At 42.0% G+C, this 144,179-nt stretch overlaps 1 long non-coding RNA gene across 1 annotated transcript; it reads right to left on the reverse strand.

Annotated features, from left to right (window-relative positions):
- Positions 1-10,098: 10,098 nt before the first annotated feature.
- Positions 10,099-65,609, reverse strand: LOC140688674 (uncharacterized). Its single transcript, XR_012063376.1, has 5 exons — positions 65,343-65,609; positions 43,310-43,499; positions 42,665-42,755; positions 40,624-40,847; positions 10,099-10,354 (listed from the first exon to the last, which is right to left on the reverse strand). It is a non-coding gene; the product is annotated as an uncharacterized lncRNA (long non-coding RNA).
- Between the last annotated feature and the right edge of the window lie 78,570 nt (positions 65,610-144,179).

Genomic DNA, 144,179 nt, shown 5'->3' on the forward strand with positions numbered 1-144,179 from the left:
CATGTGTTCTAACAGGACTCCCACTAAAAGAATGCATGGAGATTTGGGGAGGCCTTACCCTTTTCCCTCTTGTCAAACATCTTTAATGCTGACTGTATTTATTCAAAATGACACAGAGATCACCTGCAGAGCTTGAGGGAGCGGTGCTTGCTTCCTGTCTTGCCTGCCCCAGGCTCACTCATCAGACACCTGATTCTTGCAGGCACTGCAGTGCCCGTGGGGGGAGTTCTGCTCCTGGGGGTCTCTGCTCCTGTGGTGGGAGCTCTGCTCCTCGGGGAGCTGGGCACGGGAGTGCTCACATTGGTGCTGGTCACACCAGCGCTGATCCCTCTCCACGTGATGAGCCCTTTGTGTAAGTAGTAGAGGTGGGATCCAGAGTCTTCCTGTGTCTACAGAGTTCTCCAGTAAAGCCAACTTGGAGGAAAGAAAGAAAATGCCTACTGTTTCAAGACTGTGTCCTAAGGGTTTAAAGCTCACTGTGGAGCACACGTAAGATCTCATCCAGTAAGTACTCTGGGGTCTTGACTCAGACTTGTCATGAATTTGGCATTCTCATAATGTTATTTCTCTTATAATATGTCTAAGCAATCATTTTTGTGTGATGGTTATATGTGCATAAATGTCCTGAAGAAACTGTTGTTGATGGAAATGTGGGCATCAGTGATACCACAAGGGCTGGTGGCCCTGGGGGCTGCCCGAGCTCCACACCGTTTGTTACCAGCAGTCTTTCAGATTGCATCTTATTCCAGAGCTCACCGGGGCTCCCATCTCTCACTACGTGTCTTGAGAGAATATTTGTTCAGAGGGGAGGGGACGGGGTGCTTCCAAGTATGGGTTCTGGGGTTCCCTGTCTAAAGGTGGCACTGGCACAAATCCTTTATTCATGGAGTAATGAAGCCCCACAATCTCGTGGCTAATTGGGCCTCCCTGTCCTTCTTCATGTGAGGAGCCGGAGGGCTTGGTTTAGGCCCCCAAACCTGTTTTTGGTGAGCTTTCAGCCCTATCACACAACCTGGGTTGTCCCGTTTCAGTCACATGACTTTGATTTTTGCAGGTAGGTGTGACTCCTGGACAGTGCCTGGGACTTCAAGGTTTCCCCTACAGTAGGGACACTGAAGAAATTTCAACCCGTAAGGTGTGTTTGGGGGCCTCGAGGACAAGTAGGGACCCACAGACAGATATCTGGGTGGGTGGCGATCAGGCCCGAGTCTTGGAAGGACTGAGATTCCATTACTGTTGTAACAGTGAACTTAAGGGAGGAATTCGGAAAGGTCAGATGCATTTGAGATTAAAAGTATTATCTGGCTTTTATTGTTAGCAGTAGTGGTTTTTAACCCTTAGACCCATTCCCGCTTTTTATAAGAAATATTTGTAGCCTTTCATTTTTGGTGCCCGGAATTGAACATCATAGAAAGTGTAACCTAAGTATAAATATGATAAACAAATAGACAGGTAGATGGAAAGATGCGGTACCTCAATTCTTATATTATGGGGTATTTTATATTTATGCTAATTTGTGACCACTCAGGACAAAAGGCACATACAAAGGAAGTCACTTCTAATAAACTATTTTTCCAAGCCTTACCTAACTGGGAAACAAGTGTCTTCACAATGTTAGAGCACCTCCCGGGCCCCGGGGAAATCTCCTTGTCAGAGTTACACTTGCTGATGTTGTCCTGTGCCAAGTGCAAGCACATGCGGTTCGGAAGCTGCCCAGAGGCGGACTCCGAGGATTCCTTCTCCGTCGCAGCTGTGAGGGAGCCTTGCCTTTCCTGACCACAACCACAGAGGCGATTTTAAGTCTCTGAAAACTGCCATACCAGTGTATATCACAACCCCCACAAGATATGTTGAATAAAGTAGAAAACTTTAAGTGCCTCCTTTAAAATAGAAATAAGATATAAAATAAATCATGATTTAAAAAATTTTAGTGCCCGAATAAGTGCTACATTACACTGGATGCATTATTAGGCTAGACAACTTCATTAGTGCTTTCCATACCACATCTTCTAGTTAGATTTTATTTATGTTTTTTCCCTAAAGAAAAAAATCATATGATGCATTCTTGTGTCAGAGGTGACGACCAGAGAGCAAGTGCAAAACCAGAAATCGTGATGCTGGTTAGTCTAATATCAGCTCCGTCACTGCACAGATCATCTTAACTCATTTTACTGCACTTTTTGGAATTACCTTCTCACTTGGAAAAACCCCTGTGTCAGTTAGATTTGTTAGTGAAACAATTCTTTTTCTTACTTAGTGCATCAGTGATGTTTTCAAGATGATAAAAAATTTGCCCATGGCATTTAAACAGTTGCGTGTTCTAGTAATTCATGGCGCACGGTCTCGTACTTGTCACAACTGGAGAACTGTGCTTTCTGTGTGCAAATTCTCATTGCTTTGGTGACGCAGGGACACGTGTCCTTACTGGATGGAGTATGATAGTAGTTGTTTGCATTCTCTCCCTAAATCTGTAGTCCTGTGTTATGATTCCTGTTAACTTACAAAATATGAATATTCTTATTTACCTAAATAGCTAACATTGCACCAGTGATGCATATCAAATTGGTCCAACTAGGAATTCCAATATTAAGTGAGATAGTAATTTCACAACCCACTATTCCAAAAATTTGGATTGATGGTTTAATTATACCAGGGACATTACCTGTTTTAATTGAATCAATCATTGCTTTCTTCAATAAAAGTTTCCTTTCCATCTGCTCTTTTGGTTTATTGTTCTTCAGTGTTTTGTTTGCTTTCTTCCCCAAATATATGTGATTTTGTCTTTTGTCATTGAAAATCCTTGCTGGTTTTGCTACCTCATGCTGGAGAGGAAGCCTTGTGACTGTTTTATAGTCACTGGTTTCATGGTTGTATGAGTGCTTAATGTCACCTTGCAGGGGTGTACAGACCTAATGAAGTGTGTACATAAAAGGCTTAGTCTACACTGAGTGCAGGGTTAGTGTGAGCAGCTCATGTCATCAGTAACATAGTTAATCCATTACAATCATCCTCTGTTAATCAGTGTTATCCTTCTAACGTCTCCAGGAGAGGAAATGTAGTAGTATAAATGCAAATCTTTGCCACTCTTTTAGTCAATTCAACACCTTTAAAGCTTTGCTATAATAGGACTGTGTGCCTGCTATCCCTACTTCTGCTCCTCCTGACCCAGGACGTGGTCTCCACGGCTGATGATCCACGAGACACTGGATTCTTTGTCCCATGGCTCTGTGTGTTCTGAGACATCTGGAGACTTCAGCACTGTTTTAGGGTCTTTGGGTCCCACCTCTTCATAGCATTGCTGAGATGAGATCTGTGGTTTCACCCTCATTCTTGAGTGTATGGTGCATTTTTTCTAGAACCAACACACGCCACCGTGGCAACACTGCTTTGACCATGTGCTGGGACAGCGAATGCTTGTCAGTTCTCGGGTTTAAATTTTCTGTTCTAATTTCTAAAATGGGGTATATTGACAGACACTGTCCATGTAAACAGAAGCTCTGTGGGGTTTTCAGCAACTTCTAAGAGCATAAACATTCCTGAAGCAGCTAAACTTCTTCCCAACAAGTGAGGAGCAAGCCGGCAAGTCCTGGGTGACTGTGGCAGCCAAGCTGTGCAGCCCAGGCTGCTCACTGAGGAGCAAGGAGAAAATGTTACAAACCTACTTCCATGCTGTCTTTCACATAATCTCAGAAATGAAAGGTTTAATATCTAAAGAGGGGTGATTTTTTTAAATAAATTTTTTATTTTTTTCCTTTTTCAGTTTTATTAGGTAGAATTATTACAGTTCAACTTAACATACACATATTACATATAAATACATGTATAGAATGTACTGCATTTTTTAGTTTACATATATGTACTAATTACTCTTTCTAAAACAGATTAGAAATTTAGATTTTTAAAATTACAGTTACCAGGAATAAGGACATTTACAAAAGAATAATAAACAGAATATTGTAATCCAATCACAAAGGACAGTCAGATGTGCTTACATATATTCAAGAAATCAAAATATTTAGTTCATTTTTGGTCTTGTTATTGTTGCTATTAATTGTAGATTCCCCATAAATGAACTCATGTGGCATTTTTCTTTCTCTTTCCACCCCAGTTCACTTAGAATGACGGTCTTCAGGACCATCCATGTTGCTGCAAATGGAATTTTTTATGGCTGAATAGTATTCCATTGTATATTTGTATCAGCTCCTCTTTATCCAGTCATATGCTGATGGACATTTGTGTTGTTTACATGTTCCTTGTTCTATGTCCCTTCTGACAACAATTACGGATTTTAAATATTTTCCACCTTAAAATCCTTTCTGAAGGAGATGTGGTAACTGGAATCAAAAACAGTTACAGCACAGGGTTGTGTGTGATGGGCCCTGGGGGCTTGGTAGAAAGATTGGCAGTAAGGATTTCAGATTCTTATCAAATGATTCCACCTCTTATAGCCCTGCTGACCGCCTCTCTCACGGCCTGCCCTACAAGTCTGACCAGTCCCTTCTATGAATCCTACTGTATTGTGCAAAATTTTGTCCAAATGGTGTCATCCAGCAGGGACCTTAAGTGAGGCACCCAAGCTCCTGTGTTGGTTTCTTCCATCAGCCCTTAACTTCCTTGGGAGCCAGGACTGTCTCATTGCCCCAAGGATCCCTAATGCCTAGTGAGATGCCTGATACAGCTGGTATATAACGAGCATATGGGTCAAATGGAAAAACCTGATCAAAGAAAAGGCCCTCATTTTTCAGACATGCCTACTTGAGTACATAGGGTAAAATGACATGTCTTCTTGAATTTGCTGTCAAATAGCTCAACAAAGGACAAATAAAAGAACAAAGGTCTGAATAAAGGAAATATGGAAAAGTTTGTGTATTCCTTAACCTGGGTGATGGGCTTATTGTACTATACTTACTGGTGTATACTTAAGTTAGTTTATAATTTTACTGTCATTAGCAGAATATTGATACGTATTAATTGAAATCCTTAGAACTGATCAAACTTACCCCACACAAAATCCTTAATATCCTAGTAGTCCGTCTTACAGAAATCTTTTCCCACAAAGACAGGAAAAAAGGGAAAGGCAGATCCGTGCAGTATATCCACGTTGTCAAAAGACCAAAGGCCGACACAAAAGAAGAGATTGTAGAAAAGATAAAGGGGCTGAAATCAATGTCCGGAAAACCTAGTTAAGAATCCTAAATGGCAAAATTTAACTAATCACAGCACTGCTGCATCAAGAATGGGGCAAATAGCACCTAGTGGATTTTTTTCTCATTTTATTTTATTTATTTTTTTTAATATTTTTTATTGATTTATAATCATTTTACAGTGTTGTGTCAAATTCCAGTGTTCAGCACAATTTTTCAGTCATTCATGGACATATACACACTCATTGTCACATTTTTTTCTCTGTGATTTATCATAACATTTTGTGTATATTTCCCTCTGCTATACAGTGTAATCTTGTTTATCTATTCTACAAATTTGAAATCCCAGTCTATCCCTTCCCACCCTCTACCCCCCCCCCGGTAACCACAAGTCTGTATTCTCTGTCCATGAGTCTATTTCTGTCCTGTATTTGTCCTTTGTTTTGTTTGTTTGCTTTTGTTTTTTAGATTCCACATATGAGTGATCTCATATGGTATTTTTCTTTCTCTTTCTGGCTTACTTCACTTAGAATGACATTCTCCGGGAGCATCCATGTTGCTGCAAATGGCATTATGTTGTCGGTTTTTATGGCTGAGTAGTATTCCACTGTATAAATATACCACATCTTCTTTATCCAGTCACCTGTTGATGGACATTTAGGCTGTTTCCATGTTTTGGCTATTGTAAATAGTGCTGCTATGAACATTGGAGTGCAGGTGTCATCCTGAAGTAGATTTCCTTCTGGATACAAGCCCAGGAGTGGGATTCCTGGGTCATATGGTAAGTCTATTCCTAGTCTTTTGAGGAATCTCCACACTGTTTTCCATAGTGGCTGCACCAAACTGCATTCCCACCAGCAGTGTAGGAGGGTTCCCCTTTCTCCACAGCCTCTCCAGCATTTGTCATTTTTGGATTTTTGAATGACGGCCATTCTGACTGGTGTGAGGTGATACCTCATTGTACTTTTGATTTGCCTTTCTCTGATAATTAGTGATATTGAACATTTTTTCATGTGCTTTTGGATCATTTGTATGTCTTCCTTGGAGAATTGCTTGTTTAGGTCTTCTGCCCATTTTTGGATTGGGTTGTTTATTTTTTTCTTATTGAGTCGTATGAGCTGCTTATATATTCTGGAGATCAAGCCTTTGTCGGTTTCACTTGCAAAAATTTTCTCCCATTTCGTAGGTTTTCTTCTTGTTTTATTTCTGGTTTCCTTTGCTCTGCAGAAGCTTGTAAGTTTCATTAGGTCCCATTTGTTTATTCTTGCTTTTATTTCTTCTAGGAGAAAATTTTTGATATATATGTCAGATAATGTTTTGCCTATGTTTTCCTCTAGGAGGTTTATTGTATCTTGCCTTATGTTTAAGTCTTTAATCCATTTTGAGTTGATTTTTGTATATGGTGTAAGGGTGTGTTCTAGCTTCATTGTTTTACATGCTGCTGTCCAGTTTTCCCAACACCATTTGCTGAAGAGACTGTCTTTATTCCATTGTATATTCTTGCCTCCTTTGTCGAAGATGAGTTGACCAAAAGTTTGTGGGTTCATTTCTGGGCTCTCTATTCTGTTCCATTGGTCTATATGTCTGTTTTGGTACCAATACCATGCTGTCTTGATGACTGTAGATCTATAGTATTGTCTGAAGTCTGGGAGAGTTATTCCTCCAGCCTCTTTTTTCTCTTCAGTAATGCTTTAGTAATTCTAGGTCTTTGATGGTTCCATATAAATTTTATTATGATATGTTCTAGTTCTGTGAAATATGTCCTTGGTAGTTGGATAGGGATTGCATTAAATCTGTAGATTGCCTTGGGCAGTGTGACCATTTTAACAATATTGATTCTTCCAATCCAAGAGCATGGAATATCTTTCCATTTTTTAAAGTCTTCTTTAATTTCTTTCATGAATGGTTTATAGTTTTCTGTGTATAATTCTTTCACCTCCTTGGTTAGATTTATTCCCAGATTTTTTATTACTTTGGGTGCTATTTTAAAGGGGATTGTTCCTTTACTTTCTTTTTCTGTTGATTTATCGTTAGTGTAAAGAAATGCAACTGATTTTTGAACATTAATTTTGTAACCTGCTACCTTGCTGAATACTTCAATCAGCTCTAGTAGCTTTTTTGTGGACCTTTTAGGGTTTTCTATATATAGTAACATGTCAGCAGCATATAATGACACTTTTACCTCTTCTTTTCCAATTTGGTTCCCTTTTATTTCTTTCTCTTGCCTGATTGCTGTGGCTAGGACTTCCAGGACTATGTTGAATAGGAGTGGTGTTAGTGGGCATTCTTGTCTTGTCCCAGATTTTAGTGGGAAGCTTTTCAGTTTTTCACCATTGAGAACTATGCTGGCTGTAGGTTTGTCATATATGGCTTTTATTAATTTGAGATATGTTCCCTCTATACCCACTTTGGTGAGAGTTTTTATCATAAATGGGTGTTGAATATTATCAAATGCTTTTTCTGCATTGATTGAGATGATCATGTGGTTTTTGTCCTTTCTCTAGTTGATGTGATGGATTTTTATTTTAATAAACAAATAATGATCCAGTTCCTACCACATGCGATTATGATAAGACTGAGTATAAGTTCTAACAAGACATAGTGTACAAATCATAATTTCTACTTGATTCAAACTGCTTCTTCTATAAAATTTGAATCTTTTTATTCTTAACAGATTTGTGGCATATGACCTAGTGATAAAATTTTCAACTGGCTTGTATTAAAATAGTTCACCATTGTGAGAGTTTATTACATCAACTATTCCTTTTTGGGAAACCCATGTGCCTTGTCACTCTCTTTCATAAGATTTCCTGTGGAAAATTCAATCCTTTCTTCAGGAAAAGGCTGAGCAATATATCTCATGGAAAACCGTCATAAACTGCAACACAAGAAAATGAAAATGACAGCGAGCAGCCCGAGAAGCTGGCAGACACACACAGTGCACTGCTGTGTTCCTGCCTCGACTTTCTGTAACCAGCAGGGAAAATTTGCATTTCAAGAAATAGACATAAACAATTTTCAGGACATGAGCACACAATTTCCCTTTCAGGGTTTAGTGAGCTTCCATTTAATTCTATGAGAAATGTTTAAAACAACAGAACAACAGCTGAGATTGGGTTTAAAGTAACTTTTATGTTAGTGAAAATAAAGCCAACTGATAGTTATCATTTTTGCTTTATTTGATTTAACTCTCTTACTTTACCTCCCCAACCTCCTCCAAAAAATGATGGTGAACATCACCTCCTGGGTCAGAAGGCTAAGTACAAAGTACCAATCACATTGAGGTGTGCTTTGTTGTTTTATTTTTCAAAACAAACAAGTTTCATTCATGTGATTTAATAATTAAGGTCAGAAACAAAGTCTACTCAATAAATGGTAGACAACACATGTCGTCATAGCTGCTCATCAGGTTTGGCCCCATGTTACACACTTTTACACGGACATGTGCCATGTGCTGTCATGGGAAACGGTGAGTGGGGACAGGGCCTCTGCTCTCACAGGGCACACAGCCTGGTGGGGGAGGTGGTGTTCAATCATTGCCCTTTTTTTAATGTACTTACAAATAATGGGAAATGCTATTTAAAAAGAACAAAATCAGTCAATGAAAGTGAAAAATACAGGACAGTATTTAGGCTGAGGGAAGACAGGGAACCTCTTTTAAGAGCTGACACTCCACTGAGACCCAAATGACAACTCCGGTGCTGCAGGTGAAGGGCGGGGACACACTGATAAAGGGCTGATAACCACAATATACCAAAACTTCTTTAAACTCATCAAGAAAGATGAATAATCTGTTTAAAAAATGAGCAAAATACCTGAACACACACCTCATCAAAGAAGAAATCTAGATGTCAAAGAAGCCTATGGAAAGGTGCTCCATAGCATCTGTCATCAAGGGGAAGCAGAGTGAAACAGAGAGATGCCACTGCATACCTGTCAGAACTGCCAAAATGCAGAACATTGACAGCTCCGAATGCTGGTGAGGATTTGGAGCGTCAGGAATTCTAATGCATTGTTGGTGGCAATGTAAAATGGCCCACATACTTTGGAAGACGGTCTGGCAATTTTTTACAAAACTAAACGTACTTCTATCATATGATCCAGCAACTGTGCTCCTTGGTGTTTACTCGATGAAATGGAAACTTATGTCCACACACAAATCTGCATACAGATGTTAATAGCAGATTTATTCATAATCACCAGAACTCAGAAGCAACTAAGCTCTTCTTCAGTATGTGAATGGATAAACTGTGGTCCAGCCAGAAAATGGACTATTATTTGGTGCTTAAATGAAATGAGTTATCAAGGCATGGAAAGACATGGAGGAACCTTAAATGCATATTACTAAGTGAAAGAAGCCAATCTGGGAAGGTTCTGCAACTGTCTGATTCCACCTGTATGGTGTTCTGGGAAAGGGAAAACCACAGAGACTAAAAGATCAGTGGCAGTCGGAGGCTAGGGGGAAGGAGCAATGAATGAGGTGCAGCACGGAGCATTTTAAGGTCACTAAGACAGACGACTCTGTATGATGCTGTGATGGTGGATACATGTCATTGCACATCTGTCCAAACCCACAGAGTGCACACCACCAAGCGTAAATCCTAGTGTCAAGTATGGGCTCTGGGTGATGATGACGTGTCAGTGTAAGTTCAACCATTGTCACAAATGCACGCTCTACTGCAGGTGTCAACAGTGAGGAGGCTGTGGGGACAAACTGCAGTTCATACACCCAATCCAGCCCGAGCCACCGCTGTGAGTAAAGCTCTGTGGGTGTGTGGACTGTCCGGCTGCTCTGGCGTCTGAACAGCAGGGCTGAGCAGCTGCACCAGAGATCAGGAGGTTTGCAGACCCTGAAATATTTACCCCCAAGCCCTTGACAGAAAAAGTCTGCTGAGCCCTGTTCTACACGAATCAAAATTCACCCTGATGAGACAGGACAGCAGGGCCCAATCCAGGCATGGTTAATGGGACTGAAGCAATGTTTTAATTCAAACACCTTTGCTGAAGTCCTGCAGATCCAGCGACAGACTGTAGCCAGGAAGCGTCTGAAGAATGAGTTGGTAGCAGGCCTTCCCGCCAGGCTCCGGGATGCCGGGCGCCGCGCGCCGCACGGGGGCCTCCCGCTTGAAGGAGGCGGACTTGCAGTGGAAGCCGATCAACTCGTAGAGCTCGGAGAGGAGGCTGCATTGCTGAATTCTCTCCTCGGAACTCTGAAGCACAGGGAGAAAAGCAACAAGCATCTGAACGAAACACGTAAGTGAAAAAACACGCGTAAAAATGTTTTCCCTTAAAACAGAGACCCGATGACACAGGAAGGAAGAGGAAGGCTGACTTCGTGCACTGACGGGACCGGATGCAGAAACGCAGGGAAGCAGCACTGTGCAGACGCCCCAGACCCCCTCCGGGCCCCACCTCTCCGCGTTCCGCCTGTCCTTTTACTAGAAAGGCCCGTATTCCCTGAAATAGAGGAATCTGCTACCTAAACATGGGACACCGAGAAGGGGAAGAGGAAAAGGAAGGGAAAGAAAAGGAACAACAGTTCATCTAGACCCTAGGGTTTGGGCGGGACTTTCACCAAACACACAACCTCTCAAAGCACAGAGCGCACAGTGAGAGGCTGACAGAGTGACTGCGACTTCTTCTCCTTAAGCACCAGCTACCTACCAGCACACGCTGCGCCCGTTACTGAATCACTACAATCATCTCAGAAACTATTACTACCCCAGCTCACAGGCAAGGAAATCTGAAACTCAGGGAGGAATTATCATCTTGGACAAAGTCCCACAGTCCAGAAGTGTCAGAGCCTCCTGCAGACCCTGGAATAAAATGCTCCTCATCACCACAGGCCCTGAGCCTCAGGCTGAGGCCACGTCAGGTCTGCACGGGCCCAGAGCACAGTCTGTGGGACAGGGAATGCTCCCACTCGAAGTGCCAGGCCAAGACCCTCAGGAAGCTATGTAATGAAACCAAATCCCCAAACTCATTTCCAACCCACTGCTCTGTCCGGGAGGACTGCTCGGCACATCTGCACTGTCACCTGTGCACAGGCTGTGCAAGGGGCCCAGACAGTGAAGTGACATCCCAGTGGAAGTGGCTGGGAGACCACTTCATCACAGGACAGACTCTCCCTGCTTTCAATGCTAACTCTCCATTCCATTTCCAACTGGAAAGTAAGTTTAGACTTGTTTTCCTCTCCAGAAACAAAGAGAGTGGTATCATCAGCGGGAAACTCAAGACTGAGGAAGAGTCTCCTGGCCATTTGGAAGGATAGGCCGGGGACGGAACAGAGACAGGGATCAGAAAGACCCATGTTCCAGTCCAAAGTCTGCACGTCACTCGCTTTGACAGTTTCCTTTTTAATACAGGTGATAAAATCTAATTATGATTGTTGGGAAAACTAAATGAAATAATGTATTCCACTAGCACAGGTGTAAAATCCTCCATGAGTGTTCCAGTAATGTACGTGATCGTGGTTAGTTACTGTCTGCCAATTCTTGGGTGCTACGCTCACATCACCCAACCAGAGATGTGCCAGAGAATGCCTCACCAGCCAGCAGCCTTCTCCAAGTTGGAAACTCACAGTGTCCGAAGAGCAGGCCTGTGGTGGATGCTTTGGGGCACTCTGGAGGTAGCACTCCAGTGATGACTTTAAAAAGCTGGGGAGAATTTAGGGGACCATATAGTTCAAATACAGAAAACTCATTCCATGTCTACATATATTCATCTCTAGCCATGATGATTCAGAGAGGAATTACATATTCAAACGTACATCATTTTCCCACATAAGTGCATCAAAACAATTTGGAAAGAATGTAACTTTCTTCTCTAGATCACACAGCGGGGATTACAAGGTTTGTACTGACAGCCCTACATGTAAATCATCTGCAAACGTAACTGGGTCCACTATCAGTCATTCATCATTCGAAGAGAAGAATGGAAAAGAACAAAGCCAAGCTAATACACTCCAGTCTTTGGTTACGATGTCACAGAGGACAGCTCAATAAGGAACCACTCTGCCGTGATCACGGAGCTGGGGAGCGGGATGGGCGGCAAGATGTATGACGCAGCAGTAGCTGTGCCCGCCCTTCTAGGCAGGTACCAAGAGTCACCTCGACAAGGTATCAAACGTTTATGCCCACGTCCTCATCACCTGACATGTATTAAAGAGAAATGAAAATATATAAAAGGCCAATACCCTTGGTGGGTACACCGTCCAAAGAGCAAAGTCACAGTTTGACAACTGACCATCCTGGTTCCCTGGGATTCATTCTTGGAGAACCTTAAAAGCCACTCCTCTGTCCTCAAGAAGTGCTGAATATTTCTCCTATCTTTGGCTCAGGGATACAGCATGTTCACGTGGACTTTAATGTCTGCACAGATTTGACTGTCTTTCTCCCGGTTCACTTGTCCATTCTGAAGAGGCCTGAGTTAAGTCCATCTTCCATAAGATCAATTCCCTCCAGTGACAACTTAACGAGCCTGCAATTACAAGCCAACTGAACAGCACTGTCCTCAGATAAAAATGTCACCCACCCTTCACTGCTTTCTTAATCTCCTCTCCTGGCTAATTGCAACAGAACAACACCACCCTCCACCAAGTTCCCCAACTATGTCAAATAGAAAGTAAGGTCCATAAAATAGGAGACAACTTCATAGTCATTTCTGAATTCCTAGCATATAGTAATGTCAATAAATAGAACTATGATTATGGCTTCTTTCCTTAAAAACCTTTCTGATTATTTAAATGAGACCATGGAAGGGAGGTGTTAGGGTCCAGTATCTTGATCCAGAAGACTGAGGAGGCCTTTTTCAGAATGGCTGTCCACTGATTCATTCAAAACACAACTTCTCTTTCCGGGAGGAGCTGTGATTTTCTGCCAGGAGTTTGTGGTCACTCTCATGCCATAACAGCTTTAAAGTAAATCCTTACTTTGGATATGATATTCCCCCCCCCCGCTTCCAAATAAATTGACTTTCCTTATTTCCTTGCACTGAGGAATGCTTTTTTTCTTTTCTTTCTAATTCACCCTTTTGTAAAGCAGGATTCTCAGGATGTTCTTGGCCTTACATAAGAACAGCCATTGAACTCCCAGTGTGAGAGACCTCGGGCTCACCTCCTGCCCTCCTGCCAGGGCAACTGAAACTCAGTTCAGGAGCCAACAAGCACCCCAGGGCTTCTAAGCCTCACATATCTCCCAGAATCCCTGCTTTCTGGTTTGTTTTGGCTTCTGAGGATTTCCCATCACTTTCTTGACAATTAGCCTTGCAGCTTGAAAGATGAGGAAGGAAGGTTTTATTTCTTAATCTGCATCTTAAGGAACTTATGTAATGAAGGTTTTCATGAGTTTCTAGAACCCTCCATTGCCGAGACAGAAAACATACTAGATATTTTCTAAATTTAGCTATCATGTGCATCTTTTCTTTGCTTTTGTTTTGTTAACTGCTAACAGACACTTTTTAATTAAAAAATAAAATAAGGCCAAAAATAGGATAGAAAATTGAAGGGGCAAACAAAATTTAAGGCCAAAGATAGAAAAATGATAAGTACCCTACAAAGTTAATAGAATACATACACTATGGATCAGATCAGCAATTCTCAGTAACAGCTAATTGAAACCTGACCATGAGGTAAAACGTCTCTCCTGTCAGGAGATGGCCAACAGAAAATAGAATTAAACCAACAAACTAAAATTCTAAGACTGACAAGGTGGAGAAATCTACTAGCTAAATGTATCTTCTTCTGGAAAAGAGGGAGACTCACCAGCTCTTTTCTGTGGAGCCTGAGCCCAGGGAATGGCAGTGAAGTGAGCTCTGTAAGTATCCAATTAGCAAAGTGAGTGATGAATAAAGAGACGTGAGCTTTGATGACAGAGATGATACTACTATTCATTTGTCCTGTAAAGTATGTCTTCACGTCCAGTGATCAATACTTCGGCGTCCTCAGGGGTTGAGATTATAGGGAAATGCACAGCCCGGGCCCAGACCACATCTTTGAGCTCGTGACACTGCAATTAGATATCTCAAGAGCACCTCCAACTCCACGTGCAAAGAGCTGACTTCACGGTTCTCCTCCCATAGCCGTCCTGCCCAGGGCACCTGGTTGGAGGGTAAGGTCTCCCTGCCTCTCCCAACTCAGGCCCATCACTCACAGATGTGAATGGACCCTTCCTTCAGGGCCCAGATATCCTCAGTCACCGAGTCCCACCACCCTCACCTGACCAACCAGGTACACTGGCACTCACTCAGCACTGACCCTGTGCTGGAGACCACGCTGCACACTGTGCACACATTATCTCACTGGATCTCCACAGCAGTCCTGGGAGGTCGGTACATCAATGCTTCAATTGATTAGATAAATTGTTTCACTTCCTTGAGTGCGTGATCCAAAGTGACACGGCTAATGGGCCACAAACCTGGACTGAAAACCACTTGAAAATTGAACACTGCTACACCTTGCAGCCACCCTACTCTGACTCATCACATCACCTCCTGCTGAGCCTTCTAAATGTTTCTAAGCATTCTACAAGACAAAAGTGAACTACCAGAGCACCCCACTCCCCTAGTTAAAATCTGTCAATGACGGTCCACTGTCCTTAGGAGAAAGCTCCACCGGGCCTGAGCACAGCCCAATGACCCGGCATCCGCGTTCCCTGTGCAGCTGCACCGCCTCACCCACCACTCAGCCCTACACGTGCCGTGTCCAGGACAGGGATGCTGACTCTGTACAACCCGGGGCTCGTCTCACTCAAACAATGATCACCCTCTTCAGTGGTCACCCTCTTCAATGCTGACTCTCAGAAAAATGTTTTCTCAAGATGAATCAACATCTTTTTCCTTACAACTTCAAGTCATTGATAATGAGCTCCCCCCAAAAGAGAGAAGACTTAATCCTAAGTCTCCTTATCTGTAATGTGAGAATAACAAGGAAATATGAGAGGTTTTAAGAGAAATAATTTTCATGTGAGGCTGAGGGACAATTCCCAACATACAGTAAGCCCTCAATATGTGCTTACTTAATATTAATAAGAATAGATTCCATTCCAGCAACCTTAAATCAATGTTTTATGGCTTTGTCCAAAAGACCACCGACAATCTGTTGGGTGAACCGCTTTGAGCAGATCAGCACAGGCGTACTGGGAGAGGTAAGCGCTGACTCCAGTTACAGCTGCTGACACCCAGCACTACGGGGTGGGGGCAGTTTGCTCAAACTCTTACATGTTGCTTGGGCATTTAGTTGTAGTTATTGAATAAAGAAAGGTATTATTTATTCAAAGCTCCTGAAACATAAATCTTCAAAGATTGATGCAAATTAGGTTTCAAGTACAACACACACACTAGAAATTATTTGAAAATTTTACTCTTAGCTCCATTGCACATCAAAAGGGCATGTTCTTAATGTATCTGACTAAATACACTGAAAGGATTGTTTAAAAGTAATTAAGATGAACCATCCTGAATAAGCTCTCAGTACCATCTGCACAAAGCCCCACCCAAGGGTCTCATTTCTCACGTCCACATAGGTGTTCAGGCAGCTTAACCTAGATCTTGGTTTCTTATAACACAGGGATGGGAAGAATTGTGGATAGATTTATGTAGCAAATATAAACCTAGGGTATTTTCTGTGTAGGAATCCTGGAAATAAATTGATATATAGTCCCACCCTTAGGAAGACCAGCCTTTACATTTACAACAGCATTAAAAATAAAATGAGAGATACATTTAACAAAATTTTACAAGATTTGTACATTGAAAATTTTGAAATATTACCAAAAAATATTTAAAAGATCTACATATATGGAAGGCATCCCATGTTCATGGAATGGTAGACAATAGTGTTAAAAATGTTAAGACTCCCCAAAGTGATCTACAAATTTAATGGAATCTCTATCAAAATTCCAGCTGACTTCTTTCCAAAAACTGAAGAACTGATTCCAAAATTCATATGGAAGCACATGGGGCCCAGGTCAGCCAAAACAATCGTGAAAAAGAAGAGCAAAGTTGGAGGACTCACTCAAAGTTTAATACAAATCTATAGTACTCAAGTCATTATGATACTGGCATAAGTTTGGATGCATAAATCTATGAGACACAATAAAAAATCCAGGGGGAAATCTTACCTTTACAGTCAGTTTTCCACAAATGTGCCAACAACAAACCACTGAAAGAATAGTCTATTCAAAAAATGGTTCAGACACCTGGGTATCTGCAGGCAAAAGAATGAATCTGGAAACTGGACCCCTGTACTTTATATAACAAATAAATATTAATTCAAAATGGATCACAGACAGAAACGTAAAAACTAAATGTATAAATTTTCTAAAAGAAGACATAGTATAAATCTTTGTGGTCCTAGGATAGGCTATGGCTTCCTAGATACAATACCAAGAGCACAAGTGATTAAAAAAAAAAGCAGATAAAATTGACTTCATCAAAATTAAAACCATTTGTTACAAAGGACATCATCAAGAAAGTGAAATGAAAGGGGAATGGGGTAGGTCAAATGATAGAGTGCGTGCTTGGCAAAAATTAAAAAAAAGAATAAATCTAATTACCTCCCCTATAAATAAATTGTTTTAATGTTTAAAAAAATTAAAGTGAAACGACAATCTGCAGAATAGGAGAAAAATTTTGCAAAGCATATATCTAATAAGAGTCTAGTATCCAGGATATAAAACAAATGCTTACAACTGACCAATACAAAGAAAATCAAACCAATTTTTAAATTTGCCAAGGATTTAAATAGATACACAATTGGCCAATAAGCATATGAAAAGATGCTTAGCATCACTAGCCAAATCAAAATCAAATGAGATCTCATTTTACACTCACCAGGATGGTTATAATCAAAACATGGATAATAACAAGTGTTGGTCAGGAGGCAGAGAAATGGGAACACTCAATACGCAGCCATTGGAAAGCGGCAATGGTGCAGCTCTTTGGAAAAGCCCAGTGTTTCCTCAAAAGGTTAGAGTTATATGGCTCAGTAATTCCACTTCTACATATAGAGACATCCCTCAGTATCCTCGGGGTGTTGGTTTCAGGAACACCCCACCCTGGATACCATAATCCAAGGATGTTCGAGTCACTTTACAATCAGCCATCAGGATCCATGTAGTGGAAACTACAGATATGGAGGGCCAACTGTACAGCCAACAGAATGAAAAAATATTCTCACAAAATCTTTCACATCAATCTTCATAGCAGTGTCATTCTGAGTAGCCAAAGGTTACAAAGAATATCCATCCATCAATGAATGGATAAAATTACCAAGAATATGCCCACAAACTTTTGGTCATTGAATGTTTGACAAATGAGGTGAGAATATACAATTGAGTAAAGACAGCCTCTTCAGCAAATGGTGTAGGGAAAACCAGACAGCTGCATGTAAATCAATGAAATTAGACTACTCCCTCACAGCATACAAAAATATGAATTCAAAATGGCTTAAAGACTCAAACATGTAGACAAGACACTATAAACCTCTTAGAAGAAAACTTAGGCAAAACATCTGACATATATCTCAGCAATGTTTTCCTAGAGACGTCTACTCAAATAATAGAAATACAAGAAAAAATATACAACTGAGATCTAATTAAACTTACAAGCTTTTGCACAGCTAAGGAAACACTAAGCAAAACTAAAAGACAACTTATGGAGTGGGAGAAAATATTTGAAATAAATGAAACTGACAAGGGCTTAATTCCCAGAATATGTAAACAGCATTTATACTTAATAAGAAAGTAAAACAAACATTTCAATTCAAAAATGGGCAGAAGTCCTAAAGAAACATTTCTCCAATGAGACATACAAATGGCCAATAGGCACATGAAAAAATGTTCAATATCATTATCAGAGAAATGCAAATCAAAACTGCAATCAAGTATCAACTCTCACCAGTCAGAATAGCCATCATTCAGAAGTTCACAGACAATAAATAATGGAGAGGCTGCGGAGAATTGGGAACCCTCCTACTCTGTGGTGGGAATGCAGTGTGGTGGAGCCATTGTGGAAAACTGTATAGAGGCTCCTCAAAAGACAAAACATTGACCTCCCATATGACCCAGGAATCCCACTCCTGGGCATATATCCAAAAGGATCTGTAATTCAAAAAGACACTTTCACCCCAATGTTCACAGCAGCACTATTTACAATAGCAAGACATGGAAACCACCTAAATGTCCACTGACAGATGACTGGATAAAGAGGTTGTAGCATATTTGTCCAATAGACTACTATTCAGCCATAAAATAATAATAAAATAATGCCATTTGCAGCAACATCAATGGACCTGGAGACTGTCATTCTAAGTGAAGTATGCCAGAAAGAGAAAGAAAATTATCATATGAGATCGCTCACATGTGGAATCTAAAAAGAAAAGCAAAAACAAAAAACAAAGAAACAAAAAGATAAACTTATCTACAGAACAGAAGCCGACACAGAGACATAGAAATCAAACTATTGTTACCAGAGGGGAGAGGGTGTGGGAAGGAAAAAATTGGGAGTTCAAGATTTGCAGATACTGAGTATGTATAGAATAAACAGCAAGATTACACTGTATAGCACAGGAGAATATATTTAATATCTTATAGTAACTTATGTTCAAAAAGAATATGAAAATGAATACAGGAATTTTCCTATTTAACTGAAGTGTTTTGCTGTACACAAGAAACTAACACAAAATTATAAACTGACTAGACTTCAATGAAAATATTTTTAAATAGACCAAAAAAAAAAAAAAAGAAAAAGTATATTATCAAACAAAAAGAATATAGTACTGATTCAGGCTACAATATGGATAAAACTTGAAAATTTATTGTAAAATAAGCCAGACACAAAAGGCCAAATAGTGCCCTTTAAGGTGAACTGTATCTAAGCGTTTATTGTACTACTCCTGTAAATTTTCCGGAGGTTTGAAGTCTATCAATATCAAAACAAAATGTATTATTCATTAAAAACATAAAACACTTCCTCACAGGAGGGCTTTAATTATTAAAAGCAGAAATGCATGTAAAGCTTTGGAACAACACTTTGCACGTCCACAGACAGTCACTGCTGTCACTGCCACTCAGAGGGCGGTGCCAGCGCTGATGAGAGCTGCCTCCACTCACTCCCCTGCAGACAGTAGTGAGGGCCTGAGCTCTGACATGCAGGGTTTGCGTGAACCTGGGTCAGACACAGCCACGTCCCAGACTCTGCGTTACCCAAATTTCTTATACAAACTGCAACATGTAATGTAAACACGCTAGAGGGATGTAACTTACAACACAGGGAATACAGCCAATGTTTTACAGTAACTATAAATGGAGCATCTATTGTACACCTGAAACATATCATTTTAAATCAGCTGTATCTTTATAAAAAATTAAATAATTTTAAAATGTTATCACTTTAATATTCAATTCGGCTTTTAAGTAACTACTAAACAGCTTAGAATGTATAAAACCATTTATGTGTGCTGTTTGTTTACATATTCACTTTGAGCCTCCTGCTAAAAGAGAAATTAAACAATTTTTTTCAACACAGCTTAACAACCATAACAACAAAAAGGCAAAATTGAGAGTGAAGAGAAAATGGAGATTCAATACTTAAATGAAACCACGGGGAGATAAACTCATAAAAAAAAATGGATTCCATGAAGTCACGGCAAGTGTTAAAGGCCGACTAGAAATTCAGCTGTAAGATTCTTGGCAGCTAAAGCAAAAAGAAAAAGATGATGGGTCACCGTGGTAGAGCGTGTGCTTAGCATGCACGGGGTCCTGGGATTAAGCCCCAGGGCCTCCACTAACAGATAAATACACCTAATTACCTACACCCCCAAAAGAGCCCCAAAGAAAAGAATAAGAGAAATTCTTTTCCAAAAAACCTTGATATTAAATTTGGATTAAATACTTACCAAAAAAAAAAAAAAAAGAAAAATAGAAAAGATAAGTGACACTGCGAAGGAAAAGCCCAGCTGTGCTAACAATCTAAGTCACAAATCTAAGTGTGATAAGTGTCAGTTTACTGATCTAAGTTTTTCTGGGCTAACTCGTAAATCTGAAGTTTATTGTCAGTTTACTGGGCTAACAAGCTAACTCGTAAATCCAAGGTCAACAATTGTCAGTATCGTAATCTGTTCCAAATTGATAAGCTTCAGTGTACTAATTCCTTGCTTTTTGTTGTTTGAGCCTTATTAGAGAATAGCCAAATACTTTTAATTACCCCTATAAAACCTCATGTGCAGGTCGTGGAGGTGCTCAGAGCTTCAGAACAGAAGCCCCTCTGAGCCCGCCGGCGTAATAAATCTCAGTACTCCTACCCTCCGAGTGGTGCTTTTTTCTTGGCTGACCTGTTGTTTCCGTAACAACACAAGCGATAATGCCCGTGAGATAAGTCTGCGGTGGCTGCTGGCAGGTCCCCATGTCTCTCGTGGGAAAATCTGAAACATCCTTCTCACCACTCAGAGTCATCATAAGCCCACCCCACCCCTCCCGCTGTTAAATGCAGGAGCACAGGCCGGGCTGGCCTTTGCTCTCTGTGTCAACACAGTGAGACAGGATGGAAAGGGGCAAAGCACAGCCATTCAAGTAAGGCCACAGCAATTAACATCAAAATGGAGAAGGATTCAACCCCCAATAGGCCTTGAGGCTCAGGATGAATAGATTTAACTTCTAGCAGAGCTTGAGCTTCAGTAAACACCCATTGTAATAGTAACATGGTGAATAACATGCCCCAGGCAACAAGGCAATCCCAATGCTAGCCGCAAAAGGTCACAGGGTGGGAAATGGCCAACTCCCTGAGAATCCCAGCCCCTTGCCCTAAGGCTGGTCCTTCTACTTATTAGCATATGAAACCACCAAGCCCAAGAAAACGATCAACACAGCGCCACCTCGCGGGCACCCGTCTCTCTCCCTCTTTGGAGAAGGCCCACACTCTGTCTGTGGAGTGTGTACCTGCTTTTAATCTGAGCATCAAACCCCCACACCTAGTGACGTTTCTCTTGCCTGTCAATGTATCTCTCTGAATAAAATCTACCTTTACTCAACACTGGCTTACTCTTCAATTCTTTACTGCATGAAGCCAAGGAACAAAATCTGGTGGGGCACACCCCAGGGGCTCAACCAAAGCCTGGGATACAGCCCTTCTAATGCCCCACGTTTTTTTCTTGTATGAACAGGACTGGGTTGTGAAGGGAGCTCTGAGGCCCGAGCTAAGGGACAGAAGCAGCCTCCTGGGCTCCAATTGGAGGGCAGCTTCTCCCCCAGCAGGGGTCTTGGGGTCAGCCCTGTTTTCTGTGTTTCTCTGTTGTGCTGACTCCCCAACCAGAGAGCGTTCTCCTAGGCCTGTCCCCACAAAATTCTTCTCTCCAAAATAAAAGCACATCATGTCACAATCCTTTTGTTCAACCAGGAAATATTCAACCCATTTTTTCCCTACCCAGTAAAGTACCCAACTGTCCTCCCTCCCATTCCACCACTTCTTTCTATGTGAGAACTTTGCACTCTCCACAAACCATACTGAACGCAGGTGCCTTGCTGGCTTGGACTGAGACGTTTCTTTCTCACACAGCCTGTGTCCTTTCACTTTCCCCTTGTTACCTTAAAAAAGCTTTCCTGAGTCACCCACCCCCCTGATTCTGAACTTCACAAAATGCTGAGGTTGCAGTCACTGTGTGCATACCTCCCAGGTGTTGGCTGGGATTCCTTCCCACGATCTTCATTAAGGAGCTGCATCAAGAAGTTTAAAGAGGCTAGTCTTACATCTGAGCAGAGTCTGCATAAAATTAAAATGGCTTTGAAGAGAGAGTTAACCAGGGACAGAGAGGTCGCAGGTCATAATCAACACTGTCATGAGGCAAAATGTTCCTCAAAGGCTCAGAATGGCTTTTGAACACAGAGTCAGTAGCGAGGAGGTGACAGGAAGTGAGTGGGGTGAGTGACACAGGGTACGCTCTCCCAGCTGGGGAAGAATTGGAATTTTTTCTAGTTTTCCAAACAATTTCTTACTACCTTTTTCTCTTATTGTCACATACCATTTCCTACAAATTAAACATATCAATGTCAGTCATTTGGGCCACTTGGGAGAAGCTATACGATGCCATTCACAGGGCTGGGACATGACAGCCACACCAGTCTAGGTGGAAAGACCAGTGGGGTTTTTCCAAGGTAATCACGGGCATGCAGCAAACTCCCCAGCTTCAATGACCTCATCTCAAAGGTGGGGCCAATACAAATACCAAGCAAAGTGCGTGATAATTATGACCGACATCTGTTTACTAGGTAAGTGCCCGTGACAGCTGCTGCTGAATGGGGAGTGAGTATGATTAACAAGGTCCTGTCTACCTGGCCACACGTGCCTTGCCTTCCTGCATTGGTGCAGCAGCAGAGTTTGTTTAGCTGAGATGAACGCCCCCAGAGCAGCCCCGAAGGGAAAGCTCCCAGCTCTGCACGGTGAGACGTGTTCCTTTCCTTTTCAGAGCTGATCACAGTTTGCAGTCGTCTGTTTTTATGTTTATCACTTTTCTAACTGCCTCTCCTCCGGAGTTTTTGCTCAAGCAACGCAGGGCCAGGTGTGTCTTGCCGCCTGCTGGATATACGGGGCTGAGAAACAGCCGAACCCACATCTAGCTCTGGTGCTGAACGGAGAGGGCAGAAGGCCCAGGGGCCCATGCAGAACAGAGGACCCTGCACCCAAAATTATGGTCTGACTTTCGGCAAATTTCACAGTGTTTTTTACCCTGAGATTCCTCATCTGTCCATGAAAATAACTGCCCATTGCACACAGAGTTACAAGCATTAAAGTAAATCACCCAATTCACAACCTAGCCAAGGGGCTACTAGTGCATCCTCAATAGACCAATGTTTCCTTTATGACTCTGACACACACCAAGCGTGGTGGCCGCACAAAGTGAACACTGCTAAGTGCCAGTGTGTTAAATGCTTCATGTGTGCTATAATACTCTTTAGAATTTACAACAATCCCAGGAAGAAACGAATATTATCGTGCCTACTTCACATATTCACCAACAGGTTAAGAGAGGTTACATTCTAGTCTAAGGCCCTATGGTGATGAGATGGTGATTTAAACCGGAATCTGGGCCCAGGCCTTGGCTCCTTCTCTCTCCCACCACCTGACCACTTGCCTATGAAATCCACCTGTCCAATACACAAGTTTGCAGCTGGCCAGCTCTTAAATGCAATGTGTGCCACCGTTTGTCAATGTTGGTTAATTAGCATAAACTGTTCTCAGAAACCACTACAGTAAACAAAGGTGGACTTAAGGAATTCTGCATTGTGTTCTCCTGTAATGTGCAGAAACCCTTCCCTACACCACCAAATCCAAGTGTATGCTTCTTCCATGTTTATGTTTGCACACGGCTTACTGAAGTAGAAGGTACCTGCAGTAATTCCATCTCGGTTGCTTTCCAAGGTTGCAGATTATCCATAATCAGCCCGTGAACGAAAATACCACAATGTGAATGAAAATACTGCAACCACGTCAGTAAACAAAAATACTGAAACCAAGTCTTTAGTGGCTGCCTTCACCCCCCAGCGAGGACAGGCCTGCAGCCCAGCCGCTGCAGCAACTCACAATGGTGCCCTCTGAGCAGACTCAGAATAAGAAAGGACAGGATACTTGCCCTAGATAGCTAGGTGTTTGTCTAAAAAATGAATTCAGTGAGTCCAAATTATATGCTTCCTCCCATACATAGAAAAGCACTAAAGTCCTGAACTTGAGATACCTGGATTTCTTTAGATAACAAGCAATCTTTTATTGTTCCAACAACCTGGTCTTTGTTGTAAAGCTCCTATATATCCTAGCTCCTCTGCAACCTCTTTGGAGTAGTCCCTCAGAGAGATCTGACAGGCTGTCATCCCGGCTCGAGCCCTCCCGCCAAATAAAACATAACTCTTAACTTTTAGGCTGCACATGTATTTCAGTCAACAATTTTGGACACCATGCAGGGACCCAGAGCAGACTTCTCTCCACCTGGACTCTCCGAGTAACCAGAGCCTTCATACCAGCAGTGGCCCTTTGTGCCCATCCGCCTCCTCGGGGAGTCCAGATGAATTTGGGTGAGTCTGTCCTGGTTCTCGGATCTAACATATTGGTTGATGATCCTGATTTTTATCTGGCGGTGTATCCAGGTACGTGGCCCTCCAGTTGAAAGTAACTGGGGTGAATTACCCACCCAGTGGAGACATACTGGGTGGGGCCTGGTTGAATGATAACGGGAAATACCCACCTTGAGGAGACGTTCGAAGTGGGGCTGGTGGAAACATATGAGGAAAATACTCACCCAGTGGAGACGTCCCGAGTGGATCCAAGTTGGAAGACACTGGGGACAGGACTGAGTGGTTAGGTAAGAGGCTGGTCTAATGCTTTCCTCAATTTAATTACCTCCATTGAATTTCTCAGGATGAAAGTAAAACTCTTATGAGGAATATTTCAACTCCAAAAATGAGACCCTCCTCCTGGCTGGTAACAGCTTTCTCGGGTGACAGAGAATCTTCCAGGAGTGGTAGAGGCAAAGACTTCATGCCATAGAGTTGTCTCAGTGGGAAATCTTACTAGCAAATTTATTCTGAGAACCCGACCTTACAATGGGGAATAGAAATTTCCAAAAATTAAAAAACAGAAAAGAAAAGAAAAAGAAATGACAGATTGCCAGCCTCCAGCTCTTACCCCAGCCAGGTTTATATACGTACAAAACTTACAACATTAATTGGGTATTAGAAAAAAAAAAACTCACTCTGAAATTAACTAACCAGGCCTGATAAAAACATTTTTTGGAATTCTGAACTTATAAAAACAAATTCCACTTTAGGGGTAACTTGGATTTCTCTTCCTGTGTCCTTGAAATGTAAATGTTTTATCTTTCTCTGGGTGTTTTAAGTCTGTGTATGTATGTGTAAATATGTGTACTTTTTTTTTAAAGGAAACCTTGGACTATGCCATACAAAAGGTACAAGTATTTTGTACATATGGTTGCCACGCAAATAAATTGAATTCTAAGCAATTCCTTGATTGTACCAATATTCAGATATTTTACCATCTTTAAATTGTTGCATCAGCCTGGACCACAAAGGCCTTTAGCTTTTGGAGAGTAAACCTTTGAATTTTATTTAGGCAACACGCCCACTCTCATGTGGAATAGCCTCTTCATCTTATTGTTTTAAAATCACTATATATATATTATATATATATATATATACATATATATATATATATAAAAATTGATGGTCATATGATGGACCCTTTAATTTGGAAAAACTTTTAAATTTGTGACAGTTGAAAGAGATCTCATTATAAACAGCTGTTTTATTGGTACCTATTAAAATCAAGTTTAAAGGTAGAAAAATACATCTAATGTTTAACCTAAGAACTTAGTTAAAAAAAAAAAACTGGTTTGAAAAGCTACATTTGTGATTTTCCTTTCCACTAAATGGTTCTAGAGATGCTAATAAAAACTTAGAATAATTAATGTTAATTAAATTGAATAACTGGGAAAAGGGTTGTAAAAATGTCGAAAAAAAAAAGATAAGTAGCTTATCCCAAATGGATAAATATTTTTATACAGTTATTTTGAATGAGGTAAATAAAATGGACATTTTTGGATTTAGATACAAGGTTTTGATACTAAACTACGTAAAATTAAATAAAAGGGCCAAAGAGATCACCTAGTGCCCCCCAACATTAAAGTTCAAACAAGTCCATTTTATTTACCACAGTTTAAAATATATGTATATATAGACTGAAATACTTGATCAATGATTGGGACAACAGACCAATTAATCAAGTTAAAAACTAAGAAGGGCCTAAGCTCTTTGGCTGAAACTTGGGCATCCTAGAGACGTCTATAAAATTATATACAATGCACAAAAAAAAAAAAAAGGCTTCTGGCACTCCTTCTAGAAATAAGAATTATTGATTAAACCTAATAAATATAAAAATTAAAGGTATAAGATTTTAAAAAATTGAAATAAAAGTTTGTAAAATTGGTATATTTAAATGGTCTTTATATAAAACTTTTGCTTAATTATGTTGTGGGATAGATATGTTTCAATGGAAAAATGCTTCCCCTTCTTGGTATTATAAGGCTGGGCACATATCTGTCCCTCAAAAAATATTAATTGAACAAAGTAAAGGAAACCAGTAGAGTTACATGAGCCGTCCAATATAATGTAAAACTAAAAACAAATATTTAGTGGCTAATAAAAAAATAATAAAAGATTTACCCTGGGTTTAACTTATAACTCAAGGAAAAGAGACTTTACTAAATGCCTTATGCAAGCTTTGGAAGACATGATACAGTAAACCTTAAAGTTTTAAAACATGGAATTCTTCGTTTACAGCTCTTCTCACTGACACAAAAATGCCAATTAAGGACATAAAATTGGGTCTGGATGACAGAGCAGTTTTCTGGGGAACTGGAAGACTCTGTTTTGTCTTGCAGATCAGAAAGGTAAATACAGCAAACAGTGACCTAGGACTGAGCCTAATTAATTCGCTCAATGAAATAGAACTTATAGCTAAGAAATTTTTGGCATTTATGAACTCAGAACTCTAACGGGTCCTTCAGACTTTGTCAAGCAATCTTAACTGTCTGTTTCATAAATACTAAGCCTTAGTGATTTGAGCAAGAAATTCAGCTTACTGCAACTATTATTATACCTATCTTACAAGTAAGTTTTAAAGTGAAGCTATGAGATCTTTAGCTTTTGTCTGTTTATAAGCCTGCATACACATTATAGATGTGAGATATTTCTACTGCTAAAAAAAAAAATCAAAGTCAAAGAGCTCTGCTTAACTGACGTAAAAAACAAGAGCTTAAAAATTAAGTATTTTTAAGATAAAAACTGAACAAATTGACTTTCAGCGTCACGTGAACTGGAAAATATTCAATACTAATTTAATATTTGATATTGTTTAGTTTAAGTATGTTCTAATTAATATAGACATCTTTAAAGTCATCAATATTAACTATAATACCTTTACTGTACCCAGGTTTAATGAAAGTCAAATAAGATCCTGTTATATCTGTTGCAGATTTGTCAAAAAAAAAAATACCGTAATGTGGTATGGTACAATTTTAAGTAAATTAAACTCAAATGAGATGAGAGTTTTGGGTAAATTTTTAAAACATGTTTTTAAAATGTATGCTTAAGATAATCTGTAAATGTTTGGTATCTTTAAATTCTAGAGTTGTGCTAAATTAAGTTAAATGATAGGATTTTATTTAATAGCTATGCCATTTTCAGATAAAATAAGATTGAAATATGAATTACTTAACATTTAACTTCCTCTTATAGTGAAACTAAAGGTGTTTAGAAATATTAATAAATGGTTGGTGCCACCCTGAAATAGTCTCTATTAGTAAGGGAATGATCTCAGTATCCTACGAAAGTAATATAAATGTGTAAAGGAAGATATAAGAATGGAATTATATTTTGTTAATGAAACATAGTGAATTTCTCCTGAATCTGGTTACTTCTGAATGGGAGAGAAAATAAGGGACACACTAATATGAGTATAGAAAGCTGTGGAAGGCTTGTGGAAGAGGAAACCTGAGGAAAGAGTTTTGTACGTGGTCAGAATTGGCTAAGTTTAGAATCAAATTGGGCAAAGTAAATGAATCTTAGAAGTAAGCTGGTACAAGGCTAGATTTGGTTTTCTCTCTGTTAAGAGGAAAAATTTTTCTTAAAATGTTAATCCACTTTCAGTAACAGATTGTAAAACTTCTTATATCACTTAGTTGATCTGTTCTGCCTTTACCTTTGATGTATTTTCTTGTTAATGAATTAGTACTACTTTACAGTGATCTATATGTTTATCTGACCAAGTGTTCTGAAATCTTTTAACAAGCTCCCCAGGTATCAATTTCTAATTAAAGTTCTTTTAATCTCCAGTTAAGTTTGGGATGCTACAGAGGGCCCCTGAAACATCCCAGGGAGTGATTTTGAACTAGTAAGTTTCATTTGCCATGTTAAATAACATGGTATTATCAAATGAATCATAAATCTTCTAAGGTTATATTGAATGAGAAAATATTATTAATATAGAAATTGTAGAAATTATATGGACTCCCTAAAATTCTGGTATATCTGAAATGTTACTAGTGATAATTCTGGATATAGTGACCAGGTTTCTTTATAGATTATAGTGTAACGGTGTTTAACCATGCTTTTAAATCTTTTGCCATATATAGACAGTTAATTGTTTTCTTCTGATGATTTTGAAATTGCTTGCTCTTCAAGGAGATTTATTGATTTCTAATAAATTCCAAACTATAGCACTGAACTAAACAGGGTAAGGAATTTTTAATGTGTAATGAAAACTCTGATTAAAAGAATTTGTTATGAGGCAGTGAGTAAACTGATGAATATGGTTATCATTTTTGATTTTGTTTGAAATACTACTGGCTTTTAACCTGTTTCCCAGACATAAAGAAACTCTTCCTCTTAAGCTAGTTATGAATCACAGAAGTTTGATAAATTATACCTATGTAAGCAGACTTGAAACAGTTAACTTTTCTCTCTATATGATCGCTCAAGAGACTAAAATCTCTTAGGTCCCCAGTGGCTCTATCAGACAAATGAGGAAGATCATCTCCTAACAGATATAGGATTCTCAAGGAATTTTAAGCATTTTAAAGAGAAAAGAATTTACCTAAATCTGTGAGGCAGAAATACATGACAAGCCCTTGACGTGGCTTTCCTGGCCTTGGCAAATCTTATTAACATTCTACCCTGAGACACCGTATTAAAACTTCCAACACAGCCAATTTAAAAAAGCCTATATGATCAAATAATCAGACTTAACTTGTAAAGAATTTAGTCTTGATTTGGCTATATTTGAGAAAAATGAGTGTAACTTTAGAGAGAAAAAAGATTATATTTTAGTGGATATTAAATTCTAGTTTTGTTAATTGAAGTCCATATTTACTAAGACACTTCCCAGATCATTCGTTGCTGTTATGTCACATTTCTCTACAGTTTAACTGGATTATGAAAAGGATACACTAGTTTTGTTTCTGAAGCTCAGTAATCTATCCTTAGGTAAAGTTCCAATGCCCCATGACCTGCAGCCACATGATTATACATACTGGAACAGGCATGACTTAAAGAACTGTCTCCAACCTGAATGGAAGGAACTTTTATCAAGTATTCTTAACTAGACCATACACAAAAAAGCTGAAGGAAACGTAGTTTCGGATTCATTTCCTATCAGAAACAGCCCCTGCAGTGCACTGGCCTATAGAGCACTGCTCACCTTAAAACAATGCCCAAATGGAGAAAAAGCTACCAGGCCAGGATGAGAAGGAGACAAGATATGAAGTAGACAGCTGACCCAAGACACCAGACCAAGCTTGTATAACAATTACTTTGACAATTTCTCCTACCTTTGAATATGAACTACTCCAATTGTTAAGTTTATGGTAAATTACCTATGTCTAGTACTTCTGTGTTACCTTGGTGGGTTACCTTACTCCAACCCTCAAACTAGATAGCCCTCAGAAACATTATTTAAAAAGAAATTATACTTCTGTTTAGGCAACTGTTGATCTTACAAGGTGAGAGACCTCACCTGGCCAATTAATACCTGTTCTGACCCTGACCATAAATATGATATTTCTCATAAGATCACTCAAACTCAATCAGAAATACAAGCAAAATTTTAACCCAAAATTATAGCTTCTTGACTATTAAATTCTTACTCGTGACTTCATTAACGTTACTAGCTATATTACTTATATCCTGTCTATTTTATAAAATTGTTGTCTGTTATATTTCCCAATGTGTAACTAGGCCTACAAGATTGATGATGGCTAAACATCTTGAAGAAATAGATAAAATTTATAACCCTGCATAAAATAAGTATAATAGTGTGATTCTAGGTATGGGAATTAGTAATGAAGGGTAAACATTTCCTGTATCATAATAGACTAGTAAGACAGGCGATCCAGAAAAATTTTAGTACCATCCGGGCCTGAGACAAAACCTAACACCATGAATGGCAGCTCCAAAGATTGTTCACCTGAACTAGGAATGACCCATCCTAGCACCGTGGGACAAAATTGGTCATGAAATGTCTCTCAAGATATTGGTCGAATTTAGGAAAAAGGGGGGAGAACTGTGAATGAAAATACTGCAACCATGTCAGTAAACAAAGAATGCTGAAACCAAGCCATCAGCAGCTGCTGTCAAACACCAGTGAGGACATGCCTGCAGCCCAGCCTCTCAGTCACTCACAGTGGTGCCCTCTGAGCCAACTCAGAATAAGGAAGGAGAGGATACTGTCCCTACATAGCTAGGTGCTTACCAAAGAAATGAATTCAATGACCCATATGTTTACTTCATCCCATACATAGAAAAGCACTAAATACTTGAACTTTAGATATCTGGCTTTCTTTAGATAACAAGCAATCTTTTATTGTTCTAAGTACCTGGTCTTTGTTGTAAAACTACTATTTATCCTAGCTCCTTCCATACCTCTTGGGAGCAGTCCCTGAGAGTGATCTGAGGGTCTGTCATCCAGGCTCGAGCCCTCCCGCCAAATAAAACATAACTATTAAATTTTAGGCTGAAAGATTATTTCAATGAAGTCCCAGAATAGACACAACTCATCAATTCTGTAATGGAATACACTGAATCAAGAACCAAATGCGTGTTCTAGTCCAGAAAAACTACGGGTCCCTCTTTCTTCCTGTCATTATACAACCCCTCCAGAACTCATTACTTTGCTGTCTGCTCACTTGGCAACCAAACTCAGAGAAGAGTCAACTCAGCAGAGCGCCATGTTCGGGAGAACCCCCGTCGAAACACTGCGGGCTGCCTGCCCTCCCTCACTCTCTGCCGACCCCTAGTGTCCTCTGTGGAGGCCAGGCCAACAGAACTGCTCCAACAGCTGCAAAGTCCCACACATTAAATAAAAACATTTTATTTTGTACTATATGTTACGTATATACCCATCTCTGAAAACAGCTTTGCAAGAAGCCCAAATCTTCAACATTAATCTGCAAAGTCAGATCCGGTCCCCAAGGGAAAACAAGTCTTAAGACGATGCTAAGGCCATCAAAGTCCTCTCCAGGACCATCAACCAAACTTCTGTAGGTCTGCAGCTGCAGGAGGCTACATGTCTGCTTTTAAAGCAACCCCTTCCTGCCCTCGGGTGCTACAATGTCCTTCCACGCCCTCCCATCTCAGGGTAAGAGCAGCCGCTGCAGAACCTTGCAGGGCAGCACTGACAGGACTGGACAAAGAGGATCAGAGCTTAACTAAGCCTTCTGATGACACGACCTTGTCACTGTGTCCCTTTACAGATGAAGATATATATAGAGAGAGGTGGGGTGATATTGCTCAATGTCACACAGCTAATAAGTGGCAAAGTCTATAACTCTGCTCTTCCCTCCTGCTTGACGCCCCAGCTGGGACGCCCACAGGGTTCTCTCGTGCCTGCCTGAGCAGTCCTTTCCTGTCACTCATAACCCACCACAGGGTCTGTCCCTAGCCTGCCTTTTCGGCATCTTTTCCCTCCAGTTTTGCAGGAACAAGGCTGCTCGGGCCACTATATGAATTCCGGGTCCCCAAAACCTCCGTGCTCAGGCTGGTCTTGCCTGTGCATCCGGCCCCCTGCTCAGAGGCTCTTCCTCCCCTGCAGGAGGACGTTCCCACTCTCCGCAGGGACACCCCCTCAGGGGAGCCCTCTTCTCACCCTCAGCACGGCAGGTGTCCCAGGCCACATCCCGAGCTGCCCCATTAGGACTGGAGGTGCCCAGGTCTGCTAATCAGATCAGCAGCCTCAGACCCAGAGATTATGCCCGGGCCACCCTGCAAACCTACTGCCCGCCTCACAGCCCCCAGCCAGCAGCTCATCTGGAAGTCACAGCAAGTGCCCCACCCCATTCAGAAGCCTCTTCATTTGCCAGCACCGCTAATGACTGGTCTCCAACCTTTGGTCAGTTTTGCAAAAAAGAGCATCTTCTTCTGTGAACCGGGGGTTTTCGCTTCTGCTCCCCATCCTTACTGGAAACGTCAAGGGAAACCAAAAGTCCTTTTCTCAACCCTTTTCTTATGACACCCTCCCACCCACAATATTCACATGCTCAAGAGCTTTGCGTCCACGTGATTTTGTTTCCCTTACGGTAACTGGCTCAAAACACTGCTTGATTTTTTCTTCTTTGATAGTATTTGTACACAGTTTATAGGCTTTAATCTGTTTTTGTCTCTCTCTTCAGTATCCCTAGCAGTTACCTATTCTTACTCCCTTCAGCAGACTCCCAACAACATCTAGTCTAGGAAATCAGCTTTGATGAGGGGGCCGGGGGCAGTCACAGAAGATGCAACTAAGGCACAGAGAGGCTGCATAATTTGCCCAAGAAGATCAGCTTCAACCCCCAACAGTGTGTGTCACTTCCCTCTGTTTAACTCTTATGCTAAGCAAGATAACTTTTTGTAGATTATGGTTATAAACAGATAAGGTATCAAAATAAATTCAAGGACACACATCAACTCTAAGATGTTCATTAACTCAAATATTTTGTTTCTATTTATTTTATTTCTATTAAAAATAATTAACAACCTCTGCAGTCAATACAGCAAAATATTTCTGGGATATAATCTAAAATATAGAGGTGTTAAGTGTGTCATAACTCATACTTATTTGTATGTTGACAAGACAAAATGATTTGAAAGTCCCTCTCCCCTCCCCCTACTCACTACGGGCTCTCACCTGAGCTCCCAGACCACACATCTAACAGCCTTTCACTTTACCCACATATGAACTCATCAGTTTTCCCCCAGAACTCCCTATGCAGCTCTCCCTCCTCAGAGCACAGCAGGACCATAATTTACCACATTAATCCACACAGAAACCTGGGTCTTAATCCATCCTACCTTCACAGAAAACATTCATCCTTTCCTTTTTACCATCTAAACATGCCTTCAATCTGTTTGCTTTTACCCACTGACCGTCCCACCGCTCAAGAGGAAGCCACCAACACTGCCCACCTGGACCCACAAATCTCCCAAGTGGCCGCAGAGCCGCTATCCCCTACTTGAGACAAATGGGATTGTGTCACTCCCGCGCTTTTTGGACTCTTTTCAAACTCACGGTTCTTAGAAGAAACTCCAAGTTCTTCACCTGCTGAAGGTCTTTGCTATGAAACTGTCAGCTCAGGGAGGGCAGGACATGCCCTCTTCCCTCGGACCCACCCACTGGGAGAGCAACAGGTTGGGAGGACCTGCTGAGCTACACCTGCCTGTATTCTAAACCTGGTCTTGAGTTCTTAGCAAACTGCTTCACTTATCCATACAAATCCAAGGTAGATTAGAAAGATTTTAGATGTTGAGCTTGACTATTGATTTGGGGATTTTGCACTTGCAACCTGCAAGGACATGTTCTAATGATTCTGTCTTCTTAAAACCACACCCAGATTCAGGTAATATTTGTGGAATGTCTTCCGAGAAAAAGGGATTGTACTTATACAGACTTTATATTGTATAACATGAACAACCTGGACAGGGTCACAAATGGAACAGCATCACAAGTGACAGAAGACAAGTTAGAGGCATATAGCAACAGGTCACAAAATGGTAAGAGCAAGGTTGTTTCTCCAAACCCCGAAAAAATTCCTTGAAGAACAGAAATCTCTGAATTTTGAAAGTAAAATACTATCATATAAAGAAATGAAATAAATAATCCTCTTCGTCAGGGTTTCAAGATCTGACTGAAGAATTTTTAGCATGCCATACTGAATCCTAGCACAGAAAAATCAGATGGACTAGTGGTGAGTATGTTCCAGGGAAACGGCAGTAATTCCTCCACTTGTAAGAGGACACACACTCAGATGACGAAGGTGATTGTAAACCACATTCTGGAGAATTTCAGAAGATTCAGTCACCGCTTCAAGATGGTGATAACAGGGTAGGACAGCTTGGAAGCATGCTTCTAACTGAGTCACTGGCATTCTTTCACTGCAGGGGGAAAAGGAGGCCCCCATTCAAGAGTAGAGATGTTCCTGTCATGTATCACAGGCCGTGCCTCGGGGACTCAGTGCCCTGCAGCAGCCCTGCCCGAGGCCAGGACAAGCAAGGTGGCCCACGCAAGCAGGAGGGGCACTTTGCTTGAGAAATCCCATCTCCGATGGGAGCAAGAGGGGCTGGTGGGGTTGTGTGAACCTGTAAATTCTCACTGAAACACTCCTGCATACATTCAAGTGATACAATTAACAGTAGCAGGCTATTTAACAAAATTTCAATTGTCAGTGTTAATAATACAATTTCTTTCCTCTTGTCCCCTGCACTCTGACATGGGCTTAGGATCTCTCACACCTGCAGCTCTGATGCAATAGTTGTGAAGTTATTTTACTTTGCTGCAAGTGTTTCCACTCCCCGTGTCGCTGTGACTGTCGTGTCTTAACACAGTCAGATGTCTTCCTGGATCTCTCCCTGAGTTCCTTGCTCCTGCTTCTCAGATCCTGAGATAAAGAACAGGTGAAGGCACATGACTAGAAAAGGCACTGTGGACTTGACCAAAGTCCTCAGTGACCCCCTAGGTGATTGCTGCCCACTCCTTACCTTTGATTCTCAAGGTTCTGCCCAGGGTGACACCCAGACAGGAGAGAGTCTTGGGCCCAATTAAAAGCTGTGTGGTTTGGTTGCGGGGACAGGTGCAGGAGCTGGTTCCGGAGCCGGGCCCCTCACCACCTCTGCTCCTCTGTCTACCGAGGCCCCACTGCCAGGCCCCCAGTCTCCCTGATTTTCTGTCCTTCTCATCTACTCTACTCCAAGCGCTTTTCCTCTTCCTTTTTTCCCTGATTATCCCCAGCTGGGGTGATTTTTCCATCACAGTATCTGAAAAAATTTCCTGCAGCTGAAAAAGAGGTCTCCAGATGTCAATGCCAATATGCTGGTTCTTGAAGAGAGCCCCTGGTTAGGGGGACTCTCACCAACAGTCACCAGGATTCAGACATGTTGCAGGTCGACCACCCCCAATAAGAGTTTGCTGTGACCCCAAGGCACGCACAGCATCCCTGCTCACAAAACTGTAGTTGGCCCACTCATCCATTATTAAGAAGCAAAAAGAAAAAAATTACTCATGTTTCTTACTGAAATTATTTATGAGGTGGAAAAAGAAATTGTAATACAAAAGAACAAATTTGACTCCATGTTAGATGCGTTCATTTCGCTTTAAACCTGTACCATGTTTTCTGGGCTGAGACTTGCTATCTCTGCACCTTTTTTGAAAGGAAGTTGCCTTTAGCCTGAAATATACAGGAGAGCCTATTCTCTGGGCTCTGATCTTTAAGGATGTTAGCTCTTCTACACTTACGTAGAGATGGCAAGTTGCAAAATAGAGAATAACTTTTGTTTTTTTTTTTTGGAGGTTTTACGGGGACACTATGATTTGACCCACATGGACAGCTGCAAGAACAAAGGATTTCAAGGAGAAACAATTCGTACAGGAAGAAGTTTGCAACAACCAACCACACCCCCGCCGCTTTTTACTGTAAAAGGAGACTGAATTCTGACTTGGGGAAGAGAGATCTCCTGGATAACAGTATGCCATCTTCTGGGTCTGCCAGCTTTTCAAATAAACTCACTATTCCTTACTCCAAAATCTCATCTCCCATTTTTTGGCCTGTCATGCTGCAAGCAGAACGAGTTTGGACTTGGTAAAAAAATGACTGCATTGGAGGTAGTATGTCTCCACAGTTTCCTCATTTCCAGTATGTCATAACCTATCAATTTTATATGCTGTTTAACAACATGATCAAAAAACCTATTATACAGAATTGATTCCACGGAAATAAAATTATTTCTACTCCTTCAAACCTTATTTTCTTCTATTTTATTTTGTTGCTTATTGAAAAGAAAATAAAAGTAAAATCATTTTATTTCACGTATTTTTTATAGCTACATATTGTAAATACTAATAAGACTTAAGTTGCAATAAAAATTGTTCATATATTAGTATAAAGATATATACACAATTAATGCAGATTAGGAAAGGAGTTGATATTTACTAAAAATCCACTGCACATCCATTCTTTTACAAGCATATCCTGGAATATAAGCTCTGTTATCCAGGGGTCCCCCACCCCCATTCTCACTGCCGAGTCCCTAAGTAATCAACTACCAAAGCACCAGCATAGAACCACGTGATCACTATTTTAGGTATAAATGAGAGAATTAGCTCATTCAATTCTAAATCAGAAATCTTTAAATACATACTGAACTTATTTACAGATAAAGAAAATTGGACACAAAAAAGAACAGTTTCTCCCCCACGTCACAAAGATAACAACTGGTAAAGGCAAGATTTGAACTCATCTGCCTGATTTCAAAAACAAAGGTGGAAAACCCTTCAACTGTGGAGGGTCCAGCAGCACAGTGTATCACCCTATCTTTGTTCAGATCTAGCTTTAGACAGCCTGAGACAGCACCCCATTCCTATGGAGCTCGAGGGCAAATGATAATAATAAGGATTTTATATTAAGTAGTTTCTTAGTTCTCATTTATATAAAGTGTCAGCAGGTCAACAGAAAACTCTGGGAAATATGAGTGGGTCCATAGCTTTTTGCTGTCAGGACAGAGTGACCTTCCCATGAGAGGCCTCATGGACATAAACTAAAGGCAGCTGAGCAATGAAAAGTAGCAAGACCCTGGAACTCAAGCAAGAAGGATCCCTGCCATCCCCTGCCCAGTTGCCTCTTCACCCGCGTGGACACGATGGCAGAAGACCCAGGTTCTTGTCCAAGTTACACCATCATGGATTCTCACCCATAAATAGTTATGACTCCATGCTCTCTTAAGTAATTTCCAACTCAAATATGATGACACCAATATCTCACCAGAATCTCTATGTCTCCACTTTCTCTCTTCTATTAGGAGACTATATCTATGGCCACAAAACAGAAATCCAATTAAAACACCATGCACGAAGCCTGGTGAAAGTCTGCATAAAGAGACATTGTCCTCACGCTCAGTGAATGAAAACTCAGAAAAAGTAGTCCTTTTCCCTCTGCAAGTGGGAGGTAGGCTGATTATGTGTGTGTGTGTGTGTGTGTAAATCAAATATAATCAAGTCTGGGATGTGTACAGATTTTTTTTAATGTCACTGTCATTTCATGGGGATGAGCCAACATTTAAAGTAATTTGAGTCTAGTGTTCTGAGAGTCTCAGTCTCTTTTGGTGGAGGAGGGGAAAGGGAAAAGGAAAGAAGGAAAGAGTTAAATGAAGCAAAGGAGAAAGAATACTGCTAGGGAAAGGCAAGACATTAATTTTGCTCCTACTTGCATCACACACAAATTAGGGACTGGCTTTCCCCAAGTTTTGTCTAGCACTGAGTTGCAGAAGAAGAGGCGACAGCCCATTTCTCACTGAGATTGTGACTATACGTGGGATCTTATAGACACAAATTATTTACCCTGATCAAACACTCTAGCAGCAGGCCGTAATTCTCCTATTTTGAGAGACAAGAAAACAGGAATTGAAAGAGGGTATATAACTTGACAAAAGTCAGAGGACCAATAAACTAAAGAGGATGAATTCATACTCAGATCTGAATGCAGAGTCTGATCTTCCCACTCCCAGGGCTCGAGAATCCTTAACATACAGGCTCCCCAGCTCCACTGCATTGTTCCTGGCACCAAGCATTTCTCATGGCGATGGTCTCCAGTTCTCAGACACAGCACTTTTTGCAGCCAATAACCTCCATTCGGCCTTGATCATCTACCTGCCTCGCCCACCAGGTTTCACCATAGAGGCAGGAAAGCTGGCTTTCAAGTGCATACAAAACCACCCCTGGTCTGACCTGGGCTCTTCCACGGCTTTTCCAGCGTAAGGCAGCCATAAAACTGCTCACAGTTTGTACCTGAGCCACACTACCGCTCTCCATCTGTCTCCCCACCTATACTACTTAGCTATAACCATTTTGAGAATCTTGGAAACAAATTTTTAAAAACAGAATAGAAAGGATTCTGTAACAATTACTTAATATTTGCAATTTTAAATGACAAGTAACAAAGTGAGTATTTACAAATCGAATCTGCCTTCCTAGGTGTCAGTTTTAATAGTTACAAAATATAATAGCAAAAAATTTTCACTTACAAAATTAACAAAAACATCAACAATAATCTGGAATAAACTCAAAACCAATGCCCATGGAGAAAGTACAGTACTGTACTGAGGGGTAAAGTAAGAGGTGTGAATGTAGAGAGATCAACATATTTTATGGAGGAAAGCAGTTTTGTAAAGATGTACTTTTTCCTAAAGGTAATTCAAAACTTACTAAAAAATCCTATGATAACCCTTATCTGTTTTTTCTTAAGTTTAAAAATGTATTTTAGAATTCTTCAGGAGTAATAAAGTCATAATACTAGCCAAGAAAATTAGGGATGGAAGAAAGAATCAAAAAATCGCACTGTCAGACATTAAATGTTTACAATATGTTAAATATAGCACTGGAGGAAGAAAGTAAGATTGACAGAAATAAACCATGAGCTCAAAAAGAGACTGTAGTATACATAAGTATTTTGTACAGGTGGGATTTCAAATCAAAGAGCAAAGTTTGAATTCAATAATAGTCCTGGGACAATCAGAGAATCACCTGGAAAAAACAAATTCTTTTCCGGTCATAATGACCCTAATAAAAATTACAGAAAGTGATGTAAATATTAGAAAGTACTAATAACAGCAAATACAACCCTTTGCTCATATTAATTCAACTTCTCCTCACTATGACAAGTACTATTATCATCTCCATCTTAGAGATTAAAAAAACCTACAGAAGAGATTTATACCATTATAAGACAGTGTTTCTAAGAATAATATCAAGGATAAACCCAAAAAGAATACATTTACTATCTTTAGTTTATTTTGGGCCAAAACAAAATAAACCTACTGAACAAAATGAAAGGCAAGAAATGACAAGAAGAAGCTCTGTGATACATGTTGATGAAGACCAGGGGTTAATATTGATAACATACAAAGAGCTGTCACAAAGGAACAAGAAATTCCCTCATTTAAATGTTTGCAAAGGACAAAGGGATCATTCACTTTTTGAGAATCAGATGGCTAATGAGTGAAAAATGCTCAATACTTCACTGGTCATCAAATGCAAACTAAAACAATGAAAAAGCACTTTGGCTCATCATATTGCCAAATATTTTTCAAAGATATTCTAGCTAGTGTCCATCTGTGGGAGAAAAAACTGTGAGAGATCTTTTTGGAGGACGACGTGTCAATGGATATGTAAACTCTGAAAAATGTGTGTACACACAGACTCAACTCCACTTTTAAGAATCGTTTCGTATAGAAACAAAATCAGTTCAAAAAGATGTACTCATCAGAGCATTTACACAGCACTGTATACAATGGTGGGAAGAAAAGCTGAAGTGAAATCATATCCAGCGATAGAGCATTGGTTACATAAGTAATTCTACTTCTTTTCATTCCCCACTGTAGAAGGAATTTCTTGAGTCACTTGAAAGGAGCCTGTGATGTATGTAATTGTCACATCCACGGACTAAATTTTCAGAATCCTTAACTAAAGGAATACTTATACAAGATCACAGGAATGTTTGTACAAGAAGGATGCCAGTCAAACATCCTTTCTGACAGTGGAAATTGGAGAAAACTTAAATGTCCACCATCAAGACAATGATGCTGTAAATGAAGGCGAGCTGTGGGCACTAAGGGGCCGGCGTTTCGGCGTGGCCCAAGGCCTTGTCCACAGTACACTCCCACCAAAGTTGTCCTTAAACAAGAGACCAAACCTGCACATCAGGAGACCCCTCTATCTGAAAGGACCGGGTGAGTCTGGAGTGGGAGGACGTCTATGATATACACTTGAGTGAATAAACCGAGCTGCAGAATACATATAGTATGGCCTTATTTTTCAATAAAGTATATATACACACACATATACATAGATTTCTCATATACGCATCTGTATGTATGTGTGTATATATATATAACATAGGCATAAAGTTCATGATATACATACTCCACATTGTCAGCAGTTTCTACTTTCAGGAAAAAAGGGGAAGGGATGTAGCTGTCTTTCGGTACAACCACAGTTCTCTTTTTAGTATATCAGTTAAGTATACTTGGAATTTAAAAGTTTATTTAATTCCGAAATAAAATGCATGATGCCTCCACAAGACAGAATGCTATACTGGTCATTAAAAATCATGCCAGGGGAGATAGAATATTGTAGAAAAACGTGTAATAAGCCAAATGGAAAATGGAGGTCTCCACATAGTAATCAGGCATAGAGTGCTCGCTGGTTTTTATGACAGAGGTAATACACACTGATGAAAAGAACAGAAAATAGATGTTAAAATGTTTATTATTATCTCTGAGTAGTCGGACCAGGATAGACACTTTTGCCCCTTTTTTCAGACTCTTATATTAAATACACATTATTTTTCACCTGGAAAAAGCATTTTTAGATGTCTAGTAAAACACATTGAAAAAAATGCACGAGTACTTACCGAAACAAATAACTAGGAGACACCGCAGCAGCGTCACACAATGTAGAACGGCGATCCTGAATAACACAGCACAGTTACATAAGGACCCACAAAGTGAGAGCACCTGCTGTAACAGGGCATGGCCCCCTTCTATTTGTCAGTTGTGTCTTCAGGGCTGAGGCAGTTCTGAGCACGGCCAGTGTCAGTGCTGGTGTCTGGATGGATGCCACTGGAGGTGAGGGCACCTGCAAGCCGAGAGGAAGAACAGAAATCATCCTCTGCTTTTGCTGTCTTGTTTCATTGTTACTTTAAAAGAGAGGCGTAAATAAGATAAAGAATCTTCCCTACTGAAATTTCAGTAATGAAACCGGTTTTAAAGTGTTCACAACTTATATTCTGCCTATAACTGTCTTTTCAACAAAGCATCATATCTATTAAATGTTAATTAACTCAGTTAATTAACTACCTGTTGAAACCTTTTAAAGAACATGAAATGTACTATGTAAAAACACCACGTCTGCAGTGACTAGCCCAGCTGTCTTGATGGCAGTGCAGTCAACCCCCACCATCCCGCGGCCATGAGCTCCTGATGCTGGTAAGAGAGCACGCTGCCACCTCAGATAGAGAGGCACGGTGAAACCATTTTCTGAAATCTACAGCACTGACAAAACATAACTGACAATTCCCAGGCTCCTTTGAGGCTGTCATTTTCGGTTTCTGGCCAACACCCGTCAATGAGCAGAACCATCCCATTCCCGAGCCATGGGACTCACGTGGGAAGCAGTTTTGGAGAAATTTCCAGGTATAGAATGTAACCAACTATACGTAGAACTCTCACAAAAGAAAAGATGCAATACTCTGGTTTTGGAAGACACTCAAAATATTCTCCTAAGCATTAGTAGATGGAAAGGCTGGGCTTCTCCTCAGCCACTTATTTATTTCACAGCCAGTTAGCATCTCCCACAAACCCTGTTTCCCTGTGTCTGCAGGGAGACTGAGGCACACTGCTTCTGTCGATCTTATAAGTCACAGGGCAGAGGTGTGTGTCTCACGCCTGTAACCCTCACACAGGGTCACTTCCTAGCCTCACTGTCTGAACTTGGCCCCATTTTCTCACCTGTTTATTTTGGTATCTGTTCTTCTGTAAGCTGCCTGAAATGCATTTTGGAACAAGTCAGAAGAATCAGTGGGTAGATAAATGGACAGATGGAAAGGTGAACAAAAGAAGAAAGAAAAGGGGAACAAAAAAAATTTCCTATGTAAAACCCTCTTGTAGTCAGGGAAGAAAACCACCATGGAGAATTGTGAAGAGGCAGGTAGCTTAGGACTGTCTCCTGGATTCCATGAAAAGTCACACCAAGAGATGAGAGGGTAGCATTATAAATAGTAAAAAAAAAAAAAGCATGAATGGTTGAAAAATATATCTACAATATGTACTTTATAAAGAATAGATTCAAATCAGCAGGGCCCAATAACACAATCATTGGGTATTCACTGAAGTGAGAATCCCATCTCCAAACCACAAGGCATCCCTTCGGAGCAGAGAGTCAACACGGGGCGGTCATAAAACCGTCACCACAAAAGCTATGCCATCCTGCACTTACGAGGAACGAGCAGCTGTGCTCGGGCTGCCCACGCGCGTCATTTACGCCCCACAGAACCTCTACGGGGGGGGACGCCTAGCGAGCCCCGTCTCTGCAGGACAGAAAACAAGTCCGGGAGAGGCTAAGCCGACCTACCAGTTCTCCATCTCACAGGACTGGTCACTCCAGAACTGGACTCGAACTCGGAACCACGTTTGTAACCACAATACTATCATAATTTATGTGCTTTTTGTGTGTATAATACATTTGTTTCTGGCATGAAAGGATATTTAATTAATGTTCGGTTGTTTTGTCTATATCATTAGCTCACAATTTTTATATTTTTGAACTGTACTCTTTTCCCCTGGAGAATGAACGGAAAGAGCAGGGGTCAGAATGAGGTGGGGCTCCATTCTTTATCTGTTACCTCATCTCATCCAAGTCCCCAACCAGGGAGAAGGAGCAAATGTTCTCTTCACCTTTTAAAGAGAGGTTTCCAGTGATGGTGACTTACTCAACTCCAAAACCAAGGCTGGAGAAAGGCACATGCAGCAACCAGAGCAGTATCACCTGTAGGAAGGCAAAAAGAGCTCAGGGGAGGGCTCAGGGTGTCAGCCTGATTTAATTTCATTTGATTAAAGAATACCACAGTCTAAAAATACTAGCATGCAATGGATTTGCCCTTTCTTGACATCTAAAACGTTTCCACAGCCCACATGTAACATTATCGTGAACTAGTGAAAGGAAGAGCCCACAGACAGGGAAAATCAATGCCACAGACAGGCTGAAACACAGGCTGGAGGAAAGGAAGAGAAAGGGCATAGTTAAGAAGAGGGGAAAGGCTGGGAAAAAGACATCATCACAAGGACTCTCAAGCATCATCCAACAATCATATAATCATTCATTCAAGAGAGAGTTACTGACGTCCTATTTTGTGCAAGATTTTACAGCGGGCAAAGAAACCGCAGCGTCCATGGTGACAGCAAGTGGCGGGGCTATAATACAATTCTGATCCCGGTACCTTGCACACTTTTACTCAGTATAAAGGCAAAAAATAAAAAATAAAATAATACTATGTAAACTCTACGCATTTTTTGAAAAAAAATTAAAAAAGACCTAAATACCTGGACAGACAGACACACCACGCACATTCCTGGAACAAATGACAGCGCTCTTGTGATGGCAGTGCTCCCCAGAGCGATCCGTATACTCAACGTGGTCTCGATCACAATCCCAGTGGGCTCCTCCGCAGTAACTGACTAGCTGCTGCTACAATTCATATGGGAATTCGAGGGTCTCAGTAACTACAACGTACTTGAAAAAGAAGAACAACGTGAGAGGACTTGTAATTCTCAATTTCAAACCTTACAACTGTATCTCCAGGTGAGATTAGAGGCCATTTTTAAGTTATTACTGAGTTTATCCTTATTTTCTAAATTCTGTAGCATGAATATATCTGTTAGAATAAGAAAAATAAAAAGTAAGCTATATTTTAAAACATGCACACCGATTCATTCATTGAGAAAAAAATTTTAACTATAAAGAGGTCAACACATATCTATCTAGTGAAAAAGGACTACTTAAAAACAAGTGTGCATATACAATTTTCATAATTTGAAAACTGAAAAGCACAAACACAAGTTTCTAGGGAGACCGGTGAAACATACTAATAGTTATTTTCAAAACTTCAAATTTAACAATGAAATCTCAAGAAAGGCAAAATCCTAATTGGCAGCCAACTGCAAACACATGGAGAGCGAAGGCCTAGATATCACAGATCCTTTAACTCTGTTACTAACTCAATAGGAAAGGAAATTCCTCACTGAGGGGACAGTGGAATCCCATGCATAAGACAGGATACACAGTACAAACTGCAATATTATGGGGAGTGAATTTCTTAGAAGAATTCTAAAGTTACAAAATTGCTGAAAATGTATAAAAACACTGTCAGACAGATTAAAACACACAGTCATATATATTATATTGAAACATATGAAGTCTGCTCCCATGTTGCATAGAAATACAAACATATTAGCTCATTTATAGGCACTGATTACTTTGTCACAGTTTGAATATTTCAACTAAAACAAATAATCAATACTACAGTCCTCTTGTCAAAGCTACATGATAAGTTATTCTGCTAAGTAACCATAAAGTGTCTAAGATAGATCTAAAATTAGTGAAAATGATCTTTGTATGGTTCCTTGAATTCTTCTCAAAATTCCAAGCTTAATTTTAAAATAGATCTGAGCAGTATTTCTATATTATCTTTTCCCTTGGGAAATGAACAACACAGTCTGTGCTCAAAATTCTGTCCTGACAATGATTCACGAGCACCGTATCCTCACAAATCTGCTGGACAGAAAGGCACTATCCAGACACTGTGATCAAACCAATGAAACACAAGGAAGACAGTGACCCTAGCCTGGAGGGCTTATAGTCTGTGTCAACACCGGAGTTTTTATTTGATTGGTTTGATTGGGTAGCAAAATAAAATCAATCAAACACTTTCTTCTTTGAGCATTCTGTAAGTCATGACTGTTTTAAGTGTCAAGAGCAGGAAAGACTTAAGCATGACTTGATTAGGTCAACTAGCAACAATCATCACTGGAGAGTGAGTAATAAAGAAATTATCTGACAACAATGCTTCTGCCTACATGAGACCTAAAATAAATCTACACTGATTTCTGAAAGGAAAATGAGGAGATGTGGTCCCCAATGAGGAAACAAACTAACAAGAAATCAAAAAAGGAAAGACGTTTTCATTAACGACTCCAGGCAGTAGTGGAGCATGGTGGTGAAGAGCACAGATGCTGGGGACAAACATGAGGGTCTGAACTCCCACAGCACTGGGTAGCTGTGACACTGATATTTCAGTGAAATTTTCTGCATCTCAGTCTCCTATCCATAGACTGGTGACAGCAACCTCACCCATCTCCTAGAACGGTCCTACGAATTATGTTATTTTATATATACAAGTTTAAATAAAATAACTCAGATTTTAAATAATACCCCAAAAGCACAAGGAACAAAGAAAACAGAGATAAATTGGAGTTCAACAAAATTTAGAAATTTGCTTCAAAGAGCACCATCCATAAAGTGAAAAAACAACACACAGGAGAAAATTTTTCAAATCATTTATCTGATTAGGAATTTGTATCTCCAAATGTAAAAAAAACAAAAACAAAAACAAAAAATCCCAAAAAACTCCTACATCTCAACACTAAAAAGGCAACTCAATTAAAAGGTGAATAAAGGATCTGAAAATGTATTATTCAAGGAAAATATACAAATGGCCAATAAGCACAATGAAACGATGTTCAATATCATTAGCTGTAAGGGAAATGAAGTCAAAACAACTAGGAGAAACCGCTTCACACTCACTACAATAGGTTATAAGAAAAAAAAAGAGTAACAAGCACTAATGAGGACACAGAGGGAGCGGAGCTCGCAGCCCTTGCTGGTGAGGACATAACACAGCGTGGCCACTTTGGAAAACAGCCTGGTAGGTCCTCAGAGAGTTGAACATTTGGTTTCTGAATGACCCAGCAATTCTGCTGTCTGGGCACACACGTAAGAGAACTGAAAACAAATGTACACATAAAAACTCCTAAAGGAATATTCACGGCAACACTACTCATCACAGCCAAAAAGCAGCAACAACCCAAATGCCTATCACGTGGTGAATGGGTAAACAGTGGGGCCCAGCCATACAGTGGAATAGTATTCAGCAATAGCAAAGCATAGAGTACTGACCCAGGCCACAACGTGGACAAACATTGAAAACGTTACTCAGTGTGGAAGAAGTCAGTCACAATAGACGGTTCCACTTACAAGAAGTGACTGGGTTTACATGAAATGTCCAGCACAGGCAAACCCACAGAGAAAGAAGAGTGGCTCCTTGGGGCTAGGGGAGGATGGGGAAGATGGGAATGACTGCTTATACATACGGGGCTTCCTGTTGGGGGGATGAAAATATTCTAAGATTGACTGCGAGGCACAATTCTGGGCATAGAGTAAAAACCACTGTACACTTAAATGGGTGAATTGTATTAAAACTTTTAAGAAAAAAAGCACCTCGGGCCAGTACATTCCATAGTAATGCAAATTGCTAACTTTTGTTAGAGGAAGAGGAAACTGCCCTCAGCATGAAAGCACGAGATCAGCAAATGTGAGTTAACCGGAATTGGACAAGAGCATTTCACTTGAAACAGTTGCTGAGTGTACACGAAATATTCAGAAATACGAAAATCAGTTTGACATCACGAAGAAGCATTCTGCTTCAAATGCAGATCAAGTATTGGGCAAGCCCAACAGCTACAAAAGTACAGAGAAGAAACTTGTTTCTTAAAACAAGCACCAGAGCCAACAAGGAAATCGTGGTGAGGAAAGCAGGCAGCCGAAAATCTGGAACAGTTTGCTACAAATAATTTCTCCACTGAAAATTTAAAAATAAAATGAAACTGATGAAATGCTCTGTTGACCTCACGTGAATGGGCTTCCTCCGGTGCTCGACTGTTGGGTAACCCAGATTGAAAGTCTCAGGGAATCAGCATGGCTCCTGGGAGTCCCCAAAGGACTGCCCACCAGCACTCTGACCACCATCAAATCTGCCAGCGTTATACAGAGAAAAGACCAACTTCTGAAAGGCACAGGAAATGTTGACAAGGGAAGAAAAGGCTGCAGTCAGTCCTGGGACAGAGGCCCTCTGAGCAGAGGCCAGAAGGCTGCAGGTGAACTGCAGTGGCCCTGGGGCAGGAAGGGACCACTAGGGAGCAGATCTCAATTCTCTTCTCTCTCTCCATTTGGTAGGAGAGATAAAGCCTGCATCGTTCTCACCTGGAACTGTGGGTTCTGGCTGGCAGAAGTCTTACCCATACGGAATGATTATTCAAGACTCTGTGGAAAAAGTCAAGAAATCGAGAGGGAGTAGGGAGCGAACTCCAAGAGCCTCTCAAATGCTCCCATATTTATTGTGTATAATCAAAGGAAAAATTCAGTAACAGTTGTGTGATAGTAAGGAGGAACTTCGGGAAAGACAGGGTGAGGCAGAGATTGTAGAATACACAATGAGTAAAAAGGATTAGTTTAATTTTAAGGAAGTAATGGGGTGAAGGGAACAAGATACATTTTTAGATATGTGAATTACAAAGCAGACCACCAGACCAGCCAGGCCTTGTTTTGGGGATAATAGACTTTCTTACAGCACACAAGCCAAGCGTTTATAGCTGAGGGCCTTGGTCCTTGCTTTGCAGCCAGCAGAGTGCTATCTAAAACTTCAACTATGCAAGCAAAGCATTGTCTCTGCTTTTTAAGGCAAGGAGACTGGAGTGAGGATGCATAGGAACTTGCTTGCTAAGCAGTTTCTAAGCATATTTTTCTCTTCTTAAAGTTCACAGGTGGCTGGGGTGTGTTACAATTTGTTAACGCAATCATGGGCTCCCACATGGAACCATTATGGAGGACAGACTAGGATGACAAATCCTGGCTGTCGGTCTTTTCCTGCCAGCTGCAGCCACTCTAGCAGGGACTAGACACATCCGTGAATAACGATCCTACAGAACCACCCACACTCTTTAACTCCTGGTGCTTGAAACTTGATAGTAGCTCTACACAACTTACCGAAGAAAACTTTCAGAAATAAAAGTTATTACAATCCCTTTATATCTCATAATATTACTGATTTTTCTGATTGCTCTAAGCTGTTTCTACTTAGTAAAGCACCTAATTCTGCAGGTGAATTCAGTAATTCCCATTGGGCATATCTTGCCAGCTTGGGCTCACTAACTTCTATTGGTCAAATACAGATAAACTTAATTGATTTCCTTGTTTATCAATTTCAGCCGGGAGGAGATGGAGTGTCACTCTGTTCCTCAGCCCAACCGCAACACTTTTCTCATCAACTCAGGTCTCCTGAAAACAAAACAAAGCATTTGTTTCCCTTCCAATCTTTCCACAAACCCAACAGAAAACATCAGCCTGGAGAAAGAATTCAACACAAATGTTAAAACAAAAATCTATAAACCTGAAGCAACTCCATCTCCGAATCATGATACACAATGACATGAGAGTAAGTGTGTCAGGCACAAAGCATGCGGGAGCCTGACTACCTGATTTCTATTCTTCAAAGGAAGGAAGGTTTTCGTATTTTTTATTATAATTCTTTGTCATTGTTTCTGATTATGCCAAAAAATAGTTTATGAAGTAATTATGCACTGAAATAACAGACATTTATTGTATAAATTACAGAAGGCATTCAGAGGGGTAGGAAAACCCACCTCTGTAAAAAATACAAAATTTCTTCCCCTGTTAAGAACACGTATACAAAATACAACAGAGAATTCAAATTCTTGTGGAGAGGAGCAAAAGTCACAGAACCAAAGCAAAGTCATTACAATGAGTCAATTCAAAATTCACTGGACAAACATGTTCAATGCATTCAAATAATATTAAAGGCACACTGCTAACCATTCACTTAATGATCTGCAGGCTAGAGGAAGAATTTCCCTCTTTAACAGACAAAAGAAATCAATAGGGAGCCCCCAAAAACAAGGACCAAATAACAATCAGGTTTTTTACAGTTCTGATAAATCAGCATGTTCTAAGGATCAAAATCCAGAAATTTTAAACATTCATTCAAACCACAATGAAACAAGCACGTAAAAAAAAAAAAAAGAAACTAAGCTCATAGATCATGTACATAGATCAAGGAGAATTTCTTGTACCGCTGGAAGAAAGTACAGGCAATAGCCTTTTACTTGAAAAATAAAACTACTTTTAAAGATAACTGCTAAAACACATTTCATCATTCATGTTGCCTTGAAAAATCTGAGGCACTTGTATCTGATCAGAAAAGCAATTCTGAGTAATACTAGGTTAAAATTCAGTGCCAGTTTGCTTTAGAAGAAAAGAGAAATGAAAAGCTACTGTTTCTCATATCCTGCACAAAGTGTGTAGTGCCTCCTTGCCTCTTTCTCCTCCCATTTTCCAAGCTCATGCTCCCCAACCCTTCTGAAACAAGTATGAGAACCTCTTATTCCCAACAATATGCCAAATGACAAACAATATCAATTTATTTGTGTAAATATATGCCTACACCTTGAACTGGAGGAGAAAGGTATCTGAAGTCTATATGGAAATTATTTCTTCCTTCCTGAAATCACACACACAAACGTTCACACAGGCACAGACACTTACCCCTGGATTACTGGGCACTTCACAAGCTTAGTACTTACAACTTCTAGAAGATAACTTTTTAGTTAGTTTAAAATACAAAACTGTCAGCTTTTGAAAGCCTTGATCATCTGCTAAACCATCCAAACACGAAAGAGACCCAATTAGCCTTCTCTGTAGAATGTAATTTCCCTTGATGGCAAAACAGACCCTAAGGATTACTGGATCAAAGATTCATGTTTATCACTACCTATGATCTTTTTTAAGCACATTAACAGATTCAGAAATTATTTCTCAACAACAATTATTCGTATTGAAATAGCATACGTGTTCAATTGTCTATACAGAGACTAGGTACCTTGATGGTGCTTAAGAGCTATTTTGTTTATTGCAATAGTTATTTTCAAGTGCAGACAAGGCAGGTGTGTATTACTCAGTTGTTGAGCACCTGCTTAGGATGCGCAATGTCCTGGCTTTATTCTGCAGTACCTCCAAAAAAATAAATAAAAATAAGTGCATATTTAAAAATAAGAATACAGTTATAAAAAAATGCAGACTAAAACCCACTGCAATCTATGTGCTACAATTATACAAAAAAAAGTGTTTCTATCAAATATTGACTATATGCCAATCACAGAGACAACCACAAGTCACACCTGACAACCATCACGTGTGATTCTCAGCAACCCTACTAAGTAGACACGGAAGAGGAACCCGGCGCTGCGGATGAGGAGACGGAGCTCTGAGGAGCCGGGTACACTGACCGTCCTGCTCCCCGAGACACCACGTCAGCCCAGGGCAAGCGCTGACGGAGCTGCACTGAGGGGACACCCAGCTGCATGGAACCTTGGGGCACTGGGGAGTCCCAGAAAACACTCAAAAGTGTTCAGTGGAAAACCAGCTCAAATATATTACACTGTGCCGCATCTTTTAAAAAGGGAAAATGACTGAGACCTTTTTGATGCCTCCGTGTCCTTTCTGCCATCATCAATTTTTGCATTCTCAGCATGACCAGTGATGAACTGGACCCCAAAGGAACTGCACTCAGATGGAAGAGATTTTAAAGTTATTTTATGAAGTTTGTAAGACTCTGTCTATGCCTCACACAGGCGGTCATCCATCACTTCTCACCTGTGTGGGCGTACCACCTGAAATCACTCCTTTCTGCTTTTTAAAATCCCTTCATCTAATCCAGACTTTTCAACAGCAAAGAAGCAGCTCAACCACAGACACAGGACAGTTTTTCACCAAATGGACTCGAACAGCCCATCAGACAACCTGGAAGCCCTTTCCTTCTATTAAACCCACTTCCAGGTACTTCATCATTTTCTGATTGGTGGACTTGGCCTCTGACTGGCCTACTCAGAGAGCTCCCAGCCTCACATCCAGGGGTGGGAGAGGACCCTGCTGTTGGGGGAAATCAGTGCGGTTGGTGGAAATCCTCCAGCCAGGTCTGCTCGGGTTGAAGTGCCACAACGTGCTCAGAAATTATACCGTCAGCACCCCTGGGCTCCCATGGACTGGTTTCACATTAACCAAACTCATGACACACTGATGAAAGAAAACAAGAAACTTACCTTATTAATGTAACAGAAGATGTGACACTATGAACCAGACTGAAATATCAGAGTTCAACCATGAGTACATTTTCTCCTCCACTGCCCAATCATGGGCAGGCAGTCACATGGCAACCATGGACAGAAGCAGAGCAGGAAGGGATTCTAGATTAACTCAATGGACTAAATTTCTGTTATAAGAACTGATATACTGCCTGGAAAACAATTAACGCCAATCACAGTGCACTTTCCGTGGACAGTGGCCAAGATACGACTATGAGCACCTGTGTAACTCTCCTTTCCCTGTCCTTTCTGGGCTAACTTATGCACAGGGGTACATAGATTCAGGGATACAGGTAACGCTTAACACCCAAAGCCCATCTCTGGGATCCTCAAAACCAGACAGCGAGGGTTTAAATACCAGCTCTGCCACTTACTAGTTCTGTGATTTTGGCCAACTTACTTACCCTCTGTATGCCTCAATTTCCACATTGTAAACCTGAGACAACAATCAAATTTTCCTTACTCGCTTGTTGAGAAGATTGAAGGATTCATTTCTGTAAAACTCTCAGAAAAGAAAGTAGCACACTTTTGGTGCTCAACAAATGTTAAATTAATATCAAAGTGATTTACAAGTCTGCCTTCTAATCATTTATGTGTTTCCTGGCTAGTCTAAGTCACAAAGAAAATCCTTATTTCTACTTTTATAAACTCTTGGGGAGCACACTTCTCTTCTATCTCACCACCTGTTTAAACCACGGGAGGGGGATGCCTCCTAACCACTCCACTGGGCCATGGAGAGTGCTTCTCCCTTCACACCCCTGGCACCTGGCCCACATCTAGCCCTCATCACAGTAACAGACTGAGGTGTGAGTCTGGGAAGACAAGCAGGGCATTTGAAATCCTTCCTTTCCCTCCAGTGTTGGTCACAATTGGGAAGCACTAGGGATGCTCAGTTCCATGGCAGGAAAGCCCTGTGCATGAAGGGGCAGGTCCTCTCAAGGGAAGGCTCGCTGTGGCCCAGAGCTACATGGGACAGCGTGAGTCTCTAATTCTGGGACACAGTGTCATGACATGCATTTCCCACAGCCCTGAATTTCATGGAGAATGTGGCTTCATCAGTAACAAAGAAGACATTTATCGCATGCCTACTTTTTTGTGTCATCTCTCAGTTGGCTGCTGGAGACAACATGTGTATAAGTATTGGATCTCCTTAGGCCCCAACATATATGAAGTAACAAATAATTCTGTGGCTTAACGTTGGGTAAGGATGACTGTGTAACAGTTCTTACTCTGCTGATGCTTAATTATGGGTATAGGAAATATGGAAGCTCCTCAAATATCTTTCATCATAAAACCAGATTTTCTTATTTTCCTGTTTCTTAGTAATTTCCAAAGACTCTCAAATGATGGCTTCACACAAAACAGCAGCTAAAGTTTTTGAGCCCTCTTGACATACCCACTGTGGTAAATTCTTTACATAATTTCTAATTCTCACAATTCTACAAAGCAGATATGAATGTCCCCATCTCACACACGAGGGAAAATCTCAAAACGAACTGACTCAGGCTCACGTGGCTCAGTGGCAGCGCGTGCATGCAAACCCAAGTCAAAAACTACACCCCTTCATAAATGCACCAAATCTCCTACCACCAATTAACACACAGCGGCGGGGTCAATACTCAGGGAACTCAATACACTTTTCAGCTTTAAGGTGCTCCAGAGGCTGCTTCTAGCTCTTTTATAAAATCCCGGCTCACTGGTTTCTAACACTGGAAGACAAGACGAATTTTGCCATTGTTTGCAATGCAAGTCTGAAATGTTCACAGTGACATGACAGAATAAAACTAAGATATAAGCAGAATAATTTTTCCAGGTAGACAGACATAATGGACATTGGGCTATTCTGAAACATTAAGCAAAGGAATCAAAATAAAATAACGTTGTTTAAGCCTTCTTTTACAAACAGGAAAATCAAGACTGTAAGAAAGTGCAACAGCGCCACCTATGGCTAAAAAGACCTTCCAGGTTGCCGGGAAAGATGCAACAAAAAAATTGCCTGTAGGATCAGAAACGAGAATCAGATAACTAAAAGCTTATGTAGCACATACTGCACTTTGCTTCCGGGGAAGGGAGGGGTATTCAGTATTTAATCTGATATTGCTAATACTCCTGAATATAAACAGAAGACATAGGCTCATGGAAACTCATCTTAGAAGAGGAAAGATTCCAGTCCAGCCACTTCATTTTGCAGGAGGGGAAACTGAGACATGGGATCTGTCCTCCTGGTAATCGGCAGCAAAGCTCTCCTAGGTCTCATGTCTTGCACTGTAGCAAAAGCACTGTACTAGGCACTATATTCATAAAAGTCACATTTGTATTTTTCCAACAGTAGGATATCTAAGTATTTTGCAAAGTACTTCTAAAAGAGCCAGGATATCATACAAGTTTATTGAAATACAAAAACATTTATTTACATAATAAAACAGCATGAGCTTTATTCTATTAGAAAAGTGACATGTCAAATCAATATTTTGATATTTTAAACCTGTTAAGAGTACAGGAAAAAAAATCAAAATTTTCTTTAATCGCAAGAGAAGCTTATTCCCTAAAAATGATCAATGTGGATTTTACTAAACTTAATTGATCTGGTCAGAATCCCACGAATTTAAATGTCTGAGTGCATGGTTACATGGCAACATGAATTCTGAGTTGTAACAATACATATTCTGTGTAATTAATCTTCAAGGTCATCTGATTAAGGCAATTTAACTAGTCCCTGTCTCACTAGAATGATACAGATTTCATTAAAACTTCATACTACACTAAAAAAAAATAAATCCTTCTTACTTTAAACCATATTCAAATATATCATATATATATATTGAATATGCATCAGAAATAAGCGAAACTCTTTAGTATTCAGAGTTGATCCTTCTAAAATATCTGTCATTGTGACAGCACACTTTTATTAATCACCTCTTGGGTTCTTTGTATACAAGGCGTCTAACTCTCACAGTCAGACAATTTAAACGATATTACTCAAATTTCACAAATGAGGAAATGTACTTAAGCCATGAAAACAACTTACATTTTCATCAACAGGAAAGAAAAGAGTAAAGATTTTACTTACAATATTCACTGACAATCTTTTCTTCCATATTAAGACTACATAAAGCAATTCACTCTTTGTAAGTATTTCTGTCAATAAGGGCCACTAGAGAAAAACAAGTAACATCATTAACACTGGTTGGACTTTCAAAGCCCACTTCTCTTTTGCACTATAATTATTTTTAATGTTTGGTTTTCAGTGCTTACAGAGCAATAAAATAAAAAAAAATTAACTTTTCATATAATTACCTGAGAATTAAACATTTGTGAAAATGTACAACTTTAATTTATGCCACTCTGTCTCACATTCTCAATGGTGTCTCTCCTTTGAAGGCCTCATCAGGCTGAGATCACTAAAATCGGCCATTTATGGAGCCACAGGAGTAAGGGTAACCACTTAATGGGAGGCTCATTAGAGGAGCAGTTGAGGATGCATTCTGTGCAGCCTGGATTCCAGCACCGAGCTAGCCACCGCCAGCTGCGCGTGATTCGCGACAAGCTGCTCCATCTCTCAATCCCTCAGCTGCAAAAAAGGAGACACTGATACCTACCGTCAAACACCTGCTATGAAGTAAAACACGAGGAAAGCATTTTAGACTTAGGTAGGTGTCCACTCAGAGGGAGTTTGGTCATTATGATGATGAGGATGGCTGTTAGTAAATTAAGCTAGGCCAAACAGGAGAAATCACCTTAAAGTAGAAACATTTTAAGTCAATGAGCATTCCTTTTTGGATGGATTGCAGAATATTCTATTGATTTTTTTAATAAAACAAGTTTTGTCCATTAATTATAGATTTACAGGTTCATGACAAGTCTCCAGATAAAGAATTAGAGGCCTCTAACCTCTGAATACTAAGAAAGTAAAGTTTAATAAAAAATTACGGGGGAGATTATACCTCATTTTGGAGAGTATGTGCTCAGCATGCATGAGGCCCTCAGTTCAGTCCCCATTAATTCCATTTAAAAACTATGATTTTTAAGAAATGGAGAATTAAAGCAAAAAGATGGAGGATTACAGAATTTTTTAGAGACCCATGTCAGATTTTAGATTGGGAAGAAACCATCCATTTCTCAGAAGAAATCTTGAGAACTATGTAAACAGGATCTGAGATGTCTAGTCTTCTAACATTATTCATGAATTCATATTATCAAGTCTTAAAACTACCTGATAACCCACAGTGGTGATACTGATCTTAACAGCTGCCATCACGGATCGAGCTCCGGCTAGGACTGCTCTGTTCTGACATCTCTGCCCCTGAGGCCTCACCAGGCTGAGTGCAGTAAATTTGGTCATTCATGAGCATCTCAGGTAAGTCCTCCATTTGTGTTTCTCACTCTCCCCTCACCACCCCCTCTGAGGGAAGCACTGTTATCATCTTCCCCACCCGCACACAAGGCCACTGAGGCACAGAGACTAAACCCGTTCCAGGTCACATCGTCATTAAAGGACGTCTGTATTTCTGCTGTTTTGCTTTTGACAAAGGAACCTGAGATATCAATTCAAGGGAGACTGTTAAATAATCAAGTCTGTCAGGTCTTCACCTCAAAGAGCAGATGCTATAAATTCCTGATGTAGGATGAGGCTGCCGCTACAAATTGGCTCAGCTTGAATTTAATATCCAAGATGAAGCAGCGGATACACATAAATATTCACGACTGTCAACTCCGCTCACGGGTCTGGGCCCTTCACTGCCTGAACGGGGGTGAAATCCCCACCCGTGTCTGGGAGGGAAGCGCGGCTCTTCCCGGTCTCACCCAGGATTCACGGGCTATTCCCCCCCCCCCCCACAGGCCTCAACGATTAAAAGCTGTCAAGATTTTGACACCATGCAAAACTAAAAGACATTTCTGCAGATGGAGCACTTCCTCAGGCTTAAATCTTTTTTGCCTACACACAGCAAGGGGGAAAAATGAAACATGATTCTACAAAGTCTCTGACCCTCAACATTCACAGGAGTAGAACGGCCACAGCACAAGATGACTCTTGACATGGCAGGATGAGAACAAATTAAAGCCGCCCTACAACAGGCACTCCCAGACACAGCGCTCAGCAGTCTTCTGCACACTCACGGTTGTGCAGCCCTTACCACAATCTATTTCCAGAACACTTCATCACCCCAAAAGAATCCCCCTTTCACTAGCAGTCACTCCCTAATCCCCCTCCACCAAGCCCCTTGCAATCATCACCTGCTCTCTGCCTCTGCATGTGCCTATTCTGGGCATTTCAGATCACTGAATTCAACAGTATGTGGCCGTTTGTGTCTGGTTCCTTTCACTTAACGTGCTGTTATCAAGGCTTGTCAATTTTGAAGTGGTATCAGCATCTCTCTCTTTTTTTTTGGAAAACATTAAAAATTATTAGAAGGTGGTAAGTACTATCAAAAAGAGTAGAGTGGAGCATAAGTGATTGGGTTTCAAAGGGAAAAGGGCGAGTTGAACATTCAGGGTGGACTTTCCAAAACAGGTGGCCTTTTTCATTTTCCTCTTTTTTTTTCATTTTTATTCACTCTTACATGTGAATAATGTTCCACTACATGGAGATACTACATTCTGTTCATCCATTCAACAGCTATGTATGGACGAGGTTCAGAAGAATGAGTGTAAGAGGTGACTAGCAGGGATGGCATTTAAGCAAAGGGCAAGATGTGCTTTCAAAGAAAAAAAGCCAACAAACAGAGGCACAAGGAAATTCATTGCGTTTCTGAGCAAAGTGCATGCTTGCTTCGGCAGGACTACCGTGCAGGGCTGGGGCGGATATTGGCAGGAATCACGGTGTGGGAGTCACCTGAGAAGACTCTTCACTGCAAGCAGCTCAGCCAATTCTCCTCCCATATCCTGTATTGTTGGAGCAATGTTTCTAGGTTACTCTTATTTCAAGCAATAGCACTTTACTGTACATCTGAACATCTCCATCAGACCGCATTACCTCCAAGCCAGAGAAAATCATTCACTGACCGGAGCAGATCCAAGACATATCGGTGATGGATCAGGGAGTCCTGCAGCATCCCAGACTGCAGGCACAAACCCCACATGTGCCCTGGTGATGTCCGGAAAATAAAATGCATGGAAATATCTCACTGCTGGTACACGAAATCTGCCCTCAAATTGCCACAAAATCATACTGGCAAAGCAATACTCAACCCTCTCACTACAAAAAACAAAGAGCTAAGAAGGCAAGTTTAGGCTCTTCCTTTGAAAATCAGCAACCATCACTGCCAGTATCTGAGCTGGAATGCTCCTGACTTTGAAAACCACTGCGCAGTTACTTTTCAAATGTGAAACTCATATATGTATTCCACGTAGATGATATTACAGTAGGATTTTTCTTTTCAAAATTTCCAGTTGCAGCATAAGCACAAGAAAGTTTATGTTTCAGTTTTAAAAAAAATCAATTATCCTCCACTTTCTTAATTTTGAACTTATTAATATTTTATAAATGGGGCTATGCTCCGTATTATAAACCTACTGTTTGATTTCTGCAAACAAGACCTTTATGACCTCACTATTTTAGAGCAAACTTTAACGATTCTTTGAGAGGTGGGGCCTGGGGCGCTCACTAACAGCTCTTTAAATACTGACAAGGATGTTCTATTAAGTAGTGCAAAGGCTCTAACTCCACATTAGCTCAGAAAGCAAAGAAACTACACCAAAGACTTACTTTAACAATTTTATAAATTCCTATTCTTTTGAATATTAAATTTCTTAAAAGATATGATTTTTTTGAAAAAGACAACAGCTGTATTAAATTTCCTATCACCAAGAAAGCAATCTTTACCAAGAATAAAAACCCCTATGGAAATCGCAGTGACAGGACGTTTCTAGCTAAGTGAACATCCAGATCTGAACACAAACTTAAATCCTATCAGAGCTCACTCGAACGAGCTCAACAATGTCCTGGGCTACCCTGGAAATTAGCTCTTCTGTTCCAAATGTTGGCTGAGCTAAGATCATCACACAAGGCAGGGAAGGAGAGAATAGGAAAGTCCACCTGGCGGCCTCAATCAATTTTCTTCCAGCCACAATGTGCCTCTAGGGCGGCCACACTAACAAGCCCTCCCCATAAGGAAATCCGGCATCCACACTAGCCCTGCCGTCCTCAAGCAGCCCTGACGCCCCTCTTCCTGCGTGTGGATGGTCTTCTAATGACCCCCCAGTTGGTGGCACCCTCCCCCTCTTCCCCGCTACACACACACACACACACACACACACACACACACAGAGCAACGGCAGCCTTCACAAATCACAAATTTGATTACATCACCCCCACTTCAAACTCTTCAGAGGCTCCCTGGTGGAATTCTAGCCCCACCCCAGACACTGCTCGCCCAGCCTCACCTCAGTACACAGGTCCCCAGTGACCTCAGGGGCCACCTGACCTGCTCCTAATTCCCACTTGCCTCCAGGCTCATTTTGACTGTTTCCCAAGGAAGCCTTCCCTCCCTCCAAACTCCACAATTTGTTCCTCTGTTCCTAGAACATTCTAGCCTAAGTCAACTTCTGACACTGCTAAGCTCTCAAGAAGCAAATACATTTTGCTTACTAATGTGGCTCCAACCTCTCTCCCCTAGACTCACAGAAATACCCGTGTTATGAATAAATGAATGACGGGGTTGGTTTCAAAGGGACAGACATACCTGCTCTCGCCCGTCCCGACCCTCTGTCTGTAGAATATCAGAAGCAAAACCAGAAGTATCTTTCCTGACGGTCACTTTCTAATGACACCCTTCACTGCCTACTGTGTCAGTTCTAGTAAAACCCAATTTCTTCCAAAGCCCTCCACCCCGCACTCTCTCCAGTGTCCTTCCCAGCAGGGGAACCCACCACCCTGGACCACACAGGGCATTCTCCCCGGGTCCCCATGCCAAATGCCTCCAGGCCTCTGCCTGGGCTGCACCTGTGACCTGAGCCACATTCTTGACTCCTTCTCCTGGCTGACACTTACTCTGTCCTCACAACTGAATGTAGGGCCCATTTCTTCCAGGAAGTCCTCTCTGATAATGTCCTTTAGGTCTTGGCTGGGCTCTATCTATAGCAGAAGTACATGGTGACCAACAGGGTGTTTGCCCGCTCCTTTGAGACCACGAATTCTTGGGGGCCACGTGGGAAGGAGTGAGAGATTACAAGAGGGGTGGGGGAAGCAAAAAGCAAAAATCACCAGCCCAAGTCCCAAATTCAAGGATACCTTCTCAGAAAAAAGTATAAACTATTTCACATGTGTGCAATTTGTCTACTATTTTTGTGGCTTGTGGACAGCAAGAACTTGGTGTTCTAGTCCAAAGCCCAGATTACATGCAAAAAATGTATATATTCATATCCAAAGGTAACCAGAGCTGCTTAACAACAGTTTGCAGTTAGAATTGAAAGGAACTTTGATAAAGGCAATCTCTCTCTCTCTCTTCTTTCTATTCTGGCATCATGTAATTTTAGAAGTATTTGCATGACTAAGAGATGGCTACAGCCTGTGATACTGCACTGCAGTGTTTGGGGCTGAGGAAGCCCAGATTATATTCACTGTGTAAATGCAATCACACCAACACACTGATAGGTGCCGTGTTGGTGGAGCTGACGTTCCAAAGCAGGCAACCTTATGTTGTAAGAGAACTCTAAATAGAAAGTAAGAAATGCAATGTTCTGTACTCAATTTCATTTGTTATGTGGGCCATTAACTGAGAGTATATCTTGACTAATGAAACCCAAAAATAAATTGTCAACGTCAATTTTCTTCATCTGACCGTTTTATGCTAACTTTGGATATCAAACCCTCACTCCATAAGTAAAGATCAGGTTTACGCTGCAGCACAGCTACATCCCGTGGAAGAAAGCCAATCAAGGGATAACTGGAGAGTTTCCCTCCAGAAGCTTCTAAGTCTGGCTTTGCACCTGTACGTCATTTGCCACCATGTCATCCTCAAAGGAGTAAGACCTTACCTCTGTGGGGCGAAAAGCACTGCAGTGCTTCAGAAGCATCAAAGAACGCTGAGCTTTGTGAAACAGTCCTGAGGCACTTAAATTGCACTTTTTCTGAAAGGCTCCAATACTGACCCACTTCACCATTCCAGGCATAACAGGGAGGTACCGGAATTAGTAGAGAAAACACGCCCTTGAAGTCTGACAAGGCCCTGCTTGAATCCTGCTACAGCATTTACTAGCCACTAAACGGACCAATTCCTTAACCCCTCTGAGAATGCTTCCCAATCTGCAAAACGGGGCTGCCACCGCCCACCTGGGAGTCATGGATATGAATGCAAAATGCAAGTAGGGCGGCCGACTGATACCTGACACTGGGCCTGGCTAGTTTCCCTCCACTGCCCTTCTATCCCTTTAAACTTGCACTGTTCCCCCAGTAAGGATCAAGCCCCCGGAACAGACTGCCCGTATCTTCTGTGTATCCCCAGATACATGCCTTACACTTAGGAGGCCAGAAAAACTGCCTCCTCCCCAGTCACTATCAATGTCCTTAAGATTCTGGGTATTTTTTATCTCTCGTTTTCAGGGAGACTATTCCAGAACTTTCCAAGCACCATTCTCCAGGTTGGCTCCCCTGCCAGCGCCCATCCCTTCTCACCTCAGATGCTCTGTATGATTGCCTTCTGTTCATGGGAAAACGAGTTCAATAGGATGGGGACTCCCAAGGACTACCCCCTCCCAGACAGGTGAGTGTGACTATCTTCTCCCCACTCCAACTCCAGCTTCTAAGAAGTCTACCCTCCCAGACCCTGCAGCCTCTTTATCTTCCCAAGACACACACGTGGCCACGACCCTTCCTTCAGATTTCTTCCTGGCTGGCCCTGCCCACAGCCCAGCCCCTTAAAGATAAATGGCATTGCTCTGAAAATCCCAAATGCCGCTGACTGACACACTAAAGCTGCATGGTCTGGGCTTTCCTCCAACACAGGCACAGCCATGCCCCCCCTCAGCCTAAGTCTGCACCTCTCGAGATGATCTAATTCACATGCAAGTCTGTGAACACCAGCTAAGAATGACGACTCCCAACGTGTATCTCTAGTCCGGCTCCTTCACCCGAGCCCCAGTCTCATAGACACGAGTGCCTATTTGAAGTCCTAACTTGAATGAGAAATGGCATCTTAATAATGCCAAATGTCCACCATTTACTCTGGAATTCGATTCCTGACAGGTAACTCCCAGGCTCCCCATTTTAGTAACAGCCCCAGCACCCACCTATGTGTTTGAGGTCACATTCAAGTTCCCCTGTTCCCTCCCCCCAGCCCTGCCCTGGAATCAGTCCTATTATTTCCGTCGCTAAGCCCATCTCAAGTCTGGTTCTGCAGGGACCATGGCCAGAAACCCACAAGCTCACAGCATGGTGCAGTGAGTCACAGTCCTCTGAAGGGTGCTCCCTGGAGGGGGAGGCATCTCCTGGCACGGTTCACCTCAGAAGGCACTAGATTCTCACAATGGAGGCCCAGGAGAAGGGACTCAAGGTTCTCCCGTGGTCTGAGCTTTGAAGGGCCCAAGGTCTAGGGAAGCTCCTAATTAGCAGACACACTTGCCAGTGATCAGATGAGGATGGAGGATCCCAGGAAAGGCTGTTCTCAATCTGACCCCTGGGCTCTCGGGAGCCACGGGAAAGGCCTGTGTCCAGGGCACAGCCCAGCCATCACAGATCCCAGCCTGCATTTGCCAACCCAGACAGCCTGGACTCCATCTACTTGCAACACTTACATCTGTTCTGTTCCCCACACAGAATGTGATGGACTCATTCAGATATTCTGACCTGTCTCAAGCGAGACAAATTCAGTGAAAAATGAAGTGTCCACATTTGGACCAGAGCATGAAAGGGGAAACAAGGCCTCATGGACAGCATGATGGTGGTGGCGAAACCCTTCCCCCAGGTGAGATGAACCAGGGTAGGAGTGAGAATCCAATGTCCTAGGTCTACAGAAGCATCTTCCTTCACGCCTGACTGGGGTGTTGGAGACTCATTTCCGCAAACTAACAACAAGGCCGACAGTGGTGGACGTCAGCTGCAACAGACACGGAGTAAGCTATTTACTGTCAACATGGGTTAAAAGTAAAGGCCGGGGCAGGGAGTCCTGCACGGCTGCTGAGGCAAACCACAGACCCGGCTCTGAATGCCCACTGGCTGAAGCAGAGAGGAAGCTACGGTCCCCTTTAGCAGTCCCTGTGTCCACCAGATCCAGGTGAGCCAGCTACTTAGGAGAAGGCCATGTAGTCCTGATACTCAGAAGAACCAGCCTCGGAAAGGGAAAAAAAATAGTGGCATGGATTTTAGACCTAATTCTGCCCCTTTATAAAGGCAAAGTAAAGTAAATGGCACGGGGAGTTGAATGCAAAGAAGAAAAATTATATAACAAAATGATGACTGCTTCCACCAACAGCGTCCCCTGCAGCTGTTCACCCCCGAGCCGGCCACTTCCTCACCAGTGACCGCCGGCCAGGAAGCACCGTCACGCACGTCACACAGCGACAGCCAGGAACCGCGTGCCGAGCAGGTTTGTGTAAAAGCAGGAATTGAGCAAGATCCTGCAGAATTTGACTTTACAAGTTTAAATACTCCATGAAAAGAATCCCTCAGCAATTGCCTAAATCAATTCGCATCTCACTTCTTCAAAACACTCAAAGAAATTTAATAAGGGTGCTTTTGTCACCAAATATAAGGAAGACCAAACAGGTTTCTCAAAGCAAGGATTTTAACAGGTATCAAACTCCAGTGGGTGATAGGCTAACAAAGCAAAAATTCCAAAAAACTAGAAAATAAAACGATGACTAGGATAATACACGGATCAAGGCAGCCATAAAGTTTTTGCTTTTTAAAGAGATGGAGACAGTACGGAGGGCAATCTGGCTATTTCCAATGCAGGGTTTGAACAGCCCACATTTTCAGACGCAACAACATGCTCACTGGGCAGTACAAGAGAAAAAGGAATAAAGAAAAAGGAAAAGAGGAACAAGAGAAAATTAGAAACACACAAAAACAAAAATGATTTTTACAGCATGTACAAGAATTTATGTGAGTGTGATGAGGACAGGGACGCGGGGACGGTGAGACCACCCTCACCTCCTGATCCAGGAAAGGCAGGGGCCTGAGGGTAGTGGCGCTGCCGGGGGAACCGAACGTGGTCAGCACCCCTAACCAAAACTCCACCTACACGCGTCTAGGCAGCTTTTGAGCTACAAATTGTGGTCGCATTTCAGGCTGGACAGTTTTACTCACTTCCACCAAGAGAAACAAGAGAGAATTAGGCTCTGCTTCTGCACCAAAGCATTGTTTAAAAAATTAATGACTGTGGAATAGTAAAAGCAACAATGGAGTAAAAGTGACTGGAGGAGAATGTGCTTGACCCGAGCTCACAGACCGCGTTATCTCACTGACTTTAAGAAGCTGGCTGAGCTCTTATGGAACCAGAACAGACAGACCCACAAGAAGGGAGGTTTAATGCGCTGCTGCATTTGATGCCGAGAGCCATGCCTCGTACACGAGGTTCTCGGTAAACAGTGTTGACAATGTCAACCACTATGGGCTAAACACACATCCAGCTACTCTGCCAAATCCCAAGGGCAGACTTCAAAAAGCAAAAAAAGCTGGCATTCTCTGGTGGGTCTGCAGATTCACAGCCAAGCAGTTGCTGAGCAAAAATGTCACCAGTGCCTCCTATGACAAAAGAAAAGGCACTGGCCTGGGGGCTGGGGCAGGGCTCCAGGCTTCCACTGCTCATCCACCAGCCTGTCCATGGGGAGAAGGTGGTCGCTGCTTACTTTGTACCGTTGCACCTACCTTGACTGATGCCTGGGGCCTCAGCAGGTGGTGACATGTGAGGTTAACGGAGCCAGCCTCGGTGTAGCACAGTGCTGGCAGCTATGCCGTCAGCAATGCCCAGGCTCTTAAACTTGCCAGCTTATTTCCAAGAAGCAGAAGGGGAGTGCGGGCGTGTAGATCACAGGGCCCTGTGAGGACAAGTACAGATCATGGCCACGACATGCCTCTCCCCTTCCTTAAGCCATAGATGGATGTCCGGGAGGAACAGAAAATTCATCCAGAGCCCGCTAGGTGGGCTCTCGCAGATGGGACTCTGGTACCCTGTGCCTCTCACTCACAGGCCTGGTCTGGAAATTCTTTTTTTCAATTCTCTAGCATCTTCTCCTCCAACTTACCAACAACCAGAAAGTAGGATCTGATCTTAGGTAAGTTCAAGAATCACAGAGCACCGCTTTCACAGCGGGCCCGGCAGCACGTGCCAGGTCCTCCGACCGTCACCTGTGGGACCACCATGAGCGCCTCCAAACTTAAGGCCCGAGGCCGTAGGCCGGGGGGACACAGCTTCCCTCACTCTCCCCAGCAAAGGGGGACCACCTCTCGACAAAGGCATCTCACCCTATTCTGCCCGAGGGACAGCACGAAAGATACACGGGGAAACAGAGCAGAAGGTGCAGGGTAGGCAGCCCAGAAGAGCTCGTCTACACTTCCGAGGCAAAGTGGGGCCGTTGACTTAATCACAGGGACAAAGTGAGAATGAACATTTCCCTGCTATGTCCCATACACCGTGATACGCCTCTCCCTGTGTAAGGAGTTCATTCGGAAGTCCCTGGCGGTGTTTCTGATGTCCTAAATTGGCATGGTACCTGTCGGGCAGGAAGAGAGTGCCTGAGCCGAACAGGTGCTGGGCCTGGGAAGCAGGAGACACCGGCTCCAGCTCCAGCTCAACCAGCGCCTCGTTCTGCCTCTCGGGATTCAGCATCTCATCTATAAGCAAAGGGATGAGACTCTCAGGACAGGCTGACCAACAGAAATGAAATGAGAGCCATATAAAGAAAGTTTCCCAGTTGACACATTTAAAACTGTAAACAAAGAAACAAACCAACAAACAAAAAACAAATACTAGAAACTGATTTTAAGAACAGATCTTACTTAATCTACTGTATGTAAAATACTATCCTCTTGACATGTAATCAATACAGGAAGTAACGAGATAGTTTATATACTTTTACTAGACAATCCTCAGCGTCTGATGTGCATTTGAACTACAGCACATCTCAGCTCAGTCCAGCCTCTTCCCCAGTGCTCCTAGCATCAGTGGCTGTAGCTACTTTATTAGACAGCAACTCCAGGGGTCCCACCATGGTCCTGGAGTAAAAGCGGGAGTAAGTGTCCACACTAACCCTAAAAGGATATCTCTGAAACAATGGCAGATTCACTTTGAAATGTCTGTAAACTGGCGGGCTGCACCTCCCTCCCCTCTTGGCTACAAGACAGTCCTCTTCCTTGCTGATCCCTTTCTGGATGTAGGGAAGCAATCCGGCACACACCCAGGGTGGACTGGCCTCCAGGTAAACTTACCTGCTGTCTGTGTCCAGTCCCATGATGTCCTCCTTCTCAAACGGGATGCATTGGAGGGGGATCTTGTCCCCAGACTTCTAGGGGCCCCCATCCAGCCACTTGGACTTGAGCAAGATGAAGAGTGACTCAGTGAAGTCCTCGATCCTCTGCTTCACCACCCTGCAGGCCTCGTAGATTGAAGGACACATCGGTGCGTGGCTGCTCGGCTACCTCCCCATGCAGCACAAAGACAAAGAGCTGAGAGTCATTAAGCTTGGTGCCATACAGCTCCTCTGCACGTGGAGCTTCTCGAAGGCATTGGCAGAGAGACAGTCAGTAATGGTGACAATGCCCACGACCTTGCGGTGGGTCTGGAAGATGCTCCACCCATTCCTGGGCAAATAGTGGTGCCTGTAGTGGATACAGAGTGTCCACTGGGAGCCGCATGGGCTGATATGGCTCACCAAGGTGAGCAGCTCATAGATGCAAAAGAAATTCTCCTCTGAGATGATCCCCACGGGTTGGACCACAATGGGAAGAGTCTGGTGGTCCTCAGCACACTGCACATAGTCACGGATGCTCATGTTGCAGGCCCTGCTGAGAGGGGAGAGAAGATCGAGGTACATACTATGCTCTGTGCTGCGGGCCCATCTGGGTTGTGGTGACCTGGTGTGTACCAGCCAGAAGGCAAGGGAAGCCAAAGCAAATCCAGGGGTATAGTTTGTCCTCAGAGTCTGCCCATGGCTACTGTAGCTCAGATCACATTACCCAGCTTTTGGTCTCGGCTTCCTGCCCCTGCAGAGAAGGGTCATTTCTTATTTTCTTCTTCCAAGCACCTAGCAAGGCCCTGATGCAAAGTCACTGCTCAAAAATGCTGAATAAAGAAATGAACAAAGAAAATACTTTCCCCAACCCCCTTCAGCAGAATATAAAGAAAAGGACCACAGTAGGATGAAAAGGTCTGGATTTCTATCCAATTTATTTGAACCCCTAAGCTTCATAATAATGGATAAGAAAACTTGCCTTGGGGAGGAGGGTACAGTTCAGTGGTAGAGCACGCGCTTAGCATGTACGAGGTCCTGGGTTCAAATCCAGTAACTCATTTTAAAGTATGAAACAAATAAATACACCTAATTACCGTCCCGAAAAAATATTTTTTAATTCAAAAGTCAAAAAACACCTTACAATTGACACAACATTGTAAACATGACTCTACTTCAATTAAAAAAAAAATCCTTGCCTTACAAGAATATATCTGGATTATGGAAGTTTGCAAATGTAAAATGCCTAGGGTACCACCTGCATAAAAAGAGGTGACTGTACAAATTTACTATTCCTCATTTATGAGCTATACTTCCTTTGGGGGGGTTATAACCTCTCAGAGCTAATTTTCTCAGATTAAAAAAAATAAACATTACCTGATTCTAAGTACTGCTGAAGAATCAGATAAACCTATGAAAGCATCTGACCCACAGAGTTTACTCAATAAATGTTTGTTGAATGAATGAAAAAACAAGCAAAGTGAATGCTGCTCCCTGCCACAGACCATCATAAGGTTACTGCCTGGAAATGCCAAGCCCACGTTCCACCCGACTCTACACTAACCACATGGGTGACCTGGGCAGGCCTGTGTGCTTGTCTTAACACCAGTTTTTTCATAAATAGAAATGAGGGCAATAACACAAACCTCAAATTGTTAGTGAGTCAGTAATGAATTGTACCCCAACATTGCAAGATGGAACCATTAAGGAAAACTGGGCAAAGGGTTCATATGCCCTCTCCATATAATCTCTTACTACAACATGGGAATCTACATTACATCTCAAAATAAAAAGCCTAATATTTTAAAGTGGTTATTGAGGTTACGTGAGCTCACTGTCTCAAATAAGGAACACACAGTACAAATAGGACAATGCCCAGCCCATGAGATACACTCAGTTAACATTCCCACTGAACCCACTGGTACCTCCAACTTCAGAGCAAGAGGATGGGTCCTCGTGGCAACAGGCCACAGCACCTGAAGCTAACAAAGCTAATGGTGCCCACTTCAAAGGGCCCCGTCACCAACCTTGTTTTAATTTTCTATTTGTAATTTTTTTCTATTTATTAAATAGAAATTCCCAATTGCATAGCCTTCACCTGACCAGACATCATGATGGCAGCCCGTCAAGACCTGACCACAGAGATTATGATGGCAGCCCTTCTTGTTGAAACAATAAAATGAAAAGCCATTTCCAGAAGACCTCTGTGTAAATCTACTAGGGAACTTCATCCTGGACTGAGGAAGAGGACTGGGGAGGAGGGGGTAATCTGGGGCACAGACAACTATGGGTCACCTGTCCCACGATGGACTTTAGACTCACCCTCACCCTCCAGGAACTTCAAAATACACACAGACAGAGTACTATGGACAAGATTTTTTTTTTTAAACAAATCCCTGAATTCCTAGCAGGTCTTGTTTCTACCGAGACACAAATGTCTTATATGTATAATGTTTCACAAAAGCCTTAAAATATTATCACCCCAACTTGACACATCAAGAAACCGAGGTAGAGAAGTTTATCACATTCTACAAAATTAGAGAGAGGACACGTCAGACGCCGTATTTAAATCCAGGCCCCTGCTCCAGTGCTCACACTAGAAAGTGTGACTTACTGCCCCTTTCCTGCCCTCTCCCTGCAATAAATCTCTGAAGAGTCTTTTCTGTGTCATCTGGAATCACAATCACATCAATTTTCCACAAAGGGCTATGTCACTCCTTGGAGGACTTATCAAAATCTTAAGTGTTGGGTTGAGAGGAGAGATTTGCATTCTCTGTTTCTCAAAGGAAACATGGCTTTAAAAGAAACTGAAAAGCACTTATCTAGTCTAAGCCCTCATTGTGCAGAGAAAGAAACGGAGGCTCAGAAGAGATGAGGAAAGGGCCTTATTAACAAATATTGCCTCAGCACAGCACCAAGCCAGCCCTGGGCACTTGTGGGGGAGGATCTGAAAGGCCCAGGAGAATGAGTGTTAGAAAACAGAAAGAGAAGAAGCATACAAGTCCCCGTCTCTACACCACCATACCATGAAGTTCCACCAAATTACCCAGTATGGGTGCAGCCAATATTAAGGTGGGCTAAACAGGTTATAGAAACCTGGAATTCTCAACCATAGTGGAAATTCCAACATTTACTGTGCTTTTTTCCCAATTCAAGCATCAATTCAGTTGGCACTCTGTACCAGGGACTACACGAAGCCTGGAGTTCTCCCAAATACAGATCTCTATTACCACGTGTGCAAACCACATAAAGGCCACCAGAAGAAAAGCACCCACAATAAGATGGAATTACTGAAACTGAAAGCAGCCAAAGAGCATATATTACTAGGAAAAACGGTGCTCCTAGAAATGGACTCATGGTCATAGAAAGCAAACTGTGGTTAGCAGGCAGGAAAGGGGGGATTAACAGATACAAATTAGTTAATATAAAATAAATGACAAGGACCTGCTATATAACACAGGGAACTATATTAAATTTCTTGTAATGAGTTGTGCTAAAAACAATCTAAAACATATTTATATACATATGCATATGTTTATAACTGAATCTCTGATGTACACCTGAAACTAACATTGTAAATTGACTACACTTAAATAAAAATTAATTTTAGAACATAAGTAAAAATAAAAGCAACGCCATTAAGAAAAAATAAAAGAACTCTCTAATCCCCTAAGCTGTAGGTGGTGAATTCTGGTTGCAAGCACCAAGTCCACTGGATCACTCCAGCACTGGCTGTCACTCTTTCTGAACATCAGAGAGTCACTTGATTCACTGAGGTTACTTTTCTCTTCTGTGAAAGGCTACAGTTGCAACTAACGATGTATAGAATCTCATCAATCACAAGCCCAACAAGTAGTGAGGACTTCCATGGGCCAGGCTCTGGACAGATGAAAAGATAGGGTCACAGATATATTCATGAGTAGAAGAAGTTTATGCCATAAAGACATTAATTCTTCCTGTATTGATAGACAGATTCAATGCAATTCTGATTAGAATTCCTACCAGATTTTTCTTGGAATGTAACAAGTTAATTTATGGTCAGGAATAGCCAAGAAACTTCTTTAGAACCACCACTGGGGAGGGGTGGATAGGTCATTCAATTCCACTGCTCTTTCTGAAGTGATGAAAACGTTCTGGAATAATAATGGTTGCACAACTGTGAATATGCTAAAAGCTGCTGAATTGTACCATTTAAATGGATGGACTTCATGGTGTGTGAACTATATCACAATAACGCTGTTATATGAAAAAACATTTCTCGACAATTATTTTTCTGTTTATACCACTAGTCTTTCCCACAATTTAAGAAAAACAAAAAACCAAAACTAACCAAACTGTGCCAGGAGCTCTTTAGGAATCCAGTGTCCCTGGGTCTCCAAGGCCTCTGGTGGTGCTGTTCCTGTTAACACACACTAGCTGGGCTGGACTAGTTAGGGATTGTAACTATCTTTTTAAAATCGATGGTCACACATTTCACCCTGGGAGAGGGAAGGAAGGAGGATGTCACAGACTCATGCCTTCAGCTCATTTTTAACTGAACCAAGCCCTGCTTTCAACACTGTAATCCCTCTCACTATAAAAACACGTGACATCAACAAGCACCACCATCATAACACCTGAAAGTGTTCAAGGTACTTACCTGTGGCAGAAATACTAAGGGAGGAGACAGAAGCTCCCTCAGCACTGGCACTCCTTTTTCCCGACTCCACCAGGAGAAGCTGGGCGTTATAGCCTGAGGCTCTCAGCCCAGGGAGCAGTGCCCAAGCCACTGAGCTGGTCCTCAGGGAGCGGGAAATGGAGAGCAGGGCAGCCCCGGGGTCGCGGGGCAGGGAAAGCGGGGGGTGGTGGGACGCGGGCTGCATCCCCGCTCGGAGGCCAGCCCCAGCCCCAGCCGCCAGGCCCGTCCGGGTCCGCAGACCCCGCCCGCCCGGGACACAGCCCGCCCAGGGGCGGGGACGGGCCGGCGGCCAAGGAGAGGCAGCCCTGGAGGAGAGGACTCGCGGACGGGAGAGGGGGAGGGGACGCCAGCAGCGAACTGAGGGCAGCCCGGCTGGGTGAGAGGCGGCAGGGTCACACCTGGCCCTGGACAGCTGTGGCCGGGGCGCCGGGGCAGGTGGCGCCCTGGGGGCCTGGCCCGAGCAATTCAGCTGAACAGACGCTGACTAGGGCCCTGGGGGGCTGCGACAGGCGGACCGCCCTCCCGCAGCCTCCTGACCCCTTTCCCGGGAGCACCCCTCCTTGCACTTCCACAGCCAGAGGCCCCGGCCCCAGGCAGGAGCCAAAGGCCTACCGGGCAACAGAGCCAAGAAGCCTTTGGGCCGATCCCAGGCTCGGAGATAGAGCTTCCAACGGGCGGACCAGCTGTCACTGACTGCACATGCGCAGGAGGGCCAGCGATCCTCTCTGGGTCCTGGGAGAGAAGGTGGGACAGCGAGGGAGGGAGAAGATGGGAGCTGGTGGAGAGGAGGGGAAATGTGGAGGGAGACAGATGGACAGGAGGAGCAGAGAGAAGGGGGGGATCTGGAGAGGGGAGGGTCGTAGCGGAGTTGGAGAGAGAATGCTTTACCTCTGGGGCACCCCGAAGGAGGCAGCTGACCTGCCTTTGTACCCTTCTGTAACCCTTCAAGGCCCGCAGCTCAAGTTTTGCCTCCCTGATCCAGCCCTCCATCCGATGCTTCTGCAGAAACCCTACGGGGATCACACCCATTGCCCCCACGAGAAGCTGGGTTTTCTGTTGCTCTGACAACCAAGCACCCGCAGGTGTTGTCACTCAGAACTACCTTGGGAAGAGTACATATTCCCCTTTTACACGCTGGGAAACAGGCAGGCAGGATCTCTGCCTTAGCTCCACTGTCCCAGGTGTTGGGCTGGCGGGGAGCGGGAGGTACAAGATCAGAGCCCCAGACAGAGCAGACTGCCTGAGTGTTGGTGCAGAGTCCCCATCCCTCCTGGGTAAACCACACCCCACCCTAGTGGAAACATCAAGGGCTCACAGTAGTTCCCTGGGTGTGGGAGAGCTGTCCTCATGTGAAGGAAAAGTCCAGCTGGGCTAACAAGCTAAGTCACAAATTTAAGTGTGATAAGTGTCGGTTTACTGATCTAAATTCTGCTCGGCTATCTCGTAAATCTGAAGTTTAGTGTCAGTTTATTGGGCTAACAACCTAACTCGTAAATCCAAGCTCAACAAGTGTCAGGAACGTGATCTATTACAAATAGATAAGCTCCAGTGTACTGATTCCTTGCTTTTTGTTCTTTGAGCCTTATTGGCTAATCCCCCCTTACTTGTAATTAAGCCTTTAAAACCTCATGTGCATGTCTTGGAGGTGCTCAGAACTTCGGAGCAGAAGCCCCTCTGAGCCCGCCGGCATAATAATTCTGAGTACTCCAACACTCCTATTGGTGCTTGTTTCTTGGCTGGCCTGTTTCCATAACACTCAGCTCCAGTGCCCAGCTTTCTAGGTAGATAGGAGTGTTACCAATTCCAAATTCATTCTCCTCAGTGCAGGACAGGCCAATAAGTTGGGAGACCAGATGTTGGGGCATGGAATAACAAGTTTCTGTAGACCTAGATGGCAAACTAATGTCCTGGAAAACCATCTCCCGAAGTCACAATTCAGGCTTCTTTCCTACGTGCTTGGTTGTTGCAATCTTCTTAGTGTAGGAATTCCTTCTTGTTAGAATCCTTTGTTTTTGCAGCTATCTGCCTGGGTCAGATCCCTGTAAACCTCCAACAAAACAAACGTTATTTTCTATTCTGCAGTTTTTTATCTTTTAATGAATGAAAAAGTGTTATATATACTTAAACGTCAGAGACTTCAGAATAGGCTCTCCTGTAAATTTCATGCTCTAGGCAACATTGTTTTACAAGCAAGATGAAGCCTAGGAGACAGAGCATAGGGTTAAAGTCAAAGGAACAGATCTAATATGGAGTCAGATTTGTTCTGTTCTATTACCTGGGCAGAAGCCACTTGAGGATTTAAATCCCTTTAAGTTAAAAATAACTAAAACTTTAAAGGAATTTACATACATAGGTGGGAATGTGCAAAGCATATCTGGAAAAGCACCCAAAGGATAGTAAACAGTGGCGTTTCCAGAGACGGCTGAAAGAACAGAGGATGAGGGAAAACTTCTTTCACTTGTGTATTTTTGTGCTCTGAGTTATTTTTAACCATTTGCTTGTATTTCTTTTTCAGTTAAAAAAAGTGTAATGGAGCAAAGGAGTAACTACCTTAGCAAATATAAGAGCCATGGAATCACAGAGTCATCACTTTTGATTTAAGTCAGAAAGCAATTATTGACTCTCTCCAATGTGCTCAGTCCTGTTTTAAGACTTCTTTTATTATTATTATTATTACTATTATTATTACTATTACTATTATTACTATTATTTTATGAAATAATAACATGGTATACCTCACCCCTACCCATGGCTAGTGGAAAACCAACTGAGTTTTTATTGAGTTGTTTTCCAAGGAGTAGAGATGAGGTATAAACAGAACACATCTTCAAGGCAAAACAGGCAGAGTGCTTTTCCAGCAGGCCAGAGAGCTATGAAGGGTTTTCAACAGAGGCGCCCAGAACCTGAGAGAGAAAGCCTCCAGGACACTACAAAAAGCTGCCCAAACTGCCTTCTCCATGGCACTACTGAAATAGGAAAAAACAAATCTGATTCCATATTTGATCTGTTCCTTTGACTTTAACAAAGCCAAGTTAATATGCTCCGGTCTTTTCATGGGTTATGATGTCACAGAGGAGATGGACAGGTCAACAAAGAACCACTCTGCCGTGATCACGGAGCCGGAGAAAGGGATGGGCAGCAAAATGTATGATGCAGCCTCAACTGTGCCCGTGCTTCTAGGCAGGTATCCAAAGTCGCCTCGACAAGGTGTCAAACACTTATGCCCACGTCCTCATCAACAGACATGTATTAAAGAGAAATGGAAACATATAAAAGGCCAATACCCTTGCTGGGTACACCATCCAAAGAGCAAAGTCACAGTTTGACAACTGGCCATCTCGGTTCCCTGAGATTCATTCTTGGAGAACCTTAAAAACCAATCCTCTGTCCTCAAGAAGTGCTGCATATTTGTCCTATCTTTGGCTCAGGGATGTAGCACGTTCAAGTGAACTTTAATGTCTGCACAGATTTGACTGTCTTTCTCCAGGTTCACTTGTCCATTCCAAAGAGGCCTGAGCTAAGTCCATCCTCCATAAAATCTATTCCCTCCAGTGACAGCTCATTGAGCCTGCAATTAAAAGCCAAGTGAACAAAACTGTCCTCAACTAAAAAGTTCACCCACCCTTCACTGCTTTCTTAAACACCTCTCCTGGCTAATTGCAACAGACTAACACCTCCCTCCACCAAGCTACCCAACTATGTCATTTTGTCTCCCCAAAGAGAAAGTAAGGTCCATAAAAGAGGAGACAACTACATAGTCACCTCTGAAGTCTTAGCATATAGTAATGTGAATAAATAGAACTATGATTATTGCTACTTTCCTTTAAAACTTTCTGGTTATTTGAATGAGACCTTGGAAGAGAGGTGTTTGCTGTCCAGTATCTTGATCCACAAGACTCTGGAGGCATTTTTCGGAATGGCTGTTCACTGATTCATTCAAAACACAACTTATCAATCAAGGAGTAGCTGTGGTTTTCTGCCAGGAGTTTGTGGTCACTCTCATGCCAGAACAGTTTTAAACTATATCCTTACTTTGGATTTGTTATTTTTCCCCTCTTCCAACAAAAATGACTTTCGTTACTTTCTTGCCTTGAGGAATTTTTTTTCCTATTTCACCCTTTAGTAAACCAAGATACTCGGGATGGGCTTGGCCCATAATATGATAACCCATCTAACTCCTTGTGTGAGAGGCCTGGGGCTCAACTCCTGCCCTCCTGCCAAGGCAACTGAAAATCAGTTCAGGAGCCAACCAGCACCCCAGGGTTTCTAAGGCTCGTGTATCTCCCAGAATCCCTGCTTTCTCGTTTGTCTTGGCTTCTGAGAATTTCCCCTCACTTTCTTGACAATTTGTTGTGCAGCTTGAAAGATGAGGAAGGAAGGTTTTATTTCTTAATCAGCATTTTAAGGAACTTGTGTAATGAAGGTTTTCACGAGTTTCTAGAACCCTCCATTGCCAAGACAGAAAACACACTAGACATTTTTGAAATTTAGCTCTCATGTGCATTTTTTCTTTGCTTTTGTTTTCTTAGCTGTTAAGAGAATTTTTAAATTAAAAAAAAAATAAGGCCCCAAATAGGATAGAACATTGAAGGGGCAAACAAAATTAAAGGGCAAAGACAGAAAAATGATAACTAGTCTACAAAGTTAATATAATACATACACTATCAGATCAGCAATTCTCAGTAAGAGCTAATTGAAACATGACCATGAGGAAAAATTTCTCTCCTGTCAGGATATGGCCAACAGAAAATACAATTAAACCAACAAACTAATATCCTAAGTCTGGTGAGGTACAGAAGGCTACCAGCTAAATGTGCCTTCTTCTGGAAAAGAGGGAGACTCACCAGCTCATTTCTCTGGAGCCTGAGCCCACGGGAGGATGGTGAAGTGAGCTCTGTAAGTACCCAATTAGCCAAGTGAGTGATGAATAAATAGACGTGAGCTTTGATGACAGAGATGATACTACTATTCATTTGTCCTGTAAAGTATGACTTCACATTCAGTGATCAATACTTCGGCGTCCTCAGGGGTTGAGATTATAGGAAAATGCACAGCGTGGGCCCAGACATCCTCTTTCAGCTCGTGACACTGCACTTAGATGTCTCAAGGGCCCCTACAACTCCACCTGCAAAGAGCTGACTTCACGGTGCTCCTCCCATTGCCGTCTTGCCCAGGGCACATGGTCGGGTGGTAAGGTCTCCCTGCCTCTCCCAACTCAGGCACATCACTCACAGATGTGAATGGACCCCTCCTTCAGGGCCCAGATATCCTCAGTCACCGAGTCCCACCACCCTCAACTGACCTACCAGATACTCACTGGCACTCACTCAGCACGGACTCTGTGCTGAAGACCATGCTGCACACTGTGAACACGTTATTTCACTGGATCTCCATAATAGTCCTGGGAATTAGGTACATCACTGTTTCAATTGATAAGATAAATTGTTTCACTTCCTTGAGTGCATATCCAAAGTGACACGGCTACTGAGCCACAAGCCTGGGACTGAAAACCACTTGAAAATTGAACACTGCTTCACCTCGCAGCCACCCTACTCTGACTCATCACGTCACCTCCTGCCAAGCCTTCTAAATGTTTCCAAGCACACTACAAGACAAAAGTGAACTACGAGAGCACCCCATTCCCCTACTTAAAATCTGTCAATGACGGTCCACTGCCCGTAGGAGAAAGCCCCACCGGGCCTGAGCACAACCCAACGGCCCGGCATCCACGTTCCCTGCGCGGCCACGCTACCTCACCCACCATGCAGCTCTACACGTGCCGTGTCCAGGACAGGGATGCTAACTCCACACAACCCAGGGCTTGTCTCACACGAACAATGATCACCTTCTTCAGTGGTCATCTTCTTCATTGCTGACTCTCAGAAAAATGTTTTCTCAGGCTGAATCAAAATCTTTTCCCTTACAACTTCCCATCATTGATAATGAGCTCCCCACAAAAGAGAGAAGGCCTAATTCTCAGTCTCCTTTTCTGTAAAGTGAGAATAACAAGGAAATATGTGAGGTTTTAAGAGAAATAATATTCATGTGAGGCTGAGGCACAATTCCATTATACAGTAAGCACTCAATATGTGCTTACTTAATATTAGTAAGAATATATTGCATTCCAGCTACCTTCAATCAATGTTTTATGACTTTGTCCAACCGACTGCTGACAAACTGTTGGACGAACCCCTTTGAGCAGATCAGCACAAGCGTACTGGGGGAGGTAAGCGCTGACTCCAGTTACAGCTGCAGCCACCCAGCACTGCGGGGCGTGGGCAGTTTGCTCAAACTCTTACATGTTGCTTGAGCATTTAGTTGTCATTATTGAATAAAGACAGGTGTTCTTTTGTCAAACTCCTGAAACATAAATCTTCAGAGATTGATGCAAATTAACTTTCATGTACAACACTCTCACTAAAAATTATTTGAAAATTATAGTCTTAGCTCCTCTGCACATCAAAAGGGCATGTTCTTAATGTATCTGACTAAATACACCTTAAAGGGTTGTTTAAAAGAAATTAAGAAGAAGCCATCCTGAATAAGCTCTCATTATCATCTGTACAAAGCCCCACCCAAGGGTCTCATTTCTCACTTCCACATAGGTGTTCAGGTAGCTTAACTTGGGTCTTGGTTTCTTATAACACGGTGCGGGGAATAGTTGTGGATAGATTTATGTAGCAAGTATATACTTAGGGTATTTGCTGTGAAGGAATTCTAGAAATAAGAAAATTGATATATTGTCTCACCCATAAGAAACTCAGCCTTTCCATTTACAACAGCATTAAAAATAAAATGAGGGATACATTTAACAAAAATTTACAAGATTTGTACATTGAACATTTGAAGTATCACCAAAATAAATTTTAAAAGATCTACATATATGGAAGACATCCCATTTTCATGGAATGATAGACAATATTATTAAAAATGTTAAGACTCCTCAAAGTGATCTACATATTCAGTGGAATCTCTATCAAAATTCCAGCTGACTTCTTGCAAAAATTGAAAAACTGATCCCAAAATTCATATGGAAGTGCAAGGGGCCCATGACAGCCAAAACAACCTTGAAAAAGAAGAGTAAAGTTGGAGGACTCACTTTAAAGGGTACTAAAATGCTATAGTACTAAGTCAGTATGGTACTGGCATAAGTTAGGTTAAATAAATCTGTGAGACACAATAAAAACCCAGGGGGAAAAAAATTTACACTTACAGACTGTTTTCCACAAGGGGGCCAAAAAACCTCCACTGAAAGAATAGTCTATACAACAAATGGTGCAGGGACACCTGGGTATCTGCAGACAAAAGAATCAATCTAGAATCTGAACACCCATATTTTATATAACAAAGAAAAATTAATTCAAAATTAATCACAGACAGAAATGTAAAAATTAAACCTATAAACTTTCTAAAAGAAGATAATATAAATATTTGTGGTCCTATGATAGGCTTTGGTTTCCTAGATACAATACCAAGAGCACAAGTGATAGAAGAAAAAGGCAGATAAACTGGACTTCATCAAAATTAAAACCTTTTTCTTACAAAGGACATCATCAAGAAAGTGAAATTACAGGGGAAATGGGTATCTCAAGTGATAGAGTGCGTGCTTAGCAAGAAAAATAAAATAAATCAATACATCTAATTACCTCCCCTTAAAGAAATTGTTTTAATGTTTAAAAAAATACAGTGAAAGGACAATGTGTAGAATAGAAGAAAAATTTTGCAAAGCATGTAGCTAATAAGAGAGTAGTATCCAGGATATATAACGAATGCTTTCAACTGAACAATACAAGGAAATAGACCCAATTTTTAAATTTACCACGAATTTAAATAGATATACAAATGGCCAATAAGCATATGAAATGATGCTCAGCATCACTAGCGAAATCAAAATCAAAATGAGATCTCATTTTACACTCACTAGGATGGTTATAACCAAAACAAGGACAATAACAAGTGTCATTCAGGAGGCAGAGAAACCTCATTTGCGGCCAGTGGAAAGGGACAATGGTGCAGCTTCTTTACAGAAGTCTGGTATTTCCTCAAAAGCTTAGAGTTATATGACTCAGTAATTCAACTCCTACATATTGAGTCATCCCTCAATATCCTCGGGGGGTTGGATTCAGGAACCCCACACCCTGGATACTATAATCCAAGGATGTTCGAGTCCCTTTACAATCAGCCATCTGGATCCATGTAGTGGAAACTACAGGTATGGCGGGCCAACTGTACAGCCAACAGAATGAAAACATATTATCATAAAAAATTTCACATCAATAATCATAGCAATAACATTCAGAGTAGCCAAAAGTTACTAACAATAACCATCCATCTATGAACGGATAAACAAAATTACCAAGAATAGGCCCACAAATTTTGGTCATTGAAACTTTGACAAAGGAGGTGAGAACATACAATGGAGTAAAGGCAGCCTCTTCAGCAAATGGTGTAGGGAAAACTGAACAGCTGCATGTAAATCATTGAAGTTAGACTACTCCCTCACAGCATACACAAAAATGAATTCAAAATGTGTTAAAGAATTAAACATGTAGACAAGACACTATAAACCTCTTAGAAGCAACCATAGGCAAAACATCTGACATACATCTCAGCAATGTTTTCCTAGAGCAGTCTACTGAAGCAGTAGAAAAATAATCAAAAATATACAAGTGGGAACTAATAAAACTTACAAACATTTTCACAGCTAAGGAAACAGTAAGCAAAACAAAAAGACAACCAACCTATGGAATGGGAGAAAATATTTGCAATAAATGAAACTGATAGGGGCTTAATTCCCAGAATATGTAAACAGCTTTTACACTTAATAAGAAAGAAAAACAAACAATTCAATTCAACAATGGGCAGAAGTCCTAAAGAAACATTTCTCCAAAGAAGACATACAAATGGCCAGTAGGCACATGAAAAAATGTTCAATATCATTATCAGAGAAATGCAAATCAAAACTGCAATCAAGTATCACCTCTAACCAGTCAGAATAGCCATCATTCAGAAGTTCACAGACAATAAATACTGGAGAGGCTGCGGAGAATTGGGAACACTCCTACACTGTGGTGGGAATGCAGTTTGGTGGAGCCATTGTCGAAAACTGTATAGATGTTCCTCTAAAGACAAAAAATTGACCTCCCATATGAACCAGCAATCTCACTCCTGGGCATATATCCAGAAGGAACCCTAATTCAAAAAGACACCTACACCCCAATGTTCACAGCAGCACTGTTTACAATAGCAAGACATGGAAACCACCTAAATGTCCACTGACAGATGAATGGATAAAGAGGTTGTAGCATATTTGTCCAATAGACTACTATTCAGCCATAAAATAATAATAAAATAATGCCATTTGAAGCAACATCAATGGACCTGGAGAACGTCATTCTAAGTGAAATAAGCCAGAAAGAGAAAGGAAAGTACTATATTAGATCGCTCACATGTGGAATCTAAAAAAAAAAAAAAAAAAACAAAGACAAAAACAAAAAACAAAGAAACAAAAAGATAAACTTATTTACAGAACAGAAACAGACACAGAGTCATAGAAACCAAACTATGGTTACCAGAGGGGAGAGGGTGTGGGAAGGAATAAATTGGGAGTTCAAGATTTGCAGATACTGAGCATGTAAAGAATAAAGAGCAAGTTTATACTGTATAGCACAGGAGAATATACTTAATATCTTATAGTAACTTATGTTTAAAAAGTGTACGAAAATGAATACAGGTATGTTCGTATTTAACTGAAGTGTTCTGCTGTACACAAGAAACTGACACAACATTATAAACTGACTAGACTTCGATGAAAATATTTTTAAATAGACCAAAAACGAAAAAAAGAAAAAGGATATTATCAAACAAAAAGAATAAAGTACTTATTCATGCTACAATATGGATGAACCTTGAAACTTTATGCTAAAATAAGCCAGACACAAAAAGCCAAATAGTGCTCTTTAAGGTGAACTGTATCTAACCCTTTACTGTACTACTCCTGTAAATTTTCCGGAGGTTTGAAATCTATCAATATCGAAACATAATGTATTATACATTAAAAACTTAAAACGCTTCCTCATAGGAGGGCTTTAATTATTAAATGCAGAAACGCATGTAAAGCTCTTGGAACAACATTTTGCACGTCCACACACAATCACTGCTGTCACTGCCACTCAGAGGGTGGTGCCAGCACTGATGAGGGCTGCCTCCACTCGCTTCCCTGCAGACAATAGTGAAGGCCTGAGCTCTGATAGGCAGGGTGAGCGTGAACCTGTGTCTGACACAGCCACGTCCCAGACTCTGCGTTACCCAACTTTCTTTTACAAACTGCAACATGTAATGTAAACACGCTAGAGGGATGTATCTTACAAAACAGGGAATACAGACAATATTTTACAGTAACTATAAATGGAGCATCTATTGTACACCTGAAACTAATATCATATTTTAAACCAGCTATATCTTCATAAAAAATTAAAAATAATTTTAAAATGTTATCACTTTAATATTGAAATCGGTTTTTAAGTAACTACTAAACAGCTTAGAATGTATAAAACCATTTAAGTGTGCTGTTTGTTTACATATTTATTTCGTTTCAGCCTCCTGCTAAAAGAGAAATTAAACAATTTTTTTAAACACAGCTTAACAACCATAACAACAAAAAGGCAAAGTTGAGAGTGAAGAGAAAATGGAGATTCAATACTTAAATGAAACCAGGGGGAGATAAAGTCATAAAAATGGATTCCACGAAGTCAGGGCATGTGTTAAAGGCCGACTAGAAATTCAGCTGTAAGATTCTTGGCAGCTAAAGCAAAAAGAAAAAGATGATGGGGCGGGTGGTACAGCGTGTGCTTAGTGTGCACGGGGTCCTGGGTTTAAGCCCCAGGGCCTCCACTAACTGATAAATACATCTAATTACCTCCCCCCCTAAAAGAGCCCCAAAGAAAAGAAAAAGAGAATTTTCTCTCCCAAAAATCCCTGATATTAAATTTGGATTAAATACTTAAAGAAAGAAAAAAAGAAAAATAGAAAAGATAAGTGACACTGTGAAGGAAAACCCCAGCTGGGCTAACAAGCTAAGTCACAAATCTAAGTGTGGTAAGTGTCAGTTTACTGATTTAAGTTTTGCTGGGCTACCTGGTAAACCTGAAGTTTAGTGTCAGTTTACTGGGCTAATATGCTTAATCGTAAATCCAAGTCAACAACTGTCAATAATGTGATCTGTTCCAAATTGATGAGTTTCAGTGTACTGATTCCTTGCTTTTTGCTGTTTGAGCCTTATTGGCTAATAGCTCCATACATGTAATTAACCCTATAAAACCTCATGTGCACGTCATGGAGGTGCTCAGAGCTTCGGAACAGAAGCCCCTCTGAGCCCTCCAGCTTAATAAATCTCAGTATTCCAAACCTCTGAGTGATTCTTATTTCTTGGCTAGCCTGTTGTTTCCATAACAACACAAGCGATAATGCCCTTGACATAAATCTGAGGTGGCTGCTGGCAGGTCCCCATGTATCACGTGGGAAAATCTGAAACATCCTTCTCACCACTCAGAGTCATCATAAGCCCACCCCACCCCTCCCGCTGTTAAATGCAGGAGCACAGGCAGGGCCCAGCCTTTGCTGTCTCTGTGTCATCACAGTGAGACAGGACGGAAGGGGGAAGAGCACAGCCATTCAAGGAAGGCCACAGCAATTAACATCAAAATGGTGGAGGATTCAACCCCCAATAGGCCTTGAGGCTCAGGATGAAGAGATTTAACATCTAGCAGATCTTGAGCTTCAGTAAACACACATTGTAATAGTAACATGGTGAATAACATGCCCCAGGCACCATGGCAGTCCCAAGGCTAGCCACAAAAGTTCACAGAGTGGGAAATGGCCAACTCCCTGGGAATCCCAGCCCCTTGCCCTAAGGCTGGTCCTTCTACTTATTAGCATATGAAACCACCAAGCCCAAGAAAACAAGCAACACAGTGCCACCTCGCGGTCACCACTCTCTCTCCCTCTTCGGAGAAGGCCCACACTCTGTCTGTGGAGTGTGTACCTACTTTTAATCTGAGCGTCAAACCCCCACACCTCGTGACGTTTCTCTTGCATTTCAATGTATCTCTCTGAATAAATCTACCTTTACTCAACACTGGCTTGCTCTTGACTTCTTTACTGCACGAAGCCAAGGAACAAAATCTGGTGGGACACATCCCAGTGGCTCAACCAAAGCCTGGGATACAGTCCTTCTCATGCCCAATGTTTTTATTCTTACATCAAAAGGACTGGGTTGTGAAGGGAGGTCTGAGGCCCCAGCTAAGGGACAGAAGCAGCCTCCAGGTCTCCAATTGGCGGGCAGCCTCTCCCCCAGCAAGGGCTTTGGGGTCTGCCCTGTTCTCTGTGTTTCTCTGGTGTGCTGACTCCCCAGCCAAACAGCATATTCCTAGGCCTGTCCCCACAAAACCCTTCTCTCCAAAATACAAGCACATCATGTCACAATCCTCTTGTTCAACCAGGAAATGTTCAGTCCACTTTTTTCCTTCCCAATAAAGTACCCAACTATCCTCCCTCCCATCACACCACTTCTTTATTTGTGAGAATTCTGCACTCGCCACACTCCATCCTGAACGCAGGTGCCTTGCTGGCTGTGACCGAGATGTTTCTTTCTCACACAGCCTGGGTCCTTTCACTTTCCCCTTGTTATCTTAAAAAAAACTTTCTGAGTCACCCACCCCTCTGATTCTGAACTTCACAAAGTGCTGTGTTTGCAGTCACTATGTGCATACCTCCCAGGTTTTGGCTAGGTTACCTTTGCAAGAAATTCATTAAGGAGCTGCATCAAGAAGTTTAAAGAGGCTATTCTTACATCTGAGCAGAGGAGCCTGCAAAAAAGTTAAATGGCTTTGAAGAGAGAGTTAACCAGGGACAGAGAAGTCGCAGGTCCTAGTCAAAAGTGTCATGAGGCAAAATGTTTCTCAAAGGCTCAGAGTGGCTTTTGAACACGGAGTTGGCAAGGAGGAGGTGACAGGCAGTGAGTGGGGTGAGTGATACAGGGTACACTCCCCCAGCTGGGGAAGAATAGGTTTTTTCCTAGTTTTCCAAACAATTTCTTACTACCTTTTTCTCTTATTGTCACATACCATTTCCTACGAATTAAGCATATCAATGTCAGTAATTTGGGCCACTTCGGAGAAGCTACACTATGTCATTCACAGGGCTGGGGCATGACAGCCACACCAGTCTAGGTTGAAAGACTAGTGGGGGTATTTCCATGGTATAAATGGGCATGCAGCAAACTTCCCAGCTTCAATGACCTCATCTCAAAGGTGGGGCCAATACAAATACCAAGCAAAGTGCGTGATAATTATGGCCGACACCTGTTTACTAGGTAAGTGCCCGTGACAGCTGCCGCTTAATGGGGAATGAGTACGATCAATGAGGCCCTGTCTACCTGGCCACACGCGCCCTGCCTTCCTGCCTTGGTGCAGCAGCAGAGCTTGTTTAGCTGAGATGAACGCCCCCAGAGCAGCCCCGACGGGGAAACCCCCAGCTCTGCACGGCGAGGCGTGATCCTTTCCTTCTCAGAGCTGATCAGTTTGCTGTCGTCTGTTTTTATGTTGATCCCTTTTGTAACTGCCTCTCCTCCGGAGTTTTTGCTCAAGAAGCACAGGGCCAGGTATATTCGGGGCAGGGAAACAGCCGAGCCCACATCTGGCTCTGGTGCTGAATGGAGAGGTCAGAAGGCCCAGGGGCCCATGCTGAACCGAGGCCCCTGCACCCAAAATTATGGTCTGACTTTGGGCAAATTACACAGTCTTCTTTACCATGAGATTCCTCATCTGTCCATGAAAATAACTGCCCATGGCACACAGAGTTACAAGGATTAAAGGAAATCACCAAATTCACAACCTAGCCAAGGGGCTACTAGTGCATCTTCAACAGACAAATGCTGCCTTTACGGCTCTGACACACACCAAGCGGGCTGGCCGCACAAAGTGTACACTGCTAAGTGCCAGTGTGTTAAGTGCTTCATGTGTGCTATAATACTCTTCAGAACTTACAACAATCCCAGGAAGAAATGAATATTATCATGTCCATTTCACAGATTCTCCAACAGGTTAAGAGAGTTTAAATTCTAGTCCAACGCCCTTTGGTGAAGAAATGGCGATTTTAACCGGAATCTGGGCCCAGCCCTTGGCTCCAACTCTCTCCCATCCACCTGACCACTTGCCTATGAAATCCACCTGTCCAATACACAAGTTTGCAGCCGGCCAGCTCTTAAACGCAATGTGTGCCACCGTTTGTCAATGTTGGTTAATTAGCATAAACTGTTCTCAGAAACCACTACAATAAAGAAAGGTGGACTTAAGGAATTCTGCATTGTGTTCTCCTGTAATGTGCAGAAACCCTTCCCTACACCACCAAATCCAAGTGTATGCTTCCTCCATGTTTATGTTTGCACACGGCTTATTAAAGTAGAAGATACCTGCAGTAATTCCATCTCGGCTGCTTTCCAAGGTTGCAGATTATCCGTAATCAGCCCGTGAACGAAAATACCACAATGTGAATGAAAATACTGCAACCATGTCAGTAAACAAAGAATACTGAAACCAAGACATTAAAGGCTGCTGCCACCCCCCAGCTAGGACAGGCCTGCAGCCCAGCCGCTACAGCAACTCACAATGGTGTCCTCTGAGCAGACTCAGAATAAGAAAAGACAGGCTACTGGCCCTAGATAGCTAGGTGCTTGTCTAAAAAATGAATTCAGTGAGTCCAAATATTTGCTTCCTCCCATACATACAAAAGCACTAAATTCTTGAACTCGAGATACCTGGCTTTCTTTAGATAACAAGCAATCTTTTATTGTTCCAACAACCTGGTCTTTGTTGTAAAGCTCCTATATATCCTAGCTCTTCCTCAACCTCTTGGGAGCAGTCCCTCAGAGAGATCTGAGAGGCTGTGATCCCGGCTCGAGTCCTCCCGCCAAATAAACATTACTCTTAACTTTTAGGCTGCACATGTATTCCAGTCAACAGTTTTGGACACCATGAAGGGACCCACAGCAGATTTCTCTCCACCTGAACTCTCCAAGTAACCGGAGCCTTGGTAGCAGCAGTGGTCCTTTGTGCCCATCCACCTCCTCGGGGAGTCCAGATGACTTTGGGTGAGTCTCTCCTGGTTCTCGGATCTCACATATTGGTTGATGATCCTGAGTTTTATCTGGCGGTGTATCCAGGTACGTGGCCCTCCAGTTGAAAGAAACTGGGGTGAATTACCCACCCAGTTGAGACATACTGGGTGGGGCCTGGTTGAAAGTTAACAGGAAATGCCCACCTTGAGGAGATGTCCAAAGTGGGGCTGGTGGAAACATATGAGGAAAATACTCACCCAGTGGAGACGTCCCGAGTGGGTCCAAGTTGAAAGACACTGGTTTCAGGACTCAGTGGTTAGGTAAGAGGCTGGTCTAATATTTTCCTCAATTTGGTTACCTCCATTGAATTTTTCAGGATAAAAGTAAAACTCTTATGAGGAACCATTCAACTCCAAAATTCGGACCATCCTCCTGGCTGGTAACAGCTTTCTCGGTTGACAGAGAATCTTCCAGGAGTGGTAGTGACAAAGACTTCATGCCATAGAGTTGTCCCTGTGGGAAATCTTACTAGCAAATTTATTCTGAGAACCCGACCTTACAATGCGGAATAGAACTTTCAAAAAAAAATAAAAACAGAAAAGGAAAAAAAAGAAATGACAGATTGCCAGTCTCCAACTATTACCCCAGCCAGGTTTATGTACATACAAAACTTACAACATTAATTGGGAAAAAGAAAAAAAAAAAACTCACTCTGAAAGTAACTAAACAGGCCCGATAAAAACCTTTTTTTGAATTCTGAACTTATAAAAACAAAATCCACTTTAGGGGGAACTTGGATTTCTCTTCCTGTGTCCTTGAAATGTAAATGTTTTATCATTCTCTAGGTGTTTTAAGTGTGTGTATGAAGTATATATATGTTTAGTTTATTTTTTAAAGGGAACATTGGACTCTGCCATTCAAAAGGTTCAAGCAATGTGTACATATGATGGCCACGCAAATAAAATGGGATTCAAAGCAATTCTTTGATTGTATCAATTTTTAGATATTTTGCCATCTTAAACTTTGCTGCATCAGCCTGGATCACAAAGGCCTTTAGCTTTTGGAGAGTAAACCTTTGAATTTTATTTACGGAACACCCCCACTCCCATATGGAAGAGCCTCTTCATCTTATTGGTTTAAAATCACTATATATATAAATTGATGGCCATATGATGGATCTTTTAATTTGGAAAAACTTTTAAATTGGTGAAAGTTTAAAGAGATCTCATTATAAACAGCTGTTTTATTGGTACCTATTAAAATCAAGTTTAAATGCAGAAAAATACATCTAATGGTTAACCTAAGAACTTAGTTAAAAAATAAAACTGGTTTGAAAAGCTACATTTGTGTTTTTCCTTTCTGATAAATGGTTCTAGAGATGCTAATAAAAACTTAGAATAATTAATGTTAATTAGGTTGAATAACTGGAAAAAGGATTGTAAAAATGTGAAAAAAAAAGATAAGTGGCTTATCCCAAATGGATATATATTTTTATATTGTTATTTTGAATGAGATAAATAAAATGGACATTTTTGGATTTAGATACAAGGTTTTGATACTAAACTACGTAAAATTAAATAAAAGGGCCAAAGAGATCACCTAGTGCCCCCCAACATTAAAGTTCAAACAAGTCCATTTTATTTACCACAGTTTAAAATATATGTATATATAGACTGAAATACTTGATCAATGATTGGGACAACAGACCAATTAATGAAATTAAAAACTGAGAAGGGCCTAAGCTCTTTGGCTGAAACTTGGGCATCCTAGAGACTTCTATAAAATTATACACAATGCACAAAAAAAAAAAAAAGAAGGCTTCTGGCACTCCTTCTAGAAATAAGAATTATTGATTAAATCTAATAAATATAAAAATTAAAGGTATAAGATTTAATAAAATTGAAATAAAAGTTTGTAAATTTGGTATATTTAAATGGTCTTTATATAAACCTTTTGCTTATGTTGTGGGATAGATATGTTTCAGTGGAAAAATGCTTCCCCTTCTTGGTAATATAAGGCTGGGCACATATCTATCCCTCTGAAAATATTAATTGAACAAATTAAAGGAAACCAATATAGTTATATGAGCCGTCCAATATAACGTAAAACTAAAAACTAATTTGAGTGGCTAATAAAAAAATATAGGTTTACCCTGGGTTTAACTTATAACTCAAGGAAAAGAGACCTTACTAAATGCCTTATGCAAGCTTTAGGAGACATAATAAAGTTAACCTTAAAGTTTTAAAATATGGAATTCTTTGTTTACAGCTCTTCTCACTGATACAAAAATGCCAATTAAGGAGATAAAATTCGGTCTAGGTGATAGAGCAGTTCTCTGGGGACCTGGAAGAGAGTGTCTTTGTCTTGCAGATCAGAAATATAAATACAACAAACAGTGATCTAGGACTGAGCCTAATTAGCTCAACGAAATAAAACTTAAGGCCAAGAAATTTTTGGAATTTTAGAACTCAGAACTCTGACGGGTCCTTCAGACTTTGTGAAGAAATCTTAACTGTCTGCCTCATGAATAGTAAGCCTTAGTGATTTGAGCAAGCAAATTCAGCTTACTCCAACTATTATTAGACCTATCTTTTAAGTAAGTTTCAAAGTGAAGCTATGAGATCTCTAGCTTTTGTCTGTTTATAAGCCTGCGTACACTTTATAGATGTGAGATATTTCTACTGCTAAAAATTATTCAAAATCAAAGAGCTCTGCTTAATTGACATAAAAAAATACGAGCTTAAAAATTAAGTATTTTTAAAATAAAAACTGAACAAATTGACTTTCAGCGTCATGTGAAATGAAAAATATTCAATATTAAGAAAATATTTGATATTGCTTAGTTTAAGTATGTTCTAATTAATATAGACATCTTTAAAATCATCAATATTCTGTACAATTCCTTTACTGTACCTAGGTTTAATGAAGGTCAAATAAGATCCTGTTATATCTGTTGCAGATTTGTCAAAAAAAAAAAAACAGTAATGTGGTGTGGTAAAATTTTAAGTAAATTAAATGCAAATGAGATGAGAGCTTTGAGTAAATATTTAAAGTATATTTTTATTATGTATGCTTAAGATAATCTCTAAATGTTTAGTATCTTTAAATTCTAGAGTTGTGATAAATTAAGTTAAATGACAGGATTTTATTAAATAGCTATGCCATTTTCAGATAAAATAAGAGTGAAATATGAATTGCTTAACATTTAACTTCCTCTTACAGTGAAACTAAAGGTGCTTAGAAATATTAATAAGTGGTTGGTGCCACACTGAAATAGTCTCTATTAGTAAGGGAATGATTTCAGTATCCTAGGAAAGTAATATAAATGTGTAAAGGAAGATATAAGAATGGAATTATATTTATTTAATGAAAAATAGTGACTTTCTCCTGAAGCTGGTTACTTCTGAATGGAAGAGAAAATAAGGGACTCACTAATATGAGTATAGAAAGCTGTGGAAGGCTTGTGGAAGAGGAAACCTGAGGAAAGAGTTTTCTATGTGGTCAGAATTGTCTAAGTTTAGAATCAAATTGGGCAACGTAAATGAATCTTAAAAGAAAACTGGTACAAGATTAGATTTGGTTTTCTCTCTGTTAAGAGGAAAAAATTTTCTTAAAATGTTAGTCCACCTTCAGTAACAGATTGTAAAACTTCTTATATCACTTAGCTGATCTGTTCTGCCTTTACCTTTCACTTATTTTCTTGTTCATGTATTAGTACTACTTTACAGTGATCTATATGTTTATCTGACCAAGTGTTCTGAAATCTTTCAAAAAGCTCCCCAAGTATCAATTTCTAATTGAAGCTTTTTAATCTCCAGTTAAGTTTGGGATGCTACAGGGGGCCCCTGAAACATCCCAAAGAGAGATTTTAAACTACTAAGTTTCATTTGGCATTTTAAATAATATGGTATTGTCAAATGAATCATAAAACTTCTAAGGTTATATTGAATGAGAAAATATTATTAATATAGATATTGTAGAAATTATATGGACTCCCTAAAATTCTGGTATCTCTGAAATGTTACCAGTGATAATTATGTGTATAGTGAACAGGTTTCTTCATCGATTATAGTGTAACGGTGTTTAACCATGGTTTTAAATCTTTTGTCATTTATAGACAGTTAATTGTTTTCTTCTGATGGTTTTGCAAAATGCTTTCTCTTCAAGGAAATTTACTGATTTCTAATTAATTTCAAACTATAGCACTGAACTAAACTGGGTAAGAAATTTTAAAATTCTAATGAAAACTCTTATTAAAAGAATTAGTTACATGGGACTGAGTAAACTGGTGAATATGGTTATAATTTTTGATATTGTTTGAAATATTACTGGCTTTTAACCTGTTCCCAGACATAAAGAACCTCTTCTCCTTTAGCTAGTTATGGTTCACATCATTTTGATAAATTATACCTATGTAATGAGACTTGGGACAGTTATCTTTTCTCTCTATCTGATCCCTCAAGAGACTAAAAACACTTAGGTCCCCAGTGGCTCTATCAGACAAATTAGGAAGATCATCTCCTAACAGATATAGGACTCTAAAGGTATTTTAAGGATTTTAAAGAGAAAAGAATTTACCTAAATCTGTAAGGCAGAAACACATGAAAAGCCCTGATGTGGCTTTCTTGGCCTTAGCAAATCTTATTAACATTCTACCCTGAGACTCTGTGTTAAAATTTCCAACACACCCAATTTAAAAAAGCCTATATGATCAAATAATCAGACTTCACTTCTAAAGAAATTAATCTTCATTTGGTTTTACTGGAGAAAACTGAGGGTAACTTTAGAGAGAAAAAAGATTATATTTTAGTGGATATTAAATTCTAGTTTGGTTAATTGAGGTCCATATTTACTAAGACACTTCCCAGATCATTCTTTGTTGCTATGTTATATTGCTATACAGCTTAACTGAATTATGAAAAGGATACTCTAGGTTTGTTTCTGAAGCTCAGTAATGTATCCTTGGGTAAAGATCCAATGCCCCATGACCTGCAGCCAGGGGATTATACATACTGCAACAGGCATGCCTTAAAGAACTGTCTCCAACCTGAACGGAAGGACCCTTTTTCAGGTACTCTTAACTAGACCATAGACACCAAAGCTGAAGGAAAATGACTTTAAGATTCATTTCCTATCAGAAACAGCGCCTGAAGTGCACTGGCCTATAGAGCACTGCTCACCTTAAAACAATGCCCAAATGGAGAAAAAGCTACCAGGCCAGGATGAGAAGAAGACGACATCTGAGATAGACAGCTGACCCAAGACACCGGACCAGGCCTGTATAAAAATTACTTTGATAATTTCTCCAACCTTTGATTATGAGCTACTCCAATTGTTAAGTTTATGATAAATTACCTATGTCTAGTACTTCTGTGTTATCTTGGTGGGTTTCCCTACTCCAAGGCTCTAACTAGATAGCCCTCAGAAACTTTATTCTCAAAAGAAATTATAGTTCTGTTTAGGCCACTGTTGATCTTACAAGGTGGGAGACTTCACCTGGCCAATTAATACCTGTTCTGACCCTGACCATAAATATGAACTTTCTCATAAGATCAAACGTAATCAGAAACACAAGCAAAATTTTAACCCCAAAATACAACTTCTCAACTATTAAATTCTTACTCGTGACTTTATTAACGCTACTAGCTGTATTACTTATATCCTGTCTATTTTATAACATTATTGTCTGTTACATTTCCCAATGTGTAACTAGGCCTACAAGATTGATGATGGCTAAATATCTTGAAGAAATAGATAAAATTTATAACCCTGAATAAAATAAATATAATAGTGTGATTCTACGTATGGGAATGAGCAATGAAGGGTAAACACTTCCTGGATCATAATAGACTAGTAAGACAGGTGATCCAGAGAACTTTTAGTATCAACAGGGCCTGATAAAAAAACTAACACCTTGAATGGCAACTCAGAAGATTCTTCACCTGAACTAGGAATGAGCCATCCTAGCACCGTGGGACAAAATTGGTCATGAAATGTCTCTCAAAATATTGGTCGAATTTAGGACCAAGGGGGTGCACTGTGAATGAAGATACTACAATGTGAATGAAAATACTGCAACCATGTCAGTAAACAAAGAATGCTGAATCCAAGTCATCAGCAGCTGCTGCCAACCCCCAGCGAGGACATGCCTGCAGCCCGGCGTCTCAGCCACTCACAGTGGTGTCCTCTGGGCGGACTCAGAGTAATAAAGGACAGGATACTGGCCGTATATAGCTAGGTGCTGGCCAAAGGAATGAAATCAATGACCCAAATGTTTGCTTCCCACCATACATAGAAAAGCACTAAATAATTCAACTTGAGTTATCTGGTTTTCTTTTGATAACAAGCAATATTTTATTGTTCCAATTACCTGGCCTTTGTTTGTAAAGTTTCTGTATATCCTAGCTCCTCTCCTACCTCTTGGGAGCAGTCCCTCAGAGTGATCTGAGAGGATGTCATCCCGGCTCGAGACCTCCAGCCAAATAAAACAAAGCCCTTAACATTTAGGCTGAACACTTATTTCAATGAAGTCCCAGAATAGACACAACTCATCAATTTTGTAATGGAACACTCTGAATCAGGAACCAAAAGAGTGTTTTAGTCCAGAAAATCTCCGGGTTCCTCTCTCTTCCTGTCATTATACAATCCCTCCAGAACTCATTAATTTGCTCTCTGCTCCTCTGGCAACCAAACTCATAGAAGACTCAACTCAGCAGAGCGCCCTGCTGGGGAGAACCCCCCGTAGAAGCATTGCAGCCTGCCTGCCCTCCCGCACGCTCTGCTGACCCTTAGGGTCCTCCGTGGAGACCAGACCAACAGAGCTGTTCCCAACAGCTGCAAAGTCGCACACGTTAAATAAATCATTTGATTTTATATGATATGTTACGTGTATACCCATCTATGAAAACAGCTTTGCCAGAAGCCCAAATCTTCAACATTAATCTGCAAAGGCAAATCCGGTCCCCAAGTGAAAACAAGACTTAAGACGATGCTAAGTCCTCCAAAGTCCTCTCAAGGACCATCAACCAAACTGCCTGCAGGTCTGCAGCTGCAGGCGGTTACATGTCTACTTTTCAAGCAACCCCTTCCTGCCCTCGGGCGCTACAATATCCCCCTACACCTTCCCTTCTTAGGGTAAGAGCACTCGCTGCAGAACCTTGCAGAGCAGCACTGACAGGACTGGACAAAGAGGATCAGAGCTAAACTAAGCCTTCTGATGACACGAGCTTGTCACTCTGTCACTTTACAGATGAATATATATAGAGAGAGAGGTGGGGTGATATTGCTCAAAGTCACACAGCTAATAAGTGGCAAAGTCAATAACTCTGTTGGTCCCTTCAGCGTGATGCCCCAGCTGGGACGCCCACAGGGTTCTCTCGTGTCTGCCTGAACATTCCTTTCCTGTCACTCATAACCCACCACTGTGTCTGACCCTAGCCTGCCTTTTCAGCATCTTTTCCCTCCAGCCTCTCAGGAACAAGGAGGTTTGGGCCACTGTATGACTTCTGGCTCCCAGAAACCTCAGTGCTTAGGCTGGTCTTCCCTGTGCATCCGGCCCCCTGCTCAGAGGCTCTTCCTCCCCTGCAGGAGGACGTTTCCACTCTCCACAGGGACAACCCCTCAGGGGAGCCCTCTTCTCCCCCTCAGCACGGCAGGTGTCACGCTGCCACATTAGGACTGCAGGTGCCCAGGTCTGCTAATCAGACCAGCAGCCTCAGAGCCAGGGATTATGCCCGGGCCACCCTGCAAACCTACTGCACTCTTCACCGCCCCCAGCCAGCAGGTCACCTGGAAGTCACAGCAAGTGCCCCACCCAATCCAGAAGCCTCTTCATTTGCCAGCACAGCTGATAACTGGTTTCCAATCTTTGATCAGTTTCGCACAAAAGAGCACCTTCAAATGTGAAGCAGGAGGTTTTCGCTTCTGCTCCCCATCCTTAGTGGAAACGTCAAGGGAAACGAAGAGGCCTTTTCTCAACACTTTTCTGATGACACCCTCCCACACACAATATTCATATGCTCAAGAGCTTTGGATCCACGTGATTTTGTTTCCCTTATGCTGAGTGGCTCAAAACACTGCGGGATTCTTTTTCTTTTGAGGGTATTTTTACTCAGTTTATCGGCTTTAATCAGTTTTTGTCTCTCTCTTCAGTATCCCTAGCAGTTGCCACTTCTTACTCCCTTCAGCAGCCTCCCTCCCAACATCTAGTCTAGGAAATCAGCTGTGATGAGGGGCCCGGGGGCAGTCACAGAAGATGCAACTAAGGCACAGAGAGGCTACATAATTTGCCCAAGAAGATCAGCTTCAATCCCCAACAGTGTTTGTCAAGGCCCTCAGTTTAACTCTTATGCTAAGCAAGCTAACTTTTTGTAGATTATGGTTATAAACAAATGAGGTATCAAAATACATACAAGGACACACAACAACTCTAAGTTGTTCATTAACTCCACTAGTTTGTTTCTATTTATTTTTATTTTAAAAAATTAAGAACCTCTGCAGTCAGTATAGCAAAATGTAACTGGGCTTTAAATCCAGAATATAGAGGTGTTAAGTGTGTCATTACTCATACTTATTTGTATGTACACAAGACATAATGATTTGAAAGTCCCTCTCCCCTCCCCCTACTCACTACTGGCTCTCACCCGAGCTCCCAGATCACACATCGAACAGCCTTTCACTTTACCCACAGCTGAACTCATCAGTTTTCCCTCAGAACTCCCTCTGCAGCTTTCCCTATTCACAGCAAAGCAGGACCATCATTTACCTCATTAATCCACACAGAAACCTGGGCCTTACTCCATTCTACATTCACAGACAGCATCCATCCTTTTCTTTTTACCTTCTAAATATGCCTTCAATCTGTTCGCTTTTACCCACTGACCGTCCCACCGCTCAAGTGGAAGCCACCAACACTGCCCACCAGGACTCATGAGTCTCCCAAGTGGCCCCACAGCCACTCTCCCCTACTTGAGACAAATGTGATTATGTCACTCCCGTGCTTTTAGACTCTTTTCAGACTCACTGTTCTTAGAAGAAATACCAAGTTCTTCACCTGGTGAAGGTCTTTGCCATGAAAGTGTCAGCTCAGGGAGGGTAGGACACGCCCTCTCACCTCGGCCCCACCCTCTGGCAGAGCATCAGCTTGGGAGGACCTGCTGAGCTACACCAGCCTGTATTCTAAACCTGGTCTTGAGTTCTTAGCAAACTGCTTCACTTATCCTTACAAATCCAAGGTAAATTAGAAAGATTTTAGATGTTGAGCTAGACTATTGATTTGGGGATTTTGCACTAGCAACCTGCAAGGACATGTTCTAATGATTCTTTCTTCTTAAAACCACACCCAGGTTAAAGGAGCATTTGTGGAATGTCTTCGGAGTAAAAGGGACTGTACTTTTACAGACTTTATTTTTATAACATGAACAACCCGGACAGGGTCACAAATGGTACCGCCTCACAAGTGACAGAAGACAGGTGAGAGGCATATAACAACAGGTCACAAAGATTGTAAGAGCAAAGTTGTTTCTCCAACCCCCGAAAAAATTCCACGAAGAACCGAAAACTCTGAATTTTGAAAGTAAAATACTATCATATAAAGAAATAAAATAAATAATCCTCTTCATCAGGGTTTCAAGATCTGACTGTGGAATTTTTAGCATGCCATGCTGAATCCTAGCACAGAAAAATCAGATGGACTAGTGGTGAGTAAGTTCCAGGAAAACAGCAGTAATTCCTCCACTTGTAAGAGGACACACACTCACTTGTTGAAGGTGATTGTAAACCACATTCTGGAGAAATTCAGAAGATTCAGGCACCGATTCTAGATGGTGATGACACAGAAGGACGGCTTGGATGCATGCTTCTAACTGAGTCACCGGCATTCTTACACTGCAGGGGGAATAGGAGGCCCCCAGTCAAGAGCAGAAATGTTCCTGTCATGTCTCCCAGGCCGTGCCTCGGGGACTCAGTGTCCTGCAGCAGTCCGGCCCCAGGCGAGGACCCGCAGCGTGGCCCACCCAAGCAGGAGGGGCACTGTGCTTGAGAAATCCCATCCCCGATGGGGGCCAGAGGGGCTGGTGTGGTTGTGTGAACCTATAAATGCTCATAGAAATACACCTACATACATTCAAGTGATACAAGAGTAGCAGGCTATTTAACAAAATTTCAATTGTCAGTGTTAATTTTACCATTCCTTTCCGCTTGTCCCCTGCACTCTGAGACAGGCTTGGGCTCTCTCACACCTGCAGCTCTGTGCAATAGTTGTGAATTTATTTTACTTTGCTGCAAGTGTCTTCGCTCCCTGTGTCGCTGTGACTGTCATCTCTTAACACAGTCAGATGTCTTCCTGGATCTCTCCCTGAGTTCCTTGCTCCTGCTTCTCAGATCCTGAGATAAAGAACAGGTGAAGGCACATGACTAGAAAAGGCACAGTGGACTAGACCAAAGTCCTCAGTGACCCCCTAGGTGAGTGCTGCCCACCCCTTACCTTCGATTCTCAAGGTTCTGCCCAGGGTGACATCCAGACAGGAGAGAGTCCTGGGCCCAATTAAAAAGTGTTTGGCTTGGGTGTGGGCAAAGGTGCAGGAGCTGGTTCCGGAGCCGGGCCCCTCCCCACCCCTGCTCCTCTCTCTCCCGAGGCCCCGCAGCCAAGCCTCCAGGCTCCCTGATCTTCTGTCCTTCTCTTCTACTCTACTCCAAACCCTTTTCCTCTTCCTTTATTCCCCGATTATCCCCAACTGGAGTGATTTTTCCATCACAGTATGTGAAAAAATTTCCTTCACCTGAAAAAGAGGTCTCCAGAGGTCAATGCCCATATGGTGGTTCCTGAAGAGAGCCCCTGGTTAGGGGGACCCTCACCAACACTCAAGGGGCATCAGACATGTTGCAGGGTCGACCACCCCCAATAAGAGTTTGCTGTGACCACAAGGCACGCACAGCATCCCTGCTCACAAAAATGTAGTTGGCCCACTTATCCGTTATTAAGAAGCAAAAATAAAAAAATTGCTCATGTTTCTTAGTAAAATTATTTATGAGGTGGAAAAAGAAGTTGAAATAGAAAAGAACAAATTTGACTCCATGTTAGATGTGTTCGTTTGGCTTTAAACTTGTGCCCTGTATTCTAGGCTCAGACTTGCTAGCTCTGCACCTTTTGTAAAAGAAAGCTGCCTTTAGACTGATATATCCAGGAGAGCCTATTCTCCGGGCTCTGATCTTTAAGGATGTTAGCTCTTCTGCACTTATATAGAGATGGCAAGTTGTAAAATAGAGAATAGCCTTTGTGTTTTTTGGAGGTTTTACCGGGGCACCATGTTTTGACCCACATGGACAGCTGCAAGAACAAAGGATTCCAAAGACAGACAATTCATACAGCAAGAAGTTTGCAACAACCAACCACAGCCCCACCACTTTTTAGTATAAAAGGAGACTGAATTCTGACTTGGAGAAGAGAGTTTTCAGGATATCAGTATGCCATCTTGTGGGTCTGCCAGCTTTTCAAATACAGTCACTATTCCTTACTCCAATATCTCATCTCCCGATTTATTGGCCTGTCATGCAGCAAGCAGAACGAGTTTGGGATTGGTAACAAAATGACTGCATTAGAGATAGTATATCTCCACTGTTTCCTCACTTCCAGTATGTCAAAACCTATCAATTTTATATGCCACCAGAAAACCTCCCTTAGGGAATTAATTCTATGGAAATAAAGTTATTTCTACTCATTCAAAACATTTTTTTGTTTTCTATTTTATTTTGTTTTGCTTATTGAAAAGAAAATAAAAGTAAAATCATTTTATTTCACATATTCCTTATAGCTACATATTGTAAATACTACAAAGATATTTAAATTGCAAAAAAATTGTTCATATAGTCGTATAAAGATGTATACACAATCAATGCAGATTAGGAAAGGAGTGGATATTTACTAAAAAGCCACTGCACATCCAGTCTTTTACAAGCATATCCTGGAATATATGCTCTATTATCCAGGGGTCCCACACCATCATTCTCACTGCCGAGTCCCTTAGTAATCAACTACCAAGGCACCAGCATCGAACCACGCGATCACTATTTTATATATAAATGAGTGAATTAGCTCATTCAATTCTAAAACAGAAATCTTACAATAAATACTGAACTTATTTACAGATAAAGAAAATTGGACACAGAAAAGTAGTTTCTCCCACAAGTCACAAAGATAACTGGTAAAGGCAAGATTTGGACTCATCTGCCTGATTCTAAAAACTAAGGTGGAAATCCCCTTCAACTGTGGAGGTCCAGCACCACAGCCTATCACCCTATCTTTGTTCACTTCTAGCTTTAGACAGCCTGAGACAACACCCTATTCCTTTGGAACTCGAGGGCAAACAATAACAATATGGATTTTATATTCAGCAGTTTCTTAGGTCTCATTTATATAAAGTGTCAGCAGGTCAGCAGAAAACTCTGGGAAATAAGAGTGTGTCCAGAGCTTTTTACTGATAAGAAACTCAATCTATCAGGGCAGAGTGACCTTCACAAGAGAGGCCCCATGGACATAAACTAAAGGCAGCTGAGCAATGAAAACTGGCAAGACCATGGAACTCAAGCAAGATGGATCCCTGCCATTCCCTGCCCAGTTGCCTCTTCACCCACGTGGACAAGATGGCAGAAGACCCAGGTTCTTGTTCAAGTTACACCATCATGGATTCTCACCCATAAAAAGTTATGACTCCATGATGATTAAGTCCTTTCCAACTCAAATATGATGACACCAATATCTCAGCAGAATGTCTATGTCTCCACTTTCTCTCTTCTATTAGAAGACTACATCTATGGCCATAAAGCAGAAATCCAATTAAAAACACCATGCACGAAGCCTGGTGAAATTCTGCGTAAGAGACTTTGTTCTCACGCTCAGTGAATGAAAACTCAGAAAAAGTGTTCCTTCTCCCTCTGCAAGTGGGAGGTAGCCTGATTGTGTGTGTGTGTGTGCACGCGTTTGTGTGTGTGTAAATCAAATACAGTGTATTCTGGGATGTGTACAGATTTTTTTTATGTTATTGTCATTTCATGAGGATGAGCCAACCTTTAAGTTAATTTGAAACTAGTGTTCTGAGACAGTCTCAGGCTCTTTTGTTGGAGGATGGGAAAGGGGAAAGGAAAGGAGGAAAGAAGTAAATGAAGCAAAGGAGTACAAATACTGCTAGGGAAAGGCAAGACGTTAATTTTGTTCCTGCTTTCATCACACACAAATTAGGGACTGGCTTTCCCCCATCTCTTGTCAAGCACTGAGTTGCAGAAGAAGAGGCGACAGCCCATTTCTCACTGAAATTTTGACTGTACGTGGCATCTTATAGACACAAATTATTTACACTGATCAAACACTCAAGCAGCAGGCCGTAATTCTCCTATTTTGAGAGACAAGAAAACAGGAAATGAAAGAAGGTATATAGCTTGACAAAAGTCTGAGGACCAGTAAACTATAGAGGATGAATTCAAACTCAGATCTGAATGCAGTGTCTGATCTTCCCACTCACAGAGCTGGAAAATCCTTAACACACAGGCTTCCCAGCTCCACTGCATTGTTCCCGGCAGCAAGCATTTCCCATGGCGATGGTCTCCAGTTCTCAGACACAGCGCTCTGTGCAGCCAATAACCTCCATGCGACCTTGATTATCTACCAGCCTCGCCCACCAGGCTTCACCATACAGGCAGGAAAGCTGGCTTTCAAGTGCATTCAAAGCCACCCCTGGTCTGACCTGGGCTCTTCAGCGGCTTTTCCAGCATAAAGGCAGCCATGAAAGTGCTCACAGTTTGCACATGTGCCACACTACCTCTCTCCATCTGTCTCCCCACCTATACTACTTAGCTATGACCATTTTGAGAATCTTGGAAACAAATTTTTAAAAACAGAAAAGAAAGGATTCTGGAACAAGTACTTAATACTTACAATTTTAAATGACAAGTTACAAAGTGAGTATTTACAAACTGAATCTGCCTTCCTTGATGTCAGTTTTAACATTTAAAAAATATAGTAGCAAAAAATTCTCACATACAAAATTAACAAAAACATCAACAGTAATCTGGAATAAACTCAAAACCAATGCCCATGTTGTACATGGAGAAATTACAGAACTGTACTGCGGGGTAAAGTAAGAGGTGTGTATGTAGAGACATCAACATATTGCATGGAGGAAAGCAGTTTTGTAAAGATGTACGTTCTCCTAAAGATAATTCAAAACTTACTAAAAAATCCCATGACATCTCTTATCTGTTTTTTTTTAACTTGAAAAAAGTATTTTAGAATTCTTCAGGAGTAATAAAGTCATAATACTAGCCAAGAAAATTAGGGATGGAAAAATGAATCAAAAAAATCACACTGTCAGATATTAAATAAATTTTTACAATATGTAAGATATAGCACTGGAGTAAGAAAGTAACATTGACAGAAATAAACCATGAGCTCAAAAAGAGACTCTAGTGTACATAAGTATTTTGTACAGGTGGGATTTCAAAGCAAAGAGCAAAGTATGAATTCAATAATTGTCTTGGGACAATCAGAGAATCACCTGGAACAAACAAATTCTATTCCAGTCATAATGACCACAAAAAAAATTACAGATAGTGATGTAAATATCAGAAAGTACTAATAACAGGTAATACAACACTTTGCTCATATTAATTCAACTTCTCCTCACTATGACAAGTACTATTATCATCTCCATCTTAGAGATTAAAAAACCTACAGAAGAGATTTATACCATTATAAGAAATTATTTCTAAAAATATTATCAAGGATAAAACCCAAAAAGTAGACATTTACTATCTTAAGATTATTTTGGGCCACAACAAAGATAAACCTACTGAACAAAATGAAAGGCAAGAAATGACAAGGAAAAGCTCTGTGATACATGTTGATGAAGACAAGTGGTTAATGTTCATAACATACAAAGAGCTGTCACAAAGCAACAAGAAGCTCCCTCACTTAAATGTATGCAAAGGTCAAAAGGGATCATTCACTTTTTAAAAGTCAGATGGCTAATGAGTGAAAAATGCTCAAAACCTCACTGGTCATCAAGTGCAAACTAAAACAATGAAAAAGCATTTTTGCTCATCATATTGGCAAATATTTTTAAAAGATAATCTAGCTAGTGTCTATTTTAAGAGAACAAACTGTGAGCAATCTTTTTGGAGGACGACATGTCAATGGATATGTAAACCCTGAAAAACGTGTGCACACACAGAATGAACTCCACTTTTAGGAATCATTTCGTTAAGAATAAAAATCAGTTCAAACAGATGTACTCATCAGAGCATTTACACAGCAATGTTTGCAATGGTGGGAAGAAAAGCTGAAGTGAAATCATATTCAGCGATAGAGAATTGGTTACATAAGTTATTCTACATCTTTTCATTCCCCACAGGAGAAGGAATTTCTAGAGTCACTTGAAAGGAGCTTGTGATGTATGTAATTGTCACATCTAGGGACTAAATTTCCAGAAACCTTAACTAAAGGAATACTCATACAAGATCACAGGAATGTTTGTACAAGAAGGAGGCCAGTCAAACATCCTTTCTGACAGTGGAAATTGGAGAAAACTTAAGTGTCCACGATCAAGAAAATGATGCGGTAAATCAAGGCGGCGTGATCCAAGGCCTTGTCCACAGTACTCTCCCACCAAAGGTGTCCTTACACAAAAGACCAAACCTGCACATCAGGAGACCCCTCTACTCTATCTGAAAGGACCGGTTGAGTCTGGAGTGGGAGGACGTCTATGATATACACCTGAGTGAATAAACCGAGCTGCAGAAAACATATAGTATGGCCTTATTTTTCAATAAAGCATATATACACACACATATACATAGATTTCTCATATACTTTTATATATGTGTGTGTATATATATATATGACATAGGCATAAAGGTCATGAAATATATACACCTCATTGTCAGCAGTTTTTACTCTCAGGAAAAATGGGAAGGAGTGTAGGGGCCTTTCGGTACCACCACAGTACTCTTTTCAATATTTCAGTTAACTATACTTGGAATTTAAAGGTTTATTTGAGTCCAAAGTAAAATGGACGATGACTCCACAAGACAGAATGCTATACTGGTCATTAAAAATCATGCCAGGGGAGATAGAATATTGTAGAAAAACGTGAAATAAGCCAAATGGAAAATGGAGGTCTCCACACAGTAAAAAGGCACAGAGTGCTCACTGGTTTTTATGACAGAGGTAATACACACTGATGAAAAGAACAGAAAATAGATGTTAAAGTGTTAATTATTATCTCTGAGTAGTCGGACCAGGATAGACACTTTTGCCCCTTTTTTCAGACTTTTATATTAAATACACATTATTTTTCATCTGAAAAAAGCATTTTTAGATGTCTAGTACCACACATTGAAAAAAATATACGAGTACTTACAGAAACAAATAACTAGGAGACACCGTAACAGCGTCACACAGTGTAGAATGGATGATCCTGATTAACACAGCGCAGTTACATAAGGACCCACAAAGTGAGAGCACCTGCTGTAAAAGGGCGTGGCCCCCTTCTATCTGTCAGTTGTGTCTTCAGGGCTGAGGCAGTTCTGAGCACTGCCAAGTGTCAGTGCTGGTGTCTGGATGGATGCCACTGGAGGTGAGGGCACCTGCAAGCCGAGAGGAATAACAGAAATCATCCTCTGCTTTTTCTGTCTTGTTTCTTTGTTACTTTTAGAGACAGGCATAAATAAGATAAACTGAATCTTCCCTACTGAAATTTCAGTAATGAAACTGTTTTTAAAGTGTTCACAACTTATATTCTGCCTATAACTGTCTTTTCAACAAAGCATCATATTTATTCAATGTTAATTAACTCAGTTAACTAACTACCTGTTGACACCTAATAAAGAACATGAAATGCACTACTTTAAACACCACGCTTGTAGTGACTACCTTAGCTGTCTTGATGGCAGTGCAGTCAGCCCCCACCATCCCGCGGCCATGAGCTCCTGATGCTGCTATGAGAGCACGCTGACGCCTCAGATGGAGAGAAACAGTGAAAGCATTTTCTGAAATCTATAGCACTGACAAAACTTAAGTAACAACTCCAAGGCTCCTTTGAGGCTGTCGTTTTCTGTTTCTGGCCAACACCCGTCAATGAGCGGAAGCACACCATTCCCGAGCCATGGGACTCATGTGGGAAGCAGTTTTGGAGAAATTTCCAGGTATAGAATGTAACCAACTATACATAGAACTCTGAAAATAAAAGATGCAATACTCTGATTTTGGAAGACACTCAAATAATTCTCGTGAGCCTTAGTAGCTGGATAGGCTGAGCTTCTCCTAAACCACTTATTTATTTCACAGCCAGTGAGCATCTCCCACAAACCCTGCTTCTTTGTGTCTGCTGGGAGCCTCAGGCACACTCTTGCTGTCGATCTTATAAGTCACAGGGCAGACGCATGTGTCTTAAGCTTGCAAACCTCAAACAGGCTCGCCTTCTAGCCTCACTGTCTGATCTTGGCCTCATTTTCTCACCTGTTTATTTGATATCTGTTCTTCTGTAAGCTGCCTGAAATGCATTTTGGAACATGTCAGAAGAATCAGTGGGTAGATAAATAGGTAGATTGAGAGATGAGAGATGGGCAGACAGACAGAGAGACTCCAAGAAAAGGGGAAAAAATAAAATTTCCTATGCAAAACCCAATTCTAGTCAGGGAAGGAAACCACCACGGAGAAGTGTGAAGAGGCAGGTTGCTTAGGACTGTTACCTGGATTCCATGAAATGTCACACCAAGAGATGAGACGGTAGAACTTTAAATAGTAAAAGAAAAAAGCACGCATATTGAAAAATATATCTACAATATGTACTTTCTAAAGAATAGATTCAAATCAGCAGGGCCCAATATCACTATCCTTGGGTAATTACAGAAGTGAGAATCCCATCTCCAAACCACAAGGCATCCCTTCGGAACACTGAGAGTCTACACGGGGCGGTCATAAAGCCATCACCGCAGAAGCTATGCTATCCTGCACTTACGAGGAACGAGCAGCTGTGCTCGGGCTGTCCACGCGCGTCATTTACACCCCACAGAACCTCTACGGGGGGGACGCCTAGTGAGCCCCATCTCTGCAGGACAGAAAACCAGTCCTGGAGAGGCTAAGCCGACCTACCAGTTCTCCATCTCACAGGACTGGTCACTCCTGAGGAGGACTCGAACTCGGACCCATGTTTGAAACCACGTTACTACCGTGCTTTGTGTGCTGTTTGTGTGTATAATACATTTGTTTCTAGCATGAAAGGATATTTAATAAATGATCGGTTGTCTTGTCTATCTCATCAGGTCACAATCAATCTTTATGCTGTTGAATTGTACTCTTTTCCCCTGGAGATAGGAATGGAAAGAGTGGGGGTCAGAATGATGTGGGGCTCCATTATTTATCTGGTACCTCATCTCATCCAAGTCCCCAACCAGGGAGAAGGAGCCAATGTTCTCTTCATCTTTTAAAGAGAGGGCTCCAGTGATGGTGACTCACTCAATTCCAAAACCAAGGCTGGGGAATGGGCACATGCAGCAACTAGAGCAGTATCAGCTATAGGAAGGCGAAAAGAGCTCATGGGAGGGCTCAGGGGGCAACCTGATTTAATTTCAATCGACAAAACAATAACATACTCTAAAAATACCAGCATACAATGGATTTGCTCTTTCTTGATATCTAGCAAGTTTCCGCAGCCCACATGTAACATTATCGTGAACCAGTGAAAGGAAGAGTCCACAGACAGGGAAAATCAATGCCACAGGCAGGCTGAAACCCAGGCTGGAGTTTAGAAATAGAAAGGACATAGTTAAGAAGTGGGGAAAGGCTGGGGGAAAAAAGTCATCACAATGACTCTCAAGCACCATCCAACAATCATATAATCATTCATTCAAGAAAGAGTTACTGAGGTCCTATTCTGTGCAAGATTGTACAGTGGGCAAAGCAAGAGTGCAGCGTCCATGGTGGCAGCAAGTTGCGGGGCTAAAATACACTTCTGATCCCGGTACCTTGCACAGTTATCCTCAGTATAAAGGCAAAGAAAAAAAAGTAAAATAATACTCTGTAAACTCAAAGCATTGTTAAAAAAAAATTAAAGAAGACCCAAATACCAGGACAGACACTCCACGCACATTTCTCTATCAAAAGACAGAGCTCTTCGAATGGCAGTTCTCCCCAGAGCGATCCGTATATTCAACGTGGTCTCGATCACAATCCCAGCAGGCTCCTCTGCAGTAACTGACTAGCTGCTGCTACAATTCATATGGGAATTCGAGGGTCTCAGTAACCAAAACGTACTTGAAAAAGAAGGACAAATTGAGAGGACTTGTCATTCTCAATTTCAAACCTTACAACTGTATCTCCAGGTGAGATTAGAGGCCATTGTGAAGTTATTACTGTGTTTATCCTTATTTTATAAATTCTCTACAATGAATATAACTGTTACAATAAGAAAACTAAAAAGTAAGTTATCCTTTAAAACACGCACACCGATTCATTCATTGGGAAAAATTTTATCAATAAAGAGATAAACAAATATGTAGTGAAAAATGACTACTTAAAAACAAGAGTGCATTCACATTTTTCATACATTGAAAACTGAAAAGCACAAACACATCAAGTTTCTAGGGAGACCAATGCAAAATATTAATAGTTATTTTCAGAAATTCTAATTTAACAATGAAAACTCAGGAAAGGGAAAATCGTGATTGACAGCCAACTGCAAACACATGGAGAGCAAAGGCCTAGAAATCACAGTTCCTTTAACTCTGCTACTAACTCAATAGGAGAGGAAATTCCTCACTGACGGGAGAATGGAATTCCATGCATAAGACAGGATACACAGTACAAACTGCAGTAGTATCAGGGGTGATTTTCTTAGAAGAATTCTAAAGTTACAAAATTGCTGAAGAACTATTAAAACACTGACAGAAAGATTAAAACACACATTCATATATATTATATAGAAACATATGAAGTCTGCACCCATGTTGCATAGAAATACAAACAAATTTGTTCATTTATGGGCACTGATTACTTTATCCCAGGTGGAATATTTCAACTAAAACAAATAATCAATCTTACACTCCTCTTGTCAAAACTAGTTGATAAGTTACTCTGCTATGTAAACATACTGTGTCTAAGATAGATCTAAAATTAGTGAAAAATATCTTTCTATGGTTTCTTGAACTATTCTCAAAATTCAAAGCTTAATTTTAAAACATATCTGAGCAGTAATTCTATATTACCTTTTCCCTCGTGAAATGAACAACACAGTCTTTTGTCAAAATTCTGTCCTTACAATGATTCACGAGCACCGAATCCTCACAAAACTGCTGGACAGCAAGGCACTATCCAGACACTGTGACCCAACAAATGAAACACAAGGAAGACAGTGACCCTATTCTGGAGGGCTTATTGTCTGTGTCAACACCGGGGTTTCTATTTGATTGGTTTGATTGGGTAGCAAAATAAAATCAATAAAGTACTTTCTTCTTTGAGCATTCTGTAAGTCATGACTGTTTTTAGTGTCATGAGCAGGAAAGACTTAAGCATGACTTCATTAGGTCAACTAGCAACAATCATCACTTGAGAGTGAGTAATAAAGAAGTTAACTGATAGCAATGCTTTTCCCTACCTGAGACCTAAAATAAACCTACATTGATCTCTGTAAGGACAATGAGGAGATGAGGTCCCCAATGAGAAAAAAAACTAACAAGAAATCAAAAAAGAAAAGACGTTTTCATTAACGATTCCTGGAAAGAGTGGAGCATGGTGGTGAAGGGCTCAGATGTTAGCGAAAAACATGAGGGTCTGAATTCCCACAGCACTGGGTAGCTGTGACACTGATATGTCAGTCAAATTCTCTGCATCTCAGTCTCCGATCCATAGACTGGGGACAACAACAGTACCCATCTCCTAGAACGGTCCTAGGAATTATGTTATTTTATATATACAAGTTTAAATAAAATACCTCAGATTTTAAATATTACCCCAAAAGCACAAGGAAAAATGAACACAGAAATAAATTGGATTTCATTAAAATTTAAAACTTTGCTTCAAACGACACCATCCAGAAAGTGAAGAAACAACACTGATGAGAAAATATTTTCAAATCATTTATCTGATAAGGAATTTGTATCTCAAAAAAAAAAATTCCACAGCTCAACAATAAAAAGGCAACTCAATTAAAAAATGAATAAAGGATCTGGAAAGATATTTTTCAAGGAAAATATACAAATGGCCAATAAGTACAATGAAACGATGATCAATAACATTAGCCCTAAAAGAAATCAAGTCAAAACAACTAGGAGAAACCGCTTCACACTCACTACAATAGGTTATAATAAAAAAAAAAGAGTAAAAAGCACTAATGAGGACACAGAGGAAGTGGAGCTCGCAGCCCTTGCTGGTGAGGACGTAACACAGCGTGGCCACATTGGAAAATAGCCCGGCACGTCCTCAGAGAGTTGAACATTTGGTTTCTGAATTACCCAGCAATTCTGCTGTCCGCGCACACACGTAAGAGAACTGAAAACAAATGTCCGCATAAAAACTCCTACAGGAATATTGACGGCGCCATTACTATTCAGAGCCAAAAAACAGAAACAACCCAAATGTTTATCACGTGATGAATGGATAAACAGAGGGGCCCAGCCATACAGTGGAATATTATTCAGCAATAGCAAAGCATAGAGTACTGACCCAGGCCACAACGTGGACAAACATTGAAAACGCTACTTAGTGTGAAAGAAGTAAGTCACATTAGACGGTTCCATTTACATGAAGTGACTCGATTTACATGAAATGTTCAGCATAGGCAAATCCACAGAGAGAGAAGAGTGGCTCCCTGGGGCTGGGGGAGGATGGGGAAGTTGCTAATGTCAGCTTATGCATACCGGTTTTCCAGTTGGGGGGATGAAAATGTTCTAAGATTGACTGGGATGCACATTTCTGGGCATAGAGTAAAATCCGTTGTACATTTTAATGGGTGAATTGTATTAAAACTGTTAAGAACAAAAGCACCTCGGGCTAGTACCTTCCATAGTAAATGCAAATTGCTAACTTTTATTACAGGAAGAAGAAACTGCCCTCAGCATAAAAGCAGGAGATCAGCAAATATCAGTTAACCGAAATTGGACAAGAGCATTTCACTTGAAACTGTTGCTGAGTGTACAAGAAATATTCAGACATGACAAGGAAAATCAGTTTGACATCACGAAGAAGCATTCTGCTTCAAATGCAAATCAAGGATTCGGCAAGCCCAGCTGCTACAAATGACCAGAGAAGAAACCTGGTTCTTAAACAAGCACCAGAGCCAACAAGGAAATGGTGGTGAGGAAAGCAGGCAGCCTAAAATGTGGAACAGTTTGCTACAAATAATTTCTCCACTGAAAATTCAAAAATAAAATGAAAGTGATGTAATGCTGTGTTGACCTCAGGTGAATGGGCTTCCTCTGGTGCTCGACAGTTCTGTAACCCCGAATGAGAGACTCAGGAGAATCAACATGGCTCCTGGGAGTCCCCAAGTAACTGCCCACCAGCACACTGACCACCATCACATCTGCCAGGTTTAAATTGCAGAGAAGAGACCAACTTCTGAAAGGTGCAGGAAATGTTGACAAGGGAATAAAAGGCTGTGGTCAGTCCTGGGACAGAGGCACTGTGAGCAGAGGCCAGAAGGATGCAGGTGAACTGGAGTGGCCCTGGGGCAGGAAGGGACCACAGGGGATCATATCTCAATTATCTCCTCTCTCTCCCTCGGGTAGGAGAGATAAAGCCTGCATCCTTCTCACCTGGAACTGTGGGTTCTGGCTGGCAGAAGTCTTAACGACACGGAATGAATTACTGAACACTGTGGAAAGAGGAAAGAAAACAAAAGGGATTAGGGAGCCAACTCCACGAGTCTCTCAAGTGCTCCCATATTTATTGTGTATAATCAAAGTAAAAAGTCAATAACAGTTGTGAGATAGTAGGCAGGAACTTGGGGAAAGAAGGGATGAGACAGAGATTGTAGAATCCACCATGAGTACAAAGGCTTAGTTTACCTTTAGGGAAGTCATGGGGTGAGGGGAACAAGATACATTCTTCAGACATGTTCATTACAAAGCAGACCACCAGACCAGCCAGGTCCCTGTTTTGGGAATAATAGACTATCTAACACCACGCAGGCCCGGCGTTTATAGCTGAGGGCCTGGGTCATTGCTGTACAATAAGCAGAGTGCTATCTAAAACCTCAAATATGCAAGGCATTGTCTCTGCTTGTTATGGTAAGTAGACAGGAGTGAGGATGCACAGGTGCTTGCTTAAAAGCACTTACTAAGCACATTTTTTCTTCTTAAAGTTGACAAGCTGCTGGGGTGTATCACAACTTGTTAACCCAATCATGGGCTCCCACATGGAACCATTCTAGAGGACATCCTAGGATAACAAATCCTGGCTCTGGGTCTTTTCCTGCCAGGTTCAGCCACTCCAGCAGGGTCTAGACTCTTCCCTGAATAACGATTCCACAGAACCACCTAAACTCTTAACTTCTGGCGCTTGAAACTTAATTTTAGCTCTGCACAACTTTACATAGAAAAGTTTCAGAAATAAAAGATATTATATTCTTTTTATATCTCATTATAAGACTGATTTTTCTGATTGCTCTAAGCTGCTTCATCTTGGTAAAGCACCTAATTCTGCAGGTGAATTCAGTACTTTCCTTTGGGCATAACTAGACAGTCTGGGCTGTCTGACTTCTATTGGTCAAATACCGATACACATAATTGATTTCTTTGTTCATCAATTTCAGCCTGGAGGTGAGGGTCTGTCACTATTTTCCTCAGCCCACCCTCTTCTCTTTTCCCATCAGCATCACAGGCCTCCAGAAAACAAAACAAAGCATTTGTTTCCCTTCATCTACACTTTCTACAAATGCAACAGGAATCATCAGCCTAGAGAATGAATTCAACACAAATGTTAAAACAAAAATCTACAGACATGAAGCAACTCCATCTCCGAATCATGATACACAATGACATGAAAGTAAGTGTGTCAGGTACAAAGCATGCTTGAGTCTGACCACCTCATTTCTATTCTTCAAAGGAAGGAAGGTTTTCATATTTTTTCTTATCGTTCTTTGTCATTGTTTCTGATTAAGCCAAAAAATTGTTTATGAAATAATTAAGCAGTGCAATAACAGATTTTTGCTGTATCTTACAGAAGGCATTCAGAGGGGATAGGAAAACCCACCTGTGTAAAAAATGCAAAATTTATTCCCCTGTTAAGAACACGAATACAAAATGCAACAGAAAATTCAAATTCTTGTGGAGAGGACACAAGCCACAGAATCAAAGCAAAGTCATTATTATGACTCAATTCACAATTCACTGGACAAACATGCTCAATGCATTCAAATAATTTTTAAGACACACTGCAAACCATTGACTTAATTATCTGCATGCTAGAGGAAGAATTTCCCTCTTTAACAGACAACATAAATCAATAGGTTGCCCCACCAAACGAGGACCAAACATCAGGTTTTTAACAGTTCTGATAAATCAACATGTTCTAAAGATCAAAATCCAGAAATTTTAAACATTCATTCACACCAGAATCAAACAAGCACTTAAAAAAAAAAACCCAAAGAAACTAAACACATTGATCACGTACCTGGATCAATGAGAAATTCTTATACAGCTGGAAAGAATAACAGGCTATAGCCCTTTACTTGAAAAATAAAACTACTTTTAAAGATAACTGCTAAAACACATTTCATCATTCATGTTGCCTTGAAAAATCTGAGGCACTTGTCTCTGATCAGAAAAGCAATTCTGAGTATTAGTATGTTACAATTCAGTGCCAGTTTGCTTTAGTAGAAAAAAGAAAAGCTACTGTTTCTCATCCTGCACAAAGTGTAAAGAACCTCCCTGCCTCTATCTCCTCCCATTTTCTAACCTCATGCTCCCCAACCCTTCTGAATCAAGTATGAGAACCTCTTATTCCCACAAATATACCAAATGACAAAAGAGTATCAATTTATTTGTGTAAATATATACCTACAACTTGAAATGGAGGAGAAAGGTATCAGAAGGCTATATGGAACTTATTTCTACATTCCTGAAATCATACACACAAACGTTCACAGTGACACAGACATTTACACACTGAATTACTGGGCACTTCACAAGCTGAGGACTTCCAACTTCTAGAAAATAACTTTGTAGGTAGTTTAAAATACAAAACTGTCAGCTGTTGAAAGACATGAACATTGCTAAATCATCCAAATATCAATGAGACCCAATTAGCCTTCTCTGTTTAATGTAAGTTCCCATGATGGCAAAGCAGACCCTAAGAAGTAGTGGATCCAAGACTCGTGTTTATCACTAGCTATGATCGTTTTTAAACACGTAAACAGATTCAGAAAGGTATGTCCCTACGACATCTATTCTTATTGAAATAGCATATGTATTCAATTGTCTACATAGAAAGTGGGTCCCATGATGGTGTTTAAAAACTATTTTGTGTATTCAAATATTTATTTTTAAGTGCAAACAAGGAGGGTGGGTATTACTCCATTGTACAGCACATTTAGCATGCACATGTTCCTGACTTCAATCCCCAGTACCTTCATGAAAATAAATAAATACAAGTGCTTATTTAAAAATAAGAATAAATTTATAAAAAAAATTAATGCAGACCAAACACCACTGCAATCTAGGAGCCACAATTATAATAAAAACAAGTGTTTCTATCAAATATTGACTATAGGCCAATCACAGAGACAACCACAAATCACACCTGACAACCATCAAGTGTGATTCTCAGCAACCCTACTAAGTAGACACGGATGAGGAACCCGGCACTGCGGATGAGGAGACGGAGCTCGGAGGAGCCAGGGATGCTGACCGTCCTGCTCCCCATGACACCACGTCAGCCCAGGGCAAGCGCTGACGGAGCTGCACTGAGGGGACACCCAGCTGCATGGAACCTTGGCGGACTGGGGAGTCCCACAAAACACTCAAAAGTGTTCAGTGAAAAACCAGCTCAAATATATTACACTGTGCCCCATATTCTAAACACAGAACATGACTGAGACCTTTTCGATGCCTCCGTGTCCTTTCTGCCATCATCAATTATTTGCCCTTTCAGCACGCCCAGTCATGAACTGGACCCCTTATGAAGTGTACTCACATGGCAGAGATTTTAAAGGTGTTTTATGAAGTTTGTAAGACTCTGTCTATTCCTCACACAGGCGGTCATCCAGCACTTCTCACCGGTGCGGATGTACCACCTGAAATCACACCTTTCTGCTTTTTAAAATCCCTTCATGTAATACAGACTTTTAAACAGCAAAGAAGCAGCTCAACCACAGACAGTGGACAGCTTTTCACCAAACGGACTCGAACAGCCCATCGGACTACCTGGAAGCCCTTTTCTTCTATTAAACTCACTTCCAGGTACTTCATCATTTTCTGATTGGTGGACTCGGCCTCTGACTGGCCTACTCAGAGAGCTCACATCCTCACATCTGGGGGTGGGAGAGGACCCTGCTGTTGGGAGAAATCAGTGAGGAAGTTGGATATCCTCCAGCCATGTCTGCACGGGTAGAAATGCCGCAAAGTGCTCAGAAGTTATACAGTCAGCACACCTGTGCTCCCATGGACTGGTTTCACATTAACCAAACTTATGACACACTGATGCAAGAAAACCAGAAATTTAATTTATTAATGTAACAGGAGATGTGAAACTACAAACCAGACTGAAATATCAGAGTTCAACCATGAGTACAGTTTCTCCTCAATGGCCCAATTACGGGCAGGCAGTCACATGGCAACCATGGACAGAAACAGAGCAGGAAGTGTTTCTAGATTAACTCAATGGACTAAATTTCTGTTATAAGAACAGATCTGCTGCCCAGAAGACAATTAACGCCAATCACGGTGCACACTCCGTGGACAGTGGCTGAGACACGACTATGAGCACCTGTATTACTCTCCTTTCCCTGTCCTTTCTGGTCTCACTGATGCACAGTGGTACAGAGGTCCAGGGATGCAGATACCTCTAAACACCCAAAGCCCATCCCTGGGAGCCTGGAAACCAGACAGCCAGGGTTTAAATCTCAGCTCTGCCACTTACTAGCTCTGTGACCTTGGCCAACGTACTTACCCTCTCTGTGTCTCAATTTCCACACTGTAAACCTAGGATAACAATCAAATCTTTCTTGCTCATTTGTTGTGAAGATTGAAGGATTCATTTCTGTAAAACTCTCAGAAAAGAATGTAGCACATTTTTGGTGCCCAACAAATGTCAATTTAATAAGAAAATGATTTACATGTCTCCCATCTAATCATCTTCTGTGTTTCATGGCTAGTCTGAGTCCCAAAGGAAATCCTTATTTCCCCTCGTATAAACTCTTGGGGAGCACCTTTCTTTTCCAAGCCACCACCTGTTTAAACTGAGGAAGGGGATGCCTCATCCCCACTCCTCTGGTCCATGGGGGACTGCTTCTCCCTTCACACCCCTGACTCCTGGCCCACGGCTAGCCCTCCTCACACTAACAGATTGAGGTGTGAGTCCGGGGAGACAAGCAGGGCATATGAAACCTTTCCTTTCCCTCCAGTGTTGGCCACCCTTAGGAAGCACCCGGGATGCTCAGCTCCATGACAAGACAGTCCTGTGCATTATGGGTCAGATCCTCTCAAGGGAAGGCTCGCTGTGGACCAGAGTTACCTGGGAATGCGTGAGTCTATAATTCTGGGACATAGTATCATGATACCCAATCTTCCACAGCCCTAAATTTCAGGGAGAATGTGGCTTCATCAGTAATAAAGGAGACATTTATCACCTGCCTGTTCGTCTTTGTCATCTCTCAGTTGGCTGCTGGAGACAATATGTGTATAATTATTGGGTCCCCTTAAGCCCCAACATATATGAAGTAACAAAAAATTCTGTGGCTTAACATTGGTTCAGGGCGACTGTGTAACGGTCCTGACTCTGCTGATGCTAAATTATGAATATAGGAACTATGGAACCTCCTCAAATATCTTTCATCATAAAACCACCTTTTCTTATTTTCCTGTTTCTCAGTAATTGCCAAAGACTATCAAATGATGGCTTCACACCAAACAGCATTTAAGTTTATGGGTCCTCTTGACATACCCACTGTGCTAAACACTTTACATAATTTCTAATTCTCACAATTGTACAAAGCAGAAATGAGTGTCCCCATCTCACAGACGAGGGAAAAACTCAGAACGAACTGACTCAGGATCACGTGGCTCAGTGGCAGCGCGTACACGCAAACCCAAGTCAAAATACTACACCCCTTCGTATATGTACCAAATCTCCTACCACCAATTGACACACAGCGGCGGGGTCAATACTTAGGGAACTCAGTACACATTTCAGCTTTAAGGTGTTCCAGAGGCCGCTTCTAGCTCTTTTATAAAATCCCAGCTCACTGGTTTCTAACACTGGAAGAAAAGTCCGATGTTGCCACTGTTTGCACAGGAAGTCTGAAATGTTCACAGTGAGATGATAGAATAAAACTAAGATATAAGCAGAATAATATATCCAGGTAGTCAGGCATAATGGACATTGTGCTATCCTGAAGCACTAAGCAAAGGAATCAAAACAAAATAAGTTTGGTTAAACCTTCTTTTACAAACAGGAATATTAAGACTGTAAGAAGGTGTAACAGCGCCACCTATGGCTAAAAAGACCTTCCAGGTTGCCGCTAAAGATGCAACACAAAACTTGCCTGTGGATCAGAAACAAGAATCAGATAACTAAAAGCATATGCAGCACATACTGCACTTCGCTTCGTGAAAGGGAGGGGTATTCACTATTTAATCTGGTATTGCTAATACTCCTAAATAATTACAAAACACACAGACTCATGGAAACTCATCTTTGAAGTGGAAAGAATCCAGTCCAGCCACTTCATTTTACAGAAGGGGAGTCTGAGATCTGGGATCTGTCCTCCTGGCCATCGGCAGCAAAGCTCTCCTAGTCCTCATGTCTTGCACTGTAGCAAAAACCAACAAACCTGTACTAGGCCTATATTCATAAAAGTCACGTCTGTATTTTTCCAACAGTAGGTACTCTAAGTATCTTGCAAAATACTTCTCAAAGAGCCAGAAAATCATACAAGTGTATTGAAATTCAAAAACATTTATTTACATATTAAAACAGCATGAGCTATTTTCTATTAAAAAAGCTGACATGTCAAATCAATGTTTAGATATTTTAAAACCTTTTAAGAGTGCAGAAAAATAAATCAAAATTTTCTTTAACCACAAAAGAGAGAAGCTTATTCCCTGAAAATGATCAATGTGGATTTTTCTAAACTTAATGCTTCTGGTCAGATTCCTATGAATTTAAATATCTGAGTGGATAGTTACACGGCAACATGAATACTGAGTTGTAACAATACACATTCTGTGTAAATAATCTTCAAGGTCGTCTGCTTAAGTCAATTTAACTAGTCCCTGTCTCAATAGAATGATACAGATTTCATTAAAACTTCATACTGCACGCACACACACACACAAAACCCTTAATACTTGTTACTTTAAGCCATATTCATATATATCCATATTGAATATGCATCAGAAACAAGCCACCCTCTTTAGTATTCACAGTTGATCCTTCTAAACTATCTATCATTGTGAAAGCACATTTTTACTAAGCAGCTCTTGGATGCTTTGTATACTAGGCGTCTACCTCTCACAGTCAGACACGGTAAACGGCATCACTCAAATTTCACAAATGAGGAAATATACTTAAGCCATGAAAACAACTTACATATTTATCATCAGGAAAGAAAAGAGTAAAGATTTTACTTTCAATATTCACTGACAAAGTTTTCCTCCATACTAAGACTACATGAGACAAATTCAGTCATTGTAAATTATTCTGTCAATAAGCACCACGAAAGGAAAACAAGCAACATCATTAGCAATGGTTGGACTTTCAAAGCCCACTCCTATTTTGTACTATAATCATTTTTAATGTTTTGTTTTTAGTGCTTACATAGCACTAAAATAAAGAAAACATAAACTATTTAAGTCATTACCTGAGAATGCAACATTTGTGAAAATGTACAATTTTAATTTATGACACTCTGTCTCATATTCTCACTGGTGTCTCTCCTTTGAAGGCCTCATCAGGCTGAGATTGCCAAAATCGATCATTTATGGACTCACAGGTGTTCGGGAAACCACTCAACGGGAGGCTGATCTGAGGAGCAATTGAGAATGCATTCTGTGCAGCCTGAGTTCCAGCACTGAGCTAGCCACCGCCAGCTGCGTGTGATTTGGGACAAGCTGTCCACTTCTCAATCCCTCAGCAGCAAAAAAGGAGAGACAATGATACCTACCGTCAAACTCCTGCTTTGAACTAAAACATGAGAAAAACATTTTAGCCTTTGGTAGGTGTCCACTCACAGCAAGCTTGGTCATTATGATGATGAGGATTACTTTTAATAAGTTAAGCTAGACCAAAAATTAGAAATCACCATTAAGGAGAAACATTTTAACTCAATGAGCTTTTCCTTTTGAATGGATTGAAGAACGTTCTATTGATTTTTTTAATAGACCAAATTTTGTCCATTAATTATAGATTTACAGGTCCATGGACAAGTCTCCAGAAAAAGAATTAGAGGCCTCTAACTTCTGAATACTAAGAAAGTAACGTTTAAAAAAAATTACGGGGGAGAGTATAACTCAGTTGAGAGAGTATGTGCTCAGCATGCATGAGGCCCTCAGTTCAGTCCACAGTAACTCCATTTAAAAACTTTTTTTTTAAAAAAATGGAGAATTAAAGCAAAAAGATGGAGGACTACAGAATTTTTTAAGAGACTCAACTCAGATTTAAGATGGGGAAAAAATATCCATTTCTCACAGGAAATCTTGAAAACTATGTAAACCGGATCTGAGTTGCCTAGTCTTTTAACATTATTCATGATTTCATATTACCAAGTCTTCAAACTACCTGATAACCCACAGTGGTTATACTGATCATAAAAGCTGCCAACGCAGATCGAGCTCCGGCTAGGACTGCTCTGTTCTGACATCTCTGCCCCTGAGGCCTCACCAGGCTGAGAGCAATAAATTTTGTCATTCATGAGCATCTCGTGAAAGTCTTCCACTTGTGCTTCTCACTCTCCCCTCACCAGCCCCTCTGAGGGAAGCACTGTTATCATCTTCCCCACCTGCAGATAAGGCCACTGAGGCACAGAAACTAAACCTGCTCCAGGTCACATCGTCATTAAAGGACGTCTGTATTTCTGCTGTTTTGCGATTGACAAAGGAATCTGAGATATCAATTCAAGGGAGACTGTTAAATAATCAAGTCTGTCAGGTCTTCACCTCAAAGAGAAGATACTATAAATTCCTGTTGTAGGATGAGGCTGCCGCCACAAAATGACTCAGCTAGAAATTAAAATCCAAGATGAAGCAGCGGATACACGTAAATATTCACGACTGTCAACTCCGCTCACGGGTCTGGGCCCTTCACTGCCTGAACGGGGGTGAAATCCCCACCCGTGTCCGGGAGGGAAGAGTGGCTCTTCCAGCTCTCACCCAGGCTTCACGGGCTGTTTCCCCCAACAGACTGTCCTAAACGATTAAAAAGCTCACAAGATTTTTACACCAGGCAAAACTGAAAGACATTTCTGCAGATGGAGCACTTTCTGAGGCTTAAACCATTTTTGCCTACACTCAGCAAGGGGGAAAAAAGAAACATGACTCTGCAAAGTCTCTTAGCCTCACCTCTCACAGGAGTAGAATGGCCTCAGCACAAGATGACCCTTCACATTGCAGGATGAGAACAAAATAAAGCCGCCCCAACAACAGGTACTCCCAGACACAGCGCTCAGCTCTCTTCTGCACACTCACGGTTGTGCAGCCCTCACCACCATCTATTTCCAGAACACTTCACCCCAAAAGAACACCCCTGTCACTAGCAGTCACTCCTCAAACCCCCTCCACCCAGCCCCTTGCAACGATCATCTGCTCTCTGCCTCTGCATGAGCCTATTCTGGGCATTTCAGATCACTGAAATCAACAATATGTGGCCGTTTGTGTCTGGTTCCTTTCACTTAACATGCTGTTATCAAGGCTTGTCCATGTTGAAGTGGTATCAGCATGTCTCTTTTATTTTGAAAATATTAAACTTTATTAGAAGGTGGTAAATACTATCAAAAAGAGTAGAGAGGATTATAAGGGGTGGGGTTTCAAAGGGTAAAGGCCAGTTTGAGCAGTCAGGGTGGACTTCCCAGAGCAGGTTGCTTTTTTCATATTCCCCTTAATTTATTTATTCTTTTTTATTCACTCTTATCTCTGAATAATGTTCCACTAAATGGAGATACTACATTTTGTTCATCCATTCAGCAGCTATATATGGACGAGGTCCAGAAGAATGAGTGTAAGAGGTGGCTTGCAGGGATGGCATTTAAGCAAAGGGCAAGATGTGCTTTCAAGAAAAAAAAGCGAACAATCAGAGGCACAACGGTATTCAGCACATTTCTGAGAAAGTGCATGGTTGCTTCAGTAGGACTGCCGTGCAGGGCTGTGGGGGAGAGTGACAGGAGACACAGTGAGGGAGTCACCTAAGGATATTCCCCACTGCAAGAAGCTCAGCCAATTCTCCTACCTCCTCCTGTATTTTAGAGCCATTTTTGCTAGCTTTTCTCTTATTTCAAGTAACAGTACTTAAGTTACACATCTGATCATCTGCATCAGACCACATTACCTCCAAGCCACAGAAAATCATTCACAGACCGGAGCAGCTCCAAGACATAACGGTGATGGGCCAGGGAGTCCTGCAGCATCCCAGCCTGCAGGCACAAACCACACATGTTCCCTGGTGATGTCCGGAAAGTAAAATGCATGGAAATATCTCACTGCTGGTGCACGACATCTGCCTCCAATTTGCCCCAAAATCATGCTGGCAAAGCACTACTCAACCCTCGCACTACCAAAAAAAAAAAAAAAAAAAAAAAAGAGAGAGAGCGAAAAGAAAAGAAAAAGAAAAGAATAAAGCTAAGGATGCAAATTTAGGCTCTTCCATTGAAAACCAGCAACCATCACTGCCAGTATCTGAGCTGGAATGATCCTGAATTCAAAAACCACTGAGCAGTTACTTTTCAAACATGACAGACATATATGTTTTTCACTTAGATGATATTAGAGTAGGATTTTTCTTTTCGAAATTTCCAGTTGCAACATTAGCACAAGAAAGTTTATGTTTGAGTTTTAAAAAAAATCAATTATCTTCCACTTTCATAATTTGAACCTATTATTGTTTTATAAAGGGAGCTATGCGGCAGATTATAAAACAAATATTTGGCTTCTGCAAACAAGATTTATATGACTTCAGTATTTCAGAGCAAGCTTTAATGATGCTTTCAAAAGTGGGGTCTGGGGAGCTCACTAACAGCTCTTTAAATATTGACAAAGATGTGCTATTAACTAATGCAAAGGCTCTACCTACACATCAACTCAGAAAACAGAAGAAACTACATGAAAGCCTTAGTTTATCATTTTAAAATATTTCTATTATTTTGAATATTAAATTTCTTAAAGGAGATTTTTTTTTGAGAAAGACAACAGTTGTATTAAATTTCCTCTCACCAAGAAAGCAATCTTAATCAAGAATTAATACCCCTATGGAAATCCAAAAGACGGGACGTTTCTATCTAAGTGAACATGCAGATCTCAAAACAAGCCTAAATCCTATCAGATCTCACTCGAACGAGCTCAGCAAAGTCCTGGGCTACTCGGGAACTCAGCCCTTCTGTTCCATATGTTGGCTGAGCTGAGATCATCACACAAGGCAGGGAAGGAGAGAAGAGGAAAGTCCACCTGGCGGCCTCCATCTGTTTTCTTCCAGCCACAAGGTGTCGCTAGAGCAACCCCGCTAACAAGCCGTCCCCATAAGGAAATCCGGCATCCACACTGCCCCTGCCACCCCCAAGCAGCCTCGACACCCCTCTCCCACTGGTGGCTTCTGAGCCTGAATGAATGGTCTTCTAATGACCCTCCCAGTTGATGGCACCCTCTCCCACTTCCCCGCTACACACACACATACACACACACACACAGAGCCAAGGCAGCCTTCCTAAAGCACAAATTTGATTACATCAGCCCCACTTCAAACCATTCAGAGGCTCCCTGGAAGAGTTCTAGCCCCACTCCCGAACCTGCTTGCCCAGCCTCACTTCAGTACCCAGGTCCCCAGTGACCTCAGGGGCCCCGTGACATGCTGCTAATTCCCACTTGCCTCCAGGCTCATTTTGACTGTTTGTCAAGGAAGCCTTCCTTTCCTCCAACCTCCGCACTTTGGGTTAGGTGCCCTGCTGTGTCCCTAGAACATTCTAAACTAAGTCAACTTCTGATACTGCTAAGCTCTCAAGAAGCAAGTACATTTTGCTTACTACTGTGGGTCCACCTCCTCTCCCCTAGACACTCAGTACTGCATGTGTTATGAATAAATGAATGAAGGGGTGGGGCTCAAAGGGACAGGCAGAGCTGTTCTCCTGAGAGTCACTTCCTGCTGACACCCTTCACTGCCTCCTCTGTGTCAGTTCTAGTAAAAACCAAGCTCCTCCAAAGCCTTCCATGCCTAGGCCCTCTCCAGTGTCCTTCCCAGCAGGGGCACCCACCACCCTGGACCACATAGGGCACTCTCCCCGTGTCCACACCCCACAAGCCTCCAGGCCTCTACCCGGGCTGCTCCTGCCACCTGAGTCACCCTCTTGATTCCTTCTCCTGGCTGACTCTTACTCTGTCCTCAGAACTGAATGTACAGCCAATTTCTTCCAGGAAGTCCTCCCTGATGATGTCCTTTAGCTCTTGGCTGGGCTCCCTCTACAGCAGCACTGCTTGGCGACCAACTGGTATTTGTCCACCTGCTCCTTTAAGACCATGACCTCTTGGAGGCCACATGGGAAAAAGGAGTGAGGTGACAAGAGGGGTGGGAAGAGCAAAAAACAAAATCACAGCCCAAGTCCCAAATTCAAGGGATCTGTCTCAGAAAAAAAGAATAAAATGTTTCATACGTGTGTCATTTGGCTATAATTTTTGTGGCTCATGGAAATCAAGAGCTTGGTGTTCAAGTCTAAAATCCAAGTTTCATTCAAAGAAATGTATATATTCATATCCAAAGGAAACCAGAGCTGCTTAGCAACAGTTTGCAGTTAAAATCCAAGGGAAATTTGATAAAGGCAATCTCCCTCTCTCTTTTCATTTTTATTTATTTTTTTGGTATCATATAGTTTTAGAAGTATTTGTATAACTAAGTGATGGCTACAGCCTATGATTCTGCACTGGAGTGTTTGGGGCTAAGGAAGCCCAGATTACATGCACTGTGTAAATGCAAACACACCAACACTCTGACAGGCGACCTAGTGGCTGAGCTGAAGTTCCAAAGCAGACAACCTTACATTGGAAGACAGCTCTCGGTAGAAAGTAAGAAATGCAATGTTCTGTACTCAGTTTCATTCGCTTTATGGGCCATTAACAGATAGTATATCTTGTCTAATGGAACCCAAAAATATATTGTCATCTTCGATTTTTTCCATCTGACTGTTTTATGCTAACTTTGGATATCAAACCCTCACTCCATACGGAAAGCTCAGGCTTACACTGCAGTAGGTTACATCCCGCGGAAGAAAGAGGATCAAGGGAGAACTGGAGTGTTTCCCTTCAGAAGCTGCTAAGTCTGGTTTTGCACCTGTACGTCATTTGCAACCACGTCATCATCAAAGGAGTAAGACCTTACATCTGTAGGGCGTAAAGCACTGCGGTGCTTCCGAACCATCAAAGAACACTGAGCTTTGTGAAACAGTCCTGAGGCACTTAAATCGTACTTTTTCTGAAAGGCTACGAAACTGACCCACTTCACCATTCCAGGCATAACAGGGAGGTACCGGAATTAGTAGAGAAAACTTGCCCTTGAAGTCTGACAAGGCCCTGCTTGAATCCTGCTACAGCATTTACTAGCCGCTAAACGGACCAATTCCTTAACCCCTCTGAGAAAGCTTCCCAATCTGCAAAAGGGGGCTGCCACCGCCCGCCTGGGAGGCATGGATGTGAATGCAACATCCAAGAAGGGCGGCCGAATGGTACCTGACACGGCGCCTGGCTAGTTTCACTCCGCTGACCTTCTCCCCCTTTAAACTTGCACTGTTCCCCCTGGTAAGGGTGAAGCCCCCGGAACAGACTGCCCGATTCTTCTGTGTATCCCCGGATACATGCCTTACCCTTAGGAGGCCAGAAAAAGAACTATCTCCTCCCCAGTCACTATCAATGTTCTTAAAAGTCTGGGTTTTTTTAACTCTATGTTGCAGGGAGACGATTCCAGAATTGTTCAACCACCTTTTTCCAGGTTTGCTCCTCTCACCGTGCCCATCCCTTCTCATCTCAAATCTTCTGTCTGATTGCCTTTTGTTCATGGGAAAGAGAGTCCACTAGGGTGCGGACTCCCTAGGCCTCACTCCCTTCCCCACAGGAGAGTGTGACTACCATCTCCCCACTCCCCACCCCAACTCCAGCTTCTGAGGAGGATCCCCTCCAGGACCCTGCAGCCTCTGGATCTTCCCAAGATGCGCACACGTGGCCACAACCCTCCCTTCATATTTCTTCCTGGGTGGCTCTGCTCACCCCCCAGAACCTTAAGGATAAATGCCATTGCTCTGAAAATCGTAAACGCCACTGATTGACACACCAAAGCTGCATGGTCTGGGCTTTCCTCCAAACCAGGCACAACCCTGCCCCCCCCCTCAGCCACAGTTTGCACCTCTTGAGATGAGCTCATCCACTTGCACGGCTGTGAACACCACCTAAGAATGATGACTCCCAACGTGTATCTCTAGTCCGGCTCCTTCACCTGAGCCCCAGGCTCACAGACACGAGTGCCTCTTTGAAGTCCTAACTTGAATGACAAATGGCATCTTAAAAATGCTTTATGTCAAAAAAAAAAAAAAGCCTTATGTCCACCATTTACTCTAGACTTCGATTCCTGGCAGGTACCTCCCAGGCTCCCCATTTTAGTAACAGCCCCAGCACCCACCTAGGTGTTTGAGGTCACATTCAATTTCCACTGTTCCCTCCACCTGGCCCTGCCCTGGAATCAGTCTTGTCATTTCTGTCACTAAGCCAGTCTCAAGACTGGTTCTGCAGGGACCACGGATGGAAACCCACAAGCTCACAGCAAGGTGCACTGAGTCACAGTCCTCTGAAGGGAGCTCCCTGGAGGGGGAGGCATCTCCTGCCGCTGGTCACCTCAGAAGGCACTGGATTCTCAAAAAGGAGGACCAGGAGAAGGGACTCAACTTTCTCCTGTAGTCTGAGCTTTGAAGGCCCCGAGGTCTGGGGGAGCTCCTAATAAGCTGACACTCCTGTCAGTTAGCAGATGAGGATGGGAGAACCCAGGCAAGGCTGTTCTCACTCCGACCCCTGGTCTCTCGGGAGCCACGGGAAAGGCCTGTTTCCAGGGCACAGCCCGGCCATCATAGATCCCAGCCTGCATTGCCAACCCGGACAGCCTAGAATCCTACTTGCGGCTCTTACTTCTGTTCTGTTCCCCCCCAGAATGTGATGCATTCTTTTAGAAAGTCTGGCCTGTCTCAAGCGAGACCAAGTCAGTGAAGGATGAAGTGTCCACATTTGGACCAGAGCATGAAAGGAGAAAAAAGGTCTCATGGCCAGTATGACGGTGGTGACCAAACACTTCCCCTGGGTCAGTTGAACCAGGGTGGGGGTGAAAATGCAAGGTCCCTTCACGGCTGACGGGGGTGTTGGAGACTCACTACCGCAAAATAACGACACGGCCGTCAGTGGTGGAATCAGTTGCAACAGACACAGATTCAGCTACTTACTGACAAAAAGGGGTAAAATTAAAGGCCGGGGCAGGGAGGCCTGCACGGCTGCTGAGGCAAACCAGAGACCCGGCTCTGAATGCCCACTGGCTGAAGCAGACAGGAAGCTATGGTCCCCTTTAGCAGTCCCTGTGTCCACCAGATCCAGGTGAGCCAGCTACTTAGGAGAAGGCCATGTAGTCCTGATACTCAGAGAAACCAGCCTCATAAAGGGAACAGAAGAGTGGCATGGATTTTAGACCCACTCCTGCCCCTCTAAGAATGCAAAGTAAAGTAAATGGCACTGGGAATGTGAATGCAAAAATAAAACCAAAAAACAAAAAACAAAAAACAGGTGACTGCTTCCTCCAACAGCATCCCCTGCAGCTGCTCAGCCCCGAGCCCACCACTTCCTCACCTGTGACTGCCGGCCAGGCAGCGCCGTGACGCCCATCACACAGCGACAGCCAGGAACCACGTGCCGAGCACGTTTGTGTAAAACACAGAATCAAGCAAGGTGCTGCAGATTTTGACTTTCCAAGTTTAAATACTCTATGAAAAAAATCCCTCAGCAGCCGCCTAAATCAATTCGCATCTCACTACTTCAAAACAAATAAACAAAATTAGTAAGAGCACATTTGTCACCAAATATAAGGAGGAACAAACAGGTTCCTCAAAGCAAGGAATTTAACAGATAGCAAACTCCATTGGGCGATGGGCTAACAGAGCAAAAATTCCAAAAATCTAGAAAATAAAAAGATGACTAGGATAATATATGGATCAAGGCAACTATTAAGTTTTAGCTTTTTAAAGCCATGGAGACAGCACAGAGGGCGATCTGGCTATTTCCAATGCAGGGTGTGCACAGCCCACATTTTCAGACCCAACAACATGCTCACAGGGTGGTATAAGAGAAAAAGGAAAATAGAAAAAGGAAAAGAGGAACAGCGAAAATTAGAAACACACGAGAACAAAAATAACTGACAGCATTTACAAGAATTTACGTGAGTGTGATGAGGACAGGGACGTGGGGATGGTGAGACCCACCTTCAACTCCTGATCCAGGGAACGCAGGGGCCTGAGGGGAGCGGGGCTGCGGGGGACTCCAACGTGGTCAGCACCCCAAACCAAAACTTCACCTAGATGCGTGTAGACAGCTTTTGAGATACAAAAGCTGGTCACATTACAAGCTGGACAATTTTACTCACTGCCACCAAGAGAAACAGGGGAGATTTAGGCACTGCTCCTGCACCAAAGCATTGTTTTAAAAATTAATGACTGTGGAATAGTAAAAGCAACAATGGAGTAAAAGTGACTGGAAGAGAAAGTGCTTGACCCGAGCTCACTAGCCGCGTTATCTCACTGACGTTCAGATGCTGGCTGAGCCCTTATGGTACCAAAACAGACAGACCCACAAGGAGGGAGGTTTAATGCGCTGCTGTATTTTGATGCCTGGAGCCATGCCTGGTACACGAGGTTCTGGGTAAACAATGGTGACAGTGTCAACCACTATGGGCTAAGCACACATCCAGCTACTCCGCCAAACCCCAAGGACAGACTTCAAAAGGGAAAAACAACCTGGCATTCTCTGGTGGGTCTGCAGACTCAGAGCCAAACAGTTGCTGAGCAAAAATGTCACCAGTTCCTCCTATGACAAAAGAGGAGGCACTGGCCTGGGGGCTGGGGCAGGGATCCGGGCTTCCACTGCTCACTCACCAGTCTGTCCAGGGGGAGAAGGTGGTCCCTGCTTATGTTGCACCGATGCACCTACATTGACTAACGCCTGGGGGCTCAGCAGGAGCTGACAGGTGAGGTGAACAGAGCCAGCCTGGGAGTGGCCGGTGCTGGCAGCTGTGCCCTCAACTTTGCCCAGGCCACTAAACTTGCCAGCTCATCTACAAGGAGCAGAAGGGGAGTGCGGGCGCATAGATCACAGGGCCCCACGAGGACAAGTACAGATCATGGCCACGACATGCCTCTCCCCTTCCTTAAGCCACAGAGGCATGTCCGGGGAGGAAGTGAAAATTAATCCAGAGCCCGCCAGGCACCACACGCCGGTGGGACACGGATCCCCTGTGCCTGTCATTCACAGGACTGGTGTGGACTTTCTTTTTATCAATTCTCTGGCATTTTCTCCAACTTACCAACAAACAGAAAGTAAAATCTGACGTTAGAATCAGAGAATCACAGAGCACCTCCTCCACAGCAGGCCCGGCAGCACGTGCCATATCCTCCGACCATCACCTGTGGGACCACCATGAGTGCTCTCCAGACTCAAGGCCCGAGGCTGTAGGCCGGGGGGACACAGCTACCCTCAATCTCCCGAGTAAAGGGGGACCACCCATCGGCAAAGACATCTCACCCTCTTCTGCCCGAGGAACAACTTGAAAGATACACAGGGAAACATCGTAGAGGGTGAGGGGGTAGGCAGCCCAGAAGAGCTCGTCTGCACTTCCAAGGCAGAGTGGGGCCTTTGACCTAATCACAGGGAAAAAGTGAAGACGAATTTTTCCCTGCTCTGTCCCATTCTCCGTGACACAAATTTCCCTGCGTAAGGAGCTCATTCGGAAGCCCCTGGCAGTGTTTCTGATGTCCTAACTTGGCATGGCGGCCGTCAGGCAGGGTAGAGGGCCTGAGCTGTGCTGGTGCTGGTGCTGGTCCTGGGAGGCAGGAGACACCGGCTCCACCCCCAGCTCAACCAAATCTTCAATCTGCGTCTCAGAATTCAGAGTCTCATCTATAAGCAAAGGGATGAAACTGTCCAAGGACAGGCTGTCCAACAGGAATGAAATGAGAGTCATGTAAATAACGTTTCCCAGTTGCCACGTTTAAAAAGTAAAAAAAAGAGAAAAAAACTAGAAACTGATTTTAAGAACAGATCTTACTTATTCTACTGTATGTAAAATACTATCATTTTGACATGTAATCAATATAGAAAGTAAAAAGATAGTTTATATTCTTTTTACTAGACAAGTTTCAGCGTCTGATGTGCATTTGACCTACAGCACATCTCAGCTCAGACCAGCCTCCTCCCCAGCGCTCCTAGCATCAGTGGCTGTGGCTACTCTATTGCACTGCAACTCTAGGGGTCCCACCAAGTGTTCTGGCTGAAAAGGGGGAGTAAGTGTCCACAATAACCCTAAAAGGATCTCTCTGAAACAAAGGCGGATTCACTTTTAAACGTCTGAAAACCGGCGGGCTGCACCTCCTTCCCGCCTTGGCTACAAGACAGCCCTCATCTTTGCTGATGCCATTCAGGACGTAGGGAAGTAACCTTTCACACAGCCAGGGTGACCCGGCCTTCAGGTTGACTTGCCTGCTGTCTGTGTCCAGTCCCACGAAGTCCTCCTTCTCAAACAGGATGTAGAGGAGGGGGGTCTTCTCCCCAGGCTTTTCGGGGGCCCCATTCAGCCACTTGGACTTGGGCAAGATGAAGAGTAAGTCAGTGAAGTCCTCGATCATCTTCTCCACCACCCTGCAGTCCTCGTACTTTGAAGGTCACATCGGTGCACAGCTACTTGGCCACCTCCCCATACAGCACAAAGACAAAGAGCTGAGAGTCGTAGAGCGTGGTGCCATACAGCTCCTCTGTGCGTGGAGCTTCTAGAAGGCCTTGGCCAAGAGGCAGTCAGTAATGGTGACAAGGCCCACGACATTGCAGTGGGTCTGGAAGTCACTCCATCCATTCTCGGGCCCATAGTGATACCTATAGTAGATACAGAGTGCCCACTGGGAGCCGCACGGGCTGATCTGGCTCACCAAGGAGATTCCATTATAAATGAAAAAGAAATTCTCCTCTAAGATGATCCCGACTGGTTGGACCACAACGGGGAGAGTCTGGTGGTCCTCAGCACACTGCACATAGTCAGGGGCGCTCATGTTGCAGGCCCTGCCGAGAGGGGAGAGTTCGAGGTACATACTGTGCTGTGGGCTGCGTGCCTCACTGGGCTGCGGCGACCTGGTGTGTACCAGCCAGAATGCAAGGGAAGCCCAAGCAAATCGGGGGTAAGTTTGCCCTCAGCGTCTGCACATGGATACTGTAGCTAAGATCACATTACCCAGCTTTTGGTCTAGGCTTCCATCCCCTGCAGGAAAGGGTCATTTCTTGTTTTCTGTTTCCAAGCACCTAGCCAGGCCCTGATGCAAAGTCAGTGCTCAAAACTGCTGAATAAAGGAATGAATAAAGGAACTGCTTCCCCACCTCTCAGCAGGATATAATGCAAAGAACCATAGTGGGATCAAAAGATCTGGATTTCAACTCCAATTTATTTGAACTCCGAAGGTGCAGAATAATGGGTATGAAAACTTGCTTTGGGGAGGAGGGTACAGTTCAGTGGTAGAGCACGTGCTTAGCATGTACGAGGACCTTGGCTCAATCCTCAGTACCTCATTTTAAAAAATGAAACGAATAAAGAAACCTTATTACCCCCCTCAAAAATATTTTTTTCAATTAAAAATTCAAAATAAAAACACCTTGCAATTGACACAACATTGTAAACTTGACTATAAAACAATTTAAAAAAATCCTTGCCTTACAAGAATACATCTGGATTATGGAAGTTTGCAATTGTAAAATGCCTAGAGTACCACCTGCATAAGAAGGAACTATACAAATGTGCTATCCCTCATTTAAGGGCTATTTTTCCTTTGGGGAGATCATAACCTCTCAGAGGTATTTTTCTCATATTAAAAAAAAAAAAGAAAACATTACCTGATTCTCCATACTGCTGAAGAATCAGATAACCCTACGAAAGCATCTGAATCATACAGTTTATTCAATAAATGTTTGTTGAATGAATGAATAAACAAGCAAAGTGAATGCTGCTTCCTGACACAGGCCATCATAATGGTACTGCCTGAAAATGCCAAGCCCACGTTCCACCTGACTCTACACTAACCACGTGGGTGACCTGGGCAGGCCTGTGTGCTTCTCTAAACACCAGTTTATTCATAAATAGAAATGAGGGCAATAACACAATCATAAAAGCATTAGTGAGTCATGAATGAATAGTACCCCAACCTTGCAAGATGGAACCATTAAAGAAAATTGGGCAAAGAGTCCATAGGCACTCTCCATATTATCTCTTACAACTACATGAGAATCTACATTACATCTAAAAATAAAAAGTCTAATTTTTTAAAGAGGCTATTGAGGTTAAATGAGCTCACTGTCTCAAATAAGGAACAGACAGTACAAATAAGACAATGTGCAGCCCATGAAATACACTCAGTAAATATACCCACTGAACCCACTGGTCCCTCCAATTTCAGAGCATGAGGAAGTTTCCTCGTGGCCAGAGGCCACTGCACCTAAAGCTAACAAAGCTATTGGTCCCCACTTTCAATATCCCCTGCCATCACCCTAGGTCTAATTTGTATTTGTAATTTTTTTCTTTTTATGAAATAGAAATCCCCAATTGCATAGCCTTCAGTTCACCAAAATCTGACCACACAGATCATGATGGCAACCCTCCTTGGTGAAACAATAAAACGAAAAGCCATTTCCACAAGACCTCTGTGTAAATCTACTAGGGAACTTCATCCTGGACTGAGAGGAAGAGGACTGGGGAGGAAGGGCAATCTGAGGCACACAGACCCATGGGCCACCTGTCCCATGATGGACTTTAGACTCAACCCTCACCCTCCAGGAACTTCAAAATACACACAGACAAAGAGCTATTGACTATATATATATTTTTAAAGAAATCCCTGACTCTCTAGCAGGTCTTGTATCTACCGAGACACAAATGGCTTATGTGTATAATGTTTCACAAAAGCCTTAAAATATTATCACGCCAACTTGACACATTAAGAAACTAGGGAGAGAGGTTTATCACATTGTGCAAGATTAGAGAGAGGCCTCGTCAAACACCGTATTTAAACCCAAGCCTTTGCTCCAGTGCTCACACTGCAAAGTGTGACATACTGCCCCCTTCCTGCCCTCTCCCTGCAATAAATCTCTGAAGAGTCTTTTCTGTGCCACGTGGAATCACAATCACATCAATTTACCACAAAGAGCTATGTCACTCCTTGGAGGACGCGTCAAAATCTAAAGGGTTGGGATGGGAGGAGAGATTTGCATTTTCTGTTTCTCAAAGGAAACATGGCTTTAAAAGAAACTGTAAAGCACTTATCTAGTCTAAGCCCTCATTGTGCAGAGAAGGAAAAGGAGGCTCAGAAGAGATGAGGAAAGGGACTTATTAACAAATATTGCCTCAGCACAGCACCAAGCCAGCCCTGGGCCCTTCTGGGGGAGGATCTGGGAGGCCCAAGAGAATGAGTGTTCGAGAAAGGAAAGAGAAGAAGCATACAAGGCCCTGTCTCTATACCACCATAGCATGAAGTTCCACCAAATTTTCCAGTATGGGTGCAGCCAACATTAAGGTGGACTAAACAGGTTATAGAAAGCTGGAAGTCTCAACCATAGTGGAAATTCCAACATTTGCTGTTTTTTTCCAAGTTCAAGCATCAGTTCAGTGGGCGCTCTGTACCAGGGACTACACGAGGCCTGGAGTTCGCACAAATACAGATCTCTATTATCACGTGTGCAAACCACACACAGGCCCACCAGAAGAAAAACGCCGACACATAAGATGGAATTAATGAAACGGAAAGCAGCCAACCAACATATATTACTAGCAACAACGGTGCTGCTAGAAATAGACTCATGGACATAGAAAGCAAACTGTTGTTAGCAGGCAGGAAAGGGAGGATTAACAGATACACATTAATAAATATAAACTAAATGACAAGGATCTACTATATAGCACAGGGTACTATATTCAATTTCTTGTAATGAGTTGTACTAAAAACAATCTGAAAGACATATATATACATATGCATATGCTTATAACTGAATCTCTGCTGTACATCTGAAGCAAACATGGTAAATTGACTACACTTCAATAAAAAATAATTTTATATAATAAGTAAAAATAAAAGCAACGCCATAAAAAAAAGTAAAAGAACACGGCAATCCCCTTAGCTGTAGGTGGTGGAGAACTCTGCAAGCACCAAGTCCACTCGAACACTCCAGCACTGGCTGTCACTCATTCCAAATATCAGAGAATCACTTGGCTTTTACGAGGTTACTTTTCTCTTCTGTGAAAGGCTTCAGTTGCATCTAACGATGTATTGAATCTCATCATTCACAAACCCAAGAATTAATGAGGATTTCCCATAGGCCTGGCTCTGGACAGAAGAAAAGATAGGGTTCCAGATATATTCATGGGTAGAAGAAGTTTATGCCATAAAGACATTAATTCTTCCTGCTTTGATAGACAGATTCATTGCAATTCTGATTAGAATTCCTCCCAGATATTTCATGGAATGTAACAAGTTAATTTATGGTCAGGAACAGCCAAGAAACTTCTTTAGAACCACCACTGGGTAGGGGTGGATAGGTCATGCATTTCCACTGGTCTTTCTGATGTGATGAAAACGTTCTGGAATAATAATGGTTGCACAAATGTGAATATGCTAAAAGCTGCTGAATTGTAACATTTTAGTGGGTGGACTTCATGGTGTGTGAACAATATCACAATAAAGCTGTTATATGAAAAAATGCTTCTTGCCAATTATCTTTCCCTCTATACTACTAGTCTGTCCCACAATTTAAGAAAAAAAAACCAAAAAAAAAAAAACAAAACAAACCAGATTTTGCCAGGAGCTCTTTAGGACTGCAATGTCCCTGGGAGTCCAACGCCTCAGGTTGTGCTGTTCCTATTAACACACACTAGCTGGGCTGTACTAGTTAGGGACTGTAAGTATCTTTTTAAGATCGATGGTCTCACGTTTCACCCTGGGAGAATGAAGGATGGAGGATGTCACAGCCTCATGCCTTCAGCTCATTTTTAACTGAACCAAGCCCTGCTTTCACCACTTTAATCCCTCTTACTATAAAAACACGTAACATCAACAAGCACCACCATCATAACACCTGAAAGTGTTCAAGGTACTTACCTGGGGCAGAAATACTAAGGGAGGAGACAAGCTCCCTCAGCACTGGCGCTCCCTTTTCCCGACTCCACCAGGAGAAGCTGGGCGTTACAGCCGGAGGCTCTCAGCCTGGAGAGCAGCGCCCACGCCGCTGATCTGGACCTCAGGGATCGGGAAAGGGAGAGGAGGGCAGCCCCGGGTTCGCGGGTCAGGGAAAGCGGGGGTGGGGAACGCGGGCTGCAGCCCTTTTCGGAGGCCAGCCCCAGCCCCAGCCGCCCGCCCCCGTTCGGGTCCGCAGACCCCGCCCGCCCGGGACACAGCCCGCCCAGGGGCGGGAACGGGCCGGCGGCCGAGGAGAGGTAGCCCGGGAGGAGAGGACTCGCGGGCGGGAGAGGGGACGCGGTCGCCATCCACAGACTGACGGGAGCCCGGCTGGGCCAAGAGGCGGCAGGGGCACACCTGGCCTTGGACAGCTGTGGCCGGGGCGCCGGGGCAGGTGGCGCGGGCAGAGGGGACTGGCCCGAGGAATTCAGCTGAAAACACGCTGACTGGCTCCCTGGGGGGCTGTGACACGCCGACCGCCCTCCCGCAGCCGCCTGACCCCTTTCCAGAGATCCCCCCACCTTGCACTTCTACAGCCAGAAGCCCCGGCCCCAGGCAGGAGCCAAAGGCCTACCGGGCGACAGAGCTGAGAAGCCTTTGGGGCCGATCCCCGGCTCGGAGCTGGAGCTTCCAACTCGCGGTCCAGCTGGCAGCGACTGCTCATGCGCGGGAGGGCCAGCGATCTTCTCTGGGTCCTGAGAGAGAAGGTGGGGAACCGAGGGAGGGAAGATATGGGAGGTGGAGGGGAAGAGGGGAGAAGTGGAGGGAGACCGATGGACAGGAGGTGCAGAGAGAAGGCAGGTATCTGGAGTTGGGAGGGGAGTAGCAGAGATGGGGAGAAAGCGTTTGACCTCTGGGGGCACCGCAAAGGAGGCAGCAGTCCTGCCTATGCACCCTTCTTAAACCCTCAATGCCCACAGCTCATATTTTACGTCCCTGGCCCAGCCCTCCAGCTAAGGTCTCTGCAGAACCCCTATGGGTATCACACTCGTTGCCCCCACAAGGAGCTGGGTTTCTCCAGGAACCAAGCACCCGCAGGTGTCGCTCATAACTACCTTGGGAAGTGTACATATTCCCCTTTTACACGCTGGGAAACAGGTAGGCACGATCTCTGCCTTAGCTCCACTGTCCCAAGCGTTGGGCTGGCAGGGAGCGGGAGGTAAAATGTCAGAGCCCCAGAAGGAGCCGACTGCCTGGCTCTTGGTGCATAGTCCCCATCCCTCCTGGGTAAACCACACCCCAACCTCGGGGAATAATCAAGGGCTCACAGTAGACCCCTGTGTGTGGGAGAGCTGCCCTCAGTTCCAGTGCCCAGCTTGCTAGGTAGGTAGAAGTGTTACTGAGTCCAAATTCATTCTCCTCAGTGCAGGACAGGCCAGTAAGTTGGGAGACCAGGTGTTGGGGCATGGAATAGCAAGTTTCTGTAGACCTAGATGGCAAACTAATGTCCTGGAAAACCATCTCCGCAAGTCAGAATTCAGGCTCCTTTCCTATGTGCTTGGTTTTTGCAAACTTCTTGGTGTAGGAATTCCTTCTTGTTAGAATCCTTTGTTCTTGCAGCTATCTGCCTGGGTCAGATCCCTGTAAACCTCCAAAAAAACAAACGTTGTTTTCTATTCTGCAACTTGTTATCTTTATATGCTTGGAAAAGTTTAAAATACCCTTAAAGATCAGAGCCTTCATAATAGGCTCTCCTGTATATTTTAGGCTCTAGGCAACACTGTTTTACAATTAAGATGAAGCCTAGGAGAAAGAGCACAGCGTTAAATTCAAAGGAACAGATCTAATATGGAGTCAGATTTGCTCTTTTCTATTACCGTGGCAGAAGCCACTTGAGGATTTAAATCCCTTTATGTTAAAAATAAGTTAAACTTTAAAGGAATTTACATACATTGCTGGGAATGTGCATAGCATACCTGAAAAAGCACACAAAGGATTGTAAACAGTTGCATCTCCAGGGAGGCGTGTAAGAACAGAGGATGAGGGAAAACTTCTTTCACTTGAGTATTTTTTGCTCTGTTTGAATTTTTTAACCATATGCATATGTTAGTTTTTCAGTTAAAATACAAGTGTAATGGAGTAAAGAGTAACTAGCTCAGCAAATACAGCAGCCATGGAATCACTGAATCATCACTTTTGATTTAAGCCAGGAAGCATTGATTGTCTCTCTCCTATGTTCCCAGTGCTGTTTTAAGACTTCTTTTATACATTTTTTTTTAAATAATAACATGCTATCCCTCACCCCTGCCCAGGGCTGGTGGAAAACCAACTGAGTTTTTATTGAGTTGTTTTCCAAGAAGTAGAGATGAGTTATAAACAGAACACATCTTCAGGGCAAAACAGGCAGGGTGGTTTTCCAGCAGGCCAGATAGCGATGACAAGTTTTCAATAGAGGCGCCCAGAGGCTGAGAGAGAAAGCCTCCAGGACCCTACAGAAAGCTGCCAAAAGTGCTTTCCCCATGGCACTACTGAAATAGGAAAGAACAAATCTGACTCCATATTAGATCTGTTCCTTTGACTTTGACACTGTGCCCTGTTTCCTAGGCTTAGTCTTGTTGTTTCTGCAGCTTTTGTGAAACAATGTTGCCTAGAGCCTGAAATACACAGGAGACTCTATTCTCAAGGCTCTGACTTTGAAGGATATTAACACTTTTCCATTTGTATAAAGATAACAAGATACAGAATAGAAAATAACATTTGTTTGTTGGAGATTTACACGGATCTGACCCAGGTGAAGAGCTGCAAGAACAAAGGATTCTAACAACAAGGAATTCACACACCAAGTTTGCAACAACCAAGCATTCCCGCTACCCCTTTTTAATATAAGAAGAGCCTGAATTCTGACTTGGGTTGATGGTTCTCCAGGACATTGGTCTACCATCTTCTCAGCTGGCTTTCCAATTTAAAGTCACTATTTCTTACCCCAAAACCTGGTCTCCTGATATGTTGGCCTGTAAGACACGAGCAGAACAAGCCTGGACTCGGAAGCACAAACATATATTGAAAGTATGCATTTGGTATATTAAATGACCTGCTTCCACTAGTCTTCCTGACGTTTTCTTCTCTTGACCACTCCTGCTATGTTCATGAAAAACTTGTCATGTGGACACATTCCCATCACTAGCCACTACCCTTCCAGGTAAGAACTGATGCCAAGAATGCACTGGAAGTTGCTAGAAGGTATTACCAGCCCAAAAAAGAGCAGAAGTGGGTTCTGGCTGATATTCAGGAGCAGGCTGGGACACCGGACAAGATGTCATAAGTATGGATAGACAGCTGGGCACCAAAGGAGAAGCTTCTAAACTTCCATGAGGAACTTGTTGGATAGGAAGGAAAAGTCCCAGACTATACCTCTGATCCCACCACGAGCTTCCTGGGCAAGGCTGGGCAAGTCATTTAAATTCTCTAGGCCCGTGCTGTCCAACATGGGAGCCACCAGCCACATGCAGGATTATGATGTTATTCTGTAGCCAGACAGAATTATAAATAAACATTTTATTGCAAAGGGTCAGCAGGTATAATATTTAAAAACATTATTGGTTATCTTGCCCTAACAAGTTATTTTTGTATGTCTAGCTCTCTGTGGTTTGTAATGCCTGCGACTAATGATTCCCATACAGTGAGGTATTTTGAAATTATATGTTACTGGACACAGTACCCTCATATCACAGTTGAGAAACACTGACCCACATAAGCAAGGTGATCTGACTTAGTAGTTATGAGCAGGGGCTCTGGGGCCAGCCTGCGTGAGTATAAATTCTCACTCTCCTTCCAGGGGGTTCTGTGTGAATCTTGGACAAATTATTGTTGTTGTTGTTGTCATTGTTATTATTTGTGCCTCTTTTTCCTTACCTTTTAAATAGCGAGGAATATGTAGACTCTATCCCCTACTGTTTTGGCAGGATTAAATGAGTAAACGTCTGTGCTGCCCACTTCCCTGGGTTTCAGCGTTCTCCAGGCAATCAGTGCCAAACTCAGTGGCATTCTCCACTGTCTTCGTCAGTCTGGGATGCTGTAACAAATTACCGTGGGTCGGGTGGCTTAAACAACCAGCATGTTCCTTACGGTTTGGAGGCTGAGGCTTTCAAGTTCAATGTATCTGGGAGAGGATTGCCAGCTCGAAGATGGCTGTCTTCCCACTATCTTCATGGGACAGAGAGCAGAGAGAAGCAAGCACTCTAGGGCCCTGTATAAGAACACTAATACCATTCATGAGGGCTCTACTCTCATGACCTCATTTTATCCTACTAATCACCTCCCAAATGTCCCGCCTCCCTATACCATCACCCTGGGAGATGGGGTTTCGTCATATGGATTTTGAGGAGATGCAAACATTCAGTCCACACATCGGCTAACTCTCCCCAACATGCAGTCATCAAACCTGTAGCTAATTTCAAAGTAGTGTTTATATCTCTCTGCCCATTTCCATTCCTACATCCACTAACACTGAAGTCCTGTTACATTTTATTCCTTATTTTTCTGGTAGAGGTTTAATTGATTCCTCTAACTCCAAGGCTCCGCTCGCTCCAGTCTGCTTGACAGCCCTGCCAGGTAGGTCTTCCTTAAAACACCTTCCCACTTCACCTGGTTGTTTTTTAGGTGTAAATGTCAGAATTCTCTCCACACCCCATCCTAGACCTTTAATCCCTTACACTACCGCTCACTATGTTATTTTCCTATTACCACTGTAGCAAATTTCCATAAGCTTAATAGTTTAAACTAGCACAGAATTATCAGCTTATGGCTGTGGAGGTCAGTGATGCAACACAGTTCTCCTTGGGCTAAATTCAAGGTACCAGCAGGGTTCCTTCCTTCTAGAGGGTCTAGAAGAGATTTTTTCCTTGTTTTATTTTTTTCCAGTTTACAGAGGTCACCCACCTTCCTTAGCTTGTGCCCCACAGCTTCCTCCATTTTCATGGTCAGCAGCCTTTCTGAACATTGCTCCATGGCTACACCTCCCTCTGATTTTAAACTCAGCTGGGAAATATCCTCCAGTTTAAGGACCCCTGTGATTACATTCGGCCCACCTGGACAATCCAGGCTACTAACCCTATGGTCTCATCTCAGGATCCCCTTGCCCCATTCCACTCAGGCATTATGAATGTGGCTGTGACATTCACCTTGTGTAACATTTCCTCTCATGAGCAATTTATGGTTCAAGGCACTTATAAGTGACTTTTTGTTTTTCTTCCTTATCCTTTCTACATTCAGTATGTCTGGTGAGATTATATGAATCCTTTTTATTTGTGCCCATGCACTAATATTTAATAATGTATTATGGATTTAAAAGGCTAACTAATAGACAATTTAGGAGACAGAAATCCTCTAAGATTTTTGTCCTAAAATATCTGTTATCCCTTTTGCCATGTAGAGTAACATGTCACAGTTGGCTACCCTGTGGCCGGGGAGGGACGTGATTCTGCTATCACACTCCCCTCATTCTCAACAATGTGCTGATCACCTAACCAAGGATCTATGCTCCCCGCTGCGCTCACTTCCTCCTCCTTTCCTTTGACTATCCTGTTCCCACTGCTTCCTTCATTCACCACATCAGGATTTCATGACCACATTCTTCTCTAAATGAAATAGGTATCTTGCATCTAATGTCTGACAGCTGTTCTTATTTTATATACACACACTGACCTACACATAACCCCGTCCATCTCTTTATTTTCCTAGAATCTTCCAGAGGAATCAGTTCCATGATGATGATGATGATGATGATGATACTGACAATGATGACAGGGGCCTCTCAAGGATTCTGTTAAAGAGGGAATCAATAAAGGGAGGGAATCATTGCAAAATTTCCCCAGAAACAGGCTTAAAGCTAAATATATGCTATAGTGTTTAATGAAATTGACTAATATTTAACTATTTTTAAAACTTGATATCACTGAATTTAAAATTTTAAAGGGAATTTTCATTCACCACTAACCAAGATTCAACTCTAGGACCAAAATCTTGGGATTTCTGTCTTCTAAAAAATTGTCCACTAGCCTTTTAAACACGTGATCCTTTTAAAAAGTTTAGTGCTGGGCTGAAAATCAGCAGGATTCATATAATCTCACAAGACACAGTGAATGTGGAAAGACTAAGGAAGAGAAACAAAAAGCCATTCATAACGTCTTGAACTTTACGTTGCTCACAGGAGAAAATGTTAGCCAAGGTGAGTGTCACATCAACATGATGACTGAGTGGGATGGGGAAGCTGATCTTCCTCATCAGATATTTATGCTGATTTGTTAGATGCAAAAACAGTCTCCTCAATGGATTTGCTTCTAACAAGTATGGAAGAATTTAGGTTCTACCAAAAGCAGGCTAAACATTTTCCCCTGCTGTCAGGTCTCTGGGCTGAATGTTCCCACAAGAAGGACATGATTATGTTTCATAGGGAAGACTTCCTGAGAAGCAACAGGCTTTTCTAGGGCAGAACTGCAGGGCCCCCCATGGAGGGCTGGAGGAGGGCTAGAGGGGACACTGGAAAAACAGCAGGAGTGAGTTCAGATACTGCTGCTCAGGTCACCAAAGACAGCATTGCTATCTCTAAGGATATGACATTCTCCCAAAAGTTCCATGAGTGAAGGAGCCTGTGAACACTAAGCAGGTTGTTGAGACAAAGCAGCACATAATTTGCATGACAACACAATGAGAGTATGATTTGATATTTGGAAAATAATTAGCCCATTGTTCTTTGAAACTGCAGCAGTAGCAATAGAAATAAAAAAGACTGAGCCTTCTTGGAGGCAACAATCAATAAACAATTCTAAATCTGCAGAATTCCTTGACAATATGCAAGCAATGAGCTAGATGTGTGCTGCAGATATCTCTTACTGCAGGGCTCCCTCCTGCAAAGCATAGAACTAGTTTCTCAGCAGACAGAGGGAACCAAGTCAAGATTCCTAATCTTTTGAGATTTACTATATGGCTGGAAAGATCAGACAAGTACATACAGCCAAATATGAATAAATGTAATCAAATATTATCAAAGGTGATTGGAGCACAGATGAAAGAGAAATTCCTTTCACCTAGGATCTAGAGAGACTTCTTCAGAAAATGTGGCTTTGGAGATGTCCAAAGACATGGGTGGAATTTTGGCAGAACAGGATGTAAGGAATTTAAAAACTGATTCTAAAATTCATATAAAAATTCAAAGAATCCCAAATATTCAAAACAATTTTGAACAAGAAAACAAAGTTGGAAGACTTGCACAATCTGGTTTTCAGAATTTTTTTATAAAGCTACAGTAATCAGAAAGTATGGTGTTGGTGTAAAACAGGAAAATAGAATAATGGAACACAATAGAATGTTCAGAACTAAACCAACACTTATATAGACAGTTGATTCTCAAAAAGGATGCAGTGGAGAAAGGATCTTTTCAACATGCAGTGCTGGAAAAATTAGATAGTGATACACACACAAAAAAAACATGAATTTTCATCCACACCTCACAAAATATACAAAATTTAACTCAAAGTGGATCATTGATCTTAATAGGAAATCTAAAACTATAAAACAGCTAGGAGAAAAAGCATAGGCTTAAGCTTTATGTTCTTGGGTTTGGTAAATATTTCTTTGCTATGACACCAGAAGTATCATCTATTTTAAAAAGAAACTGATAGAGTGAACTTTATCAACATGAAGACTCTTCAAAGCTCTTCTAAACACTGCTAAGCAAATGAAAAGACAAGCCATAGACAGAAGTTATTTGCAGATCATATATCTGATAAAGATCTCTCTTTGTATCTGATCCAGAATAAAAAGGTCTCAAAATTCAATAATAATGCAAACACCTGAATGAATGAATGAGGCCAGGAAACACACTTCAGTAAAGATATCCAGATGGATAATAAGCATATGAAATGATGCTGATTAAAGATGCCATTAGTCATTAGAGAAATGCTTTTAAAAACCACAGTGAGATACTAGTTCACATACATACTAGAATGAATAGGATTAGAAAGACCGACCTTACAAAGTGCTGGCAAGGAAGTAGAGCAACCAGAACTGATACACACCACGAGGAATTTACAATAGTACAACCATTTTGGAAAAGTCTTTAACAGTTTCTTTAAAAAAGGTAAACAGCTTTGTACCATATAACCCAGATATTCCTCATCTGGTGCTTTAGAAAAGAAAAGCATATGTCCATACAAAGACTTGTAAACAAATATTCACTGCAATTTTATTTATAATAGCTCAAGTTGTAAATAACCCATGCATCCATCAAGAAGTAAATGCAGAAAGAATTGATGGTCTATTCAAACACTGGCCACAATAAACTATTCAGTAAAAACTCAGCACTGAACAATACTCTGCTATAAGACAAATAAGCTATTAATACAGCAACACAGATGACTCTCAAAATAACTACACTGAATGAAAGAAGTCAGACAACATAGAGTAGATACTGCATGTATCCATTCATACAAGGATCTTGAAAATGCAAACCAATATGTCGTGAAAGAAAGCAGATCAATGGTTTCCAGGGGAAGAGATGGGGAGGGAGGGAGGGACAACAAAAGGCAGGAGAGAAGCTTTGTGGGTGATGGGTATGTTCACTGTCTTGAGTGTGGTCATGGTTTCTTGGGGATATACCTACGTCAAAACGTATTAAGCTGTACACTTTAAATGTGTGAAAATTATTTTGCCAAGTATACCTCAAAGCTGTTTTAAGAAAAAAGGCACTTCAGGCCTGATCCAACTCAGCGCCTTATTGGAGTGACATGATAAGTCCCTCACCCTGTCTGCCTAACGGGAAGGTAGAAAACCTTTCATGGATGATAATGTATGGATTTTTGATCTGCAGAGTCTGCCATGTAATAAAGAATTTCTAGACATGCAACATGTAAAGACTATATGACGGATAATATGAGAATAAGAAGCATTAGACAAAGGATGTAAACCCCCAGGTGATGTAGGCATCAGAGTTACCCCTAAAGGCTATAAAATACTTTTAATATATTCAAGAAAATAAGGAAATGATGGGAGAATAGATAACAGGGTAAAGACTTTCACCAGAGAAATATACTGGAATGTATTTTTAAGAAAAATCAAACAGATACTCTAAAACTGAAACTTTCAGCTCTGGAAACAGGTAAACAGAGTTAATTAGGATCTCTTTTAAGTAAAATTTTCAGTAATGCCGGGTAAAATACAACAACAAAAGTAACACAGAGCTAAATATGGAGAGAGAATATCCCAGGTGACAATACAAAGAGGACACTTAAAGCCCAGAGTGGTCATCTTGTGAGCTGATGCCACCGCAACTTGGAGGGAAGGGGTTTTAATCTGCACATAAATAGGGATACAATGTCCATTTAGGAAAAAGGGTCCATACCAGATGTAGAAGACTCTTTCTTTATATCTATATAGTCAGAGACACAGATATAAATTGCAGCAGCGGTCACAGTGCCACAGGGCCCTGTGCCAAGGAGTGTGAGCACCTCTGCAAGAGGGGAAATGTAGGAAGATGAATCTCTCCCTAGAGCCTCGGTGTGGAACGTAGCCTTGGCCACACGTTGGTTTTAGCCCACTGACATTGACTTTGCACTTCTCCACCCTAGAACAGTGAGACTATGAATGTGTATTGCTTTAAGCCACTGAGTCTGTGGTCCTTTGTTACAACAGCAATCGGAAAGGAACTCAGAAACCAACATGAACATGAACCACAGGCTGCCTGCTGTGCTGGCAGGAAGTCCTTTCTCTCTGATCCTGGGGGAGTCTCCTGTCTTCTGGCAGCATCCACAAACTACCTCATGCTAACTTGGCAGCTTGCAGAGGGTTAAATCTTAACCCTGCACAGTTCTTGGTATTTAGTTAATAAAAATGATGGTGTCATCATTAGTATTTTTCCATCTTTTAAATACCCTTCAGTCTTCTAATAAAGCTACTTCTAATTAAGAGACAGTATAAATAGTCTTCAATGTTCATAATAAATAACTATGGTTTTATCTGGTTACTAAAATTATGAATAATAATATTCACATTTTTAAGTTATTAAAATCAACATTGTTTAATGAAAATATCATTTCTTTTTGCATGAACATGTATTAACTACAAGAAATGTTCCATGCTTTGTTCTATGATTTACTGTTAGAGTCTTAAAGAATAATATTTTCCTCAAGAGATATTATGGCAAAGGGATTTCTTTTGGTGGAACAGTTTCTACATCAAATCTGGTGCATGGCTCAGGCCACTGGGAACCTAGAGATGATAGAAATTAGGAGGCATTATAAACACAGTATCATTTTTAAAGGAATTAAAAAACTGGATGTGTGAAAACAAAGAATCAGAGAATATTCTGTTGAAATAAGTGTATTTTTTAGCTTAAGCAAGACACGGGGTGAATAAATCTAAAATGAAAAAAACACCCAGAGATTAGCAGCGAGTCATGCATGCAGTGTGACTGATCAAAATCAAGTAGCTTCCAAACCAGTGTGCAGGCTTGATGCCTTCATGAATCAAGTCTGTGTGGCACCAGAACACCTCGAATACATGTTGATGAGGTATTTATAAGCCCTCCAACATCCCAGCTCAAAGCCCACACACGAGCCACACCACTATCACCTACACATCTGCAAAACACACAGCATGGTGAATAGCACTTTTCTTGTTCAGTAGCCTGTGGCAGGGCACTGTGAGCAGACAGAGATACAGGGACACAGGGACACAGAGGTACCTCCCCTCACTCAGCTGATAACCATCCGTGCATTCCTGGGTACAGGATTGTTATAAAATGCACCATGGATTGATCCTCCTCCTAGGAAAGGAATGGTAGGGCTGCCCTCAGGTTTGAGCAAAGGTGGCCGGAGGATTTCAGAAGAGTTGTTTCAACACAACCAATAGAAATGTCGGCCACCGTGACCACGAGAGACAAGTCTCCTGCCATCCTGGTAGGCAATTGGGCTCCTGACAAAAGCTGGGCTCAGTAAAGAGTTGAGTAAAAGGCACAGACCTGAGGGATGCCCCAGCAATAGGCAGGAGGTAGGGCCTGGTTTATACTGTTCTGGGTGTCTCCCAGCCTCATCCGAATACAAAATCAGAAATTTGCAAAACAGCAGAGCTGGGATGGATCACCTACTCCTGACTCCTCACCTTACAGTTAAAAGGGTGGCATCCCTGACAGGCAGAGCAACGTGCTAAAGGCAGAGTGTGGAAGTGGCAGCGCCAAATTAAACGCACCATGCCAACCCCCGTTCAAGGACGCTGACACTGAGGACGGGGCCAAGGTTTCCAAAGAGGAGAATGAGACAGTGTAAATACTTTGTTCCCCCCAAAACCCCAAATGATTTTTAAAGGCACAAAAACTCACCTTAACTCTCTCTCTTCTTAGGGGGCTCTCTTCTGTCTCTTCGTCTTTCTGTCTGCCTCCATTTCTCTCTCTCATACAGAAACACGTACAATTTTGTGAAAGGGGACTTCCTGCCATACAAAGACAGACTTCACATTTTCAGAAAGACACTTGACAAAGCAGTTTCTCAATTCAAGTCTTTGTGTGAGGTCTGGGCAACTTCCTTATTTTCTAGAAAAATTGGTGGTTCCAAAATCAGGAGATCATCTTCCCCAGAGGAAGAGTTCTGGTCCGTGTTGATGAAGTTGGGGATGTCACATTTTGTGAGGCTGTTCGGCTCCTCCTCTGGCCACTTGCTGCATCTGATGGCTTCCTGGAGCCGAATATCATTGTCAAGGGCAATGGTTGAGATACCAGCTTTGGCCTTGTCCAAGTGGTCCACTTCACTGACGTAGCGGTGAAAGAGGGACCAAGATTCATCATTGCCCTGCCAGAGAACACCTTGGGCAGCAGCGGTCTTCCAAAGTCTGACACAAAGCTGTTCAGTCTGAACCTCTTCTCGGGAGAATCTGCATTGCTATAAAGAAAACCAAAATAAAAGGTCGCTCACACTCCAGCTCGGTGACCTGAAGAATCATAGTTTTTGCCATCTACTGAGAGCAAATCCCTGCACAGAGCATGCTGATAAGCACTGGAAGTGAAAGACATCACTTCTGAACACATACAAATAAACCCAAGGCAAAAGTCACAAGTGAGGGCCCTTGGACTACCCTGAAAAGACATTGCTCCCTGAGAATCCTAAATATTGGTGCCTCGCACACCAGTGTTTCTCAGAGGGACACTCAGATCATCTTCACCAGAATTACTTAAAGTGTTTCTTAAAATGCAGAATTCTGGGGTGCACACCCTCAGAGTCTCCAGAGTTAGGGACTGGTAGTCTGTATTTTCATAGCCACCAAGATCACTAAACATGCTCAGGTTTAGCACCGCCATCGACATCAGGTCACCTGAGCATCGACAATGCTGTCTCACGGGGTGGGGGGTGCCATGTGTGTCAGGGTGCTGTCCTACCCACGTGTCTCCCCTGATTCTCAGAACTGACAGTGCAGCCCCATTGGGCAAGAAATACCACCATTTCACAATGCATACGCAGGGCGCCTGACTGACAGATACAATCAGTGATAGGACAGGGGACAAAGCTCAGATTCCTGATCCCTTGTTTCACCTACTGTGGGAAAAATGAACAATTCAAGGATAATAAATCAGTGAGTGAGTGAATAACATGACTCTCGTTAGTCCCACGAGTGCCTGGAAGAGCGAGCCTGGGCACACTGAGGACCGAAACAGCCCATCTACTTAATTGCCATCCTCCTCAGATTTATGTAAAGGTTACTTCCACCCAGGCAGTGACTCCTGAAGGGCAAGAATCATGTCTGAACACACTCTCAAATCCAGAACAGAACCTGACAACAATTAGGCTCTGGAGTCTGTGTTTAGTGAGTGTTGAATCTCAGTGATTCCAGCTCTTACACCTTGCCTTCCCATCCCACCCCTCAAGATATGGCCCTTATGACCAGTTCTCCCGGGGCTGGGGCCACAGAACACTTTTACAGGACTGGAAGAATCTGATCATGTAAACCATCCCCCAGAATATCATCAAGACTCACCTGCATTTCAGGGATCAGTAATCCCAGAAGCTTTGCAGTTCAGGCAGCCGAGGGATTCTTATATCAGCTCTGTCTTCTACTGTGACTGCCTGGGTGACATCAGACAAGGAATTCTGAAAAGCCTGATCTTTTCCTTTCAGGAATAATCTACTTAAAAATTCTCGTTGACCACTCAAC

This window comes from Vicugna pacos, chromosome 23 (genome assembly GCF_048564905.1).
Source record: "Vicugna pacos chromosome 23, VicPac4, whole genome shotgun sequence".
Classification (NCBI taxonomy): domain Eukaryota; kingdom Metazoa; phylum Chordata; class Mammalia; order Artiodactyla; family Camelidae; genus Vicugna; species Vicugna pacos.